At 41.3% G+C, this 139,124-nt stretch overlaps 5 protein-coding genes and 1 pseudogene across 7 annotated transcripts in view; all 6 read right to left on the bottom strand.

Annotated features, from left to right (window-relative positions):
* Positions 1 to 6,628, bottom strand: part of LOC132392108 (gamma-crystallin S-1-like) — an 11,408-nt gene extending 4,780 nt beyond the window's left edge. The window contains exons 1-3 of the mRNA XM_059965957.1: positions 6,585 to 6,628; positions 4,936 to 4,954; positions 34 to 276 (exon numbers count right to left, since the gene is read on the bottom strand). Coding sequence (XP_059821940.1) covers positions 34 to 276; positions 4,936 to 4,954; positions 6,585 to 6,628 — 306 coding nt within the window. The remainder of the gene's footprint in view (positions 1 to 33; positions 277 to 4,935; positions 4,955 to 6,584) is intronic.
* A 4,904-nt stretch (positions 6,629 to 11,532) lies between these two features.
* LOC132392109 (gamma-crystallin S-1-like) lies at positions 11,533 to 24,474 on the bottom strand. The gene is made up of 4 exons (XM_059965958.1): positions 24,282 to 24,474; positions 23,987 to 24,165; positions 14,800 to 15,042; positions 11,533 to 11,808 (listed from the first exon to the last, which is right to left on the bottom strand). The coding sequence occupies exons 1-4, from the start codon at positions 24,472 to 24,474 to the stop codon at positions 11,533 to 11,535; spliced, it is 891 nt and encodes a 296-aa protein (XP_059821941.1).
* A 3,388-nt stretch (positions 24,475 to 27,862) lies between these two features.
* On the bottom strand, positions 27,863 to 39,251 carry LOC132392741 (gamma-crystallin S-1-like). Its single transcript, XM_059967042.1, has 3 exons — positions 39,231 to 39,251; positions 29,688 to 29,930; positions 27,863 to 28,138 (listed from the first exon to the last, which is right to left on the bottom strand). The coding sequence occupies exons 1-3, from the start codon at positions 39,249 to 39,251 to the stop codon at positions 27,863 to 27,865; spliced, it is 540 nt and encodes a 179-aa protein (XP_059823025.1).
* A 13,272-nt stretch (positions 39,252 to 52,523) lies between these two features.
* LOC132392111 (beta-crystallin B1-like) lies at positions 52,524 to 78,829 on the bottom strand (annotated as a pseudogene).
* A 2,074-nt stretch (positions 78,830 to 80,903) lies between these two features.
* Positions 80,904 to 82,331, bottom strand: LOC132392245 (gamma-crystallin S-1). Of its 3 annotated transcripts, none has more exons than XM_059966083.1 (3): positions 82,218 to 82,331; positions 81,870 to 82,112; positions 80,904 to 81,179 (listed from the first exon to the last, which is right to left on the bottom strand). In XM_059966083.1, exons 1-3 carry the CDS (start codon positions 82,224 to 82,226, stop codon positions 80,904 to 80,906), a joined length of 528 nt encoding a protein of 175 aa, XP_059822066.1. In that variant the 5' UTR covers positions 82,227 to 82,331. The 3 variants fall into 3 exon arrangements, with proteins under 3 accessions (XP_059822066.1, XP_059822067.1, XP_059822065.1); XM_059966084.1 differs by having other exon boundaries at positions 80,904 to 81,172; positions 81,866 to 82,112; XM_059966082.1 differs by lacking the exon at positions 82,218 to 82,331 and having other exon boundaries at positions 81,870 to 82,133.
* Positions 82,332 to 92,176: 9,845 nt separating this feature from the next.
* Positions 92,177 to 104,062, bottom strand: LOC132392112 (gamma-crystallin S-1-like). Its single transcript, XM_059965959.1, has 3 exons — positions 104,045 to 104,062; positions 93,154 to 93,401; positions 92,177 to 92,396 (listed from the first exon to the last, which is right to left on the bottom strand). Exons 1-3 carry the CDS (start codon positions 104,060 to 104,062, stop codon positions 92,177 to 92,179), a joined length of 486 nt encoding a protein of 161 aa, XP_059821942.1.
* Positions 104,063 to 139,124: the final 35,062 nt, after the last annotated feature.

Consider the following 139,124-nt stretch of genomic DNA (forward strand, 5'->3'; position numbering starts at 1 on the left):
CTTGGAATACCTCAGTCACCAACAGCAACTTACAGGTGGGTAACTGCGACAGGACTTGACACAGTCATTGAATCCCATCCAGCGCTGGTAGTCAGGATACTCTCCCCTGCTCAGGACATACTGGTATCCCATGTAGTTGGGTCTCTCGTACAACACCCACCAGTCACTCTCAACACGGATGGAGTTACAGCGGCTGAAGTAAGGGGAGAGGTCAGCACAGTCGGAGCTGCACTCATAGTGCCGACCCTGGAAGTTCCTGTCCTCGTAGAAGATGATCTGTGGGAAGAAATAAATTGCTTAAATCAGACTGGGAACGAATGATGGTTACAATATAATTCACAAAATGAAAAGTGGTCTTGCCTTTCCCATTGTGGTGTATGGTCGATAACCAACTGACTACATGGAACTGTAACTGGGTATTTATCTACTGGACAGAAAGGCTTTTCCAGCAAGGCCTTTGTAATGTAAATGATGCAAACCTGAGGTCAGCAGAAAACAACATACATCCCGTGAATGCTGAAAAAGCACCTGAGGATATGAGACTTGTCAGTGATCCAGTGATTGTTTTTGTTTTACAGCAGGCAATTTAATTGTACAAAGCAGTAAATCAGCCTTTTTCATTCTATGCTAGCGATCATTCCAGAGTTTCAAAAAGTTGCAGCCCGAGATATGTCCTGAGTTTTACCAAAATTTACACGTCAGGGACAATTTGCAATTTACCAATCTGCACAGTTTTGTGATGTGTGAGGAAATGAAGGCAGCCAGAGGAAACCGATGAGAGAGGAGAGAGGAGGTGCAAACACCTGAGCTTTTGAATCGGGCTCTCTGCAGGGACCGGGAGATTGTGTCTGTCATAGAGATGTTTCAACAAAATTTCTTTTAGTATCCAGCTGCAGATTCTGGGGCCGTACAGTAGCATAGGTGTTAGTGTAATGCAATACAGCACCAGTGATTCAGGTTCAATACCCACACTGTTTTAACAAACTTGTATATTCTCCTCATTATCGTGGTTTCCTCCTGGTTCTCTGGGTTCCTCCCACATTCCAAAGACCTACAGGTGAGTACGTTGTGGGCATGCTATGCTGGCACTGGAAGCATGATAACGTTTGCAGACAGACCACAGCACATCCTCGGACTGTGTTGGTTGCTGTCGCAAATGATGCATTTCACTGTACACTTCGATGATTGAATAACTTTTTAAAAATGTATTCTTTTCTCATGACTTAGTGTTATTGGCAAGGCCAGCATTTAATACCCTTCCCTGACTACCCTAGAGAAAATGGAGGTGAACAGTTTTCCAAATCCCTGCAATCTAGTGACGTTCTCCAACAAAGCTGTTGGCAGGGAGTTTCAGGATTTAAACCCAGTGGCGATGAAGGACAAGTGATAGGTTTCCAAATCAGTGAGCTAAGAGATGTAGAGGGGAAGCTACAGATGGAAATGTTCCCCTGTCCTTTGGGAAATATTATCAGAGCAGCCTGGGCAAGTACCTGCAGTGTGTTTTTGTCGATGATACACACTGTAACCACTATGTATCAAAGCTTTGAATGAACATTTCAGAAGATTGCTAATCTGCCAACCAAGAAAAATGCTTTGATAGAGTTAAACTTATTGAGAGATGTTGGAACTCCAGCCATCCAGCCAAGCAGAGAATATCATGATGTGCCTTGGGAATGTGACTCCTTCTGTGCCTCGTCATGCTCCTCGTTCTCCACAACATGCTGCAGAACTGCCTTCCTGGACATTTGATCGCTCAATTAATTTCATATGTCCTGTCTGCTGGAGCAGACTGTGCATGCTTGGACAGGTATGATTTTAATCTGATGGGGTATGAGGCCCACCGGCTGCCCTCACCTGGTTTAGTCTGCCCGTCGAAGCGATGTACTGAGGTGTATAGAACATGCAGACATCTACCTGGTGCCACAGGTGAGTGCTGAGAGCTGAATGGAGACCTAAGGTGAGAGAACTGCCTCAGAATGGACACAGCAAGCCTCTTCACCAGAGGCACTACCCTCTGACGACACAACATACACCCTAACAATAGAAATTAGTTAAATATAACATTTTTTCAGTCATAGCTCTGAGCATGTACTTCAATACACTGATTTGGAATGCAGAGGAAAGCTTTGGAAATGATCAACAATATTGTCATAAGGGGAGCAAAGAATTTCAGCCAAACAACAAAAGAGTACAAATTTTTGTAGACTCTTGGGCAGCACTTTATAGATTTGTTTATTCTTGGACATTGGTGAATCAAAATATGAATGTATTTCATATGCTGTGATGGAAGCTTTATTACTACACCGCTGCCAGTCAACTTTGCCAACCTCTACTCCTACTTTGCCTCCATATCATCTAAACCTTCAATCATGTCTTGCCCCGAGAATGCAGTGTTATTTCTTTTTTGAGTTTTCTGTTGAAACTTTTTATGATTCTCTTTTGAAACTGACGGGTAATCCATTTCAAGCCTCAGTTTCAAACAGTGCATTCTCGATGATCACAACTCACAGCATGGACAAAATCCTCATTCACTCCCGTGTGATTTTTACTGTCGACCAGGCGCTGCTTTGTTTCCAGCTCTTCACAGGGGATGTGCAACCACAGAGTGAACCATTGCATTTGAGGATCCAAGGTATTCGGTCAGGTCTCAGCTTACAGCTCTTTCCCATCAGCTGGTAAAACAGAATGAGAACTCAAGTGGTTTGTCTGTCATTTAGTTTATTCAGTTTGACTATTTACTGTATCTCTATATTTCTGCAGTGAGCTGGACACCAGAGTGTTGGAAATTTGCTTTTCAAACAAGCTGAAGAGGTTCAGGGGAATTACAGTATAAGTTCTGTTACAGATTCAGAACAAGTTTAAAGTTTTGGAGAGTTTAGTACTTCAGCTGGGAAATTCAATATATCACCGGACATTTCAAACGCACAATTTGCTCAGAAATTTGCAACTGTGCCTGGGGCAAATTACTATGAATGATCATTTCCAAGTGAAATGTACTCATTGGAAAAATGACTCCAACAATTCTGTACACTATTCACCTTAGCTTGACAGATCGTTTCCAGACATCATTCACATACTTCTCACTGCAGTGTTATATCCCCTTAAATCAGGTCTTTAGGGTGCAGCATGCAACCTCTGTTGAAATTTCACAATAAGACTAGGAGCACCTTGTTCTGTAAAGCTGATGGGACCAATTGAAGGATTTCTGTGCTGACATTGAATCCTGGAATATGAATCTTTGACTATAAAACAATGATGTAGTGAGTTGGAGATTGTCTGTCCACACATGTCCAGGAGACAGCAGCAAATCTGTGCTGATCTTCACTTTCAAAGTTCAGTTCTGTGGAATTTATTAGAATTTTGCTTTGGAAATGGCCATTGCACATAACGGCTATGATTGTGGAGTAACATAATTGGGAGGAATGTACATAATTGAAAACCACCGACATTGAGCTGGGTTTTCAGTTTAAGAGGCTGGTCTGAGGAGATCATATTGTTACGTAAGGATTTTTAGTGCACTTTTGTGTTTAGGTTTTGGAGTTCAGTAAAATGCGTTACCGGTTTCATTAAATATAGAACACCTCACTACATTTTATTTGTGGAAACCTACATTAGTGACCCCAATGCTCTAAGACAATTCCAGAGTTATTGAACATGTTGGCCATCAAATTTGCTTTGAAATTGTCAAAGTTTTTGGAGCAAACTGCTGTCACTTGGTTTGTACAAGCAGAGGCCTAATTCATTCTGTGAGAAATTACTGCCAGTGACACCAAATTCTACGATGTGGTAGCATCACTCAGCAATTCCACGACTGGGAGAGTTGTGAGTCTGCTTGAACCCCCACCTGTACACCATAAATACCAATCGCTGAAAACTCAACTTTTACAGACTTTTGGACTATCAGAGTCCGAGCACACCAAACAATTGCTCTCCCTACCCAGTCTCAGCATCGTTAGACCTTCCGGGCTAATGGATCATGTCCTGTCTCTCCTGCGAAATCACCATCTTTATACTATGTTTAAAGAACTCTTCCTGCAGCATATTTCTGTCCAAGTTCTCATAGCCCCTGCTGATGCACCCATGAAGGATTACAGGGAACTTTTTAAAATGGCTGATAATCTCCAGTCACCTAGGCAGTGGTGCATCATTCCTCCACCTTTCCCTACCTCAATAAGCCTGGTCAGCAAGGCCCCCAACACCAGGAAATAGACTACACCGTGTCTGTGCTTTTACCACACTTGCTTTGGAACGAATGCGAGGAATTGCCAATCGCCTTGCACTCCAACAGTGCCAGCACATCGGGATATCAGAAATCTGTGAACACCATGGGTTCCAATTGCTAGGGGCATCGACTGTTCATTACAAACACCATTTCAGGGTGACCCTTCTGATGTGATACAGCTACTCAATGGCATGGCCTATTGGTGAGAAGACAAAGAATGATGAAACCTCACTGGAGGCCGCCAACGGCAGCAGGATCCATTCTCACAGGACACGATGGGTGACGCTATGCTTCAATGGGTGACGTTAACCATAGGACTTCATCCTGACTAAAGAGGCTCGACCTCTGCTCGGTGCAGATTTCCTGTGTACCCAAGGACTATTAGTCAATCGTAAGAACTGCCGGCTTGTGGATGTCAAGGGCCTTAGGTAGTTACCCAGCTCCCACAGTAAGTTCCCCACAATGCTTCTGCCAAGTGCATGCACCACCACATATAAGTTTGCACGATGTTGGGTGAATTCCCAAACCTCACCAAGCCTACATTCTCCACTACAGTCAAAAAACATGGTGTCAAACACCATATTCCCTCAACTGGTCCCAACAGTCCAAGCCTCCACGTGTAGATTGAACCCAGAAAAGCTGGCAACCGTGATGGCTGTGTTTGCCAATATGGAGAAACTCAGCATTGTATGCTGTTCAAGTAGCCCCTGGGCTTCACCTTCCATCTGATCCCTAAATTTGATAGTGGTTGCCCCCTCAAGTGGAGATTACCAATGCTTGAACAAGGCCACTACCACCAATTGTTACAAAGTGCCACACATCCAAGATCTTTCAGCACATTTAGCCGAAAAGTTAATTTTTCCCAAAGTCGATCTAGTTACTCAGTGGACATTCCCAAAACAGCTGTGATAGCCCTGTTTGGACTCTTTGTGTTTCTGCACGTGAAGTTTGGACTGAAAAATGCAGCAGAGACTTTCCAACGGCTTACGAAAAAGCTGGTTGAACTCAGCAGGTCCAGCAGCATCCATTGAAAGAAGCAGTCAACGTTTTGGGTCGAGACCCTTCGTCAGGACTCAGTCAGTCTGAGTTCATCCAGCTTTTTTGTATATCTTGATTTGACCACAGCATCTGCAGTGTACTTTGTGTTTCCAACAGCTGATGGACTCCATATTTAAAGGCTGAGATTTTCTTTTTCTTTACCTGTCCCCAGTGCATCCCAATCTGAACCTCCGCACACTTTTCCAGCGCTTAAGCCAACACAGATTGATTATTAAGCCTGCTAAATGCCAGGTTGAGTTGTCAACCACTGACTTCCTTGGCCATCGCATCTCCAGAGAGGGTAGGAAATCCCTCCCATGTAAAGTACCCACTGCTTTAGATTTTCTGCACTACATTATGCTCCCCCTGTATAGTGCACTTCAAGGCAATACCCCAAATCAAGTGCTTAACTCATCAGCAGACATAACCAGGGCATTTGGTGTTACCACATGTGCACTTTCTAATGCGACCCTAATGCGCATCCGGTTCCCTGCATATCCATAGCCATTGCTACTGACGTCTCAGGCGGTGCTGTGGGTGCTGTGTGCGAACAGCTGGTGGGAGGAGAGTGTCAGATGCTCACCTCCTTCAGTCAGCAGCTCCACCCCCTGAAAGGAAGCACAGCGCGTTCGACCGTGATTTTCCCAGTCTCTATCTGGCTGTTCGCCATTTTCATTTTCTTCTGGAGGGTCACCATTTCACAGCATTCATTAACCACAAACATCTCTTGCACAAAATGGTCAAAATATCAGAGCCTTGGTCTGCATGGTAACTACACCACCTGCCCTACGTACGTGAGTTCACAACTGATATTCAACGTAACTAGGGGAAAAAAAATGCCAACGCTGATTGTCTCACATGGCCAGCCATTGAGGCCGTTCACATAGGAGTTGCCTGTGCTGGCATGGCAATCCACCAGGTTACTGACCCAGAGGTCCCAGCTTACTGAACAGCACTGAAGGGCCTGCAGCTGGCTGACATTACGTTCAGGGAAGCTGGGGTTTCTCACCCGTGCGATGTCTCAACCGATCGCCCTCGCCCCATCATGCCCGCAAACTGGAGACGGACTGTTTTCAACTCCATATGTGGCCTCGTCCATCCGGCCCGGAAGGCCTCACAGAAACTGGTTGCACCAAAGTTTGTTTGGCACGACCTCAGAAGGGACATGCATTATTGGACAGCAGCTTGTGTGGAGTCCCAATGGACGAAAATTAACCATCATGTTCAGATGCCATTCACATCTTTTGAGGTCATTGAGCGAGGGTTAGACCATGTCAATATTGACCCTGTTAGTCCTCTTCCCCTGTCCCGCAGTTTCACTTACCTCTTTACCTTAATGGTCCGTACCACCAGGTGGCCAGAGGTCATCTCTCTAGTATTGATAACTGCTGCAGACATGTCTCAGGCTTTCATCAGCATCTGGGTTGCTCGGTTTGGCATCACATCTGATATTTCTTCTGACCACGGCCCACAATTCATTTCAGGCCTCTGGACTGCCTAGAACCTCAGCTCTAGGTTACATCACACCGCAGCATATCACCCGCAATGGCCTATGCGAGCAGTTTCACCGTTCCTTAACAGCATCTCTGAGGGCTTCCAACTGATGAGTGTTGGCATGATCCTCTCCCATGGGTTCTGCTAAGGCTCAGAATTGCTCCAAAAGATAACTTGCAGTCAGCCACAGCTGAGTTGGTAACCAGGCAGCTGTTGCAAATGCCATGTGATTTCATTCCTGATGCCACAACAGCCTGGTTGGCCTCGCAACAACGTTCCACCCCCCTCAGTAAATTCAATTCCTTTTCACCTATTCCTACCTCCCATCATGGCATACAACTCTTTTGGGTTCCTGTAACCTACATTCCACCTTGTTTGTTTTTGTCCACCATGACACACACCAACAACCCCTTAGACCCCCTTACAAAGGCAAATTCTACGTTTTGCACAGCGAGAAAAGACTTTTGTCATAGATAAGAGGGGTTAAACCTGAATGTATTTCAGTAGATCATCTTAAACCAGCCCACCAAGATTTGAAGTACTCTGCTGCCCCACCCCTAGCATCACAACATGACCATGAGTTTATCAATAATCCTCTGGACAAGCCAGGGCACCTGCAGTTCCTCCACCTGTGGAATACAGGAACTGAGCTGGGCAGCTCGTCCGAGCTCCAGAAAGGCTCACAATGCCGATTGTAGTGAATTCTGGGGTGGGGCCTGTGTAGGGTGATGTAATTGGGAGGAATGTACATGATTCACAACCATCAACATTGAGTTAGGGTCTCGCTTTAAGAAGCAGGTCTGACGTGATGATATTGTTACGTAAGGATTTGTAGCACACTTTCGTGTTTAGGGTTTGGAGTTCAATAAAATGTATTATGTGTTTCAATAAACATGAAACGCCTCACTTCATTTTATTTGTAAAAACCAACATTATCAGGAATGACTTTCTACTCGAGTGCATCTTATCTACTGACTCATAATTGTAAACAGGTTTAGAAATGTATTAGATTAAAGTTTATCTCTGTTTTCTTTTGAACAGTAGTTTCTAGGAATGCTTTATTCCAAATTATCTGCAAATATAAATTGTTAACTCACTGTAATGAAACTTATACAGGATTGTATATGGGTTCAAGAAAATTCAAAGTACAGAATTGATAACTTACTAAAGTCCATTTTATCTGAGTCCACCAAACCTTACTCTGGAGGACAATATTATGCTTTGCAGTAGCTGCCTAGAAGTCCCTCAAGTGTCTGAGGGACCCAGTTGAAAGACCCAGGCACTGTATTTCCTGGGCTTCCTAGATCTCAGTTAGTACTGTTGGCCTCTGTAGTTGGGATGTTCATAGAAGATCCAGTAACCTGACAGGAGTGGATGTCATGGTAATGGAAACGATCGTAGACAGAGGGACAGTCGTCCATGAATTCCATCATCTTCCTTTCACCCCAAACTCTGCCCTGTTGACCATGGAGGATTTAAAATATGAAGGAAAACATCAAACTCGAATGTGTCAAGGACAGTGGAAACAGACAGATCCTCCTATGCATTTGTTCCTCCTATGTGGTCGGAGATGGAGGCCTCCACTGTGTGGTATTGTTTTAGATCCTCCATTTTGTAGGATAAAGTTGCTTTGCTTTCTGTGTTTTAAAGAAAACATAATGTTGCTTCAGGTAATCTGCTGGATTAGAGATCATTTCCAAATAAGAATTAATTTGTGAACAGTTTTGATATAATATAACATGCAGGTTTCTGAATGCTGGGGTTGGTGCCTCCTTGGAGTGAGTCGAGCTGGTTACTGAAGAGAACAAAGAGCAATAAATTATTGATTGTCACTTGCTGGGAAGAGGGCAATAAATGGATGCGAGCCGAGAGCAGAGCCAATAAAAAGGTGTTAAATGTCAGACACTTGACCTACAGCCAATGACACTGAAATGCGATATTTGAATTAGACAATACACAATAGACAATAGGTGCGGGAGTAGGCCATTCGACCCTTCGAGCCAGCACCGCCATTCAACGTGATCATGGCTGATCATCCACAATCAGTACCCCATTCCTGCCTTCTCCCCATATCCCTTGACTCCGCTATCTTTAAGAGCTCTATTGGTATGGAACGAATATAAAAGGGGGCTCTTCGAGTGTACTATCAAGAGATCTACCATTGCAGGAAGAACCCTCACACCAGGGACTGAAGGAAGAAAGGATTGATCATCTAGCCAACGGAGATCCCCTATTTCAGTGTTATAATTTAGAAAAGCGTCCATTAATTACAGTTTGTGTAGTGAGTTTGCTCTTCTAGTACCATGGATAAATAGTCAACAGCCCTCTGGTAAATTCTCATCTTTGTAGTTACCTCCTCAGTACTGAAATAAATTATTTTAATGCATTCTTAATATAATCATGTCAAAAATGCATATAATATACTGTGGATATTATATATACAGTAAGAAACAATGTGCTGACACTGGAGAGGGTTCAAAGGCTTGTCACGTGAGGAGGCTTGCATTGTCCTGGCTTGTACATGCTGGAATTTAGAAGAATGATAGTGTGAGGGACTTACTCTCTATAAATTCTTCCTCTCTACTGTAATAGCTAACTTGATTTTCTCTGTCTTTGTAGATGAGAATGGCCTATGGTTGCTGTATTTCCTGTGCCTTCATTGTTATTACTATTTACTGGTCTGGAACTGACTCCGCCAATGTTTCTGTCCTTTGCTCTTTCTTTGCTTCTCCCAAGCTCATCCACTTTCTTCATTAAACAACAATTTGCTGAAGGAACCCAGAGGGGCAGACAGCATCTGCAGAGGGATATGGAAATTTTGTTTCCACCAATTGCAGTTTTGTTGGCGGGTCATTACAGGCTTTGATTATTGTAGTATACAAAAAATTGTTTTCAGTCCACTTCTTTCTGTAGGATGCACCTTGGTTTAGCGAATGAGCTGACACCTCAGATTGCTTAGTATTTCATCTGGAGGTTACGTGCTAGCTCTGCCTTCACATTAATTCCTGACACAGTAATCAGGTCCCAGTCTAGCTGCCTAATGTACATTTAATACTGACATCAGCATTTCCTGTCCAACTCACAAGAGAAGTTCATAGAGGAAAGTGGTTGATTTAGCATTGACTGGCTGGGTGTTGGGGTTTTCCTGTGGAGGCAAAAGGGTGGTCAATGTTTTAGCTCCAGGCCTTGCATCAGGAACAAGAATGTAAGAGAGAGATAGCCAATAAATAGAGGGGAAGTAGTGGGATGAGGCGGGGGCTGGCAGGCAACTGGTGTAACGAGGTGGGAAAAGGGATGACGGGTTTATGGAACCATGTATGGGGAAGGTCAGGGTGAAGGTTGCGAGAGAATGGCTGGAGGCTGATACGTATAAACAGACAAGGAGAGAGTGGGAAATACTGGATGGGGGTTCGAGGAGTGAGAGATAGAGGATGACATGATATGCGGAGATATAAAGGTTGCAGATGCTGGAAAATGAGGAGGAAGGAAGGTGAGAAGGGAGCGATGAAAGAGGGAAACCTCTGGACCTTCACTTTGGGATGTTTTCCTTTTTCCCCTACTCAATCTCTAGTTGGATGTCTACCCTCCTCACAGTCTGGTTACTCACATCACTATTACTAGTGTTCTTACACTTTAACTTTCTGAATTCCTTTGAACACTCCCCATCACCACTCACACAAGAAATCCTTAGGACTTTCACTCATCATTTCACCTGGATCTACATACCTGCCATCCCTTTCTCCAGTCCATCTTATACTGGCTGCCTCCCCTCTAAGTTCAAGGTCATTTGCAAGATGGACAGCTGTCAATGTAAGCTTCCAAACTGCATGTATCCCTCACAAATCGTAATCCAAATTAAATTGCTTGGAATTGGAAGTGTCCATTCACATTGTCAGAATTTGTTTGTGAAGGAAACATTATTATGGAAAAGGGTTAACGATATTATTGTCGGCACCTTTGTCTTTAGGCTGTAATCATCTCAAAAATGGATGGTACATGTCCAGTTTGCAACAGGCGGGAAGAGGCAGCGTAGCGGTGCAGGTAGTAGAACCACCGCCTCACAATGTCAGCAACCTAAAGTGATGTCTATATAGGATTTCCACATTCTCACTGCAAGCCCATGTTTTCTTTCTAGGTGTCTGGTTTTGTTCTTGATCTGCAGAGAAAAGCCATCTGGTGGGTAAATCGACCATTGTATGTTGTTCTTTGTGTAGGTGACTACAATTTGGGGAAATTATTAGAATATGTGGTGATGTGGTGAGTTGAGCTGTATGGTAGCTCAATCGGCCAGATTATGTTGTCCCTTGTGTGTAGGTGACTATAATTTTGGGGAAATATGTGGATTATTTTAAAATGGGATCAATGAAGGATTAGTATAAGTGGGGAGTTAATGTTCAGCCCTGACTCAATGGGCCAAAGGGCCTGTTTCCACGTTGTATCTCTCTATAAGAGCAGGAATCCACAGAGGTGTGACAATTTATCACTATCCTCTCAACAGGAGAAGATGACCTGATCAATAATGAATTACATATTCAGCATGCCTCTGGATAAAAATTATCTCCACAATGATAGCAACTAAAATGAGAAATAATCCTGAGTTAAGGCCAATATGGGTCAAAGCCCCCACACAGGACTCAGGTACTAATGCTATTTTGTATGTTTCACACAATGTTATAGCAACATGAAAATAAATGAATTACAATGACAATTATCATGCAAAGCTTATTTTATTTTCTGAAGTATGTTCTCAGAATAATATGCTAATTATTGAGAGTCAATTAGAAGTCCCTCATTCGCCTGAAGGACCCAACAGTTGAGCTGTAGCCTCCCCAGTCACTGTATCTCCTGTATTCCCCGGGTCTCAGGAAGTACTGTCGGCCTCTGTAGCTCGGATGTTCATAGAAGATCCAGTAACCATCCATCACCTGACAGGAGTGGATGTCACGGTAACAGAAACGATCGTAGAGAGAGGGACAATCGTCCATGAATTCCATCATCTGTCCTGCAAAGTCAGGCTTCTCATAAATCTTCATCCTGTAGGTGCCCCCTCGGTGCTGGAATAAAGGATTTTATGTGTCCTTAATGCAGTATAGTCATGTCAAAATGCATAAAATTATCACAGACTTTATGTATACATGCAGTTATACCAACCCTCAGAATTATGAATAATTAATTATATTTCAAGACTATCCTTAATAAAATAATGCGGAGAAAATTTATCTCTGCATTGAAGGCAGTTAAAACTTAGACAATCATGATATAAGATTGAGGAAGTTCACTATTTCTACAGGAGGCAGCTAAGAACCATACAGTTTCATGAATATCAAAAAAAAATTTGTTTGTTGATCACATGAAAGACATTTAAGGATATTAAAGCATGCTCAATATAATCACATGAAAGTATATATGACAGAAATAATGTCATAATTGTGTTTCTGAATTAGATGCATATCAATAAAATATAATACCTTGTTAAAGAACTTGTTCTGGGTTTCTGAAGACAGTATTAATAAAAAAAAACAAAATTTACAGAATTTAGTTCCACTAGAGATAACATGATTTTATTAATGTAAAACTTGTGTAATAGCATCATGGGTAACTATGATAAATGTACATACAGTAGGTGCTGGTCTGTGTCTAAATAGGTTCAATTACTAATACAAAAAAAGAATGCAAATTGCTGTAAGGGTTTTCAGATTCCTCATTCCTCACTACCTCTCTGTCAGAGCTGTAAATTTAACTCTACACAGGGTGTGACTGTTGGAAACAATAACACAGCCATCCCTCATTTCAACCTGGGTATCAGCTAGAGCAGGGGTGGGCAAACTTTTTGACTTGAGGGCCACAAAGGGTTCTAAAATTTGACAGGGGGGCCGGACCAGGAGCAGATGGATGGAGTGTTTTGGTAATACACCTCATAAGAGAAAATAAAATATCATGGGATATGTAGAAAACATGTGCTTTAATTTCAATTGAAAATGAACAAATGCATTACAACAAAATATCTGTCTTTGAAGTCCCATGGTATTTAGCTATTTATTGAAATGACTTTTAAAACACTGAAAATTAAATGAATAAAATACAGCTTTTTAATAGTAACAGTTATTAATTTAAAGCACTGAAAATTCTGTTATCCTTCAAGATATTATCATCATCACTCTCCTCCTGACTGTCTTTATTTCAAAAACGGTAGGAGATGCAGGTCTACTTGTCCTGCTCCTTCTTATTCAATTGTCCCCTGTGCCAAAACTCAACAACGACCCGCACAATGGCAAAGCAGGGAGAGCGCGCCGGTATGCGGAGCTCTGTGCTCGCAAATCCCCGCAGGCTATCTCCCTTAGCCGGAATGCTGGCTAATTGTGAGCTGGTTCGGATGTGCCAGGAAATGGGTCGCCACAAGGTCACAAAGTAAAGCGCAAACGTGGAGTAATACGCTGCACCTCAACAAAGGTCAATGTATATAGAGTGCGTCATCTATTGGGAAAACGCCAGAATTGTGGGGAGAAAACGTTAACAAGGTTTATTAATATAATTTCATCAGGTTCTGCAGGCCGGGTTAAAAAGCTTAACGGGCCGCATATGGCCCGCGGCCGTAGTTTGCCCATGCCTGAGCTAGAGCCTGACTTATTTTATTGGTTCTTATTACCTGACCAGATGATTTTGAAAAAAATTGCAACTTATGGGAGAGGGCAAATTACTTCAACATTGAGCGAACATGGATTCAACGGGCCAAACAGCCTCACTCCATGCTTTAACCTCACTGTGGTTCTCTGAAATCACACAATTAAAATGGTAGGTTTTTGTAATCCAGCCCAGCAGCAGCCTGATCGGTGAATAAGGTGGATGTTTCATTTATAATGAAACACCACACAAATTCATGAAAAGAGGCCATTCGTCCCATTGAAACCTTAATATTCAAACTTATTTCCTGTCCAATCCCTCTTATCTTTTATAAGGTGTTAAGAGGAATAAATAGAGTGCACAGTCAGAGAATTTTTCCCAAGCAGAAATGGCTAACAGGAGGGAACATAAATTTAAAGAAACTGGAGCAAAGTGTAGTGGAGATGCAAAAGATAATATTTTTACAGAGTTGTAAGTGTGTGGAACACTCTGCTGAGTGTGGTGATAGAGGCTGATATAAAGAAGCGACTTTTAGATGGGAATATGATTGAAAGAAAAATTGAGGGCTGTGGGAGAGGAAAGGGTTAGTTTGACATTCGAACAAGTTAAAAGACTGGCACAAAATCGTAGGCTGAAGGACCTCACTGTACAGTATACTTTCAAGTTCAAAGTTCCATGTTCCCTGTTTTTGGTGGGTTACAATACATCCATGCTGACCAAGGTGTCCATCTCCCATTTCCCAATGTTTGACTCCAATCCATTTTACAAATTTTGTAAGTTTTGTTTTACTGAGGTCTGAGTCATCCTGTCCAGGTGCTACAACTGTATACATGACATTCTATAAAACTAGCACAAACTGACCAAATACTTTCTGTGGTCCAACTAGACTCTAATAAAGGAGACACAAGGGAGGGTTGTATCTGGAAGCTGGATCAGCACACAAGATGCTGGGGGGAGTCAGGCAGTATCTACGGAGACAACATTTCAGTTTGAAGCTGTTTATCAGGACTGATAAACACTGCCTGACTGGCTGAGTTCCTCCAACATCTCATGTAGACATTGGTTCTGCATAAAATGCCAATGATTCTTATGTCAGTGATAATAAACCTGATTCTGATTCCGATTCTTTACCCAGTGCCTTCACAATCATGGATACAGCTCCGTCTGTCAAAAGCAATTGGACATTCATCCCTCACACCAGATCCACTCGTTTCCTGTGTCAACTTCATCTCTGTTGACTCCTTTAACAAATATCTACTGTCTCCAAACTTGGCTCAAAATGCCAGCAGCTAACTCTAGCATTCACATCAGCATAACATTTCAGAGAAAGAGCTTGTGTACAAGTGTAATTATTGCAAATGTCAGCCATTTCCTAGCAGTGTGTCAATTGGCTTGGAATACCTCAGTCACCAACAGCAACTTACAGGTGGGTAACTGCGACAGGACTTGACACAGTCATTGAATCCCATCCAGCGCTGGTAGTCAGGATACTCTCCCCTGCTCAGGACATACTGGTATCCCATGTAGTTGGGTTTCTCGTACAACACCCACCAGTCACTCTCAACACGGATGGAGTTACAGCGGCTGAAGTAAGGGGAAAGGTCGGCACAGTCGGAGCTGCACTCATAATGCCGACCTTGGAAGTTCCTGTCCTCGTAGAAGATGATCTGTGGGAAGAAATAAATTGCTTAAATCAGACTGGGGACGAATGATGGTTACAATATAATTCACAAAATGAAAAGTGGTCTTGCCTTTCCCATTGTGGTGTACGGTGAATAACCAACTGACTACATGGAACTGTAACTGGGTATTTATATACTGGACAGAAAGGCTTTTCCAGCAAGGCCTTTGTAATGTAAATGATGCAAACCTGAGGTCAGCAGAAAAGAACATATGTCCCATGAATGCTGAAAAAGCACCTGAGGATACGAGATTTGTCAGTGATCCAGTGATTGTTTTTGTTTTACAGCAGGCAATTTAATTGTACAAAGCAGTAAATCAGCCTTTTTCATTCTATGCTAGGGATCATTCTAGAGTTGCAAAAAAATTCACAATACCCAGATATGTCGTAGAGTCACAGTCACAGATCAGAATATACATTCCGCATAAATCCATGGCAACCATCGACCACCCATGTACACTAATCCTAAATTAATCCCAGTATTTTCATTCTCCCCACATTCTCATTGACTCCTCCTGGACTTTACCACTAATTTACACACCAGGGAGAATGTTGTGGCCAATTTATACACCAATCTGCGCATTTTATGATGTAGGAGGCACCCAGTGGAATCCCATGAGAGAGCAGAGAGAAGGTGCAACACCCGAACTATTGAATCCAGCTCGCTGTAGGGCCCAGGAAATGGCGTTTGTTGTGGAAATGCTTGAACAAGAATTCTTTCAATATCCTGCTGCAAATACCAAGGTGGCTCGATAGTATAGCAGTTATCATAATACTGTACAGGGTTCAATTCCCACGTTGTCTTTAAGTAGTTTATACTTTCTCCCATGCCCACGGTTTCCTCTCATATTCCGAAGACGTACAGGTAAGTATGTTCCTGTCCTCGTAGAAGATGATCTGTGAGAGGAAATAAATTGCTAAAATCAGACTGGGGATGAATGATGGTTACAATTTAATTCACAAAATGAAAAGTGGTCTTGCCTTTCCCATTGTGGTGTACGGTCGATAACCATCTGACTACATGGAACTGTAACTGGGTATTGCACTGGACTCATGACGACACACGGGCAGACCCCAGCACATCCTCAGATTGTGTTGGTCATTGTCGCGTGTGATGCATTTCACCAAGTGTTTTGATGTTTTCATCAATGTCTGACAAATAAATCAGAAATACCCCTTCAACAACAGGAACTCTCAAATTCTCAAGATCTTTTTTAACCTCCTATTTTCCCTTTTTAGTGTCTTATAGCTTTATGCCCAATAAACTAGAGTATTCAGACAATCTACACAGTCATTGGCGGAATGCACGAACTCCACACCTGAGTTCAGGATTGAACCTACGTCTCTGGAGTTGTGAAGAAGCAGTACTAACTGCGGCAGCACTCTGCCATCCTGCTGTGGACTGAACCCTTTAAACACAGGGCCTCATTATGACATTGAGTATGGAAATTGATAGATTTATCCTCATGAAGAAGGAAGAGCAAGATCATAGAACAATAAAATTTACAACATATTATGGACCCTTCAGTCCACAATGTTGTGCCAACCATGTAACCTACTCTAGAAAATGCCTAGAATTTCCCTATTTCTAAACTCCATATACTTATCTAAGTAGCTCTTAAAAGACCCTATTGTATCCACTTCCACTACTGCCACTGGCCCACCACTCCCTGTGTGAAAAACTTGCCCCTGACATTCCCTTGGTACCTATTTCCAAGCACCATAAAACTGTGCCCCCTCGTGTTAGCCTGGCTGGAAAAAAGCCTCTGGCTTTCCACACGATCAATGCCCCTCATCATTTTATACACCTCTATCCTCCGTCACTCCAAGGAGAAAAGGCCAAGTTAACTCAACTATTCTCATAAGGCATGCTCTCCAATCCAGGCAACATCCTTGTAACTCTTCTCTGCACTCTCTCTATAGTATTCACATCCTTCCTGTAGTGAGGTGACCAGAACTGAACACAGTACACCAAGTGGGGTCTGGCCAGGTTCATATATAGCTATAACATTACCTCACAGCTCTTGAACTCAATCCCATGGTTGATGAATGCCAACACATTGTACACCTTCTTAACAATACTGTCAACCTGCACAGAAGCTTTGAGTCTCCTATCGACACAGACTCCAAGATCTCTCAGATCCTCCACACTGCCAAGAATTTTACTATTTATACTATATTGTGTCTTCAAATTTGACATACCAAAATGAACCACTTCACACTTATCTGGGTTGAAGTCCGTCTGCCAGCTCTCAGCCCAGTTCTGCATCCTACCGACATCCTGCTGTAACCTCTGACAGCCCTCCACACTATCCACAATTCCACACCCCCCCACCTTGTGTCATCAATGAACTTACTAACCCATCCTTCAATTTCTTCATCCAGGTCATTTATAAAACTCACAACTGGAGGGGTCCCAGAACAGATCCCTATGGAACACCACTGGTCTCTGTCCTCCATGCAGAATATGAATGATCTATAACCACACTTTGCCTACTGAGGGCAAGCCAACTCTGGATCCACAAAGCAATATCTCCCATCCCTATTGATGACTCAAGGTTTAATTGCAAGAGGCCCAGCAGTCTCCTCCCTCGCTTCCCACAGAAGCCTGGGTTAAATCTCATCTGGTCCCAGTGACTTATCTAACTTAATGCTTTTCAAAAGCTCCAGCACATCCTCTTTCTTAATATCTTTATGCTCAAATGATTCAGTCCACTGAAAGTCATCCCTACTATTACCAAGGTCTTTTTCCCTGGTGAACACTGAAGCAAGGTATTCCTTAACTACCTCCGTTACCTTCTCCAGCTCGATGCACACATTTCCACTATCGCGCCTGATTGGTCCTATTCTCACATGGCCATCCTCTTGCTTTTCACATACTTGTAGAACGCCTTGGGGTTTTCCTTAATCCTGTCCAACAAGGCCTTCTCCTAATTCCATTCTTCTTCTTTCTAGCAGCCTTGTAATTTTCTAGAGCTCTAAAAAAATACCTAGTTTCTTGAAGATTTCATAAGTTTTTCTTCTTAACTAGATTTTCTGCATACTTTGTACACCATAGTTCTTTAACACTACCATCCTTTCCCTGCCTCAGTGAAACATGCAGAACTCCATGCAAGTGTTCCCTGAATATTTACCACATTTCTGCCATGCATTTCTCTGAGAGCGTTTGTTCCCAAGTTCCTACCTAATAGCATCATATTTCCCTCTAACGCAATTAAATGTTTTCCCAAATTGTCTGTTCCAATCCCTCTCCAGCGCTAGTTGGAGGAGATAATTGTGGTCACTACCTCCAAAATGCTTTCCTACCAAGAGTTCTTGACACCTGACCAGGTTTATTTCCCAATACCTGATCAAGTACAGCCTCGCCTCTAGTTGGCTTATCTGCATATTGTAACAGGAAACCTTCCTGAACACACTTAACAAGCTCCACCCCATCTAAACCTCTAGCACTAAGGAGATGCCAATCAAAATTAGGAAAGTTAAAATCTCCCATCACAACAACCCTAATTACTATTGCACCATTCCCTATCTGCTCCTCAATATCCTTGTTATTATTAGGGGGTCTATAAAAACACCTAGTAGAGTTATTGCCCCTTTCCTGTTTCTGACTTCCACCCAGACTGTCTCAGTAGACCATCCCGCCATGACTTTCTCTTTTCTGCAGCTGAGACACTATCCCTAATCAGCAATTCCACGCCCCTACCTCTTTTGCCAAGTACAAGAAGAATCGTTAACAAAAGAGACTGATGTAATAAGGAAGATAGTCAGAAAAAAAATCCTCCACAACCTCAATGTGACCATCATTGATGCTCCAAACGGCATCAAGGCATCCACCTATGGAAGTCATTGTTAAGTCCAAGGAAGTTTCTACATTTCTTACACAACTTCAGAATCTCTTGATGTCCAAGACCTCCTTATGCAGAAAGAAGACCTCTGAAGAATATTAACAGCTGAAATGGGGGCAATGTGGAAACCAAGGTCTGTTCCAGCAAACGACAGGCAAACTCTTAGAACCATAGAACCATTCAACATTGCAGCACAGAAACAGGCCTTTTGACCCTTCTTGGCTGTGCTGAACCATTTTTCTGCCTAGTCCCACTGACTTGCACCTAGACCATATCCCTTCATACCCCTCTCATCCAAGTACCTGGCCAAGTTTTTCTTAAATGTTAAAAGTGAGCCTGCATTCACCACTTCAACTGGCAGCTCATTCCACACTCCCACTACTCCCTGTGTGAAGAAGCTCCCCTTAATGTTCCCTTTAAACTTCTCCCTTTACACCTTTAACCCATGTCCTCTGCTTTTTTTACTTCCTTAGCCTCAGAGGAAAAAACTTGCTTGCACTCACTCTATCTATACCCATCATAATTTTATACACCTCTATCAAATCTTCCCACATTCTTCTTCGCTCCAGGGAATAAAGTCCTAATCTGTTCAACCTTTCTCTGTAACTCAGTTTCTCAAGTCCCAGCAACATCCTTGTAAACCTTCTCTGCCCTCTTTCAACCTCATTAATATCCTTTCTGTAATTAGGTGACCAAAACTGCACACAATACTCCAAATTCGGTCTCACCAATGTCTTATAGAACCTCACCATAACATTCCAACTCTTATACTCAGTTCTTTGATTTATAAAGGCCAATGTGCCAAAAGCTCTCTTTATGACCCTATCTACCTGTGACGCCGCTTTTAGGGAATTATGTATCAGTATTCCCAGATCCCTTTGTTCTACTGCTCTCCTCAGTGTCCTACCATTTACCTTGTATGTTCTACCTTGGCTTGTCCTTCCAAAGTGCAATACCTCACACTTGTCTGCATTAAACTCTATCTGTCATTTGTCAGGCCATTTTTCCAGCTGGTCCAAATCCCTCTGCAAGCTTTGAAAACCTTCCTCACTGTCCACTACATCTCCAATCTTTCTATCATCAGCAAATTTGCTGATCCAATTTACCACATTATCATCCAGATCATTGATAGAGATGACAAATAACAATGGACCCAGCACTGATCCCTGTGGCACACCACTAGTCACAGGCCTCCACTCAGAGAAGCAATCTTCCACTACCACTCTCTGACTTCTCCCATTGAGCCAATGTCTAATCCAATTTACTACCTCACCATGTATACCTAGTGACTGAATCTTCATAACTAACCTCCCATGCGGAACCTTGTCAAAGACCTTACTGAAGTCCATGTAGACAACATCCACTGCCTTCCCTTCATTCACTTTCCTGGTTACCTCCTTGAAAAACTCTAACAGATTGGTTAAACATGACCTATCACACACAAAGCCATGTCGACTCTCCCTAATAAGTCCCTGTTTATCCAAATATTTATAGATCCTATCTCTTAGTACTCCTTCCAATAATTTACCTACTACTAACTTCAAATTTACCAGCCTATAATTTCCTGGATTACTTTTACAGCCTTTTTTAAACAACGGAACAACATGAGCTATCCTCCAATCCTTCGGCACCTAACCCATGGATACTGACATTTTAAATATATCTGCCAGGGCCACTGCAATTTCAACACTATTCTCCTTCAAGGTCCGAGGGAATACCCTGCCAGGTGCTGGGGATTTATCTACTCTGATTTGCCTCAAGACAGCAAGCACCTCCACCTCTTCAATGTGTATTGGTTCCATGACCTCACTACCTGTTTGCCTTAATTCGATTGATTCCTTGCCAGTTTCCTTAGTAAATACAGATGCAAAAAAACCATCTAAGATCATCCCCATTTCTTTTGGTTCCATACATAGTCAATCACTCTGATCTTCAAGAAGACCAACTTTATCCCTTACTATCCTTTTGCTCTTAATATACCTGTAGAAGCTCTTAGGATTATCCTTCACCCTGACAGCCAAAGCAACCTCATGTCTTCTTATAGCCCTCCTGATTCCTTTCTTAAGTATTTTCTTGCACTTTTTATACTCCTCAAGCACCTAATTTGCTCCTTGTTGCCTATACCTGTCATACATCTCTCTCTTCTTCTTTATCAGATTTCCAATATCCCTCGAAAACCAAGGGTCCTTATTCTTATTCATTTTGCTTTAATCCTGATAGGAACATACAAACTCTGCACTCTCAAAATTTCTCCTTTGAAGGCCTTCCACCTACCAATCACATCCTTGCCAGAGAACAACCTGTCCCAATCCACACTGTTTATATCCTTTCTCATTTCTTCAAATTTGGCCTTTTTCCAATTTAGTACCTCAACTTGAGCACGAGATCTATCATTATCCATGACCAAGTTGAAACTAATGGCGTTATGATCACTGGAACCAAAGTGTTCCCCTACACACACTTCCGTCACTTGTCCTCACTCATTTCTTAATAGGAAATCTAATATTGCATCCTCTCTAGTTGGTATCTCTATATATTGATTTAGAAAACGTCCCTGAGCACATTTTACAAACTCTAACCTGTCTAGACCTTTAACAGTGTGGTGAACTACATATACCTGTCTGGACACGCCCCTTGCTGACTGCTCCTGTGGCTCCTCCCACTGACTGTGGCTCCTCCCACAGACCCCAGTATAAAGGCGATTGAGGCCTGAGCCTGGCCCTCAGTCTCCAGGATGTAGTATGGTGGTCAACTACTGCTTGTTCTTTCTTCCAGTCAATAAAAGCCTATATCTCACCTTCACGCCTCAGCGTACAAACAGTACGGGAGTCCCAATCAATATGTGGAAAATTAAAATCCCCTGCTATCACAACTTTATGTTTCCTGCAGTTGTCTGCTATCTCTCTGCAGATTTGCTCCTCCAATTCTCACTAACTATTGGGTGGTCCATAATACAACCCCAGTAATGTGGTCATACTTTTCCTGTTTCTCAGCTCCAGCCATATGGCCTCGGTAGACAACCCCTCTAATCTGTCATGCCTGAGCACTGCTGTAACATTTTCCCTGACTGGCAGTGCCAACCCCTACCCTTCATCCCTCTGTCTCTATCACGTCTGAAACATCGGAACCCTGGAACATTAACCTGCCAGTCCTGCCCCTCCTATAGCCAAGTTTCACTAATGGCTATAATGTCATAATTCCCCATGTCAATCCATACCCTCAGCTCATCTGCCTTCCCCACAATACTCCTCGCATTGAAATAGACACACCTCCAAAGATTATTACCGCCACACACAACCGTTCTATTTCTGACTTTGCATGAACTTTTAACATCATTTATTTTCACCCCCACTCCACTCTCTGCTCTGGCACTCTGGTTCCCATCCCCCTACAAATCTAGTTTCTTTGCTTTGATGTCACTAAAAGAACACCTTTCAGAGCAGCAGAGGGCTGGCCAGTGGTATGGTGACATCCACAATGAACTTCGAGGCAAGTGCCCCCAAGTTCGGAGACAGCCAGCCTCTCACATTCGTTCCATCCGTGCTGGGTTGAACACCAATCTAACAACCTTGTGTCATAAAAATCAGACAAAATTGCTAAAAAAGAACAGCAAGGTTGCCTGCTGATGCATCCCAAGGTGTGGAAAGGAACAAGCAGCAAACAAGCAGATCAGCAGGAGAGCTTCATTGCTCTGAGAGACGTTTCTGGGATGTTTTGCCTCCACATCATACAGTCTACCTCTCACTCTCAACTCTGCTGTGGATCAGCCACAGTTCCTGAATTCCTCCCACAAAGAGGGGCTTCAACCTCCTCCTTCTGACTCACAGGAAAACGTGTCAGTACTGTGACAATGCTGCCGGTAAAAATGAATGAATGAATGATCTTTATTGTCATTGGACATAGATACAATAAAACTCTGTTTGGCTTCCTCTCAGGCAATTAAATAAAGCAGTAGATAAAAACAAGACAGTAATAGAAAAACAGTATTAAATAGATAAGTAGCAGAAAATAAGTTGCAGTAGCACCAGAATATCACAGTAATGCACAAAGTGCCGTTAGTGCAAGTATTTGAGTCCGTGAGTGTGCTTGTGTGTGCTCACAGTTTCAGTCATTGTTCTGTGGGAGTGGTGTGATGGAGGCCACAGCTCTGGGGTAGAAGCTGTTCCTCAGTCTATTTGTTCTGGCTTTGAGTGTCCTGAACCTTTTGCTGGATGGCAGTAGGTCAAACAGGGAGTGGCCGGGGTGTGTGGTGTCTCTGGTTATGCTGATTGCTTTCCTCCTGAGTCTGCTGGAATAGATGGTGTCCAGTCCTGGGAGCTCCATCCTGACAATTCGCTGGACCGCCTTCACCACGCAATGGAGGTCTTGATGCTCAGTGGCTGTGCAGCTGGCATACCACACTGTGGCGTTGTTGGTCAGGATGGTTTCAATTGAGCTTCTGTAGAAGTTGAGCAACAGCTTTTGTGGGAGTTTGGCCTGTTTCAGCTTTCTGAGGAAGAGTCTTTGTTGTGTCTCTTTTTACAAGTAGCGAGGTGTTGGTGGTCCACGTTACCTGCTTTGACAACATAACTCCAAGGAACTTTAGGCTTTCCACACTTTCCACACTTTCCACAACCTCTCCATTTATATGCAGACGGTTATGTACTTTGTCCTTTGATCTCCTGAAGTCAATGATCATCTCTTTTGTTTTAGAAGTGTTAAGGACCAGGTCGTTGTCCTTACACCACTCCGTCAGATGATCCACCTCGAGCCTGTAGGCTGTTTCATCTTTGTCCGAGATCAGGCCAACCACTGTGGTATCGTCCGCAAATTTAATTATGGAGTTGGTGTAGATAGGGGTGCAGTCATGTGTGAAGAGTGTGTAGAGCATAGGGCTCAGCACACAGCCCTGCGGGGTGCCTGTTTTTAAGATGAGGGTAGTGGGGGTGTGCTTACCAACTCTGACTTGCTGTGATCGGTCTGTGGGAAGTCCATGACCCATCAGCACAGGGAGGAACCAAGGCCAAGTGAGTTCAGCTTGCTGACCAGTTTATGCGGGATGACCGTGTTAAATGCAGAACTGAAGTCCACAAATAACATCCTCACACAAGTGTTCAGTTCCTTTAAGTGAGTCAGAGCAATATGGAGGGCTGTTGTGATTGCGTCCTTTGTGGAGCGGTTTGCCCAGTAGGCAAACTGGTGTTTGTCCAGATCAGCTGGGATAATAGCTTTAATGTGTGAGAGCATGAGTCTCTCAAAGCACTTCATTGCAATGAGTGTCAGTGCTACAAGGCAACAGTCATTCAGGCATTCAGGCTCCAAAGCCTTGGAGCTGATTGATTAGTTTGGAGGGGATGATGCTATTGAATGCTGAGCGGTAGTCGATAAATAGTATTCTCACCACCTGCTACCCAACGCTGACTGAACACTAACTCTAATGCATACATCTCAACTGCAGAAGCCCATGTCCAACAGCACAAGTAGTCATCACAGCTGGGGTCTACTTTGGTTGCAGTGGATGGCCATGATTTCTTCTGTTGGTGGTCATGCCCTTTACTCTCCACAAACTGTTGTCGAACCTTCTTCCTGGCCATGGGATCACATTGTTAATTTCATCTGTCCAGTCAGTCGGAGCTGACTGTGTATGCTAGTAGAGGCATGATCCTAATCTCACCAGGTACGAGATCCACCAGCCACCCTCACCTGGTTTACTCGGCCTGTCAAAGCAGTGCACAGATGTGTGGCCTGTGCCACGTGCAAACAGCTGCTTGGGTCCACAGGTGAGAGATGAGTGTCCAGCGGAGACCAAAGGAGAGAGAGCTGCCTCAGAATGGACACAACAAGCCCCTTCACCAGAGCTGCTACATAAGAGAGATATAAATGTTTTTTTCAGGCACACAGGCTGTCCCTGGGTTACGTAAAAGTTCCATTCCTGAGTCCATCTTTAAGTCGGATTTGTACGTAAGTCGAAACAAGTATATCCAGTATTATTTAGCGTCAGAGTTAGTCAAACGTTTGTCTTAGTATATAGTATATATTTTACTTTTCTATGCATAAAAAACACTTAAGAAACATATGTATTCCAATAATTAAACCACTGCATTGCTTAGTAATAATTGTAGCTTTCATCAGGGCAGGGCCTTTCACATGCTCCATTATTCTCACTTTATCCGTTATCCTTTAAAATTGTTCCGATTGTTGACCGACTGTTGCCTAATGATTTTCCAATGACCGATGGTGTCTCACCTCTTTCTAAACGCTTTATTATTTCTACTTTATTTTCAATTGCAATCGCTTCCCGTAAATGGAACAGAAGCACTGTGGGCAGCAGGTCCTGACCTGCGCCGGCTCCCAGGATCTGCTGGGTCCTAAGGACCACTGCACTGAATTCCCCAGGTCTTAAACTCCACCACACTGAGGCAGGCTAAATGGGACAAGTGGGGGCTGTGCTGGGTTTGGGTATTTGATCCTCCACAAAATTCCACGTGGGAATTTAAACTGGAGGTGGCAGTATTTTTTTTTACGAAGTTGAGTTACGAGCTCGACATCAACCCGGCACGGATAGTACGGGAGTCATTGGATCGACACCAACCCGACACGGGAGCAGTCTGTCACTAGATCGAATTCGGGAACCTCCATTCTCCAGCCCGGCGCTGATCTCACGGCGCCACCAGCCGACCAGAATGGGGTGTGGGGGGAGCGGGTTCAGGGTGAATGTTACTAAGAATAATTTAAGCCAAATACAAAGTTAAACACTCAACACAGTGCCAACGGCAATGACTTTAAATGGCGGATGGCATTGCAATCTGAGTTAAAATGGCGGAGGGTGTTCTCCTTCCTCGGTTTGTAAGTACGAGTTGTCCGTAAGTCGGATGTTCGGAACTCGGGGACTACCTGTACTTCTGATCACCTACTTCAATTGGCCTCATACCAAAATGACTCGCACCAATATTTCTGTCCTTTGCACTTTCTTTGCTTCTACCAAACACATTCACTTTCTTCATTGAGCAAATTGCTGGAAGAACTCAAAGGGTCAGGCAACATCTGCAGAGGGATATGGAAATATTGTTTCTACAAATTGCAGTTTTGATTGCTGATCATCAGAGGCTTAGTTAATGAACTATACAGATATATTTGCTTTCTGTCCACTGTTTACTGTAAGGAGTTTCTTGGTTTAACCGATGCAAGTACACCTTCGTCTCCTTAGTTCACCATGTGGAAGCTGTATGTTAGCTCTGTCTTCAAATTAATGCCTTATACCATAATCAGATCTCCCAATACACATGCCAATGTGTATTTAATACCGTCATCAGCATTTCCTGTCCAATTCATAGAAGAAGTTCATAGAGGAAAGTGTTGATTTACCGTTGACTGGTTGGGTGTTGGGACTTTACTGTGGAGGTAAAATGGTGATCAATAGTTTGGGTCAATGCCCTGCACCAGGAATGAGTGTAAAGGAGAGATAGCCAGTAATAAATGTGAGGGGGAGAGGTGAAGCAGGGGGCAGCAGGCAACAGGAGAAACCAGGTGGGAAACGGGATGAAGGTTATATGGAACCCTGTATAGGGAAGGTCATCGTGGAGGTTGTGAGACAGTGGCTGGTGGGTGAAATGTAGAAACAGATAAGAAGAGAGAGGGAAATAATGGAAGGTGGAGCCAGGAAGGAGAGACAGTGGATGGAAAGTGATATGTGGAGATACAAAATTATGCAGAGGCTGGAAAATAAGCAGGGTGTCAAGGAAGTGATGACAGAGGGATATTTGGTGCATTCAGATAACAAACCTTCACTTCTGGACTTTTTTCCATTTTCCCCTGCTCTATTTCTAGTTGGAGTTCTACCCTCTTCACATCCTGCTTACCCATATCATTATCACTATTGTTTTCACTTTTTAACTTTCTGATTTCCTTTGAACACTCCCCATTACCATTCTCAGAAGAAATACTTGGGACTTTCACTCATCCCTTAACCTGGATCTATCTGTCATCCTTTGCTCCAGTCCTTCCTTATACTGGCTGCCTCCCCTCTATCTTACAGTTCAAGGTCATTTGCATGATGGACAGCTGTCAATGTAAGTTTCCATTTATCCCTCACAAATCGTAATCCAATTAAAGTTGCTTGGAATTGGAAGCGTCCTTTCAACATGGCTGGAAACTGGTTGCGAAGGGAACATTATTATTAAAATGGAGTTTCTCTAACTTGTAGATCGTGAGAAGTGTTCTCACTAAAGAAATTAATGGAACCTTTGCCTTTTAGCCCGAAAATGTCTGAAAAACACTGATGCAGGAATGGAGAGTACGTATCTGGTTTGCACCAGGCGGGAAGAGGCAGTGCAGTGGTGCATCTGGTAGAACCACTGCCTCACAATGTCAGCACCCTAACGTGATGTTCCCATGAGGTTTGCACATTCTCATTCTCATTTTCTCAATGTGCTTTCGTTTCTTTCTAGATCTGAGCTGTGAGCTGTATGGTAGGCAAATCGGCCAATATGTGTTGGCCCTTGTGTGTAGGTGTCTTCAGTTTGGGCAAGATGGTGAGTATATGAGGTGATTTTTTTAAATGAGATCAATGAAGGATTAGTGTAAGTGGGTAGTTAATGTTCAGCCCTGACTCAGTGGGCCAAAGGGCCTGTTTCCACATTGTATCTGTCTATAAGAGCAGGAATCCACAGAGGTGTGACAATTTATCACTATCCTCTCAATAGGAGAAGATGACCTGATCAATAATGAATTATATATTCAGCATGCCTCTGGATAAAAATTACCTCCACAATGATAGCAATTAAAATGAGAAATAATCCTGAGTTAAGGCCAATATGGGGCAAAGCCCCCACACAAGACTCAGGTACTAAAGCTATTTTGTATGCTTTACTCAATGTTATAGCAGCATGAAAATAAATGAATTACAATGACAAAGGTCTTGCAAAGGGGATTTTATTTTCTAAAGTATGTTCTCAGAGTAATATGCTGGTTATTGAGAGTCACCTAGAAGTCCCTCATTCGCCTGAAGGACCCAATGGCTGAGTTGTAGCCGCCCCAGTCAATGTATCTCCTGTATTCCCCGGGTCTCAGGAAGTACTGTCGGCCTCTATAGTTGGGCTGTTCATAGAAGATCCAGTAACCATCCATCACCTGACAGGAGTGGATGTCACGGTAACGGAAACGATCGTAGACGGAGGGACAGTCGTCCAGGAATTCCATCATCTGCCCTCCAAAGTCAGGCCTCTCATAAATCCTTATCCTGTAGGTGCCTCCTCGGTACTGGAATAAAGGATTTTATCGCATCCTTAATACAGCATAATCATCTCCAAATGCATATAATTAACACAGATATTTTAGGGAGATGCAGTAGTATAAAACCTCAGTATGATGAATAATGAATTATATTTCAAGATTATCCCTGATGAAATAACATGGAGAAATTTTTTCTCCACATTGATGGCAGTTAAACGATAGAGAATCATGATTTAAGATTGATGGAGATCACTGTTTCTACAGGAGACAGCAAAGAACCACTCTATTTCATGATTCTCAAAAAATTACATTTTGGCTGTAGATCACATGAAGGGTATTTTAAGGATTTTAATGTAATGTTCTTAATGTCATAATTATATATCAGAAGTTGATACATTTTTGCATATCTATCAAGTATAATACCTAATTGAAGAATGAGTTCTCAGTTTCTGAACATAGTGTTACCAAGAAGAACAAACTTTACAGAATTTAGTTCCACTAGAGGTAACATGATGTACTTAACGTAAAACTTGTGTAAAAGCATCATGGTAAATGAACTTACAGTTGGTGCTGGTCTTTGTCTGTAAATTGGTTGACTTGCTAGTATAAAAAAAGAGTGCAAATAGATCTGAGCATATTCAGTTCTTCTTTCCTCACTTCCTCTCTCTCTGAGTGATAAATATAACTCTACACAGGGTGTGATTGTTGGATACAATAACACAGTCATCTCTCATTCCAATCCAGGGATCACCTGGAGCCTGACATATGTTATTAGTTCTCGTAACCTGGCCAAGTTGGACCAGATGATCTTGAAAGTGTTTGCAAATTATGGGATAAGACAGAATGCTCAAAATAGAGGTAACATGGGTGAAATGGGCCAAACAGCCTCATCCAAAGCTTTAACCTCAAAGTGGTTCACTAAAATCATGCAATAATATTATGATTTTAATTTTACAGGGGTCTGAGTCATCAATGTCCAGGCACTCCAATTGTTTACATGGTGTTCAATAAAACTAGCAGAAACTGACCAAATATTCGATGTGGCCCAACTAGACTTTAATAAAGAAGACACAATGGAGGAGAGTTTCTGGAATCTGAATCAACACACAAGATGCTGCAGGAACTCAAGGGGTCAGGCAGTACCTGTGCAGTAGCTACCTGTGGAGAAGTACCTGTCGGCTGAGTTCCTCTAAACATCTCATGTGTAGACATCGGTTCAGCATAAGAAGCCAGTGATGCATTTGTCAGTGATAATAAACCTCATTCTGATTCCGATTCTTTACCCAGTGCCCTCACAATCACGGATACAGCTCCTTCTGTCAAAACCAATCGGACATTCACCCCTCACACCAGATTCACTCATTTCCTGTAACAGCTTCATCTCTGTTGACTCCTTTAACAAATATTTACTGTCTCCAAACTTGGCTCCAAATGCCAGAAGCTAACTCTAGCATTCACATCAGCATAACATTTCAGAGAAAGAGCTTGTGTACAAGTGTAATTATTGCAAACGTCAGCCATTTTCTAGCAGTGTGTCAAGTGGCTTGGAATATCTCAGTCACCAACAGCAACTTACTGAAGGGAAGCTGCGACAGGACTTGACACAGTCATTGAAACCCATCCAGCGCTGGTAGTCAGGATACTCTCCCCTGCTCAGGACATACTGGTATCCCATGTAGTTGGGTCTCTCGTACAACACCCACCAGTCACTCTCAACACGGATGGAGTTACAGCGGCTGAAGTAAGGGGAGAGGTCAGCACAGTCAGAGCTGCACTCATAGTGCCGACCCTGGAAGTTCCTGTCCTCGTAGAAGATGATCTGTGGGAAGAAATAAATTGCTTAAATCAGACTGGAGACGAATGATGGTTACAATATAATTCACAAAATGAAATGTGGTCTTGCCTTTCCCATTGTGGTGTACGGTCGATAACCAACTGACTACATGGAACTGTAACTGGGTATTTATATACTGGACAGAAAGGCTTTTCCAGCAAGGCCTTTGTAATGTAAATGATGCAAACCTGAGGTCAGCAGAAAAGAACATACGTCCCATGAATGCTGAAAAAGCACCTGAGGATATGAGACTTGTCAGTGACCCAGTGATTGTTTTTGTTTTACAGCAGGCAATTTAATTGTACAAAGCAGTAAATCAGCCTTTTTCATTCTATGCTAGGGATCATTCCAGAGTTTCAAGTCACAGTGCCAATATAAGTCATAGAGTCACAGTCATTGAACAGGCCCTTAGCGCGCGAGTCCATGGGACACCATCAACCACCCATGTACACTAATCCCAAATCAATCCTAGTATTTTCATTCTCCACACATTCTCATCGACTCCTCCTGGATTTTACCACCGAGTTACACATCAGGGACAATTTTCAATGGGTAATTAATGTACCAATCTGCACAGCTTTGTGATGTAGGAGGAAATCAAGGCAGACAGAGGAAACCGATGAGAGAGGAGAGAGGAGGTGCAAACACCCGAGCTATTGAACCGGGCTCTCTGAAGGGACTGGGAGATGGCATCTGTCAGAGAGATGTCTCAACAAAATTTCTTTCAATATCCAGCTGCAGATTCTGGAGCAGTGCAGTTGGACAGCAGTTAGCAAAAAGCTGTACAGCACCAGCAACTGGGGTTCAATTCCTAAGCTTTCTGTAAGTAGTTTGTACATTCTCCACATGACCCGAGGGTTTCCTCCTGGTGCTGCACGTTGCAAAGGTATCCTGAGAGTAGGTTGTGGATATCCTATACTGGTGCTGGAAGCGAGACAACACTTGTAGACTAACCCCAGCACATCCTCGGACTATGATAGCTGTTGTTGCAAATGATACATTCACTATTTCATTGTTTCAATGTACATATGACAACTAAAGCTAATCTATCATTCAGATATACCCCTCCAACTTCATAAACCCTCAAATTCACAAGATCTTTTTCAGTCGGATTGCTCCTTTAGGTTTCTTATAGCTTTAAGCCCCGATAAATTAGAGCACTCAAGAAATCTACACAGTCACTGGCTCAATACACAGACTCCACACCAGAGGTCAGGATTGAACCTACGTCTCTGGAGTTGTGAAGAAGCAGTACTAACTGCGGCAGCACTCTGCCATCCTGCTGTGGAATGAACCCTTTAAACACAGGGCCTCATTATGACATTGAGTATGGAATTTGATAGATTTAGCCTAATGAATAGGGAAGAATCATTAATGAAAGAGACCGATACAGTCAGGTAGTCAGAAAAAAAATCTTCCACAGAACTCAATGGGGCCATCATAGATGCCTCAGAAGGCATCAAGACATCCAAATATAGAAGTTATTGTTAACTCCATGGAGGTTTCCACACTCCTTACAGCAATTCACAAACTCTTAAAATCCAGAACTTATTTCACAGAATGAAGTTTCCTGAAGCATTTGAACAGTTGCACAGAGGGCAATGTGGAAACCAAGAACTACTCCAACAGACACCAAGCAAACTGTTTGCCGTGATATTACTCAAAGAAAACAACACTTTGCAGAGCACCAGGAGAGCTTCATTGTTATTTGAAATGTTGCCTAGAGATGAGGGTGTCTTCTATACTGATTTCATGTCCTGAGTCTATGTTCCGAGCTTCTCCAGTCTATGTTCAAGACCTTTTCCGAGGTTCTCTTGGTTGACCAGGTTTGATAGGTCTCCCATGGTATTGAGTGGTCCCAAGTTTACTAGTCCTGACATCAAAACATCAGAAATGACTCAAGTTAATCAGCCCTGTCTCAAGATCCTCAGGTCTGTCTGGATTCTACCAGCTCTGTCCAAAAGCATGAGTTCTGCTTTGAATTTACCAGCCTGTTTCATGAACAACAGGTCTATCTCAATTTTTCCAGCCCTGTCTTGAGTTCCCCAGTACTCCCAGAGTCCAACCTTAATGAGGGAGCTACTGTCATGAGCATGCAGGCCTGTGCAGCAAGCCTCTGACGTTTCTTAAACACCTTTATTTCTTAATTGTTGTCTTAACTAGAGTAATTAAGCCCTTATGGTCCAAATTAATCATGTCAAGTTTATTTTAACTGGCATGGGTTTTCCATGTACTGTGATTATTTAAGCGGACTCCCCATTAGCACTTACTGCATGTTTTTGTTCTGAGAAAGATTTTTCTAGCAGTGTTGCTCAGTCAAGCCCCTGATGCTCTGTTGGAATTCCAATGTATAAACTCCTGTTTCTGTTTCTACATTTGACCTTGTCATTCCTCCACACCTGGGTTCAGTTGTTGCCAGTGCACAGGATGACAGAAAACAAAACAAACACAAGCAGGTCAACTTCAGAGCATTGAACACCACATCACATATTGCTTTATTGTATACAGAATATTAACAGTAAAAATATTAACTCTTTCTGGTCTGTATGGTGATTAAATTTGACTGCATATATCTGAAATCCCAATAGCCATCAGAATTACTGGGCTAAACAGTGGTACAACTGACTCTTCGACTTGATGTGAACTCTCCATCTGAATCTTCGTAGGATGCACTGCCACAGCATGCAAGGCAACTCTGACTTTTTTATGTTGAAATATACTTCATTCATAAAAATACACTTAAAAAATAAAAATACTGAACTGTTAAGTTTACATTTACACAACAATTAATGGCTTTGATTCATAATGTGTGATGGTAGAGGATAGTTTTTGCTTTAAAAGTACTTAGGACATAAGGCAAGGATTACTTTGATAAAGTCTTCTTTAGCATACGTATTTCAAAACAAAGTAGGTTCCTTGTCTGAAATAAATCGATTTTCTGCTTGTTTTTTCAGAAATGGTTTCATTACCTTTGAATAATATTGTCCACTCTTTGTGGCGTAGTTCATTTAATGGCTTTCTGTAGCGTGTGGGTTACCATTAAAGATAAAATGATGTGATGTTCAACTTAGGAATGTCAAGTCAGCCAATTAGGGTGGTGAAATTGGGAAAAGGTTCTAGAGAAAACTGGGTGGTGAGGTTTTGTGCTGGACAGTGGTATGGGTTGAGGTCTTTTTGTCATGAAATGGAGAGGTAAGAAGTTTGAGGATTCAATCCAAATGGAACGTGCAATTTGATGGAATCCAAGATGGGAAATTCTACCAGGGATCAGTGAATAGGAGTTGACACCGTAAGTAAAATGGACGAGACTTCCAGTAAGATGGCGATTGTTTAGTTGCTTCAAACTTTTGCGCTGTTACATTTCTTACCTTTGCACTATGTGTCTCCCTTTTTAAACCTTAGTTCATTATTCTATCTGTTTTTTCTTATCTGCCTGCGAATACGTCTATCTTACAATGGCTACAAAAAATTCTAAATCCGGGAAAAAAGAAACTCCCACGTCTCTGTCTGCCGAGATTCTCTCTATCCTGGAACAGAATCGACAAGACATTTTAACTGATATCAAGACTGAATTTAGAGCCTCTATCAGTCAGTTGGAGTCAAAATTGGATCAAATTAATGCCAGAGTGGATGATCAAGCTGAACATTTATCTCGCATCGACCTAACCTCTGAAGATTTAAAATGCCACATTCAGCATCTGGAAACTCTCTGTTCCAACTTAATGGAGCAAAACAGCAAAGTATTTCCAAAATAGCAGATCTCGAAGATCGGAGCAGGCGCTGCAATCTGCAAATACTCGGTTTGCCAGAGGCCGCTGAAATGGGTTCTTCCGTTGAGTTTTTCTCTTCTTTTCTCTGTGAGATTTTCGGGAAAGAATTTCTCCCAACTCCACCCGAGCTAGAAAGAGCTCACAGAGTTTATGTCCTTCGAGCTGTTTTGGGTTCTACAGCACGGCCAGTTATCCTGTGTTTCCATCATTATCAGGTGAAAAACCGTTTGATTATGGAGGCACGCTGAAGAGGCACTCTGACTTTCCAAAATAATACCATTCGTATCGTGGAAGACTATGCTGCCCAGGTTCTGAAGATGTGTGCCGAGTTCAAAGGCGTTATGAAAGCGATCTTTAATCATGGATTCAAAGCTTCCCTTCGCGATCCTGCCGATCTTCGAACTACGCTTACTACTGGAGAATGTAAGTGGTTTAAGTCAGTTAGGGAGGCTGAGATGTTTGTTGGAAATCTTCCAGCCATCTTGACTTCTTTGGACCCGGTTTGACTTTCTAAAATGGCTGATAAGTATTTCTTGAATGAAAGTCTTTTTTGCGAACTCAGATTCTATTTGAATAATTTAGTCCTTAACTACTGAGAACCTAAGGATTTTAGTTGGTCTCTCCTTGGACTTCGTGTGATTTTCTTAAATAAATTATTTAAATGAAATGTTTTCCTGTGGACTTAGATTTCATTTGTGTAATTTAGTTTACTTTTGAATAACTAACTATAGAGAACTACAACTGGTCTTAATTTATTTGGGAGGCTTAGAGTTTTTTATTGAAGGCTTCCCTGTCAATTTACTGTATAACACCTGCCTTTTCTTTAAATGGCTGATATGCACTCTCTTTAAATATAAAATTTCCCCCTTTTTTTTCTCCCCTTTACCTTTTTTTCAATTTTTCATAGTTTCTCGCGGATAGATTAGCTCTTGATTATTAATTTTGTATTAAGTTTTATATTCTTTCTGATGAAGTTGTACCTATTTGTAATTTTCATTTGTAGTGCATAAATTAGTTAGTATTTGCTATACTATTTACACGGAGCTTATGTTAATGTTACGGAACTGGAAGTTGGTTTTTGGGGTGTCCTATTTTTTGTAGAGCTCGCTGCTTTTTTGGGTAGCCATCTAGTTTTGGGTTGTGAGGGTGGGGTGGATTTTCCAGTACCAACATTATCTATTGTTTTTTTTTGTTTTTCCTTGTTATTCAGGACATGTCTGTGTCCTGATTTTATTAATTTATGTTTATATTTTTGCTTCCAAACTGTTATTGCAATGTTTGACCTTATATATGCCTACTGCCTTTTACATTTTAACAATTGATAATGGTTAGTCCATTGAAATTTGTCAGCTGGAATGTGAAGGGATTGAATCATCCTGTTAAAAGAAGAAAGGTCTTCTCCCATATTAAGCAACTTAAAGCTGACATTGCCTTCCTCCAAGAAACTCATATTCATTGTTTCAACAATTCTCGGCTTATGTCAAAGTGGGTGGGTCAACACATTCATTCATCCTTCCCGGCCAAAGCTAGGGGGTGTTTCCATTCTTATCAACTTAAATGTTCCTTTTGAACTCCATAGTAAGATATCTGACACAAATGGCCGTTATATTACTTTTTTCTGGCAAATTATATAATACTAAGGTAGTACTAGCTAACCTGTATGCTCCCAATTCTGACGATGTTAATTTTTTTGAACGCCTTTTTTCCTCATTACCAAATCTGAATCTGTATTCCCTTATATTGGGTGGCGACTTTAACTGCTGGTTAGACCCAACTTTGAATCGATCGTCCCCTGTTACCAGATTACCTGCTAAATCTGCTTTAGTTATTCTCTTTTTTCTTTCTAACTATGGTATCTCTGATATATGGCGTTTCCTTCATCCTACTGAGAGAGATTATTCCTTTTTTTCACATGTTCATCATACATTTAGTAGAATTGGCTATTTCTTAATTGATAATCAACTTATTTCATTTGTCCATTCTTGTGGCTATCAGAGTACACTGATCTCCGATCATGCCCCAGTCACTTTTTCTCTAAATTTTCCTGGTCTCCCTCAGAGGAATAAACATTGGCGTTTTAACCCGACGTTATTATCCGATGATGATTTTGTAAAATTTATTAAGGATCAGATAACTTTTTTTCTAAACACTAATATGTCATCTGAAATTTCATCCCAGATTGTCTGGGATGCTATGAAAGCATATTTGAGGGGTCAAATAATTTCATATACAGCGAATCTTAATAGAAATTCCCGTTCAGAGAGATTAGACTTGATTAATCAGATTAAAGAATTAGAACAATTATATGCTCAGACTAAAAACCCTGAATTATATAAGAAGCATGTAGAACTCCAAACTAAATTTGACCTTCTCTCTACTCAACCAGTTGAACATCAACTTCTTGAAAGTAAGAGTCGCTTTTATATTCATGGTGACAGATCTGGCAAGTTTTTAGTTAATCAGTTGAGACGTTATAAAGCTAAACAACATATTACAAAGATCTGGAAGGAGAACGGGGATATTACATCAAATCACTCAGAAATTAATGACTTATTTAAGGATTTTTATTCTTCACTTTATTCCTCTGAATCCCTAAATGAGAATATTTCTGTTGACCTTTTTTAAATAGCTTGAATATTCCTTCGATTTCATCTGATTCTAAAGCAAAACTTAATGAGCCTATATCATTAGAAGAAGTATCTTTTGCAATCTCTGCACTGTCATCAGGCAAATCTCCTGGACCTGATGGGTTCCCTGTAGAATTTTATAAATCATTCTCTTCACTTCTTTCTCCTCAGCTACTCTCAGTACTATCTGATTCGTTTAACTATGGTAAATTGCCACCCTTATTTAATGAGGCATGAATTATTCTTTTATTCAAAAAGGGCAAAGATCCAACAGAGTGCTCCTCTTACAGGCCAATTTCTTTGCTTAATGTTGATGTTAAAATTTTGGCCAAAGTTTTGGCTCATAAATTAGAAACTGGTATACCCTCTATTTCTAATGATCAAACTGGCTTTATTAAAAATTGTCTTCCCTTTTTTAATATATGGTGTTTATTTAATATTTTATACTCACCTTCAACTGGGACTCCTGAATGCGTTATCTCTCTCGATGCGGAAAAAGCATTTGATTGTATAGAGTGGAACTACCTCTTTGCGGTTTTAGAAAAATTTGATCTCGGTCAAAGTTTTATCTCTTGGATCAAATTGCTATATTTATGTCCTACCGCCTCTGTTTGACTAATTCTCAGCAATCCCAGTTGTTTAACCTTAAACGTGGCACCCACCAAGGATGCCCCTTAAGTCCCTTTCTCTTTAATTTGGCTGTAGAGCCTCTGGTGATTGCATTTCGAAGTTGTCCTGAATTAACGGGGATCTGGAGGGGGGGGGGGGTGTTGAGCATAAAGTTTCTCTTTATGCTGATGATCTATTACTTTTTCTTTCAAATCCGTCCACATCCTTGCCTCCAGTGTTTTCACTTCTTGATCAATTTAGCCAGTTCTCTGGCTATAAACTTAATTTACATAAGAGTGAACTTTTTCCAATTAATAAAGAAGCACAAGTATTAATATTTCACGACCTCCCCTTTAAAGTAGTTGATAATCAATTTACCTATCTTGGTATTACAGTTACAAGGAATTTTAAGGATCTTTTTCGTGAAAATTTTGCCAATCTTTTGTACTCTACAAAACAGAGTTTGTCACAATGGTCACCTTTATCTATGTCCTTGGTAGGTTGTGTTAATGTTATTAAAATGTATGTTCTCCCTAAATTTTTATATTTATTTCAATCTATTCCGATTTTTATTTCTAAACCTTTTTTTGATTCCTTAGACTCTATTATTTTGTCCTATCTATGGAAGGGTAAGCGTTCTAGAATTAACAAAGCTTACTTTCAAAAATCTAAAAAAGAGGGTGATATGGCCTTACCTGATTTTTGTCTATACTACTGGACAGCTAACATTCATTGTCTTATCTTCTGGTCTTTTTTCCATAGCCAGTCTGACTGCCCTAAATGGGAAGCAATGGGGCTGAATTCCACGAAGGATCTATCTATCTCTGCACTTCCTGGATCGGCACTCCCTAGTAGTTTGCCTAGACTAATTGTCAATCCTCTTGTTAGACATACTCTGCGAATATGGGCCCAGTTTAGGAAATTTGATGGTTTCTATGGTTTTTCCCTTTCTAGTCCTATTTTACATAATCATCTTTTTCTACCTTCTATGCATGATTCAACATTTTATGATTGGTACAGAAAGGGCATTAGGTATTTTGAAGATCTTTTCATTGATAATCGCTTCACACCTTTTCAACAGCTCTCTGCTAAGTTTAATCTACCTAATGCCCATATCTTTAGATATCTTCAAATTAGACACTTCATGAATCCTTTCTTACCCAACTTCCCTGAAATGCCCGAGAAAAATGCTATGGACTTGTTTCTTTCTATTAATCCACTGGGTAAAGGCTTAATATCTTTTATTCGTGATAAATTAGTATCTTTACAGTGCGCCCCTTTGGATAAAATCAGAATGGCTTGAGAGCATGACTTAAATATCCCTTTATCTGACGATGTTTGGGACTCGATTCTCAAGTCAGTTAACTCAACTTCTCTTTGTGCTCGCCACTGTCTTTTACAGTTTAAGATTGTTCATAGGGCTCATATGTCCAAATCTAAATTATCTCGATTTTATCCTAATATTAGTCCTCTCTGTGATAAATGCAAAAGTGGCGAGGCTTCTCTCATTCATATGTATTGGACCTGTCCTGGTATAGAGAAATTTTGGAGAGATGTTTTCTTAACTTTATCCTGTATTCTGAATAGCCACTTAGAACCTAACCCTTTAATTGCTCTTTTTGGTTTCTTGGGTGAGACAGATATACGTTTGAGTTTGACTGAACGTCGAATATTATCTTTTGCTTCTCTCCTGGCTAGACGTCTAATTCTTCTCAGATGGAGAGATGTTGCCCCACCCACGCACGCTCAATGGCTTAACGATATTATGTCCTGTTTAGACCTTGAAAAAGTTCATTACTCAATTCTTAATTCGGACATAAAGTTTCATAAGGTCTGGGGCCATTTTATTGAGTATTTTCATAACTTTCCTTTTGATTAAGTTTCTTTTTCAGTCCCTTGCTTTCAGCTTTTTTTTGGTAGTAGGCATTATTATCTTCCATTTTTAATTGTATTTACAGTTTTGGGGGTTTGAATGTTCTGATTTATATTTCCTACATTTTGCTCTGGTTGGTCTGGAGTTTTTTTTTCTTGCGGGGGTGGGGTGGATACTAATTTTACACGACTTCAATTTGGGTGCTTTTTCAATTATTATATTCTGTATTATATTACCATTGTATGTTTATTTTGCACTGTATTAATTTCCTATTTCGTTCTTTTTTGGTAGTGCTGTAGAAAATGCATTAAAAAATCAATAAAAAAAAGTAAAATGAACATATCCAGCTTTTGGAAGTTCTGAGCTCCAACCTTGTGTTCATTTGACTAGTTTATTTGTAATGGACCCTTATGTTTTTTTTTTTCATTTTCTTTCTTCTTTAATAACAGTTTGGTTAAGTTGTCATTCATAAATATACTTTCTTTAAAATTGACGGCTAATTGCATGAGGGTAGTATTTACGCTGTTACGAAGGATGAACAACTCTGATGGGCAGAAGGGTGCAGAGTCGCCAATGCCCTTAGAGAATTGCAAATCGCTACTATTTCGATGCTGTTATCAAGGAAGTAAGAGAGACAAAGGAATGCTGCCAGGGCAGTTGTTATTGATAACAGCTCATGAAAGTTAATGAGAGAGAGACACAGCTCAGAGATACACAAGGTGGAACGTCTCCTACTGACAAAAGCCATTGATTTACTGCTATTGTCTTTTGGAGAAGGATTGTTTACTTGGTACTGTTCTATTCATTGAAACCCCTCAGGGGGCAACCAGAATGGGCTGGTTTGATGGGTTACATCATCCCAACCTGATTGACACCTGAGACCCCGTGAGTGGGGATAAAAGTGAGGCCTGGGATAACACCCCTCAGACACACCAGGAGAAATGCTAGTGAGCAGCTGAAACCCATGAGACAGTGTGGGACATCGGAGACCGAACGAAGGGTTGACAAATTTTAACTCACAGTGTTTTGTAGCGAGACCGGTGGGGACCTGTGTGTGTGTCCACCCTTGCCTGGGTAACGAGTCCACCACAGAAGAACGGTCTAGCTGAAGGATGAAGGGATCATACGTGAATGACCACAACAACAACGCATTGACGGATCAAGATTGTAAAGAAAGTTTGGCAAGATAATAGCTGTTACTGTTTACATGTTCTCTCTCTCTCTCTCTCTCTCTCTCTCTCACTCTCTCCACCAATTGAAACACAGCAACCAACAACTACCGCAGCCTGCATGAACTGAACTGAACTTTATATTTCCATCTGACAATTCATTATCCCTTAGACAATGATAGAGCTTGTTTCTTGTTGATTATTATTATACCCGCACTTTTAGGTTTAGTATTGCTGACATATATTGTCTGTATACTTGCATTGATATTATTTTTGTATATTTTTACTAATAAATACTGTTGAAAATAGTATCATCAGATTCCAATGGACACTCCTATCTTTGCTGCTAAGAAACCCAGTTATGGGGTACATAACAAATTGGGGCCTCATCTCGAGATTTGATACCAAATTGGAGGGCCAGTGAATCGGGCTATAAGTCCAGACTTGGATCTGGTTGTGTGGGTAACCAGACGGGAAACCAGCAAAGATGGACGTAGATGAACTTACACAAAACCCGACTTTGAAGGTGCTAGAGGATGCCACAAAGACGGACTTGGTAAATATTGTGAAAGGATTAAATCTCACAGAGGTGAAGTCATCAATGAAAAAGTGGGAGATGCAGAGGCCCATAACTCAGAATTATATTGAGAAGGATGTGTTTTCGACTGAGGTATTGGAACATATCTCTGAAAAGGTACCAGCTAGTGGGGTGGTTCAGTTAGAATTGGAAAAATTGAGGCTGGACGCAGAACAGGAGTATGAGCTCCAGCTAAAGGAGTTAGAGGCGAAGAGGGAGCATGGATTTAAGTTAAAACAGCTGGAAGCAGAGGAAAAGGAGAAGGAAAGAGCTGAAAAGCAAAGGGAGCATGAACGTAGGTTACAATAGCTAGAAGCAGAGGAAAGGGAGAAGGAAAGAGCAGAAAAAGAGAAGGAGAATCAGAGGCAGCATGAGCTGGAAATGGAGAAGTTAAAGCAAGAGAAAAGAGTCCCAGGGGCAGACCGAGAGGAGAGGTTTAATGTTAGTAGGGAGTTTAGGTTAGTACCTCCATTCGAGGAGACAGATGTTGATAGTTATTTCTTGCATTTTGAAAAGGTGGCAGTAAATCAGAAGTGGCCCAGAGATCAGTGGGTGGCGTTGTTACAAAGTGTGTTAAAAGAGAAGGCACAACGGGCATAGGCGGCATTGTCTGTAGAAGAGGAGGAGTATGAGAATTATGAGGAAGTAAAACAGGCCATCCTTCGGACCTATAAGTTAATCCCTGAAGCATATAGACAAAAGTTCAGAGATTTAAAGTAAGTGTGGAATCAGACGTATGCAGAGTTTGCCTATGAGAAGGGTGTGCTCTTGGATCGTTGGTGTGCAGCAGAAAAGGTGGAGGAGGATTTCCGGTGTTTCAGAGAGTTAATTCTGATTGAGGAATTTAAAGGTTGTGTTTTGGATGATATGCGGATGTATTTGAACGAGAAGCTGAACAAGTCTATATCAGAATTTACCAGGTTTGCAGATGAATATGCCCTAATCCACAAGACAAAGTTTTTATTGAATAAGAGTTACCAGAAAGACCGTAGGAACGGTAGAGGAAGCCCGCCAGCTGAGGTAGAAATTACGCCGGGAGTTAGTGGTAAAGGTAAGGAGGAAGAAAGGCAGGCTGGCAGGAGGGCTCCTGGCTTGACCTGTTTTAATTGTGGAAAGGTTGGTCATATTGCATCTCAGTGCTTTGCTCCGAGGAAGGAAACAGGAAAAGGGAAAGGGTGTATTGTGTTGATCAGCAAATCGACGAGAAAGGCCCAGGTAGATAAAATACGAGAGGGGTGTGGGAAATTTATTTCAGAAGGGACCGTGTCTGTGAAAAAGGGAGAAACCCCAGTTCCAGTGAGGATCTGGAGAGATACTGGAGCTGAGCAGTCATTGATTCTCAGTAAGGTACTAGATTTTGGTCCTGAGACTGGAGAGGTAGTTTTGAGAGGCATAGGAAAAGGGACAGAAGCTGTACCTTTGCATGGGATAATTATAAATTGTGACCTGGTATCTGGACCAGTTGAAATAGGGGTACGGTCAGAATTACCGAGAGACGGTGTGAACGTCCTTCTTGGTAATGATTTAGCAGGGGCTGAGGTGTGTTCAGCCGTGAAGCTGACGAACAAGCCTGTAAGGGTTGAGGACCCGCCCCTAGGTTCCAAGATCTATCCTGCGTGCACGACCACTCGCAGCATGTCGAGAAAGGCAGCTGAGAAAGAGACCAGTTTAAATCAGTCCAGTGTTGATTTGGCTGAGACGTTTTTACCGACCCTGTACCAAGAGGGGTTAAGGGATGGTAAAACGGAGAATAGGGAGGTGAAAGAGAGTAAAGGAGAGGAGGTAGACCTACCCTTAGCCAAGAGGGAATTTATAGAGGCACAGAGTAAAGATGAGAAACAGATAAGGCAGTTAGAAGGTCCAGGGTTGGACATGGATGATCTGTCTGGCTTGACTGAACTGTTTGAAGAAGTTGGAAAATTTAAATGTGTTCCCGATAATGAAATGAGGGCAGTTCTAGATGAAAGGGATGCCATTACCTTGAAGGAGTCTGCTGGGTTAGCAGATGAGGGTGTTTTAACCCATAGGGTTGAGTTCACTCTGGATGGGAGTTACCCAGAGAGTAACTGGAAGGATCAGGGGAACTTAGATTTTGAAAAGGGGGCGGGTATTGAAAGCCTGGAAGAGGCAGAAGTCCCGTTTGAGTGTGTTCAAGATGTGGATGCACACGGTACTGAACCTAGTAATGAAACTCAGGAAAAGTCTGAGGTATCTGATTTAGTTGAAAAGGAATGCAGTCCTTTTGGGTCAGATGGACTTGGTTCAGTGAAGAAAGGGTTAACCTTGGTACCAGTGGGAAGTGAGAATTCTCAGTTGTTTGTGTTAGAAGGTGTGTTAAAAGTTAGTGAGGAGATGGGAGCTGGTGATGTGAATATTATTATTGAAGGAGAAGGGAAAAGTGTAGTTCCTAAATTGAATAAAAAAAATTTAAAGACTGGATTGGTTTCTGAAGCGGTAACCAGGCTGAAGGAACAATGGCTTGTTAACAAGGTGCCTGTGAATCAATTACAGTTTGTTTTGGAATTTAAAGGTAAACAACTTGCAGATGTTAAACTGTAAACTAATAGAATGAAGGGTCCTGAAGATAAAACTAATGACTTGCTTAAAAATAAAGAATTGTGTGGAAGTTCAGAAGATGGGCTAAGTTTGGAAAACATTGTTGATAACGTAACTCCTATGAAAGGAGTATGCGAAAGCCTATTCCACACTGGTGAGCAAGCTAACCACGTGAGAGTTAAATGGAAAAGAGGCAAAGGTTGACAAAAATGCCACTTTAAATAACAGGATCTGGTTTTGAGGGATTTTGACAAAGCATGTAAATAATAAAGACAACACCATGGAAAATTGATTGTTGAGTTTAAAAGTAAAATAAAGATTAGTATTTGCATAAACTTCTGTAATGTACTACAGAATAATCACACATGTATTGGTTCACATTTTGTAATATATACTTAAGATCACAACTGGTTTTGTTTTTGCTGAAGAAAAGGATTAAAAATAGGTGGTTATTAAATTGGAGTCTGATGCTACAGGAATTTATTAAGGTACAAGATATTAAGATATTAAAGGAAGTGACAATATAATCGCTAACAGATGCTAAGTTGAATGTATATCTGTATTACTCTGTAGTTAAATACTCTTTTGTATTGTGTTAGATTCTGTAATTCTGTAAGACTCTGTATTAGTTAATTTTCCCCTTTGGTGAAAATTCTTAGAAGGATGGGGGTGTTACGGAGGATGAACAACTCTGATGGGCAGAAGGGTGCAGAGTCGCCAATGCCCCCCCCCTTAAAGAATCGCAAATCGCTACTATTTCGATGCTGTTATCAAGGAAGTAAGAGAGACAAAGGAATGCTGCCAGGGCAGTTGTTATTGATAACAGCTCATGAAAGTTAATGAGAGAGAGACACAGCTCAGAGATACACAAGGTGGAACGTCTCCTACTGACAAAAGCCATTGATTTACTGCTATTGTCTTTTGGAGAAGGATTGTTTACTTGGTACTGTTCTATTCATTGAAACCCCTCGGGCGGCAACCAGAATGAGCTTGTTTGATGGGTTACATCATCCCAACCTGATTGACACCTGAGACCCTGTGAGTGGGGATAAAAGTGAGGTCTGGGGTAACACCCCTCAGACGCACCAGGAGAAACACTAGTGAGCAGCAGAAACCCACGAGACAGTGTGGGACATCAGAGACCGAACAAAGGGTCGACAAATTTTAACTCACAGCGTTTTGTAGCAAGAGCGGTGGGGACCTGTGTGTGTGTCCACCTTTGCCTGGGTAACGAGTCCACCACAGAAGAACGGTCTAGCTAAAGGACGGAGGGGTCATATGTGAATGGCCACAACAACAACGCATCGACAGATCAAGATCGTAAAGGAAGGTTGGCAAGATAATAGCTGTTACTGTTTACACATTTTCTCTCTCTCTCTCTCTCTCTCTCTCTCTCTCTCCACCAATTGAAACACAGCAACCAACAACTACCGCAGCCTGCATGAACTGAACTGAACTTTATATTTCCATCTGACAATTCATTATCCCCTAGACAATGACAGAGCTTGTTTCTTATTGATTATTATTATACCTGCACTTTTAGGTTTAGTATTGCTGACGTATGTTATCTGTATACTTGCATTGATATTATTTTTGTATATTTTTACTAATAAATACTGTTGAAAATAGTATCACCAGACTCCAACAGACACTCCTATCTTTGCTGCTAAGAAACCCAGTTACGGGGTATGTAACAACACAATATTCACACAGATTGGGCTTCGGGTGGTTGAGACATCCCAGCTTCCTGGGGTTGGTTGGACCCAAGTCATACCAATCCATGACTATGGAGTTTGAGAAGGTGGTTTTCTCACTGCTGAGTCCAGTGGCTGTTAGCGAGGAGCTAATGAGTCACATCACTAGGGTTGCCCAGTAGAAAGGGGTTTCATGTAAATAATTAGAGCATTTATATAGTACCATAAGATGTTTCATAAGTTCATTTGAAAACACTGAATGGATTATTTATGCAATGCAGTCACTAAGACTTTGTCGTTGAGCAGAGCACCATTCTGTACACAGCAATCCTCACAGCAACAATGAATATCACATTAATTCATTTTTAACTTTAGCCTTTTTAAGAAATGTTTCTTTAATTTTTCATCCTAAATGAGTGTAAAAGGTAGATACACATCATAGTCATATTTACCTTTTGCTGAACGGATCAACAGCAAGAAAATACAGGGAACAGTTCCTACTATAAAATTTATTTTCATGCATGAGGAAAACAATATTTACTTCATTACTTTTTTGACAAAATTAACTATATTATTTGCAAGCAATAACTTTTTAAAAAATGTATCCATTTTTTATGGTCTGCTGTTACTGGCAAGGCCAGCACTTAATACCCTTGAGAAAATGGAAAGGGACAGCTTTTCTAAAACCTTGCAATTGTTCCAGTGAAGTTCTCCTACAGAGATGTTGGCAGGGAGCTTCAGGATTTAAACCCAGTGGCGATGAAGGGCAAGTGATAGGTTTCCAAATCAGTGAGCTATGTAATATGGAGGGGAAGCCACAGATAGTAGTATTCTCCTGTCCTTTGGGAAATATTATCCAAACAGCCTGGGCAAGTATCTGCAGTGCACTTTTGTAGATGTTACACACCACAGCCACTTTGCATCAATCCTCTGAATAAATATTTTGGATGATTGACAAGGAGCCAACCAAGAAGAATACTTTGACAGTGTCAAGCTTCATAAGAGCTTTTGGAGCTAACTGCATTCATTGAGCCAAGTGGAGAATATCATGATGTGCTTTGAGAATGTGCCTAGAGAAACTGTGGAGTGGTAGGAAGTGAGTTCAGTTTCAAAGTTCAAAGTAAATTTATTAATCAAACTAGGTAAATATCATTTATAACCCTGAGATTCATTTTCCTGCAGGCATACAGCAATCTATAGAACAGTAACTATAATTGGATCGGTGAAAGATTAATCACAGTGGAGAAGACAACAAACTGCAAATGCAAATACAGATTGGTACAAGCCTGCAGTCTCGCACTGTGGACAGAGCCCCTCAGTGAGCCAGGACTATGATGTCAGTCACAGGCTGTCGCGGTCTGTGCAGGTTAAAATACAGAGAGAGAGAGAGAGAGAGAGAGAGAGAGAGAACAGCTATGCTCGCAGTCTTCGCAAGACTTAGAACTACGAACTGCCGGGGCAAGTCTGCTCCAGAATGAGTGACTGCCACTTTGGATAATCCAAAGGAGTGGATTTTGGGTCTTGTTGGACCACTTGTGTAGCCCTTGCTTGGGTATGTTGTGTGGTAATCACTGGAAGACAATATTCCTGTGACAGGTCACTTTCGGTGATAATTCATATGTGGATTTGGAATGATGACAGACAAGATCCACAGCAACTGTTATCTCATTTTACCAGTGTGGAAACTGAGGAATACTTCGTACTTATCTTCTCTCTCCATTCCAACGTGGATTATAAATATCTTTCTCCCATCATTTATTCCGTGGATGACTGAACTTTCCTACTTTACCATCTCAACACTCTAAGCCTTATCCCCCCAAGCTCAATATAGTTTGGGAGCTATACAGTCTGCCCTCCTTATCCGCGAGGGTTTGGTTCCAGGACCCCTCGTGGATACCAAAATTCGTGAATGCTCAAGTCCCTTATTCAACTTGTCTCAATGCGGTGGACCTCAGGACCCAGCAGAACCCAAGACCTTATTTAACCTGTCTCAGTGCGGTGAGCATTAGGACCCAGTGGCAGAGATCTGAATCCGCAGTGTTTCTGTTCACGAAAATAATCATGGTAACGATTGAAAATAAAGTGGAAATAATAAAGCAATCAGAAAGAGGTGAAAGGTCATCGGTCATTAGAAAAACGTTAGGCTACGTTGGTCAACGATCGGAACAATTTTAATGGATAAAGTGAGAAAGGTTCTGTCCCAATGAAAGCTACAATTATTACTAAGTAAGGCAGTGGTTTAATTATTGGGTTTTCGGGTTTGGGGTTTTTGATCTTTCACACCAACCTGAAACGGTGGAAAGAGCATTCAGGAGCAGTCTGTCACCGGATCGAACTCAGGAACTTCCCGAGCCCAGTGCTGAAACATATGTTCTTAAGTGTTTTATATGCATAGAAAGGTAAAATATATACAAAATACGAATGCAAACGTTTGACTAACTGACGCTAAATAATACCGGATGTACCTGTTCCGACTTGCTGAGTAAGAGAACTTACGATTTTTTTCGATCCCGATCCACGATAACTCACGCACATCCTCCTGTATACTTTAAATCATCTCTAGATTACTTATAATAACTAATACAATGTAAATGCTATGTAAAATAGTTGTTATACTGCATTGTTTAGGGAATAATGACAAGAAAAAAGTCTGTACATGCTCGAACAACAAGTGCTGGAAGAGCACTTGCGGGTTTTTGCGATTCGTGATTGGTTGAATTCGCGGATAAGGAGGGCCGACTGTATTTATTTGTTTATCTTGATTGAGTTACTATATTTTAAGTAGATAGTAGTAAAGATAGTGGTTTTAACATTGAAACCTGACTCAGCATGAAATCTCTTGCTACTGATTTATTTCTAAAACTTTACAATTCGTAACAAAATAAACAGCAATAAATATCAAGAACATGAGATAATGAGATAAAGAGTCCTTAAAGTGAGTTCACTGGTTGTGGGAATTTCTCAATGGATGGGCAAGTGAGTGTCATTATCCCATTTGTTCAAGAGCCAGATAGTTGAGGAGTAGTTACTGTTCTTGAACCTGGTGGTATGAGTCCTGAGGCTTTTTACCTAATGACAACAGCAAGAAGACAGAATGCCCTGGTTTGTGGGGATCTATGATAATGGATGTTGCTCTGCTATGACAGCATTTCATGTAGATACGCTCAATAGTTGGGAGGGAATTTCTGTGATATTCTGGGCTAAATCCATTACTTTTTCTAGGATTTTCTGTTCAAAGGCATAGGTGCTTTCATACCAGGCCATGCTACAGCCAGTCAATACATTCTTTACTACACAACTATAAAAGTTCATTAAGGTTTTATGGTCATGCCAAATCTCTGCAAACTCCAAAGGAAGTAGAAGTGTTGTCATTCTAGCTTTGCAATTACACGAAGGTGCTGGGTCCTAGACAGATCCTCTGAAATACTAACACCCAGGAATTTAAAGTTGATAACCCTCACCTTCTGAAGAATCTCATTTCTATTGCCTGGGTCTACTTCTGCAGTTCTGCTGTTGAAGTCCAGGATTTTAAGCAGTTAAGAAGATATCTCCATCACAGGAGATTTCTGGAGCTGAAACTGCAGGAGTTTCAACTTGGATCTAAGAGCAATGTTATTATCTCTCCAAATTGGTTTTAGTTTAGCCAGTGTTGCTGTTGATCTTTCAGGCTTTGATCTTTTTTGGTTAATAATGGAGCCAAGATACTTTAACCATTTGACAATTTCCGGTTCTTGTCCACAGAAGGTGCTTCAAAAGTCTCCTTGTCATCTCCTATACAGACCATGTTCAAATGACAGAGTACTAAAGAGCAGAACCCAGCATACAAGATACTACAAATATCTACTGAAAACAGTAAAGAAGAGGGAACTAAGATGATATGGCCACATAACAGGTTCAAGTAGACTCTCAAAGACCATTCTTTAGGGAGTGATGCAGGGGAAAAGGGAAAGGAGCAGACGGAGGAAGAAATGGGCGTACAACATTGCAGAGGCCCAGAGAGAGCTTTGCCACAACCCAGGCACTCACCCACAACCATGAGAGATGGAGGAAATCGGTGCAGCACCCAGGCGGGTTGCGGGATCCCTCTCCACCTCTGATCCTCCAATGAAGACTGCCTTATGGACCCTTGGCTCCCCTCTCCTGGTCCACAATCAGTTCCTTGGTCTTGCTGACCTTGAGTGAAAGGTTGCTGTTATGACACCATTCAGCCAAATTTTCAGTCTCCCTCCTGTATGTGAATCCATCTCCACCTTTGATTCGGCCAACAACTGTAGTGTTGTTAGCAAATTTGAACATGGCATTGAGGATGTGTTTAGCCACAGAGTCATTAGTGTAAAGCAGGTAGAGCAGAGGGCTAAGCATACAGCTCTGCAGTGCATTTGTGGAGGAGATCTTGTTGCCAATCTAAACTGACTGGGGTCTATGAGTAAGAAAATCCAGGATCCAAATGCATAAGCAGGAATTGAGGCCAATGCCTCAGAGCTTATTGATTAGTTTGGAGGGGATGATCCTATCGAATGCAGTTGATAAATAGCATCCTCACCACAGGATACCTAAACTCTGACCAAACACTAACTGTAATGCATGTAGCTCTGTGGTCAATCCAGTTGACAATGATGACGTGTCTTCCCTCCACTACTCCCCAGAACATCATTGGTGTGGACCTCAGCAATGATAATGCCGTTGAACATTGGGGGGAGGTGAGAATTCTCTCTTGTCTGACCTGAATCTTGATCTTGCTGCATACAGGCTTGGAATTTGCTGAGCAATAGCAGGTGGAATTGAAAATTGTGCAAACATCTGAAAAAATCCCAACTTCTGACTTTAAAATGCAAGGAAGGTCAGTGATGTAACTGCAGAAATGATTGGGCTTTGGAGAATGTTTTCACAAAAGCACAATTGCACTTAGTTTATTGATCAATCAAAAATTAAGTCATGAAGTTACCAAATGCATTATATGTGATCAGCAGGGTAAATAAACTGGACTTCACCGGCTACACAGACATATTTCAAACAATTATATGAATTGCTAATGATTGATTCTTTATCCTTCGGTGACTGATGGCTTTGTGCAGTTTTTCTGTTGTGTGAACTACATAAGTCACCTGTACGGGAGAGTTTTTAAAGTGGAAGGCTGTTGCACTGGGACAGTTCATGATCTTGATTGCAGAAGTCCAGATCCAGTAGTCTGAGCAGTCACACAAGGGATGTACTTTGGTGGCAGTGGATGACCATGACTTTTTCTGTGGCTTGTCATGCCCCTTATTCTCTCAATGTTTTGTAGAACCACCTTCCTGGCCATTGGATCACACTGTTAATTTCATCTGTCCAATCTGTCGGAGCTAGGACAGGTGTGACTCTAATCTCACTGGGTACGAGGCCCACCAGCCACCCTCACCTGGTTTACTCAGCCTGTCGAAACAGTTTACAGATGTGTGGCCTGTGCCACATGCAAACAGCTACTTGGAGCCACAGGTGAGAGATGAGTGTCCAGTGGAGACCAAAGGAGAGAGAGCTGCCTCAGAATGGACACAACAAGCCCCTTCACCAGAGGTGCTACCCTCCCTGGACATCACATACACCCTAATAATAGAAATAAAAGAAGCATACATGGTTTTTCAGTTATAGCTCTGTGCATCCTTCAATTGGCCCCACACTGAAATTACTCCAGCCAATGATTCTATCCTTTGCTCTTTCTTCACTTCTCCCAAACTCATTCACTCTCTTCAGTAAACAACAAACTACTAGAGGAACTCAAAGGTTCAGGTGGCATCTGGGCATCTGCAGAGACAAAGGTTTTTTTTCAGAATTTGCAGTTTTGATTGCTGGTTATTATAGACCAGCAGATGTACTATACAAATATATTTATTGTTTCCTGTAGGATGCATCTTGATTTCCCTGATGAGCTGGCATCTCAGATTTCTTAGTTCAGGATTTGGAGGCTGCACTTCAGGCCTGATTTGACATTAACTACTGATACAGTAATCAGCTCTCCCAGTATACCCACCTGATGTGCATTTAATACTGACTTCAGTATTTCCTGTCCAACTCATAGAAGAAGTTCATAGAGGGAAGTGGTTGATTTAACATTGACTGGTTGGGTGTTGGGGCTTCCCGTGGAGGTAAAAGGGTGGCTAGTGTTTTGCATCAGGACACTGCACCAGGAATGAGAATGCAATGGAGAGATAGCTAGTAAAAAAAAAGGTGTGGGGGAGTGGTGAAGCAGGATCTGTTAGGCAACAGGTGACGGGAGGTGGGAAAAGCGATGATGGAACCATGTATGGGAAGGTCAGGGTGGAGGTTGCAAGACAGCTACTGGTGAGTGATACATATAAACAGACAAGGAGAGAGGGGGAAATGAGGGAAGGTGGATCCAGGAGGGAGAGACAAAAAACGGAATGTGAAACTCTTTGTTGAGATACAAAATTCTGCAGATGCTGAAATCTGAACAGCAAGTACACTAAGGTGATAAGGGAGGGATGATGGAGAGATACTCTGTGTATTTAGTTAACAGACCTTCACTTCAGGATGTTTTCCATTTTCTCCTGCTCTATCTCTAGTTGGACATCTGCCTTCTTCACAGTTTGATTATGCCTATCACTATTCCTATTGTTTTCACTCCATAAATTTCTGAATTATTTTGAACACTCCCCATCACCATTCACAGCATTCATTCATCCCTTCACCTGGATCATCTGCTAGCCCTTGCTCTAGTCCTTCCTTCCACTTGTTTATACTGGCTACTTCCCCTCTGTCTTACAGTTCAAGATCACTTGCTTGATGGACAGGTGACAATCTAAGTTTCCAATCTGCCTTTATCCTTCACAAATTATAATCCAAATAAAATTGCTTGAAATCTGAAGTATCCTTGTAACATGGGTGCAGATTGATTGGGAAGGAAACATTATTATGGAAAATGGAGTCTCTCCAATTCGTAGATTGTGACAAGTGTTCTCACCAATGGAATTAATGGGACCTTGATCTTTTAGTCTGTAATTGTCTCAAAAACACAAGTGTAAACATGGAGCATATGTATCCAGTTTACAAAATGTGGGAAGAAGCAATGCAGTGGTGTATCTGGTAGAACCACTGCCTCACAACATCATCAACCTAACATGATGTCTATATGGGGTTTGCATATTCTCACAGTGAGCCCTGTTTTCCTCTATGTCCTCTGGTTTCCTTCTAGATCTGAGAGTTGAGTTAAATCGGCCAGATTATGTTGTCCCTTGTGTGTAGGCGACTATAATTTTGGGGAAATATGTGGATATTTTAAAAATGGGATCAATGAAGGATTAGTGTAAGTGGGTAGTTAATGTTCAGCCCTGACTCAGTGGGCCAAAGGGCCTGTTTTCACGTTGTATCTCTCTATGAGAGCAGGAATCCACAGAGGTGTGACAATTTATCACTATCCTCTCAATAGGAGAAGATTACCTGATCAATAATGAATTACATATTCAGCATGCCTCTGGATAAAATTTATCTCCACACTGACAGCAGAAAAGATGAGAAATAATCCTGAGTTAAGGTCAATATGGGTCAAAGCGCCCACACAGGACTCAGATACTAATGCTATTCTGTATGTTTTACACAATGTTATAGCAACATGAAAATAAATGAATTACAAATGACAACGGTCTTGCAAAGCTTATTTATTTTCTGAAATATGTTCTCAGAATAATATGCTGGTTATTGAGAGCCAATTAGAAATCCCTCATGCGCCTGAAGGACCCAACGGTTGAGCTGTAGCCGCCCCAGTCACTGTATCTCCTGTATTCCCCGGGTCTCAGGAAGTACTGTCGGCCTCGGTAGTTGGGCTGCTCATAGAAGATCCAGTAACCATCCATCACCTGACAGGAGTGGATGTCACGGTAACGGAAACGATCGTAGACAGAGGGACAGTCATCCATGAATTCCATCATCTGCCCTCCAAAGTCAGGCCTCTCATAAATCCTCATCCTATAGGTGCCTCCTCGGTACTGGAATGAAGGATTTTAATACAACCTTAATACAGAATAATCATGTCAAAAATGTATCTAATTAACATAGATATTACAGATTGATGCAGTGGTACCCAGCCTCCGTATCTTCAATAATTAATTATATTTCAAGACTATCCCCAATGAAATAACATGGAGAAAATGTATTTCTGCATTGAGGCCTGTCAGCTATAGAAAATCATGATTTAAGATTGATGGAGTTCACTGTTTCTACAGCAGACAGTGAAGACCACACTTTTTCATGATTCTCTGAAAAAAGTAATAAAATTGGCAGTTGATCAAATGAAAGATAACTTAAGGATATTAATGCATCCTCAATATAATCACGTGAAAGTACTTACGACAGAAATAATGTCATAAATATGCTTCTGAATCAGATACATCTTTTGAAGATATGAACAAGATACCTTGTTGAAGAGCTTGTTCTGAGTTTCTGAAGATAGTATTACCAAAAGAACTAAGTTTACAGAATTTAGTTCCACTAGAGGTAAAATGATGTATTTAATGTAAAACTTGTGTAAAAGCATCATGGTAATTGTACTTACAGTAGGTGCTGGTCTGTGTCTGTAAATTGGTTGACTTGCTAATATAAAAAACAATGCAAATTGATCTGAGCATTTCCAGATTCTTCATTCCTCACATCCTCTCTGCAAGAGTCATAAATAAACTCTACACAGCATGTGATTCTTGTAAACAATTACACAGCCATCTCTCATGTCAACCTAGGTATCACCTGGAGACTGACTTTCTTTATTCGTTCTCGTTACCTGACAAAATTGAACCAGATGATCTTGAAAGAATTTGAAAAATATGGGAGGGACAGTTTACTTCAACATTGAGCGAACATGGATTCAATGGGCCAAACAACCTCACTCCATGCTTTACCTTCACAGTGGTTCTCTGAAATTATGCAATAGTTTTATGATTTTAATTTTATAGAGGCTTGAGCCATCAATGACCAGGTGCTATAAATGTATAAAATGATTCTATTAAACTTGAACAAACTGACCAAATATTCAATGTGCCCAACTAGACTTTAATAAGAGACACACAAGGCAGGCCAGTTCCACGAATCTCGATCAGTGACAAGATGCTGAGGAACTCAAGGGCTCAGGTAGTATCTGTGGAGTCAACATTTCAGTTTCAAGTTGTTTATCAAGCCTGACAAATGCTGCCTGACTGGCTGAGTTCCTCCAGCATCTTGTGCGTAGGCATTAATGTAGTTTCAGCATAAGAAGCCAGTGATGCATTCGTCAGTGATAATAAATCTCATTCTGATTCCGATTCTTTACCCAGTGCCCTCGCAATCACGGATACAGCTCCGTCAGTCAAAACCAATCGGACATTCACCCCTCACACCAGATTCACTCATTTCCTGTACCAACATCATTTCTGTCGACTCCTTTAACAAATATCTACTGTCTTCAAACTTGGCTCCAAATGCCAGAAGCTAACTCTAGCATTCACATCAGCATAACATTTCAGAGAAAGAGCTTGTGTACAAGTGTAATTATTGTAAATGTCAGCCATTTCCTAGCAGTGTGTCAAGTGGCTTGGAATACCTCAGTCACCAACAGCAACTTACCGAAGGGAAGCTGCGACAGGACTTGACACAGTCATTGAATCCCATCCAGCGCTGGTAGTCAGGATACTCTCCCCTGCTCAGGACATACTGGTATCCCATGTAGTTGGGTCTCTCGTACAACACCCACCAGTCACTCTCAACACGGATGGAGTTACAGCGGCTGAAGTAAGGGGAGAGGTCGGCACAGTCGGAGCTGCACTCATAGTGCCGACCCTGGAAGTTCCTGTCCTCGTAGAAGATGATCTGTGGGAAGAAATAAATTGCTTAAATCAGACTGGAGGCGAATGATAGTTATAATATAATTCACAAAATGAGAAGTGGTCTTGCCTTTCCCATTGTGGTGTACGGTCAATAACCAACTGACTACATGGAACTGTAACTGGGTATTTATATACTGGACAGAAAGGCTTTTCCAGCAAGGCCTTTGTAATGTAAACCTGAGGTCAGCAGAAAACAATATATGTCCCGTGAATGCTGAAAAAGCATCTGAGGATACGAGACTTGTCAGTGACCAAGTGATTGTTTTTGTTTTACAGCAGGCAATTTAATTGTACAAAGCAGTAAATCAGCCTTTTTCATTCTACGTTAGGAATCTTTCTAGAGTTTCAGAAAATGTCGCAATACCCAGATATGTCATAGAGTCACAGTCACAGAATAGAATTTTCAACCCACACAAGTCCATGGCAACCATTGAACACCTATGTACACTAATCCTAAATTAATCCCAGTATTTTTATGCTCCCCACATTCTCATTGACTCCTGGATTTCACCACTAATTTGCACACCAGGGTCAGTTTGGAATGGGCCATTAACTTACTAATCTGCACAGCTTTCAGATCTGGGCGGAAATTGAGGCACCGAGAGGAAACCGATGAGAGAGTTGAGAGAAGGTGCAAACATCCGAGCTATTGTATCTAGCTCTCTGTAGGGCCCAAGATTGTGTCTGTCGTAGAGATGTTTCAGCAAGATGTCTTTCAATATCCAGTAGCAGATACTGTGGCTGCACAGTAGGGTAGTAGTTAGCGAATGGGGGTCAATTCCCAAGCTGTCTGTACATTCTCCACATGTCCCGGCTCTTTTCTCTGGGGTTTCCTCCTGATGCTCTGGTTTCCTCCCACTTTACATAGACATATGGATTAGTGAGTTGTGGGTGTGCTATACTTCCACTGGAAGCATGACAACACTTGCAAACAGACTAGAGCACATCCTCGGACCATGATGGTCGTTGTCGCAAATGATGCATTTCACTGTATGCTTCAATGTTTCAAATGTGACAAATTAAGCTAATCAATCAATCAGATATACCCTCCAACCCCAGAAACCCTCAAATTCACAAGATCGTTTTTAGTCCAATTGTTCCTTTAGGTCTCTTATAGCTTCAAGCCCCGATAAACTAGAGCACAAGAAATCTACACAGTCACTGGCTGAATGCACAAACTCCATCCACACCAGAGGTCAGGATTGAATCTATGTCTCTGGAATTGTGAAGAAGCAGTACTAACTGCAACAGCACTCTACCATCCTGCTGTGGACTGAACCCTTTAAACACAGGGCCTCATTATGGCATTGAGTGTGGAGTTTGATAGATTTATCCTAATGAAAAAGAATCATTAATGAAAGAGGCCAATGTAGTAAGGAAGATAGTCAGAAAAAAAAATCTTCAACAGAGCTCAATGGGACCATCATAGATGCCTCAGAAGGCATCAAGACATTCAGCTATTCAAGTTATTGTTAACTCCAGGGAAGTTTCTAACTTCTTATAGCAATTCACAAACTCTTAGAATCCAACACCAGGCAAACTGTTTGCTGCAATGTAACTCAAGGAAGCAATACTTTATAGAGCAGCAAGAGAGCTTCATTGCTCTCTGAAATGTTGCCTAAAGATGAGGGTGCCTTCCGTACTCAGTACATGTCCTGAATCTATGCTCGGAGCTTCTCCAGTCTATCTGCAAGACTTTTTCCAGGATTCTGTTGCTTGACAAGGTTTGCTCAGTCTCCCATGTCTTTAAGTGTTCCCATGTTTATCAGTCCTGTCCCAAAAGCACCAGATTTTTCTCAAGTTTACCAGCCCTGTCTTCCCATGATCCAGGCAGGCCTGTGTGGTGAGGGGTAGAGCGATGGCCCATGAGGATTCTTAAGCATATGTACACAACGCTGGAAGTACTCAACAGGTCAGGCAGCATCTGTGAGAAAAGAGTAGCCAACGTTTCAGCCCTACCCCCGCCCCTATTTCTATTACTGAGCTTCGGCCCTCTCTTCCCCCCCATTCCTGATGAAGGATCTCAGCCCGAAACGTTGGCTACTCTTTTCTCACAGATGCTGCCTGACCTGCTGAGTTCTTCCAGTGTTGTGTACATATTCTTTGATCCACAGCATCTGCAGTTGTATTTTTGTGTTTAGGTTTCTTAAGCACCTGTACTTGATAATTATTGTCTTAACCAGTCATTAAGCCCTTGTGATTTCAGATGTAATCTTGTCAAGTTTATTTTGGCTGGCATGGGTTTTTCATGTACTGCGATTATTTAAAGCGGACTCCCCATCAGTGCTTATTGTGGGTTCCTGTTCTGGGAATGATTTGTCTCACAGTGCCACACAGTTGAGCTACTGATGTTCTGTTGGAATTCCTATGTATAAACTCTTGTTTCCGTCTCTCGGTGTGACCCTGTCATTCCTCACACCTCGGTTCAATTGTTGCCAGTGCACAGCTGGACAGAAAACAAAACAAGCACAAGCAGTTCAACTTCAGAGCGTTGAACACCACATCACTATTCTGTTAAGATGCAGCAGCTGATAGTGATTGAGCTTTGGAGAATGTTTTCACAAAAAAAAACAACTGCGCTTCTTTTGTCAATCAATCAAAATTTAAGTAATGAAGGTACCAAACCAACTATAAGTGTTCAGCAGGTTAAATGAAATGGACTTCACCTGCTTCCAAAGACACATTTCAAGTGATTATATGGATAGCTAATGATTGATTCTTTGTCTGTCTGTCTTTCTTATCCGTCGGTGACAGATGGATTTGTGTAGTTCTACTACTGCATGAAGTCACCTGTATGGCAGAGTTTTTAAAGTGGAAAAGCTTTTGCACTGGAGCTCTTCCACTCTCTCGACCTCAGAAGTCCGGGTGCAGGGGTAGGAGTCGTCATCACAACTGGGGTCTTCCTTGGTTACAGTGGATGACCATGACCTCTCCTGTGCCTCATCATGCTTTTTGCTCTCCACAAAGTGGTGGAGAGCCACCTTCCAGGCCATTTTATCACTCTGTTAGTTTCATTTGTCAGTCTGCCGGAGCTGACTGTGTATGCTAGGACAGGCATGACTCTAATCTCACTGAGTATGAGGCCTACCGGCCACCCTCACCTGGTATAGTCTGCCTGTCGAAACAGTTTACAGATGTGTGGCCTGTGCCACATGCAGACAGCTACTTGGAGCCACAGGTGAGGGCTGAGTGTCGAATGGAGGCCAAAGAACCATAGAACACAACAGCAGAGTACAGGGCCTTCAGCCCTCCATGTTGTGCTGACCCATATAATCCTTTAAAAAAAAGTACTAAACCCACACTACCCCATAACCCTCCATTTTTTTTTCATCCATGTGCCTGTCCAAGAGGCTCTTAAATACCCTTAATGTTTTAGCTTCCACCACCATCCCTGGCAAGTCATTCCAGGCACTCAAAACCCTTTGTGTAAAAAAACTTGCCCCTGTTGTCTCCCCTAAACTTCCCTCCCTTAATTTTGTGCATATGCCCTCTGGTGTTTGCTATTGGTGCCCTGGGAAACAGCTACTGACTATTCACCCTATCTATGCCTCTCATAACCTTGTAGACCTCTATCAAGTCCCCTCTCATTCTTCTACGTTCTAAAGAGAGAAGTTCCAGCTCTGCTAACCTTGCTTCATATGACTTGTTCTCCAATCCAGGCAACATCCTGGTAAATCTCCTCTGCACCTCCTCCATAGTTTCCACATCCTTCCTATAATGAGGTGACCAGAACTGAACACAATACTCTCAGTGCGGTCTCACCAGAGATTTGTAGAGTTGCAACATGACCTCTCTACTCTTGAACTCAATCCCCCTGTTAATGAAGCTTAGCATCCCACAGGCCTTCTTAACTACCCTATCAACCTGTGCAGCGACCTTCAGGGATGTATGGATTTGAACCCCAAGGTCCCTTCGTTCATCCACACTCTTAAGTAACTGACCATTAATCCTGTACTCAGTCTTCTGGTTTGTCCTTCCAAAATGCATCACCTCACACTTGTCCGGATTGAACTCCATCTGCCATTTTTCTGCCCAACTCTGCAGCCTGTCTATATCCTCTTGTAACCTTCGACAACCTACAGCTCCATCCACAACTCCTCCAATCTCCGTGTAATCCACAAACTTACTCACCCATCCTTCCACCTCTACATCCAGGTCATTTATAAAAGTCACAAATAACAGGGGTCCCAGGTCAGATCCCTGCGGCACTCCACTAGTCACCGACCTCCAGGCAGAATACTTTCCTTCCACAACTACCCTCTGCTTTCTTCCTTTAAGCCAATTCTTTATCCAAACAGCCAAGGTTCCACTTATCGCATGCCTCATGACTCTGGATGAGTCTCTCGTGAGGGACCTTGTCAAATGCTTTGCTAAAGTCCATGTAGACCACATCCACTGCCCTACCCTCATCAATTTCTTTTGTTACCTCTTCAAAAAACTCAATCAGGCTTCTGAGGAATGATCTTCCCTTCACAAAGCCATGTTGACTATCCATGAGTAGACTGTACTTCTCCAAATGCTCATAGATCCTATCCTTAAGAATCCTTTCCAGTAGTTTGCACACCACCGATGCAGGACTCACCGGTCTATAGTTCCCAGGTTTCTCACTATTACCTTTTTTAAACAAGGGAACTACATTTGCCATTCTCCAGTCCTCCGGCACTTCCCCTGCAGCTAAAGAGGATTCAAAGATCATGGCCAATGCTCCTGCGATCTCTTCTCTCAATTCCCACAACACCCTAGGGTGTATTATATCCAACCCTGGGGACTTAGCAATCTTAATGTTTTTAAGAAGATCCAGCACTTCTTCACATTGTCCAGCACACAGGCCCGCTCTACTTCGACCTCATCCTGATCAAGATCCTTTTCACTTATGAATACTGAAGCAAAGTATTCACTTAGGACCTCCCCAACCTCCTCCGATTCCAGGCACATGTTGCACTCTTTATCCTTTAGCAGTCCCACCTTCATTCTTGGCATCCTCCTATACTTCACATACGCATAGATGCCTTGGGGTTCTCCTCAATCCTACATGCCAAGGCCTTCTCATGCCCCCTTCGAGCTCTCCTAAGCGCTTTCCTGGCTACCCTATATTTCTCATGAGCTCCTCCTACTTCCTGCTTCTTATATCTAACATATGCTTCTTTTTTCCTCTTGACGAGTTGCCTCACATGATTTCATCAGCCACGGTTCCCTTTTCCTACCATTTTTTCCTTGCCTCAGTGGGACAAACCTATCCTGAACCCAGCTCAAGTGGTCCCTAAAATTGTCCCACATTACTTTTGTGCTTACCCCTTTGAATATCTGTTTCAAATTTACACTTGCTAGTTCCTGCCTCATCCCTTCAAAGTTAGCCCTTCCCCAGTTAAGCACTTTACCATTTCATCTGATTTTATGCCTTTCCATAGTTATGCTGAAGCTAAGCAAGTTGTGGTCACTTTCACCAAAATGCTCCCCCACCAAGAGTTCTGTCACATGACCAGGTTCATTACCCAGAACTAGATCCAGTATAGCCTCCCCTTTCATTGGCCGGTCCACATACAGTGTCAGGAATTCTTCTTGAACAGACCTGACAAATTCAGCCCCATCTATTCCCTCAGAATGGACACAACAAGCCCCTTCGCCTGAGGTGCGACCTCTGCAGACACAACATACATCCTAATAATAGAAATAAATCAAACATAGCTGTTTTTTTTAAGTCATAGCTCTGAGCACATACTTCAAAGCAGCGGAAAGCTTTGGAAATGTTCAAGAATATTGTCAGAACAAAGAAAAGAATTCCAGTCAAACAAGAAAAGAGAACAAAGTATTGTCAACTCTCAAGTAATACTTAACAGATTTGTTTACTTCTGGACATCATTGGATGAAAATACAAATGTATTTGACAATATTTAAGAATCTGTGAGAGGAGGTGGGCCAGTGCTGAAGGAGATGTGATGATTAGAGTATAATGTTTCCAAAGATATAAAGTTGAACCTAATTTACTCCTTGTTGTAGAGTTTCCTATGCTGTGATGGAAGGCTTATTATTACACAGCTGCCAGTCGACTTTGACAAGTACTACTCCTATTTCATCTCCATATCTCTGAAACCTTCGATCATGTTTTGCCCCGAGAATGCAAATGTCATTTCTTTTTCATGCAGATATATGATTCTCTTTTGAAACTAACCAGCAATCCATTACAAGCCTCAGTTTCAAACAGTGCATTCTCGATGATCACAACTCACAGCGTGGACAAAATCCTCATTCACTCCCGTGTGATTTTTACTGTCGACCAGGCGCTGCTTTGTTTCCAGCTCTTCACAGGGGATGTGCAACCACAGAGTGAACCATTGCATTTGAGGATCCAAGGTATTCGGTCAGGTCTCAGCTTACAGCTCTTTCCCATCAGCTGGTAAAACAGAATGAGAGCTCAAGTGGTTTGTCTGTTATTTAGTTTATTCAGTTTGACTGTTTACTGTATCTCCATATTTCTGCAGTGAGTTGGACACCAGAGTGTTGGAATTTTGTTTTTCAAACAAGCTGAAGAGGTTGGGGGAATTGCAGTATAAGTTCTGCTACAGATTCAGAACAAGTTTAAGGTGTTGGAGAGTTTAGTACTTCAGCTTGGAAATTCAATACATCACTGGACATTTCTCATGCATAATTTGCCCAGAAATTTGCATCTGTACCTGGGTTAGATGATAATAGTGAAATGGTACTCTTTGGGTCAATGGCCCCAGCAATTTTGTACACATTTCACCTTAACATGACATAATATCCAGACATCAGTCGCATGCTACTCACGGCATGATTTTTTTCCCCTTAAGTCATTGTCTGTCCACACCCTGTGCACGATTATGCAGAAAATCTCTGCTGTGCTTCACTTTCAGAGTTCAGCTCTGTTGAATTGATTTGAACTTAGCTTCGGAAATGGAGTATAGTGCGTCAACGCTGCCACGGAACATAATGTGATTCATCAGGAATGGATTTCTACACTAGTTCTTCTTATCTATCGTCACATAACTGTAAACAGCTATAAATGTAGCAGTTCATTTCTGTTTTGTCTTTTATAGCTGTTTCTTGGAGTGCCTTTCTTGATTATTATTTGTGAATGTAAGATGTCAAATCATTGTAATGAATCTTACACTTTAAAAAAGATTGAATGTGGTTTCAAGAAAATTCAATGCACTAAATTGATATCTCGATAAATGACATCTTATTTGTGCCCACCAAAGCTTATTCTTCACAACATTATGTTTTACATTGGCTGTCTAGAAGTCCCTCATGTGCCTGAAGGACCCGATCATTGAGTTGTAGCCGCCCCAGTCACTGTATCTCCTGTATTCCCTGGGTCTCAGGAAGTACTGTCGGCCTCTGTAGTTGAGATGTTCATAGAAGATCCAGTAACCATCCATCACCTGACAGGAGTGGATGTCACGGTAACAGAAACGGTCATAGACAGAGGGACAGTCGTCCGTGAATTCCATCATCTGCCCTCCAAAATCAGGCCTCTTGTAAATCCTCAACCTGTAGGTGCCTCCTCAGTACTAGAATGAATAAATTTTATGCATCCTTAATATAATCATGTCATAAATGCATGTAAAATTAGATATTATATCTAGATGCAGTTGTACCCAACCTCAGTAATGATCAATAATTGATTATATTTCAACACTATCATTAAAGACATAATATGGAAAAAATTTATCTCTACATTGAGGGCAGTTAAACAATAGACAACCATGATTTAAGATATAGTTCACTGTTTCTATAGGAGACAGCTGAGAGTCATACAATTTCATCAATATCTAAAAAAATAATAAACTTTGCCTGTTGATCACATGACAATGATTCTTAAGATTGCTTAGCAAGATAAGAGCCCATGGTATTACAGGAAAGATGCCAGCATGGATGGAGGATTGGCTGACTGGCCGGAGACAGAGCGTGAGAGTAAAAGGAGCCTTTTCTGATTGGTTGCCAGTGACTAGTGGTGTTCAGCAGGGTTGGTGTTGGGACAACTCTTTTTAAGTTTTATGCCAATGATTTGGATGACAGAATTGATGTCATTGCAGCCAAGTTTGCAGACGGTGCAAAGATGGGTCGAGGAAGCAGGAGTTAGCTGGATTAGTAGAATGGGCAAAGATGGAATACAATGTTGGGAAGTGTCTGCCGTGTCCTTTGGTAGATGGAATACAATACAGAGCAAAGGTTTTAGACACATATATAAATAGCTAGAACGCCTAAGACTTCTGCACAGAACTGCTTTTGTCGACATGAAGCAAAGAGCAGGTTTGTGAATCTGATGGGAGCAAAGAATGTTGGGAATAGTAAGGGTGGAGTGCTTCAGGAGGGGTGTGAGATAGGCAGCCAGAGAGAGAGTGCCAGGGGTGTGGGAGTAGAGCATGTGCTGACACACCTAGGCCTGAGAGACTGGGCAAGAATATTTGACTCCAAACAATTGGTTTACTGATCATTACAGAATGTCTCTCTGGTGCTTCCCACTCCCCCTCCTCTCCATTCCCCCTTTCCCAACCATGATTTCCCTCTTCCTGCCCTTTTCCCGCTCTCAGTCCACAATAGTGCCATACTGGAATCAGGTTTATCATCACTGAAATATGTCATGAGATTTGTTTTCTTTTTGCAACAGCCGTACAGTGTAATACATAAAATTACTACAGTGCTGTGCAAGAGTCTCAGGCACCTTTACTATATGTACTGTATGTGCCCAAGACTTTTACATAGTACAGTAAAAGTGTAGATGATTTTCTAAACAGAGAGAAAATTCAAAACTCTTGAGGTGCAAAGGGATATAAGGGCTTTGTGCAGGATTCCCTGTATGTTAATTTGAAGTTGAGTCAGTGGTGAGTGTAATGCATGGATCTATTTCTTTTAGAGAAATGACACACCCCACCCCCAGCACTACGTGTTGACCTGTTGTCTGCACATGAGCTGTTATCTACGCATGCACTTTGTTCTTGCTCTCTCTCACTGCAATGTGAATGGACCAGTTAAAGCCAAATCCCGCATCTGTAATTTTATTTAATAGATATGTAGTTGTGCACAGACTCAACAAATTGGCAATGAATACAAAACTGAATGTCAGAGAATATCACAAACTGCACCGACAGTTATGAAACAGACAGTGAGAGTTAAGCACGATAAGAAAGCCAAAGGACGCGTGTGTAATACCGAATTTAAAGTGAAAATAACATGCTGATAGATTTTGTTGGGAAAGTTAATGAATTTGATAGCACTAATGCATGCTGGGAGTCATATATCGAGAAGGTGGAATTATATTGTAACACAAACAACGTGAAGTAACGAAAGAAAGCCCCCACCATTCATAGGAACCCTTGAAAAGCCAGCAAGCAGTAACTTAGAGATTTAGATTTTACAAAAGGAAGCAGTCAAAAGATGAGAGCATTTCTGAATACATCGCAGAACTGTGCTAACTTTCTCAGTACTGTGGTTTCAGAGTTTGACTTTCTGATGCATTAACGGACAGGTTTCTATAGCATGCATAGTCAAAGCATTCAAAAGAGTTTACTGTCCGAAAGAGACCTAACCTTAGAATGGGCATTGATCATTAGAGACTCCAGTAAAGGATGCAGCAGAACTACAGAAAAGGAGTTAACTGTATGTATTGTTATGTATTGCACAAAATGTCCCTGCATGGTGCAAAAAGCCAAAAATGTTATCGATGTGGCAAATCGTCCCATGATGCAATTGACTGTTGGTTCAAAGAGAAAGTCTGCAGAAGATGTCACAGACAAGGTCACACAGAGAGAGTGTTCAAGGCCGACAAAAAGCACAAACAAGTGAAAAGACCCAATCACAAAACTAAGCAAATGCTTGAAGTTACCAAATGTAAAACAGAATCAGACAACACAGAGTCAGAGATAGGTGAGCTGTCATGCCTAGAACTGTGTCGTATAAGTGAAGCAGATCACAAAATCATCTGGATCACAATAGATGGGCCCAGTGTAAAACTGAAAATGGAGCTGAAAATGCAGCTTTGTCCATAATTCTAGAAGCTGACTACAACAGATTATTTTCTAAGATACCATCAGAGAAGATCTCAGTGATGCTAGAGAGGTACATAGGTGAAAAAGTGTCTCCCAAAGGCAAGCTGAAAGTAAATGGCTTACCAGAACAAATTGTGAGTGACAACAGACCCCAATACACAGCAGAAGATTTCCGACTGTTCTTGAAGAAAAATGACATCAGCCATTTCAAGTCAGCTCCTCACCACCCAGCGACGAATGGGTTAGCTGAAAGGTTTATCCAAAGCTTCAAGTCGTCCATTAAAGCGATGGACAAGGAGGACATTTCCTTACAGCACAAGGTGGACAACTTCCTTTTTGTGTATCGGAACTCTGTTCATGCGACAACAAGTCAAACACCTGCAATACTGTTCGTGAAGAGGAATACGAGATCTTGCATAGACCTCCTGAAACCAGATCTACAGAGGGAAATGCAGAATAAACAGTTCAGCCAGTTGCCAAGTGAAGAAGCAAGAACATTGGACAGGAATTCCAAGCGCAGGATTACCGAGAAGAGAAGTCGACACCTGGTAGGAAAGCTACAAGAACGAGACCACTGAAATACACAGTGGATTTTGAAGATTGGAGACATCATGTAGACCAGATACTGGAAGCTCAACCGAAGAGCACACCCAAGTTGACTGCATCCAACAAAACAGACACATTACAGTCACCGGACTTACTGGCAGTGATGATGTCACTGACAGCAATGAAACACTGGAAACTGAGAACGTTGTCTTAGACAAGACACCTACCAAACCTGATGTCACTCCACAGGTCCAGGGGCACTCTCCTGAAAAAAACAGAGTGCCACCCTAAAGACTGAATCTTTAGAACTGTAACGTTAGTTATGAAGCTGTTATTGTGAAAGCATTTTATTTGGAATATGGGTTTATGAAAGGGAAATTGAATATTTTGTACATAAACAGTTTTATGGCACTCTTAACAGTTTAATCTAAAGGGAGAGAAAGTGCAATGTAAGGATCCAGTTCTTTTAGAGCAATGACCCCACCCCCACACCCCCCACACTACCTATTGATCTGTTTCTGCCCATGCACTGTTGTCTACGTATGCGCATTGTTCTCTCACCGCAATGTGAATATACCAGTGTGAATACACCACTTCCCACATGTCTGCTTTTATTTAATATATATGTAGTTGTGCACAGATACAAGAGCGTGGAAGATAAGTGCAATGTCAGCATTCATTTCAAGAGGATTAGAATATAAAAACAAAGATAAAATGATGAGACTTTATTACACATTGATGAGGCCTCACTTGGACCAGTTTTGGGCACCTGACCTAACAAAGGATGTGCCGACATTGGAGAGGGTTCAAAACAGGTTCACAAAAATGATTCCAGAATTGAAAGGCTTAACATATGAGGGACATTTGATGCCTCTGGGTCCGTTCTCACTGGGATTTAGAAGAACGATGGAGGGAACTTTCACTGAAACCGATTGAATGTTGAAAGGTCTAGATAGAGTGGATGTGGAGAGGATGTTACTTGTAGTGGAAACATCTAGGAGAAGAGGCTACAACCTCACAGTAGAGGAATGTCCATTTAGAATTGTGATGAGGAGGAGTTTCTTAATCTTGAGGCTGGTGAATCTGTGCAATTCATTTCCACAGGTAGCTATGGAAGCCGGGTCATTGGGTGTACTTAAGACAGAGATGCATAAATTCTTGATAGGTCAGGCCATGAATGGTTACAGGGAGAAGGCAGGAGAATGGGGTTGAGAGGGAGATGTATCAGCCATGATCAAATGCCAGAGTAGACTCAATGGGTCAAATGGCTTAATTTACTTTATGACTTATGTCTAATGTCTTATGGCTTAAATCTTTACTCCCTACCCTAAATCTTTGTGTAACATTCACTTTGCCTAGTGGCTTGATCTCGGGGTGATAACCCCACTGCCCAGCCAAACTTAAGAAATCTCATTTGGCTGGATGCTGCACGAGGTGCCCCCTGTTACAAATCACAACTCTGAATTAATAAGCAGTGAACAATATGCGATTAATTGATTAAGCTTTATAACTCTGACTATGTGGTTAGTTAGAAACAAAATATAAAAGAGAAAGGGGGGCAATCTTATAAAACAGTCTGTGCACACTCATTGGAGTTCACTCAGCAAGATCTTCTTTCCACCATTCGATCTCCTCCAAGCGTCACCAACCTCCGGACTCCCACTCGGAGTCCACCCTGTTGGGTGGCCTACCACATCTCTCCATTCGCATCTTCTCTTTTCATCCCCCTCGCACCTTCTGGCAAAAACCCGTGAAACCAACAGCTTCCAGACACACAAGAAAGAATAACATTTCTCCCATTGGAGAGACACTGAATGTCGAAGTCCCATTATCTCTAGTCATAACCCAAACATTGTTGCGACAGAGAAACCATTACCTCAGCAGTTAACATTACAAAGAAGCCATTCCATTTGTACCCTCTTTAGTTTTAGATTTCTACCCTGGGGAAGCATTGTGACCCTTTACCTTACCCATGCCCCTCATGACAATAAAAAAAAACACTGTAATATCGCCCAACACTTTCCTTTACTCTGGGGAAAGCAATCCTGTCCCAATAACATCCTTATGAATTCTTGCCGCTCCCTTTCCAGCTTAATGACATCAAGTGCCCTCCGACCAGAGATTCCTGACTTCAAAATCCAGGAATCTCTCGCCTAATAAACACCCACATCCCAAGAAGCCCAGCAGTTCAAAAAGGCAAATTTCTGCAATTTTTTAGCAAAACCTTTCTCCTTGTATATTTAATCCAAAATATCCTACAGTCTCATTGGTTTCCCCACATGTTGATCTGGAAAATCTGCTATGGGAGAAGTCGAGCATCAGACCTTGAGCCCCTACAAAGGACTGTGAGAACAGCTGAGAGGATCATAGTGGTCTACCTACCATCCATTGGGGATGTTTATCAGGAATGCTGTGTACGCAGGGTCTTTAGTATTATTAAGGATACCACCTATCCATGCAGAATCCTTGTTGACTTTGTATCAGGCAGGAGATTCTGATGCATAAAAACAGGAATGGTCAGGATGAGAAACAGTTTCTTTCCTCAGACCATTAGGCTTCTGAACTCCCTGCCACATCGTATTCAAAGTGTCACTGGTTAATCTGCTCCATACCTTACAATATTTAATACTAATGCACTTTAGTTTGTTATTTATGTGATTCGGCTGTAGATTTTATCCTCATCTTCATAAATTTTTGTGTGCTATGTGTGTTATGTGCACTACTGTGCTTTACAATCTGGTTTGAAGAAACCATATATTAAATGTGTTATATACATGTATGCAGTTAAATGACATTAAACTTGACTTGATTTGAATTACTTACGCTCCATAAATTCTTCCTCCCTGTTATAATAGCTAACTTGATTTTCTCTGTCTTTGTAGATGAGAGTGGCCTATAGTTACTGTATATCCTGTGTGATTCTGTTTCCTGACAGACTGTGCCTTTCATTGTTATTATTATTTACTGGTCTGGAAATGACTCCGCCAATGTTTCTGCTCTTTCTTCGTTTCTCCCAAACTCAATCACTTTCTTCATTAAAGAACAAATTTCTGAAGGAGCTCAAAGGGTCAGGAAGCATCTGTAGAGGCAAATGGGTCTTGTTTTTCACAATTTGCAGTTTGATGCTGGTCATGACAGGGCTTCAGTTAATATATGATACAGATATATTTGCTTTCTGTCCGCTAGTTTAGCCAATGAAGTTGTTTAGTTCAGCATGTGGAGGCTTCATGTTCGCTCTGCCTTCACATTAATTCCTGATACAGTAATCAGGTCTCCCAGTACACCTGCCATACATGCATTTAATGCTGACATCAGCATTTCCTGTCCTACTCATAAAAGAAGTTCATAAAGGAAAGTGGTTGGTTTACCGTTGATTGGCTGGGTGTTGGGGCTTTCCTGTGAAAGTAGAAGTGTGGTCAGTGTTTTGGGTTGAGACACTGCACCGGGAATAAGAGTGTAAAAGAGAGATAGCCAGTAATAGATGTGAGGGGGAAGTGGGAGGCAGTGGTTGGCAGGCTAAATGTGAAATGAGGAGGGAAAAGGGATGATGAGTGGGGACTGTCGGGGTGGAGGTTACAAGACAGAGACTGGTGGGTGAGATGCATAAACAGATAAGGAGATAGGGGGAAATAAGGGCAGCTGGATCCGGGAGGAAGAGGCAGAGGATGGAATATGATATTCTGAGATTTTTTAAAAAAGCTGCAGATGCTGAAAAATGAGCAGGGAGGAATGAGAAGCAAGGGAGGGATGATAGAGAGATAATTTTGTGGGTTCAGATGACCATTCTTCACTTCAGGACTTCTTTCCGTTTTCCCCTGCTCTAACTCTAATTGGAGGTCTACCCTTTTCACAGTCTGCTTACCCCTATCGCTATTACTATTGTTCTTACACTTTAGCTTTCTGAATTCCTTTGATCATTCCTCATCACCACTTGCAGGAAATGTCCTTGAGACTTTCACTCATCCCTTCACCTGGATCCATCTTCCATCTCTTGGTCCAGCCCTTCCTTCCAGCCTTTTTTATTCTGGCCACCTTCCTCTATCTTGCAGTTCAAAATCAAAAAGATAGGTCTTGTCCATGAGTTGAAATTCTAAATTCAAGGAAGGCCAATTTTGATGATGTCACAACCACGGATTCGACAGCGCTATAGATACAGCAATTGCTCCTGCGAATATGCCCGTGTCAACTAATTATTATTTCATTGTAATAATATTTAACTCCATTCTTTCTGTTGTAGTGTTTGTCGAGACTTGGGCACAGCACAGCAATGCTTTGCTGCCTGTTTGCATTCAGCCTTGCCTGAGAAATTGGACTGTCAAGTCAACTGACTCTGAAGAGGAGCAGTATTTGTTTTATATTTAATTATTTCTTTCAGCCTCAGTGTAGGCTTTGTTGTCCATTTAAGAGTTTTAGTTAGCGGCCCTGTTTTGCCTAGTGTTCATTGTTTTCATTTCCCTTTTAACTCTGTTAACATTGAAGTCTGTGAACTATCAACCATTTCATTGTCTCTCACTCCACATTTGGGCCACATCCAAACCCGGTGACAGATGATATCAGAAATGGTCTGATGTGTGGATTGGGACAGGCAGTTTCCTGGCAAGTTGTACTTGGTAAGTGGGAGGCCTTCAAAAACGAAATTTTGAGAGTTCAAGGCTTGTATGCGACTGTTAGAATAAAAAGTAAAGATAACAAATGTAGGAAACCTTGATTTTCAAGAAATATTGAGGAATGGTTAAGAGAAAAAAGGAGGTGCATAGCAGGTATAGGCAAGTAGGAACAAATTAAGTGATTATGGGGTATAAGAAATGCAAGAGAACACCTAAGATAAAAATTAGGAGGACTAAAAGAAGGCATAAAGTTGAAGGAGAATCTACTAATAAGGTATTAATAAGGTTGAAGGTATTCTACAAATAAGTTAAGAGCAAAAGGATTGCAAGGGACTAAATTGGCCCTCTGGAAGACCAGAATAGTAATCCATGTGTGGAGCCAAACAGATGTGAATTCTTTGTGTCTGTATTTACTCTGGAGATGGACACAGACTCTATAGCAGTGAAGCAAAACAATATCAACTTCATGGAACCTGTGCAGATTACAGAGGAGGAGGTGTTTTTGTACCCTGAGGCAAATCAGGGTGGGTAAATCCCTAGGGCCTGGAAAGGAGTTCCCAATGGAGATAAGTACTAGCAGAGATATTTAAATCATCGTCAGCATCAGGACATATACCAGAGCATTGGATTGTTTTGCTGTTCAAGAATGACTCTAAATTTAAACCAGGAAATTATAGGCCAGTGACTCTGACATCAATTATGGGAAAGTTATTGGAAGGTATTCTAAGGGACCAGATGTAGAAGCATTTGGATAGCAATGGACTGATTAAGGATAGTCAGCATGGCTACGTGCATGGTAGGTCATGTCTAACCAATCTTATAGAGTTTTTTGAGGAAGATGCCAGGAAAGTGGATGAAGGCAAGGCAGTATATGTCCTCTACATGGACTTAGTAAGGCATTATTCAAGTTTATGAATAGGAGGCTGGACAAAAAGGTTCAGTCGCTCGGCATTCAGAATGAGGTAGTCAATTAGATTAGACATGAGCTTTCTGGGAGAAGTGAGAGGGTGGTAGTAGACAGTTGCCTCTCTGACCGGAGTCCTGTGACTAGTGGTGTGCCACAGGGATCAGTGCTGGGTCTTTTTTTATTTGTCATCTATATTAGTGATCTGGATGATAATGTAGTTGATTGGATCAGCAAATTTGCAGATGACACCAAGAGAGGGGTGGAGCGGGCAGTGAAGGAGACTTTGCAGAGACATCTGTATCAATTGGAAAAATGGTCTAAAAATGATAGATGGAATTTAATGCAGACAAGTGCGAGGTTTAGGACTAACCAGAGTAGAACCATACACAGTGAAAGATAGACTGATGAGTGTCTGATAGACTGACAAAGGGACATGGGAATACAGGTCCATAAGTCATTTAAAGTGGTGTCATAGATAGATAGGGTCGTAAAGAAAGCTTTTGGCACATTGGCCTTTATAAATCAATGTATTCTGTGCAGAAGATGGGATGTTATGTTGGAGTTGTGTGAGATGTTGGTGAGGCATGTTTGGAGTATTGTGTGCAGTTCTGGTCATCTACCCACAGGAAAGATATAATCAAGGTAGAAAGAATGCAGATAAAATTTACAAGAATGTTGCTGGGTCTGGAGGATGGACCTGAATGAGAAAGAAAGCCTGAATAGTTTAGGACTGTATAGATGGAGTAAATGCAAGCAGGCCTTTTCCCCTGAGCTTGGGTGGGACTAAATCCAGAGGTCATGGGTTAAGAGTGAAAGGTGACTCTATGTGGGGTTTGCATTTTCTCATTGTGAGCCAATGCTTTTTTCCTAGGTGTTCTGGTTTATTTGAGTTCTGAGTGGTGAGCTGTATTGTAGGTAATCAGTCATTGTATGTTGTCCCTTGTGTGTAGATGACTACAATTTGGGGAAAATTATGAGAATATGTGCAGATTTTTAAAAATGGGATCAATGAAGGATTAGTGTAAGTGGGTAGTTGATGTTCAGCCCTGACTCGATGGGCCAAGGGGCTTGTTTCCACCTTGTATCTCTCTATAAGAACAGGAATCCACAGAGGTGTGACAATTTATCACTATCCTCTCAATAGGAGAAGATGACCTGATCAATAATGAATTACATATTCAGCATGCCTCTGGATAAAAATTATCTCCACAATGATAGCAACTAAAATGAGAAATAATCCTGAGTTAAGGCCAATATGGGTCAAAGCCACCACACAGGACTCAGGTACTAATGCTATTTTGTATGTTTTAAACAATGCTATAACAGCATGAAAATAAATGAATTACAATGACAATTATCATGCAAAGCTTATTTTATTTTCTAAAGTATGTTCTCAGAATAATATGCTGATTATTGAGAGCCAACTAGAAGTCCCTCATGCGCCTGAAGGACCCAACGGTTGAGCTGTAGCCGCCCCAGTCACTGTATCTCCTGTACTCCCCGGGTCTCAGGAAGTACTGTCGGCCTCTGTAGTTGGGTTGTTCATGGAAGATCCAGTAACCATCCATCACCTGACAGGAGTGGATGTCACGGTAACGGAAACGATCGTAGACAGAGGGACAGTCGTCCATGAATTCCATCATCTGCCCCTGAAAGTCAGGCCTCTCGTAAATCCTCATCCTGTAGGTGCCTCCTCGGTACTGGAATAGAGGATTTTTTGTGTCCTTAGAACAGTATAACCATGTCAAAAATGCATATAACATAGATATTACAGATAGATGCAGTGGTACTAAGCCTCAGTAATGATAATAATTAATTATATTTCAAGTCCACCCCTAATGAAATAACATGGAAAAAATTTATCTCTACATTGAGGGCTGTTAAAGTATAGACAATCATGATTTAAGATTGATGGAGTTCACTGTTTCTGCAGGAGACAGCGAAGAACCACACTATTTCATGATTCTCTAAAAAATAAATATATTTTGGCTGTTGTTCACATGAAAGGATATTAATGCATCCTCAATTATAACCACATGAAAGTCTCTACGACAGAAATGATGTCATAAATATGTTTCTGAATTAGATGCATCTTTTGCATATCTGTAAAGTACAAAAGCCTGGTGAAAAGTGAGTATTGGGGTTCTGAAGATAGTATTACCAAAAAACAAAGCTTACAGAATTTATTTCCACTAACATGATGAAATTAATGTAAAATTTGTGTTAAAGTATCATGATAAATATACATACAGTAGGTGCCGACCTGTGTCTTCAAATAGATTAACTTGCTAATATAAAAAAAGGACAAATTGAACTGAGGGTTTTCAGATTCCTCATTCCTCATTTCCTCTCTGTCAGAGCCATAAATGTAATTCTTCACAGGGTGCGATTGTTGGAAATAATAACATAGCCTTGACTTATTGGTTCTCATTACCTGACAAACATGAACCAGATGATCTTGGAAAAATTTGCAAATTATGGGAGAAGACAGAGGGCTTCAACATTGAGCTAACATGGATTCAATGGGCCAAACAGCCTCACTCCATGCTTTAACCTCACTGTGGTTCTCTCAAATCATGCAGTTAAAAAGGCAGGTTTTTGTAATCCAGCTCAGAAGCAGTAAATAAGATGGAGGTTTTATTATGAATAAAACTTCATACAAATTGATGAGAAGAAGCCATTCATCCCGCTGAAAACCTCAATAGTCAAAATTATATTCTGAACAATTCATCTTATCATCTCTTATAAGATGATAAGAGGAGTAGATAGAGTGGACATTCAGAGTCTTTGTCCTGAGGCAGAACTGGCTAACACTAGGACATATAACTTTAAAGAAACTGGAGAAAAGTGTCAGGGCGGGAGTTTTTTTTGCACAGAGAGTGGTAAGTGGGTGTAACACTGCTAGGTGTGGTGGTAGAGGCTGAAGTAATAGGAACATTCAAGTGACTCCTAGATAGGTGCATGATTGAAAGAAAAATGGAGGGCTCTGTGAGAGGGAAGGGCTATATTGACACTTGAATAGGTTAAAAGGCTAGCAGTAATTGTGGGCCAAAGGGCCTGTACAGTACACTTTCACATTCAATGTTCCATGTTCCCTGCTCTTGGTGGGTTATAGTACATCGAGTGAATCATAGACTAACACAGCATGGAAAGAGACTCCTCACACCAACTGCTCCATGCTGAGCAAGGTGTCCCTCTCCCATTTCCCAATGTTCAACTCATATCCCCCTGATCCATTTTTCTAATTTTGTGATAAACTGAGGTCTGAATCATCAGTGTCCAGGTGTTGTAACTGTATACATAACATTCTATAAAACTAGCACAAACTGACCAAATACTCTCTGTGGCCCAACTAGATTTTAATAAAGAAGACACAAGGCAGGCCAGTTTCTGGAATCTGGATCAACACAAAATGCAGGAGGAACACAAGTATCTGTGCAGTCAACCTTTCAGTTTCTGGTTGTTTATCAGGATTGATAAATGCTGCCTGACTGGCTGAGTTCCTCCACCATCTTGTGCATAGACATTCATATAGTTTCAGCATAAAAAGCCAGTGATGCATGCGTCAGTGATAATAAACCTCATTCTGATTCCGATTCTTTACCCAGTGCCCTCACAATCATGGAATCAGCTCCGTCTGTCAAAACCAATCGGACATTCACCCCTCACACAAGATTCACTCATTTCCTGTACCAACATCATTTCTGTCGACTCCTTTAACAAATATCTACTGTCTCCAAACTTGGCTCCAAATGCCAGCAGCTAACTCCAGCATTCACATCAGCATAACATTTCAGAGAAAGAGCTTGTGTACAAGTGTAATTATTGCAAATGTCAGCCATTTCCTAGCAGTGTGTCAAGTGACTTGGAATACCTCAGTCACCAACAGCAACTTACCGAAGGGAAGCTGCGACAGGACTTGACACAGTCATTGAATCCCATCCAGCGCTGGTAGTCAGGATACTCTCCCCTGCTCAGGACATACTGGTATCCCATGTAGTTGGGTCTCTCGTACAACACCCACCAGTCACTCTCAACACGGATGGAGTTACAGCGGCTGAAGTAAGGGGAGAGGTCGGCACAGTCGGAGCTGCACTCATAGTGCCGACCCTGGAAGTTCCTGTCCTCGTAGAAGATGATCTGTGGGAAGAAATAAATTGCTTAAATCAGACTGGAGACGAATGATGGTTACAATATAATTCACAAAATGAAATGTGGTCTTGCCTTTCCCATTGTGGTGTACGGTCGATAACCAACTGACTACATGGAACTGTAACTGGGTATTTATATACTGGACAGAAAGGCTTTTCCAGCAAGGCCTTTGTAATGTAAATAATGCAAACCTGAGGTCAGCAGAAAAGAACATAGGTCCCGTGAATGCTGAAAAAGCACCTGAGGATATGAGACTTGTCAGTGATCCAGTGATTGTTTTTGTTTTACAGCAGGCATGTTAATTGTACAATACAGTAAATCAGCCTTTTTCATTCTATACTAGGGATCATTCTAGAGTTTCTATAAAGCCCTGTTTCAAGGTATGTTGTAGAACCACATCAGCCAACACAAGTCCATGAAATCTCCACAAAGCTTAATGAGACCATCATAGATGCCTCAAAAGGCATCAAGACATCCACCTGTAGAGGTTTTTGTTATGTCCAGTGGAGTTTCTACACTTCTTGCAGCAATTCACAACCTCTTGTAGTTTGAAACTTTTTTACACGGAATGAAGACCTCTGAAGCATAATGACAGTTGCAGTGTGGAAACCAAGGTCTCTTCCAATAAACACCTGGCAAACTGTGTCCTGTCACAAACACAAAGTCTGCAGATGCTGGAAATCAAAGTAACACACACAAAATGCTGGAGGAACTCAGCAGGCCAGGCGGCATCTACGAAGAATACTGCCCCGTTCCACAGATACTGCCCGATCTGCTGAATTCCTGCAGCATTTTGTGTATATAAATCGCTTGCTGTGATGTCACTCAAAGAAAATAACACTCTTCAGAGCACCAGAAATGCTTTATTGCTCTGAGAAATGTTTTTGGGACTCTGCCTCCACCAACTGAGCAGCAGCTCATACAGTGCAACCCCCTCTCTGAACTGTACTATTGATCAGCCAAGGCGTTCTGTTCTCGAGCGCCCCAACAGGCAAATGTACCAGCATGGGACAATGATGCCTATGAACATGAAAAGCTGCCCTCCATTCTAGACTCTCTATCAAACAAATCCTGAGATAGAAAACTGCTATGAGTCCTGCTGGCCTATGTGGTGAGATGTAGAGTGACAGGCTTTGATGTTTCTAGGGCATCTGCATTTGCTAATTGTTGTCTTATTTAGAGTCATTAAGCCTTTGTGCTCTCTGTTTCATCTTGTCAAATTTATGTTGACTGGCATGGGTTTTACATGGACTGTGATTATTTAAAGCGACTCCAGATTCACGCTTATCACATGGTCCTTGTTCTGAGAATGATTTGTCTCATGGTATCACTCAGTCAAGTCACTGATGTTCCATTGACATTCCTATGTATGAACTCTTGTTTCCATCTTGTAACCCTGTCATTTCTCTGCACCTGGGTTCAGTTGTTACTGACACTCACCTAGACAGAAAACAAAACAAACACAAGCAGTTCAACTTCAGAGCATTGAAGCCACATCACATATTCTTTTATACTGCACAGAATATTAACAGTAAAAATATTCATTTTTTTCTGGCTTGCATGATGATTATATCGGACTGCAATTGTATCTAAAAGCCCATTGCCCATCAGAATTACAGGGCTAAACAGTGGTACAATGGACTCTTTGCTTTGATGTGAACTCTCCAACTGGATCTCTGTAGGATCTGCTGCCACAGCATGATTGGGGACTCTGACTTTTTAAGTTAAAATACACTTGAATCATACAAATTACTCTAAAATATAAAAATACTGAACCATCAATTCAATATTTGCATAATAAGTAATGGCTTAAGTTCATAACTCAAATGATGGCAGAGGACGTTTTTTGCTTTAAGAGTACTCAGGATCTAAGGCAAGGATTGCTTTGATAAAGTTAATTTTAATATATTTTGAAATGAAGTGAATTCCTTGTCTAAAATAAGTGGATTTCTTTTCAGAAATGATTTCTTTCCCTCTGAACAATATTGTCCACTCTGCCAACTTACAGATTAAAGCACCTTTTTTGATTCCTTCATGTGCTCTGAATTTTTTGGGAATAAAATAATTTTATTTTCAGATAGCATCTTACCTGAGGATCCAAATTAACATCTGTAAAACTCAAAGATAAGTGATTAAAGTCTACTATGGACTCATCAGTACAGTGAAAAGTTATGTTTCTGAGCGTGTTCAAAAAATTTGAGCATATATTTCTTCTAACTGAATCCAGTTTCATCCTATTGACCAAATTTTATTCTGTTGCTTTCACACAATAAATTTGTTTTTGCAACCAACTGATGTACAAATTTTGCGTGTAGTTAGAGCATTTTTATCACACCTCAAGATGCTTCGTAAGATTATTGGAAAACACTGAAAGGATTATTTGTGCAATGCAGTCACTGAGACTTTGTCGTTGAGTAGACACTCATTCTGTACACAGCAATCCTCACCACAGAAGTGAATGTCACATTAATTCATTCTAAATTTTAGCTTTTAGAGTAAGTGTTTCTTTAATTTTTAATCATGAATGAGTGTAGAAAATAGGCACACATCTTACTCAAGTTTACCTTTTACTGAACTGATCAACAACGTAAAAATACAGGTAACAGTTCCTACTATTAAATTTATTTTCATGCATGAAAAGAACAGTGTTTACTTCGTTACTGTTTTTAACATAATTAACTATTATTTAAGGCCAGCACTTAATACCCATCTGTAACTACCCTTGAGAAAATGGATATGAACAGCTTTTCTAAATCCTGCAATCGTTTTATTGAATTTCTCCCACAGAGATGTTGACAGGGGATTTCAGGATTTAAACCCAGTGGCGAATCAGTGAGCTAAGTGATGTGGAGGGGAAGCTACAGATGGTAATATTCATTCCCCTGTCCTTTGGGAAATATTATCAGAGCAGTCTGGGCAAGTACCTACAGTGAATTTTTATAGATGATACACACTGTAACCACTATGTATCAACGGATATTTTGGATAATTGATAAAGTGCCAATCAAGAGGGCTACTTTGATAGTGTCAAAGTTGTTGGAGCTGCACTTATCCAGTCAAGTGGAGAGTATCATGATGGACCTTGGAAATGTGCCAAATAGTAGGGAAGTGTGGACTGTCAGGAAGTGAGTCACTCAGCAGAGGACACCCAAACTCTGACCTAACCCTCTCTCTAATGCATGTACATCTGTGGTCAAGCCAGTTGAATTTGCGGACAATGACGACATGTGCCCTGTGCTAGTCTTCAAAGTGTCAATGGAGCGGACCCTAACAACAATAATGCCACTGAATGTTGGGGTCAGATGCTAGATTCTCTCTTGTCTGACCTGAATATTATCCTGATCTTATTGCATACAGGCTTGGAGTTTGCTGAGGAAAAGCTCGTAGAATTGAAAATTGCGCAAACATCTGAAATCATTCCCACTTCTGGCTTTAAAATGCAGGGAAGTTCACTGAGGCAGCAGCTGAAGATGACCGGGCTTTGGAAAGTGCCATTGCAAAAGGAACAATTGCACTTAGTTTATTAATCAATCAAAATTTAAGTCATGAAGATAACCAAGACCATTATATGTGATCAGCAGCTGAATAACTGCTTCACTTACGGACCTGAGGGCTTCACCTGCTCCACAGACATATTTCAAATGATTATATGGATTGCTAGTGATTGATTCTTTGTCTGTCTGTCTTTCTTATCCGTCGGTGACAGATGGATTTGTGTAGTTCTACTACTGCATGAAGTCACCTGTATGGCAGAGTTTTTAAAGTGGAAAAGCTTTTGCACTGGAGCTCTTCCACTCTCTCGACCTCAGAAGTCCGGGTGCAGGGGTAGGAGTCGTCATCACAACTGGGGTCTTCCTTGGTTACAGTGGATGACCATGACCTCTCCTGTGCCTCATCATGCTTTTTGCTCTCCACAAAGTGGTGGAGAGCCACCTTCCAGGCCATTAGTTTCATTTGTCAGTCTGTCCAACTGTCGGAGTCTGTCGGAGCTAGGACAGGTGTGACTCTAATCTCACCGGGTATAAGGCCCACCAGCCACCCTCACCTGGTATAGTCTGCCTGTCGAAACAGTTTACAGATGTGTGGCCTATGCCACATGCAGACAGCTACTTGGAGCCACAAGGGAGAGTTGAGTGCCAAATGGAGACCAAAGGTGAGAGAACTGCTTCAGAATGGACACAAAAAGCCCCTTCACCTGAGGTGCCACCCTCCACAGACACAACATCCATCCTAATAATAGAAATAAATGAAACATAACATTTTTTTTCGGTCATAGCTCTGAGCACATACTTCAATGCACCAATTTGTAAAGCAGGGGATAGCTTTGGAAGTGATCAACAATGTTGTCAGAAGAGAAGCAATGAATTTCAGCCAAACAACAAAAGAGAACAAAGTATTGTAGACTCTCAAGTAACACTTGAGAGTATTGTTTATTTCTCGATATTGGTGGATGAAAATATGAATGTGTTTTGATAAAACTTTAAAACCTATTGAAATCTGTGAGAAGGAGGTGGGCCGGTGCTGATGGGGATGTGATGTTCAGAGCAAAACATTTCCAAAGCTACAAAGTTGAACCTAATTTACACTTTATTGTAGGGTTTCCTATGCTGTGATGGAAGGTTTATTACACCGCTGCCAGTTGACTTTGCCAACCTCTTACTCTTATTTCATCTCCACATCACTGAAGCCTTCAATCATATCTTGCCCCAAGAATGCAGTATTATTTCCTTTTCATGTAGATATATGATTCTCTTTTGAAACTAATCAGTAATCCACTTCAAGCCTCAGGTTCAAAGTGCATTCTCGATGATCACAACTTGCTGTGCGGAACAAAATCTTCATTCACTCCCGCATGATTTTCAATGTCAGCCAGGTGCTACTTTGTTTCCAGCACTTCACAGGGGATGTGCAACCACAGAGTGAACCATTGCATTTGAGGATCCAAGGTATTCAGACATGTCTCAGTTTACAGCTCTTTTCCATCAGCTGTTAACCTAGAATGAGAACTCGGGCAGTGGATCTGTCATTTGGTTTATTCAGTTTGACTATTTACTGTATCTCTATATTTCTGCAGTGAGTTGAACACCAGAGTGTTGGAATTTTGTTTTTCAGACAAGCTGAAGAGGTCAGGGGAATTGCAGTATAAATTCTGTTACAGATTCAGAACAAGTTTAAAGTGCTGGAGAGTTTAGTATTTCAGCTGGGAAATTCAATACATCACTGGACATTCCTCATGCACAATTTGCTGAGAAATTTGCATCTGTACCTGGGTCAGATGACTATAGTGATCACTTCCAGGTGAAATGGTACTCATTGGGATAATGACCTGGACAATTCTGTACACAATTCACTTTAGCTTGACAGATCGTTTCCAGACATCAGCCACATGCTACTCACGGCATGTTTTATCCTCATAAATTGGCTCTTTAGGTGCAGCATGCAACCTCTGTTGAAAGTTCACAATAAAACTAGGAGCACCTGGTGATGTAAAGCTGATGGGACCAATTGAAGGATTTCTTTGCTGACATTGAATCCTGGAATACGAGTCTTTGACTATAAAATAATGATGTAGTGAGTTGGAGATTATCCGTCCACACCTGTGTAGGAGACAGCAGCAAATCTGTGCTGATCTTCACTTTCAAAGATCAGTTCTGTGGAATTTATTAGAATTTTGCTTTGGAAACGGAGTATAGTGTGTCAACGCTGCCATTGCCAAGGATATAATCAGGGATGGATTTCTACTCCAGTGCATCTTATCTGCTGGTGCACAATTGTAAACAGGTTTAGAAATGTAGCAGATTAAATTTTCTCTCTCTTTTCTTTTTAACAGCAGTTTCTAAGAGTGCTTTTTCCATGTTACCTGTGAATGTAAGTTGCATTCTATATGAAACTTATACATTAGAAAAGACTGTATATATTTTCAAGAAAAGTCAGTACACTGAATTGATAACTCAATAAAGGACTTTATTTGTATCCACTAAAGCATACTGTTCACAACATTATGTTTTACAGTAACTGTTTAGAAGTCCCTCATGCGCCTGAAGGACCCAATGGTTGAGCTGTAGCCGCCCCAGTCACTGTATCTCCTGTATTCCCCGGGTCTCAGGAAGTACTGTCGGCCTCTGTAGTTGGGTTGTTCATAGAAGATCCAGTAACCATCCATCACATGACAGGAGTGGATGTCACGGTAACGGAAACGATCGTAGACGGAGGGACAATCGTCCATGAATTCCATCATCTGCCCTCCAAAGTCAGGCCTCTCGTAAATCCTCATCCTGTAGTTTCCACCTCGGTACTGGAATAGAAATTTATAACTTTACTGATGAAAGCATAACTTTGACAATGGTGGAAAACAGATGACTTGGATGGAATTCCCAGGCTATAGCAGAATACTTCAGGGTCAGGGAGATTTGCTTCCGGGAATCCCTAATTGGGCTCACTGATCAAGTGTATTGAATGTATGGTGGAATTTATTGATGGTTTGAAACTAATATATTCTAGATAATGAATCAATAATTCTACAGATCAGTTCTGACATTGTGGAGGTTACTTCCATATTTTCACCCTAAACCTGGCTCTTCTAACTCAACAGCCACAAAGGTCCAGTGGAGTTGCTACCGTGGTTTACGTTGTTCCATTTTCTCTGGCCCTGTCAGGACAGAAGCACTTGAACTAGAGTTTGTCCAATGAACCAAGCTACTGTTGAGCCATTTTGTTTCCATCTCACATGTTGCAGGAAAAGAATAAGCTAATGACGTCGGCTAGCTGAGACATCTGAAATTCAATCTGCTCTATCGTCCTGTATCTTGCATAATCATTGGCATTAACACTCCCCTGACATAACAGATGCAATCAGTGGGATGCCAAGTCTAATAAAGCATGGAGTTCAGTCATTTTGCAAAGAAGGGTGAGGGAAATACAGTGAAAATTAGATCTCATGTGCAAAAGGTGCAACATTCTGAGCATTCACAAACCTGAAACTTACATATGGGTAACTGCGACAGGACCTGATTGTGTCATTGAATCCCATCCAGCGCTGGTAGTCAGGATACTCTCCCCTTCTCAGGACATACTGGTATCCCATGTAGTTGGGTCTCTCGTACAACACCCACCAGTCACTCTCAACACGGATGGAGTTACAGCGGCTGAAGTAAGGGGAGAGGTCGGCACAGTCGGAGCTGCACTCATAGTGCCGACCCTGGAAGTTCTTGTCCTCGTAGAAGATGATCTGTGGTGTGAAGAGAAGCATAGTTCAATAATTTATCACATTAGTGTATCTTTATGATGTAAAACAATTAAAATATGGAGCATGAATAGAAATTACAGGCCTTACCTTTCCCATTTTGAGTTTAGTCAGGCAACCACTGACTGATTGTGGCCCTGCTTGGTGCAGCCTGGTATTTATATGCTGGACTGAAAGGTTGATGTAAAGAATGGTTTATTCTGCTGATAACTCGGGACTGAGGACTGGCAGAAAGGAGAACAAAAAAAAAGCTATCGCTTATGTGTTAAAACTAACACCAGTGCACATATTTTAAAGAACAGTCATCAAATATTTTCACTTAACCTTTGTTTTACTTTCCATTTTATTTATCCCATTTCAAAACAGTCTCGAGGAAAAAGAGTTGATGAAGCTTCTTAGAACTGGGAGTAGGAAAGACACACAAAACTTTGTATTTACTGCGTGGTGAGCATAATGGAAATAACATAACATTTAATTTGAATTTATTATCTTTTTATTTAAATATCGACTATCTTCTTCCTAAATGTTTAGAGCAGGATTGGAATTTACATCAGCAAAACACACCAAATGCTAGAGGGGCTCAGCAGGTCAGGTAGCATCCATAGAAATGAACAAACAGAAAACATTTTGGGCCGAGACCTTTCTTCAGGACTGGGATTTACATGATGTATGTGCGAGCAAACTCCATGACAAGAAGGTTTAATTTAATGCAACTGTTAAGGGACGCCAACCACGCCACCTTTCAGAGTTTAGGCACTCTAACCCCACACAGACAGCACTCAGTGTGTCAGAACTGAACCCAGATCTCTGGAACTGTGAGGGAGTGACTCTACCACCTGAGCCACTGAGCCTCTCAGGTAAAACAATCCTTTGTGCTGAAGTAATACCTTTGCTACTTTTACTTTTTTTTATTAGTAAATACAGTGCAGAATAGGCCCATCCAGTACAATGAGCCAGACCGCCCAGCAACCCACAAATTTAACCCCAGCCTAGTCACAGGATAACCAGTACATCCTTGAACTGTGGAAGGAAACCATTGCGCCTGGAGGAAACACTGAACTCCGACATGGCAAAATGTTTATAGCGTCACACTAATCGCTACGCTACCATAGGTCAGTTATCTGGTTATTTCCACTGGAGTTGCTGAGAATGTAGAGCACCTTCAAGCTTAGCTGAAGAACTGTTCAAACGTGTTTTCTTTAAGAAACATTGAAACTATTTTCCCTCCAACCTCGGTGACCTCTCTCGCGAATATTGCATCTGTCTGCTCTATGAGGCAGTGGACAGATTTAGGAATCCCACTGACATTCCAGCAGCAGCAATTAACTTATGTTCACCCTGTGAAATTATCCAAGCTGTACAGCTAACCAGCAAACCAAGGGTACACTGGGATTCACCAGTTCCATCCACAGTTCAGGTTAGAAGAGAGAAAAGTGCAATAAAGAAGTTTCTCTGTCTTAAAAGAATATGAAACTTTTGGCTTTACACTTGGAAATGCCTAACATTTTTTGTGAACATTTAAATAATGCTTTATTTCTCTAAATTTTTAGCAAGTCAAATACACTCCCAGGAGTAAAATGCTAACAATCAAAAGAGCTGTATCTGAATTAAAATGCCTCCCCAATTAATTCAATTTAATGCATGTCTAACCATCAATTGATTTAGTTGCCAAATTCTTATATACATTCCTTAAATGTTTCTTCAAATTGAAATCAATAAAGTACTTGCTCAGAAAGGGAAGTAGTTTGTGGTGAACTATGTGCCTGTCGGGACACGCCCCTGCTGACTGCTCCTGTGGCTCCTCCCACAGGCCCCTGTATAAAGGAGACCTGCGGCCTGAAGATCGGCCTCAGTCTCCAGGACCTTGTATGATAGACACTCACTCCTGGTTCCTTCTTCCAGTCAATAAAAGCCGATATCTCGCCTACGTCTCAGTGTGAGTTATTGATGGTGCATCATAGTTAAACTAATAAATCAAGCAAAGCTACAGAAATAAAATGTTCCCTTTGTGGGAATAGAAGACAGGGCTTCAAATGCTTGTGTCTGAAGACACTACATCAAGGGAAACAGAACTATATCCAGAATGATCTTGGTGTGTCTCAGACCCTGTGCTTTACTGCTGTTAAGATCATTAAAGGCACCAAATGTCTGACTGCCAGAGGGTGAACTGAAGTCTAGCATGTCACACACACTGTCTAATGAAGACCAGGAAATTTCTTTGATCATTGAAACTTTATAAGATGGTTATACTTTGACACAAAATCTCCAATTCTTCTTCATCTTAATTCAGTTCTGGCTACTCGGGTTTCTTACCACAGTCCAAAGGTGTACCAGTTGATAGGTTAACCGGTCCTGTTGTTAGGAAAGGATTAAATTGGGAGTTGCTGGGTGGCCCAGCTTGAAAGGCCAGAAGGGCCTATTCTGCATGGTATTTCAATGAACAAACAGATAACTAAGTAAATTGTTATATTCTTTGCAGTTTAACAATGAATTGCCTATATGTATTTTATATACCTGTGATAATTTATTATGCTTCTTTGGAGTTGTTCAGTGTGCACCCCTAGTGGTTTCAATGGTATGATTCTGGAAGCTTCTCTTAGTGCTGTATTATTTGAATAAAGGCTTTCTCATTGGTTGACTCTTATTTATGAGTTTGAATGGAATTGTTCTTATCTATGGGTTCAAAATAGCTGAGCACAAAGCAGCGCCATCTTAGTCTCTTAGTCCTTTTGTCCCTCCCTTCAATTAATAGACCTCTATCACTGTTCACTTCAAATATTCTTTGTTCTATCAATGCTTAATAAAATGATCATAAAGCAACGGGTTTTGTGCCTCTTTCCTGACTTCTGAAAGAAACTCAGATTAGAACATTAGAATCCAATGCCATTCTGCCAGACATAGCTTCAACAAACACCAGTAGGTTCATTAATCATACGTCTCTTGTATAAATCCATGTTGACTTTGCCTAATCACATTAATGTTTAGACCATAAGACATTGGAGCAGAATTCAGCCAATCAGCCCATTAAGTCTGCTCCACCATTCCATCATTCCATCATGGCTAATTTATTATCCCTCCCATTTGCCTGCCTTCTCCCTCTGACTTTTGACATTCTGATTATCCAAGAACCCGTCAACCTCCACCTTAAATATACTCAATGATTTGGCCTCCACAGCCATCTGTAGCAATGAATTCCACAGATGCACCACCCTCTGGATAAAGGAGTTCCTTCTCGTCTCTGTTCTAAATGATGTCTCTCTATTATTCCTAAGTGTTTCCCAGTTGTTCTTTTTCATATCCTTTATAATAGACCCTAGTATTTTCCCTACTACAGCAGTATGAAAAAAAATTGGTCTTCAGTTTTTTATTTTATCTCTTCCTCTTATAAATATTGAGGTTACATTTCCCAGTTTCAAATCTGTGGGAACTGTTCCATGATCTCTAGAATTTTGGAAGATGACGGCTAATGCATTGGATATTTACATACCATATTTTTTTGATGCTGTGAGATGTAGATTATCAGGCCCAGAGATTTATTGACTTTCAGATCCATTAATTGCTCAAATAGTTTACTTTAAATTAAGCTAATTTCCGCTATTCATTTGCCTCTTGTTTCCATAGAATTTCTGGAAGGACTTCACGCCAGCATTATCAAATACCCCACACACCCGGGAAAGTCTGTCTTCTCCTCACTTCCATCAGACAGAAGCCTGAAACCATGTACAAGACTTGACAGCAGCTTCTATCACACTGATAGCACTAAGAATAGTGAATGGTCTCCTCATAAGACAAGATGAACTCTTGGCTTCACAATCTACCTCGTTCAGCCTTGCACCTCACTGTCTACCTGCACTGCACTTTCCCTGTAACTGTAACATTTTATTCTATATTCTGCTATGTTTTCCCATGTACTCCCTCAATGCACTGATGTGATAAAACGATCTGTGTTGGTTATTTGCAAAACAATCTCAGTACGTATAACAATAATAAACCAATTTGCGAATTGCCTTTTTCTTTGAGGGTAGACTCAGAGTATGTATTCATTTGTTCTGCCATTTCCTCGTTCCCTATTAAAAATTCAATTGTTTTTAACAGTAAAGAACCAATATTATTCAGCGGTCTTTTTTTTAACATTTTTACTTATTTATATAAGTTTTTACAATCTTCTGTTATGCTCCTTCCATGTTCAGTCTCATACTCTTATTTTCACTCTATCAATTGATCTCTTGGTCATTTTTTTACTGAATTATATAACATTCCCAGTCCTCAGATATGCATTTTTTTTCTGGCAATTTTATATGTCTCCTCTTTGCATTGAGTACTGTTCTTAATTCCTGTTTGCCATGGCTAAGTTGTTTTTCCTTTCTAATCGTGTTCATAGTAGTGTTATTCAGGTCAATATGTTACCCAAGTTTTATTGGGGTCATGGAAAATGAGATTTAAATGAGTTTGAAAATGCAACCAAGAGCATAGAAAGTAGATTTATATTAGAGATGGGGGGTAGAGGTTTTTCAGTCATTCTAAGAGCCTATTCCCAGAGGAAGGTGAGGACCATATAAGTTCCTGAAACGTTGTGTGTATTAACAAATAGATATTTATCTGTTGGCTCGCAATCCAATAAAATGAAGTAACCAGACAAGTACGGATCCGAAAAATGAAGTTAGCTCATCAGTTTATATCAGTGTGAGGAATAAAGAAATGGAATGGGAAAAGAATAGCAGCTAAAATAAAAAGCAATTGATTAATGTGGTGACAGAGAAAATCGAAAACTGATTAGAAAGCAAAACCTAAGCTAAATGTAAAATGCATAGCTGAAAATGGAATGCATTCTATCTATTGGCTATTTGCATAGAATCTGGTGATTGTTTGGAAACTAGGCAGATAAAATAGATAAAGAGTCCTGTAGAAAGTTGGGGGTGAATGGCTATTTGCAGATTGAATAATATAGGAGAGATCCACAGGGTTCACTAATGGGACAGCCATTGTTTCTGATATACATTGTTGACGCACTTTTGAGAATAGTGAGCACAGTTTCAAAATATGTATATGATGCAAAACTTGGAAGAATAGTAAAAAAACTGCAATAGCAATAGACTTCAACAGGCCATGAGCAGGTTTATTCTATGGACAGACATGTGGCCAATTCAATACAGTAAAGTGTGTGGTGATACATTTTGGGAAGAGGAATACGGAAAGAACTGTAAGTTCAATTATAATATTTAAAAAAGGTACAAGAAAGTAGAGACCCAGATGTGGCTGCAGAGGGAAAGAATTCACAAAGAGACCCGGCTTTACCTTCAGAATGAACTTTCTTTATTACAAGCTGAAAAGATCAGAAGAATCACTCATCCTGGAGCAAATGCTTCCCAATTTAATTTTCCATTATTCTTAAACCAGAGAACTAGAGATGCAAGTGGCTCTCATCTGACAGTAATGAACTGATTAATTAAATATTCAGCAAGTAAGCTCTTAGAACATTCTGATCAGGCTTTCTGTACAGTTTGTCAGAGCACTGTGCTTCGGTGAGAAGGGAAGTATTTGTGCAGGGTGAAGGTTGATGAAAAACCCTTGAAGCAGATGAGAAAGATGTTTGTGGAGAGTAAGGGATTCCGAGCAGCTGGAATTATCCAGCAATTTACAATGGGTGGCATGTCATTGGCAAAAAGGGTGCCAAAGTGTTAATGACACTCAACAGTATAAACCAGTTGATTTTAGGTCGACCTCGAGCAACCTGCAGCATTGAGAAGCAGGAATAAGTTAAAACAACAAGCCAAGCTAAAGGACACTTCTTTTCCTTCTCTTCAACAGGAAGCAGTTTACCACAGATAAAATGAAATAAAGACTTGCATTTGTAAAGAATCACTCGCATCCCCAAACTATTCCATGGTCACTGGAGTGCAAGGGAACTCTACTCACCATTAACCAAAGTCAGTTGGCACACTGGCATTCCCCAGAAATTTGATATACTTATAAGATGTATAGGTTTATAGATTAATTGATCACATGGGTGTAATTGGAAGGGACAGGGTCATTGGGCAGGAAGGACGAAATTAAGGATTAAGAACAAAATTAAGAACGTCCATTATTAAGGACGAAATAGTGGCACATCTTGATGGCAGAAATAGGATTAGGCCGAGCCAGCATGGATTTACCAAGGGCAAATCATGCTTGACTAATCTGTTGTTTTTTGAGGGTGTAACAAGGCTGTTAGACGAGGGTAAGCCAGTGGATGTTGTGTACCTAGATTTTCAGAAGGCATTCGATAAGGTGCCACATAGGAGATTGGTGAGTAAAATCAGAGCTCATGGCATTGGGGGCAGGGTTTCAACATGGATAGAAAACTGGTTGGCAGATAGAAAGCAAAGGGTAGCAGTGAATGGGTGTTTCTCGGACTGGCTGGAGGTGACTAGTGGGGTACCACAGGGCTCTGTATTGGGACCACAGCTCTTTACGATTTATGTCAATGATTTAGATAAGGGCATTGAAAACTATATCAGCAAGTTTGCTGATGATACTAAACTGGGTGGCAGTGTGACATGCGAAGAGGACGTTAGGAGAATACAGGGAGACTTAGATAGGCTGGGTGAGTGGGCAGATACTTGGCAGATGTCATTCAATGTGAATAAATGTGAAGTTATTCACTTTGGAAGCAGGAACAGGAGGGCAGACTATTGTCTGAACAGTGTAGAGTTAGGTAAGGGAGAAATGCAAAGAGACCTAGGAGTCCTAGTTCACCAGTCAATGAAGGTGAATGAGCAAGTGCAACAGGCAGTGAAGAGGGCAAATGGAATGTTTGCCTTTGTTACAAAGGGAATTGAGTACAAGAGCAAGGATGTCCTTTTGCATTTGTACAGGGCCCTGGTGAGACCACACCTGGAATATTGTGTACAGTTTTGGTCTCCAGGTTTAAGGAAGGACATTCTGGCAATTGAGGAAGTGCAGCGTAGATTCACTAGGTTGATTCCTGGGATGGCAGGGCTGTCTTACGCAAAGAGATTGGAGAGATTGGGCTTGTACACGCTGGAATTGAGGAGATTGAGAGGGGATCTGATTGAAACGTTTAAGATAATTAAAGGATTTGATAGGATTGAGGCAGGAAATATGTTCCAGATGTTGGGAGAGTCCAGTACCAGAGGGCATGGATTGAGAATAAGAGGTCAGTTATTTAAAACAGAGTTGAGGAAAAACTTCTTCTCCCAGAGAGTTGTGGAGGTGTGGAATGCACTGCCTTGGAAGACGGTGGAGGCCAATTCTCTGGATGCTTTCAAGAAGGAGCTAGATAGATATCTGATGGATAGGGGAATCAAGGGATACGGGGACAAGGCAGGGACTGGGTATTGATAGTGAATGATCAGCCATGATCTCAGAATGGCGGTGCAGACTCGAGGGGCCGAATGGTCTACTTCTGCACCTATTGTCTATTGTCTATTGAAGGGCCACTACCATGCTGCATCTGTAAATAAATAAATAACATTCTTCTTATCTACTTCCTTCCCCTTTATCTCTGTATGTGTTGAGTATATACATAGAGTGAGGTAAGCCTTTTGCACCATCGAGCCTCAGTACCTATATGCTCCATGAGCTGTCAAGCTTCAGCACTTCGTGTGCTTCATGAGTCATGTGCAATTCTGCCTTCACTTATATGTACAATGGCGAGCTTTTCCCCGGAGTCTGTGGGATATTTGCTACATTGGTTACCAGGCATAGATCTGCTATGGAGTTCCGTTATTTTGTCTGCTGCAAAGCCATTGCGCTGTTCCCTGCTACAAGATGGAGCAGCAAGCAGGTGATAAAACAAGAGGTTTTATCAATAAAGACAAGGAATACAAAACCAGCAAACTCTACCAAATCTAAAACAATTGTCAGTTCAGCCACTGAATGCCATCAGATTTCTGAATGGTCCATGAACCCATGGAAGCTACCCCGACATTTTTCATTTGCACTATTTATTTATTTTGTAACTTTGTGACTCAGAAAGCAACAAATCTCATGGCTTATGTACCAATAGTAAACCTGATTCTGATTCCCATAGAGTATTGTGTACCTTTCTGGATGTCACACTTCAGGAGGTTTGTGAGCACACCAAAGCGACTTAGAATAAAAACAGGAAGCACTGGAAATGCTCAGAGGTCAGCAGATCAATAGGAGGAGGATCACCCAGCGAGGCCATACGAGCAAAGGTTAGAAATAAGAAGGGGAGACCTGCTCTAATGGGGCTGTATTACAGACCGACAGGTGGTCAGCAGGAATTTGAAGAGCAGGTGTGTAGAGAAACCTCGATGTTTTCATTGGGAGACTGATATTGGCCCAATTGAAATTATTTTTTTGCTGCAACCTATAGATTGTGGAAGGGTGAGCCTCCTTATTCATTGTTCCTATTTTTAGCTTTAGTATGTACATAATTATGGGGTATAAGATGATTCCCATATTGTCAGAAGTCATGTGGCTGCACTCTATAACTTGAACTAACCAGAGCACATGCTAAGAGACATACTGTATGAGACAGGAAGCTCTTCGTAGTCAGTTATGCTAAACGGGCTGCACAAGAGTGACAGGCATTATATTCTGCCTCTAACAATCATTCTATTCCTATTGTACAACACCTTGTTCCAGCAGTGTGATGTGCACAGCACTTACCAATGATCAACTTCAGTGTAAAGGTAAATAAGTCTATGAATATAGCTGTGTTAAAAAATCTATGTTCAGCTTTTCATCTACTGAATTACTGGGAGCCAGCTCAGTTTTTCATGTTTCAATAATCAACATAATGTCATTGAGACTGTCCTGGAGAAAATACATATTTAATTTCCTCTGTGATTGTTGCTGATGGTTTGGTGAGCTTCCAGCTTTGCAATGTGTTCAAAATATTAGGCTTCAAGTTACTCACTCAGGCATAGTAAAATCAAATATCAGTTAACTTCTGTAATTATGGTAAACTGGGGCATATGTAAAGCCTGAGTTGTAATTTTAATGTTTATCAATGAATGAATGAAAGATAACTGGTCCCGACGGCTGATGCCTGGTTGTTGGTTTCACACTGATGAATGCACATATTAGTGATTTCTAGTTGATCATTAAAGGCCACAGTTGTGATAGTAAAATATTGCAAGTTTTATATTTTGAGATACCCATTTAAATTCTCTTCACCATCTTAATTAAGTGAAATTGTCCCATTCTCTGCTTTTAATGCCATGTTACAATGATAATGAAGAACAGGAACATTCTCACTTTGATCGCAATGTGAATGAAAGCGACTTAGATGGCACATAGTAAAAACTGTTAACCGCACAATAAATGTATCTTTGTCCAAAAGCAATAGGTTGTGGCGACCCACTTTCTGCGCAGGCGAACCAGCTCACAAATAGCCCGCGTGCGGGGGGAGACTTTGGTAATGCACCTCTGATGTCATTTCCGCCCGGAGAGGGCGGGCGCTAGGGATTAAATGCCAGCGCCGCGAAGTTTGAATAAACTAGTCTCCAAACGACTTACTGACTGCATGTTGTTATTTCATCGCTGTGTGTAGCACATCGCTACAAGGTCCCAGTTATTTTTTAAAATGCATGCTGCATGGGAATTATTTTCAATCAACCCCTTATTCTTTGTATCTTGTTAAAGTCTGTCTTTTATAGTTTGCCTGGAGGAAGGAAGAATGGGTGCTCCCAGTGGGGGAGGGGTTTAATTGAGATTATTGCAATTTATCATCATCTGATCAGAAGTTTGTGCACCTTGCCAATGTTATGCTGTTGATGTCTGAGGAGCCAGAGAATGAATAATCTGTCATAGCAAGACCAATTTACAAAAGCAAGAGGAAACTTTTTTAATAGTTATCGATATTAACTGGACATTAACTGATTACTCTGCTTTTGTGAGGCAGTATTCCATAAAACGTAATTGCAATTATGTTGATATTGCAATGTAAACAGAATAAAATTCAGGTATGTGTATGTTATCCTGCTCAGAAGTATTTCAGTGCAATAGTATGACTTCCCAGCAACAGTCTACAAGTCTCTCGCATGCCTGAACGACCCAGTGGTTGAGTTATAGCCTCCTCAGTCACTGTATCTCCTGTATTCCCCGGGTATCAGGAAGTACTGTCGGCCACTGTAGCTGGGCTGCTCATAGAAGATCCAGTAACCATCCATCACCTGACAGGAGTGGATGTCATGGTAACGGAAACGATCATAGACAGAGGGACAGTCGACCATGAATTCCATCATCTGCCCTCCAAAGTCAGGTTTCTTGTAAGTCCACGTCCTGTAGGTATCTCCCCTGTACAATAGTGGAAATAACAACAGTGTGCATGTTAATGCATATAGAGGATAATTTGCATAACGATCAGATAAAAGAATGCAAGAATAAAAGAAAATCAAGCAACAGATTAAACTAGTAATAAAATAAATCACAAATCTCCATTCAAATATTTTGATCTTGTGTTTTCATTGAGTAACACCACTCTCACTCCCAATCTGCCCACTCTGTCATTTATAGTGACCACCGGAATTAATTTTTAGCTGCAGCAGAAGTTTTTATATAAGCACTATATATTATCTTGGTTGAGTGCAATTGAAATTGGATTTAGAATTGGAATTGGTTTCTTGCAGTGAGTTTTGAGGATAGGCAGCATTTAAGATCTCCTTTCATTTATCCTATTAAAGGGGTGATCCACTTGGAGATATCTGCAATTTTGTTTTTCTGGATCATTTAGGTGACTATTGTGGGTCCTTCTGGAGCAGACATAAAGCAAGGCCCCTTTTTATATAATTTCTATGCATTCAGGCCGAAAAGGACAGACTCAGAGAGTTACAGCTTCTATTCCCAAAGTGAAACAGTCACTTAAAGTTACATCCAAGTTGAGAATTCATCTTCAGAAACAGAAGCTTAACCGAATGGATAAAAGATTACCTATTTTTAAAACAGAGGGAATTGCACCTGTATAAAAAGGGCACCTGCTAACAAAATTATAACAATAGCTCAAACATAAAATATAAAGTTTATAATTGCAAAGTAAACAGACAAAATGACCAACAGAATGAACTTACATATAGGACAGGACCTGATTGTGACATTGAATCCCATCCAGCGCTGTAAGTCAGGATACTCTCCCCTGCTCAGGACATACTGGTATCCCATGTAGTTGGGTCTCTCGTACAACACCCACCAGTCACTCTCAACACGGATGGAGTTACAGCGGCTGAAGTAAGGGGAGAGGTCGGCACAGTCAGAGCTGCACTCATAGTGCCGACCCTGGAAGTTCCTGTCCTCGTAGAAGATGATCTAAAAGAAAAGAACAAATTAAAACATTGGTAAACAAGTTCCACCAAGTGCTTCAGTTTCTTCCACATTCCAGAGAGATACAGGTTAGGGTTGGGGAGCTGCGGGCGTGGATGTCAGCACTGGAAGCATGGCAACACCCATGAACCACCCAGCACGATCCCCTTTGATCTGATTTCACACAAATGACACTTTCCATTGGTTGTTTTGGTGTATATATGACAAATAAAAACTAATCTTTGATTTGTTCTACTGTTTCAGATTTATTTAAACAGATTTACATAAAGAGTATAATTTGTAAAATGTGCTGTGCATTTGCAATCTTATCTGTCTTTATGCCAGACAGGTCATGAAGGAATTGGTGATGAGTTTTGCTTATGTTTAAATTATTGTTGTCACGTTATTTTTTAGGAGATGTACTCATAAGTTTTCTATTTCGGGATTTGTCTGATTGCAGATAATGATATTCCTGTTGTCACCTCTCCTGGGTCCCCTCCTCTTCCTTTTCTCCTTGGTCCACTCTCCTCTCCTATCAGATTCCATCTTCTCCACCTTTACCTTTTCCACCTATCACCTCCTAACTTGTACTCCCCTCCCCGCCTTCTTAGTCTGGCACTTTCGCCTTTCATTTCCATTGCTGATGAAGGGTCTCAGCCTGAAACATCGACGGTTTATTCTTTTCCATAAATGCTGCCTAACCTACTGAGTTCCTCCCACATTTGTGTATGTTGCTAATGATATGCCTGTTCAGACCGACCAATTTTATCAGAGTAAACCATTTCTTATATTTTATCATTCAAGTAAAGAACTATCTGGTCAAAAAATATTTCAAAATGTAACGTCATTTAATGAATTTCAAATTATCCAATATGATTCTACATTGACTCAAAAAACCTTATATCCATTGTGGTGGTAATAAAAAAAGACAAAATTACTTCAAATCTAAGCAGGCAGTCTATTCTAAAAATTCCTATAATACAAAAAACAAATATATTATTGAAATTCTACATTGCTTGTCAAAAGAAGAACAAGGAATTATTTTGTTTAATGAATCATATTCTGTTTGCTACTCAAACAAATCAAATCTAAAACTCAACTCTTATATGTGACCAGGCATTACGTCTGCAAGATGCAAGTTTCTAAAATGTTGCTCTGGGTTTTATCACACTGTGAATATGCAGAAATCACTCAGCACATCCAGTGATATCAGATGACAAGGCACGTGTATTTAATGTCACTTGTGTTAATTTGTTCATCAAGACCAACAAGCAGTGCATAGAACTTGCATGGAAGCAGGCCAAACAAGTGAGTTTAGACTTCGTTCCTAATTACTTAAAGAAATTAGACTTACCTGGTCCACTTATCGGCTATTGGTTTTCATCATCAGTATCCTGCTTTAATAATTGTTTAGTGTTTCCTTGACTCACTGCTGCCACCTCTTCTGGCCCCTTATCCTCAATCACATCTTCCACCCACCAATCACATCATCCACACACCAATCACATTCTCCACACACCAATCACATCATCCACACACCAATCACATCCTCCACACACCAATCACATCATCCACACACCAATCACATCCTCCACACACCAATCACATCATCCACACACCAATCACATCATCCACACACCAATCACATCTTCCACCCACCAATCACATCATCCACACACCAATCACATCATCCACACACCAATCACATCCTCCACACACCAATCACATCTTCCACACACCAATCACATCTTCCACCCACCAATCACATCATCCACACACCAATCACATCATCCACACACCAATCACATCCTCCACACACCAATCACATCATTCACACACCAATCACATCTTCCACCCACCAATCACATCATCCACACACCAATCACATCCTCCACACACCAATCACATCTTCCACCCACCAATCACATCCTCCACACACCAATCACATCATTCACACACCAATCACATCCTCCACACACCAATCACATCATCCACACACCAATAACATCTTCCACCCACCAATCACATCTTCCACCCACCAATCACATCTTCCACCCACCAATCACATCCTCCACACACCAATCACATCTTCCACCCACCAATCACATCATTCACACACCAATCACATCCTCCACACACCAATCACATCATCCACACACCAATAACATCTTCCACCCACCAATCACATCTTCCACCCACCAATCACATCATCCACACACCAATCACATCCTCCACACACCAATCACATCACCCACACACCAATCACATCCTCCACCCACCAATCACATCATCCACACACCAATCACATCATCAACACACCAATCACATCATCCACACACCAATCATATCATCTACCCACCAATCACATCCTCCACACACCAATCACATCATCCACACACCAATCACATCATCCACACACCAATCACATCATCCACACACCAATCACATCTTCCACCCACCAATCACATCTTCCACCCACCAATCACATCCTCCACACACCAATCACATCTTCCACCCACCAATCACATCATCCACACACCAATCACATCATCCACACACCAATCACATCATCCACACACCAATCACATCATCCACCCACCAATCACATCCTCCACACACCAATCACATCATCCACACACCAATCACATCCTCCACACACCAATCACATCTTCCACCCACCAATCACATCCTCCACACAGCAATCACATCATCCACACACCAATCACATCATCCACACACCAATCATATATTCCACCCACCAATCACATCCTCCGCACACCAATCACATCCTCCACACACCAATCACATCTTCCACCCACCAATCACATCATCCACACACCAATCACATCATCCACACACCAATCACATCATCCACACACCAATCACATCATCCACCCACCAATCACATCCTCCACACACCAATCACATCATCCACACACCAATCACATCCTCCACACACCAATCACATCTTCCACCCACCAATCACATCCTCCACACAGCAATCACATCATCCACACACCAATCATATATTCCACCCACCAATCACATCCTCCGCACACCAATCACATCCTCCACACACCAATCACATCCTCCACACACCAATCCCACCTGTCTATACCCACACTTCTGTTGAACCCGAGCCTAAATACAACTCTGATCCCACTCATCCACTGACCTGTTTAACCTTTTCCCTCACATCCCCTGCGTATCCTTCCTCTTCACTTAAAACCTGTGCTCTTCTGTTTCTAGAACCATCTATTAAACAACTTCTCCCTACTTATCTCCTCTAAACTACATATTAGCTTCTATACCTGTATAAAGTCTCCCTTCTGCCTCCTTTTCAGCTGAAAGTCTACCACTGGGGAAAACCATAAGCCAGGAAACTTTTCTAGTACATCCAACCTCTAGCCTTTCAATAACCTCTGCATCCAGACAACATAATGATATCTACATGGAAGCTCCTTTTCCTCACTATATAACCCACACATATTAAACCAGAGGTTAATGAAGGTATGGTAAATGAAATAACTTAATGTAGTGTCTTGATCTGAAATGTTGACAATTTCTCAGACTCCACAGATGCTACTTGACTCCAGCAGTTGTTTTTTTTTAACTTCTGGCCTTTTTTCCTGCATTAGTTTTTTATCTGTGGTGGTAATAACTTAAATTTCTAATTCAATGGATTGCCAATTATGTATTCTGGCTCATGAATAATACTTGAATTAAAATGCTTATTAAAGGATGTTTATTGTTAAGATTACTCTGTCCTTGTCACTATTATCAGCACAAAACAGGGACTTGGAGCTACTTTTCTTCTTATCCAGTAATTCGACTGAGTTGCAGGAATGGAGGACTGGCATGAAAGAGGATGTGTGGACAGGACAGATCAGCTATAATCATACTGAATTATGGACAGGCTTGAGGAGCCTGGTGACCCACTTCTACTCCTGTTTCCTTCTGCTCTTGTGTGTGAAGTAAGACTTCATCCACCCAAGTCTCTGACAGGAATGCTGAAATGTTGATTCATATCTGAAGCAACAGGAAAAAGGTTTTTTACTTCCCTGGCCTCACTTTCAAAGTCCCTCCAAGGCTGCTGAAAACAAAAGCTCAAATAATGGTGATATTTTTGGATTTAAACTCTTCTCATGTTGGGTTTATCAGTCCGTTCAGCGGCTTCACAAGCTGTTTGATGTATGCTATATTTACATAATGAACAAACTGCTTCTTCACCATATTTGCAGTTGTTTTATCCCCTCATACACCATTTGTTGAAGAGATGGCTACGACATACCACTTGTTCAACTGTGACTGAGTGCTTCCCTCTCCTGATCACAGTGAAGCAATTGAATTCCTGTGAGGGCCCTTCAATTCAGTCTTTGATCAGAATGATGAGGCAATCATGCTACCATTCATGTACATTCTGCAGAACCACCAGAATCCATATGACACAATAGATGAGTAGATTTAAAAAGTGGGGAGGGAGAGTGAAACTGAGGGGATGGGGGATGAAGTAAAGAGCTGGGAAATTGATTGGTGAAAGAAATACAGGGCTGGAGAAGGGGGACTGTAATAGAGAGGGGCAGAAGGTCATGGAAGGGGGAGGAGTACCAGAGGGAGGTGATGGGCAGGTAAGGAGATAAGGTGAGAGAGGGAAAAGGGGATGGGGAATGTTGAAGAGGGTGGAGGGAGGGTGGGCATTACTGTAAGTTCGAGAAACAGATGTTCATGCCATCAGCTTGGAGGCTACCCAAACGGAATATAAGGTGTTGTTCCTCCAATCTGAATGTGGCCCTAAACAGTCCTTCCAGGTGAGATGACACTTTACCTGTGAGTCTGTTGGGGTCGTACATTGCATTCAGTGCTCCCGGTGTGGCCTCCTGCACATCGGTGAGAGCAATGCAGGTCGGCAGACTACATCGCCGAGCACCTATGCCCTGTCCGTGAGAAAAAGTGGGATCTCCCAGTGGCCACCCAATTTAATTCCACTTCCCATTCCCATTCAATATGTCTATCCATGGCCTTCTCTACTGTTGTGATGAGGCCACACTTGGGTTGGAGGAACAACACCTAATATTCCATCTGGGCAACCTCCAACCTGATTTCATTAACATCAATTTCTCGAACTTCTGGCAATGCCCCCCTCCCACCTCTCCTTCACCATTTCCCTTCCCCATTTCCCTCTCTCATCTTATCTTCTTGCCTGCCCATTGCCTCCCTCTGGTGCTCCTCCTCCTTTTACATTCTTTCATAGCCTTCTGTCCTCTCTCTATTATATTATTATATTCACTCTTTTCCTGCCCTATGTCTCTTTCATCAATCAACTTCCCAGCTTTTTACTTCACCCCTCCCCCTCCCAGTTTCACCTATTACATTTTGTCTCTCCCCTTACCTTTTAAATTGACTCCTCATCTTTTTTCTCCAGTCCTGCTGAGGACTTTCAGTCTGAAACATCGACTGTACTCTTTTCCATAGACGCTGTCTGGTCTCCTGACGTCCTCTAGCATTTTGTGTGTGTCGCTCAGATTTCCAGCATCTGCAGCTGTTTGAGAACTGCACTTATCCAGTTATGTGTCCAAACACAAGAAATGTCATCGAAGTGGCATCCGAGTAACTAATGAAAGCAGTGACTGCATTAATGCCACACTAAAACATGATTATTACCTCAAAATATCTTAGGCTCTGAAAAGCTAATTTTACTTGCAGAATTTAACAGCTTCAGAAATATTTCAAAATGTCATTAAATTTATATTTTTAGAGGTAATATTATTGACTTTACTGTTTTAAGTTGTTTGATTTCATTCATCTATGTGTATGATTAAATCACTATTTTATTCTCACTAAAATGCTTCAAAAGCTAAAAGAAGTGAAAAGCTTTTATTCCTGGTTTTCTGTGTGAAAAAAAAATTAAATTAATATACGTTTGCAGTAACGGTATTTTACATATGTTAAGAATGACTTTAGCAAGTCAAGCTCAGGTTGCTCAAAGATGATCTGCAAGTCTCTCATGCACCTGAAAGACCCAATAATTGAGTTGCGGCCATCACAATGACAGTACCTTCTGTATTCACTGTCAGCCTCGATAGTTTCATTGTTCATGGAAGATCCAGTAAACCATTCATCACCTGGCAAGAGTGAAAATCACAGTAATGGAAGTGATTATAGGCAGAGGGACAGTTTTCCATTGAAATCACATTGCAGTTTATGAGGGAGAAGCACAAGTCACATGTATCAGTGTCACAATGGAATAAAAGGAATTACAGAGGCATGAGAGAGGAGCTTGCCCAGGTGGACTGGAAGGGGTACCAGTGGGAATGACCGCAAAGCAGAGGTGGCTAAAATTTCTGGGAATAGCTTACAAGGCGCAGGGTGGATATGACCGACCGAAGAAGTTGTTTTGCTACATATCATTCCTGCACATTGTGAACTATTCCCAGAAACTTCAGCCACCTCTGCTCTGCAGTAATCCCTGCCAGTATCCCCCTCCAAGACACCTAGGCAATGACACGGGAAGTTAAGGACTGCATAAGAGCCAAGGAAAGGGCATATAAGGTAGCAAAGGTGAATGGAAAGTTGGGTGATTGGGAAACTTTTAAAATTCAATAAAAGGCAACTAAAAGAGCCATAAGAAGGGAAAAGATGAAGTATGACTGTAAACTAGCCAATTATATAAAGTATATATACCAAAAGCTTTTTTTTCAGTTATATAAAGAATAAAGGGGAGGTGAATGTAGTAGATATTGGACCACTGGAAAATTATGCTGGTGTGCTAAAATGGGGACTGTTACGAACATGGAGCAACTCTGAGGGGCCAAAGGGTACAAAGTCACCCCCTCCTTTTTGAGAATCGCAAGATCGCTATTATTTCGGGTCTGAGACCCAGGAAATGAGAGAGAGATACACATCATGTCAATAATGAGAGAACGAGACGCAGGATCACAGCAAAGGCAGTTGCCATAGACAATGCAGAATACACAAGGTAGGGGGAATGCCTCCTAACAAAAGCGGAACGGAACTGCTGAGTACTGCTATTGTCTCTTGGAGAAGGAATTGTGTATTGAGTACTGTACTATTCATTGAAACCCCTCAGGGGACAACCAGAGTGGTCTGGTTGAGGGATTGCATCATCCCAACCTGATTGACATCTGAGACCCCGTGAGTGAGGATAAAAGAGGGGTTGGGGAACAACCCTTTAGACGCACCAGGAGAAACGCTAGAAGTCCAGTGACAGTGTTTTATAGTGAAAGCCGGTGAGAGCTCGTGTGCATCCTCCCTTGCCTGGGTGGCGGGCTCATCACGGAAGAACAGTTTAGCTAAAGGAGAGGACACACTTGAATGGCCACGACAACAAGACACCTGACGGATCGAAATCATAAAGGAAAATCGGCAAATTTTTCTCTATCTCTCTCTCTCTCCAACAATTGCAACACAGCAACAGCCAAATGACGGCAGCTTGTGTCAACTGCAGCGAACTTTATAGCAGGATAAATAGTATCATCAGACTTCAATGGATGTCTCTATCTTTGCTGGTAAGTAACCCAGTTACGGGTTTCGTAAAAGGACAAAGAAATGGTCGATGAAGTTAATAAGTACTTTGCTTCAGCCTTTACTGTAAAAGACACTAGCTGTATGCCACAGGTCCGTGAGTGTCAGGGAACAGGGGTGAATGCCATTGCTATTACAAAGGTAAAAGTGCAAGGCAAACTGAAAGGTCTTAAGGTGGATATGTCACCTGGACCCGATGGACTACATCCCAGAGTACTGAAAGAGATTGCTGAACAGATAACGGATGCATAGGTCATGATCTTTCAAGAATCACTTGATCCTGGCATGGTCCTACAGGACTGGAAAAATGCAAATGTCACTCCACTCTTTAAGAAAGGAGGAAGACAAAAGAGAGGTAATTACAGGCCTGTTAGCCTAACCTCAGTGGTTGGGAAAGTGTTGTAGTCCATTATTAAGGGCGAGATTGCAGGATACTTAGAGACTAATGATAAAATAATCAAAGTCAGCATGGTTTCTGTAAAGGGAAATCTTGCCTGACAAATCTGTTAGGCCACACTTGGAGTATTGTCAACAGTTAGGGCCCCTTATCTCAGAAAGGATGTATTATCATTGGACAGAATCCGGCGGAGGTTCACAAGAATGATTCCAGGAATGAAGGGGTTAACAAATGAGGAGTTTTTGGCATCTTTGGGCTTGTGCTCACTGGAATTTACAAGAATGCAGGGGGATCTCATTGAAACCTATCGACTGTTGAAAGGACTAGACAAGGTGGATGTGGAGAGGATGTTTCCTCTAATGGGGGTATCCAGAACTAGAGGGCACAGCCTCAAAATTGAGGGGCAACCTTTCAGAACAGAGGTAAGGCGGAATTTTTTTAGCCAGAGGGTTATGAATCTGTGGAATGCTCTGCCACAGTCTGTGGAGGCCAAGGCCGTGGGCATATTTAAAACAGAAGTTGATGGGTTCCTGATTGGTCAAGACATCAAGGAATATTGTGAGAGGACAGTGTATGGAATTGAATGGGATCTGGGATCAACTATGATGAGATGACAGAGCAGACTCAATGGGCTGAATAGTCTAAATCTGCTCCTATGTCTTATTGTCTTATGGTCTAATTCCATATATGGGACATTTTTCCTCCTTATTTTAGCCCTCTGTTAATGGATTATCATTACAGCTCCACATTTGGAGGTATTTCTATATTAATGCTTCCAGTATCAGCCATAGTCCTGGAAGCTAAATATAGTTTTGGAAACATTTAGAACTATATCACTATTTATACCATGTAATCACATTTACTCTGCCAGCTCCTTTTCCCTGCCAACAACAAAAACTGTATCCACAATGTTTATGATTGCTCTCTTGATAAAACATGACCTTGAGTTATTTGCATTTGGCTGAAACCGTTATTGAAATAGTGGCCTTCTATTACTATGCCAAGCTCACTCTGCTCCAGTTGCACAGTCTTTGCCAGACACATCCACTACCCTTTCATTGACTGGTTATGAATTGTCATTGCTGCCAACATTGTTAACCTGCCAACCATGCTCACCCTTGTTATACTGCTATTACATGTCAACCATATGACCTTTTCTCCCAATGACAAAGTTACTAGCATAGTCAGTGTCTGCGTATATTTTCACAAAGAATTATTCTGTAGTCAGTCAACAGGTTCACAAGTTAACTTAATCCTGCAGGAAGTTTCTTCATGTTTTTTACTGTATCATCTTCTGTGACTAAAGTGGTTGCACATTTATCAGTCAGGAAAATATCGTTAGCAACTTCATTGAAATGGTTGAATCATGGAGAACTTTAATTTAAAGATACCAAGTCACAAACAAAGTTCTTACACCTGCTACATGGCCATGTGCTTTATTTATATGGTATCTCTGTCCCAGCATTTTGTTTTTCCTTTTCATAACTACCTGCTGAACTTAAAAATCTGAGTCCTATGCAACTCATTTGTCCATTCATCTACTTTAAAACCAAAAATCTTCATTAGCTTTCATTGTTACTGTCTTTAAAATTTCTAAGCATGTGCTTGTATGGAAGATAAAGAGAACTGATCTTTATTGGAATTGTGTTGCCTTTATGGCAGTTACTTAGTTTATAATATTTTCGCTTTAGTAAGTTGTTTGTTAGCATTCTAGTTAAAGTTAGGATTGTTTAAAGTAAATTCGTTGTCTGTGATATATCACGGCATGCGATGACGTCACATCCGGTTTCGCCGTGTCCTGTGGGAAAATACCGGTTTTCACCATACGTTAATGTGGAAGAGTGAACAGTAAATGGTTAATCTTACTGCGACCTTGTTTTCATTGACTACGGTTTACCTCGGTGTTTAGTTCGGCATTCCGTTACACCCAAGCAAGAACACTACAGTGAAAAGGCGGCATTATCAGGTGTTTCAAGTGCTACAATGACAACTCGATCCAGCATCAAGTCGTTGCCACCCAGCGACAGGGGCAGTAGGGCATCATCAAGTAAGGCCGCCCACGCAAGAGCTAAAGCAGAATCTGCCAAGGTGCGAGTGCACTACGCCAAACGAGAAGCAAAATTGAAAATGGAAGTGGCTGCCAAAGAAGCCCAAAACCAGTTGGAAAGGGCAAGGATAGTGGCAGAGTTAGAAGTGCGGACGCTGGAACAAGAAGAAGAAGCTGCCAGGGTGGAAGCAGAGTTAATAGAAGATGCTGAAGAAATGCACGATCTGGTTGACGTAAAATCTACTTCAGAAAAGACCAGATTGGAACGCACAAGCGACTATGTCCGATCTCAAACAGACTGGAAGATTTGTTCTTCCTCTCCATACTTATTTGATAACGCCCCACTTCATGAGGTATCTCAGAGAGGCCCAATTGTATCACATCCATCCGAGGAAGACAATTTACCCTTGCAACTCCGCGATGAATTCAAGAACGAAAGGGCTGACGACAAATACTTCTTGACACCAAACTTACCAGATTTGGTGAGAAGAGAGGCAAAGGCTGAATTCAGAACAGCAAATTCCATAACAGATGTATGCCCTCAGTCATATACCCACTGACATATTCCCACAGCCCGCATGCCACTTGCAATTGAACCCCTGGCACAGTATTTAGCACGACGAGATCTCATCACTTCAGGACTATACCAGTTTGACGATAAACCTGAAAATTACTGTGCATGGTACTCCACATTCACCAACGCTATCGATGGAGTCCAGCTCAGAGCAACCCAAGAGTTGGCTCTTATGGTGAAATGGCTGGGAAAAGAATCATGCGAACAGGTGAGACGCATACGTTCAGTGTACATCAACAACCCCAAGCTAGCCTTAAGCAAAGCATGGGAGAGACTTCAGGAGGGCTATGTGGCCCCCGAAATTATTGAAGCGGCGCTATACCGACGTCTGGAAAATTTTCCTAATGTGTCAGCCAAGGACCACATTAAGTTCAGGGAGCTCGGAGATTTACTCATGGAGGTTCAAGGCACCAAAGAAGAGGACTACTCAACTGGTCTAGTATACCTAGATACTCCATCCAGGATTAGACAAATCGTGGACAAACTTCCATTTGGGCTGCAGGACAGGTGGGTGTCTGTTGCCTCAGAGTACAAAGAAGACCACAATGGTCGATTTCCTCCCTTTGAGTATTTCACTAGGTTTGTGTGCAAGGAGGTGAAGAAGTGAAACGACCCTAGCATCATGGGTCCAGGAAGCAATACAACTTACACCAAGCCAGATAAATCCTCTTCGAATAATTTCAACATTAATAAACCTGTCTCAGTTCTTAAGACTGAAGCCTTTACAACTAACAACGACCCTTGCAAGAATTGTCCATTGCATAACAAATCCCCACCCCCTCAGAAAATGCAGAACGTTTAGGGAAAAACCCCTTGAAGAGAGTATGGCCCTTCTCAAGGAGAAAAGAATATGTTTTAAATGCTGTTCCTCGACCTCTCACTTTGCTAGAGAGTGTACAATCACTGCGAAGTGTCCGGAATGTAATAGCACTAATCATCCTGGCCCGTTACCACAAACCAACAAAGCTCCTTCACCCCCACAACAGGACGGTGGGGAGGGAGAGGCTCACTCCAGGACAACTGTTGTCAGCTCGAGCTGCACAGAAGTTTGCGGTCAAGCTCAGTCAAGCCGTTCTTGTTCAAAGATCTGCCTCACTAAGGTGTACCCTAAGGGAGCCAAAGACAAGGCCATCAAAGCCTATGTAATTCTGGATGATCAGAGCCATCGCTCACTAGTCAGTCCAGAGTTCTTTAACTTGTTCAACATTGAGAGTAATCAGTTCCCATACTACCTTAGAACTTGCTCAGGCAGCGTGGAAACTTATGGAAGGAAGGCAGAAGGCTTCCAGCTCGAGTATCTGGATGGTAAAGTCGTCATCTGTCTCCCTCCACTCTTAGAGTGCAATGAGATTTTGAAGAACCGCACTGAGATCCCAACGCCAAGTGCGATGCAACACCAGCCACATCTCCACCACATCGCCAAACACATCCCAGAACTGGATCCAATAGCAGAAATACTCCTGCTATTAGGAAGAGACGTTCTTCAGGTGCACAAGGTTAGGCAGCAGGTCAATGGACCACACGACGCCCCCTTTGCGCAATGCCTGACTCTGGGCTGGGTGGTGATAGGAGAGGTGTGCCCTGGCAACGTACACAAACCGACGGTTAGCACTCTCAAGACCAATCTGCTAGAGAGTAGCCACCATTCAATTTTTCAACCCCGCACAAGTGTCACGTGTATTAAGGAAGCACGACAAGGCTTTAACAAACGCAAAGTAACTGACGAGACACTGGGTCAGTCAGTCTTCACTCAAACTGAGCATGATAATAAACTTGCTCACTCAGCTCAAGACACCATTTTCTTAAAAACAAAGGACACCAAGGTCTTCAGAGATGAAGCAAATAATTGGGTCGCCCCACTGCCTTTCAGAGAACCACACCAGTGCTTGCCAAACAACAAAGAGCAGGCAGTCAAGCGGTTCACGCCCTTGCAAAAAACCCTGAAAAGGAAACCTGAGATGCAGCAACGCACCCGATTGACCCACGAGGTACTGTGCACACTAATGGCAGAGGTCACAGCCATTATAAGTGCACGACCACTCCTACCCGAGTCTTCTGCCCCGGAAAACCCCTTCATACTCTCACCATCAATGCTCCTTACGCAGAAGGCAGGAGCTCCCCCTCTACCTGGGGACTTCTCTGATAAGGATTTGTACTTAAAGCAATGGAGACACGTCCAGGCTCTGGCAGATTGGTTCCGGTCTCGTTGGAGACAGGAATATCTACCTTTGTTGCAACAGAGACAAAAGTGGACAGAACCCCCCAAGAATCTTCAAGTTGGAGATTTAGTCCTGCTCAGGAACAAGCAAATCGCCCGCAACTGCTGGCCAATGGCCAGAATCACTGCTACATTCCCTTGTAGGGATGGACATGTCAGGAAGGTTGAGTTGAAAACTACCGACCAAGGTGATGTGAAAATTTACCAAAGGCCAGTTACAGAATTCTACTTCTTCCTAAGGACTGATTTAGAGACTGAAGTTTTGTATTATGTTCATTATGACCTTACGAAGGTCAAGCGGGGAGTGTGTTGCCTTTATGGCAGTTATTTAGTTTATAATATTTTCACTTTAGTAATTCGTTTGTTAGCATTCTAGTTAAAGTTAGGATTGTTTAAAGTAAATTCGTTGTCTGTGATATATCGCGGCATGCGATGACGTCACATCCGGTTTCGCCACGTCCTGTGGGAAAATACCGGTTTGGAGAAACGGGAAGGTGGGGGGCTCACATGTGCGAGTCCAGCACAAGAAAATTCGTCTTTCTACGCACTAGAAACATAGTGGGAGCAACGCCGTAAGTCATGAGATAATCAATATGTTGAATTAAAATGTTAACGCCGATTCTGTTAAAAGTAACGACGGTTGATAAGGTTTATGTTTTCGTTAGTTAAAGAGTTGCGGATAGTTTGTGTTGAAGTGTATTTAAAGCAGTCAATGGCGTAGGTAGATTCTGACTTTATGCTGCACTTTAATGTAATGTAGTTGTTGTAGTTTTACTTTTGCAGGTATTTACGATGTACATGTGATATCAAGAAGGAAACAAATGCTGTACGAATCTTGTATTGTTTTATCAACAGTTTTCATCATACGTTAATGTGGAAGAGTGAACAGTAAATGGTTAATCCTACTGCGACCTTGTTTTCATTGACTACGGTTTACCTCAGTGTTTAGTTCGGTGTTCTGTTACACCCGAGCGAGAACACTACAGGAATATTTTACAGCTGTTCTATACCCTTAATGGCTTAAGTTGAGTAGCCATCTAACTAAAATCTAGGAATGTTTCTTTCAATTTAGAGAGCACAAGAACTTAGTAAACATCAAAGGGAAAATTATAATCTCTATCCGAACTGTTGATATAAATATTAGCACTCATGTTGAATAAGAGAGTAGCGTGTTTCATGTCACACATTTTGCAATGTAATTTGTCCAAAGATACTTCACAAAGCAAAAATGTACATCAAGCAGTGACAAAGAGTTTGGTGAAAAGAAACCCCAAATACATGTGATATTTTGGAAAGGCCTATGGACAGGGTGAGTGCAGTTAACATGAAAGCAAGGTGGAATAGTTTAAAGAGACTACTACTGATGAATTTGAGGAGACAACACACAGTAAAGCCACCTAAAAAAAATGGAACAGGATCCAATTCTGAGTAACTTTGGAGCCAGTCTAAATGTGAGAAACTTGAAGTGAATGCACTGGATAATGGAGACTTCATGCTACATGCATTGAGCACTCTTATTGCTCTATCTTAAAACAGTGCAAACAAAAGTAGCAAAAAATGTTAGTAAGGAAATTTAGTCCATGATTTCATGTTCTGACTTTTTCCTTGAACTTATGACAACCTTACTTGACCAGTGCCTTTGGCTTTTTAAGAGACAGATGATTTTTTCCTTACAGGTTAGACTATTGATGCAAGATTAAAGGCCTTGAAGTTACTTAGACATGGATGGTCTGTCATCAGATTGTCCTTTGGTAATGGCTTTCATATAGGCGCTCACACAAGTTCAGTTCCCACTCTGCAGCTGTAGTGGTACATGAATCACCATGTTACAAATATGAGAGCTATTTTTAGAAACATAGAAAATAGTGGCAGGAGTAGGCCATTTGGCCCTTCGAGCCTGCACCGCCATTCAGTATGATCATGGCTGATCATCCAATTCAGAACCCTGTACCTGCTTTTTCTCCATACCCCTGATCCCTTTAGCCACAAGGGCCATATCTAATTTCCTAACTGTTCCTAACATATCTAACTGTCTTAGTACCAGAAAACAGAAAATCATAAACCATTTATGATATTATCAACTTTATTTCTTAATTACTGAATAATTACCAGGATCAGATATCAGCATTTGCGAATTGGAAATCCAGTACATCACATGAATTCCTTCATCTTCCCTCCAAAGAAAGACCTCTTGTAGATCTGGACAATAAAATGAACAAAATCATTAACCATGTAAAACTGCTGTTTAAAATACAAACAGAATGGCACGCAATCTTTACAAATCTGTTTAAAGTAAAGAAGCCCTGTATTACAACAAGCTAAAAATTAATAACCCATCTCTGAACACAGGGGGTGGGGTACAACACCACCTATCAGCTACTTGCAATGCAGACCTAACATCTCTACCCTAGGATCTCCACAACAGTTCCCAAATCCATTCACACAAAGATAAAAACTCATAACCCTCTCATTACCTCTATGACTCTTAATGACCCTCATGTGATTACTATTTTTTTAAACAACTCACAGAGTTTATAAACTGGGAAACTACCCACCATGGATCAGAATTGAAGAGGCCTCTTGGGTGTGTAGTGAAATATCTTCTAGACAACACAGCAAGTCCAGTTGACTTGACTTACTACTGCTTGATATTATATTACATGCCTTTTCTATTTCCCATTGAAATTTATATCCCACATTCTGGCTAGAGTTTGAAGACCTGTATCTATCTCCCATCAGGGTCTTCTTACTCTTGCAGTTTCTTAACTCTGCCCACAAGGATTCTACATCTTCTGATCCTATGTAATCTCTTTCTAAGAATTTGAGTTCATTTTTACTAACAGCCACTCCACCCCGCTCTGCCTACCTGCCTGTCCTTTTGATACAAAGTGTATCCTTGCATGTTAAACTGATAAATATAATCTATTCTATAAATAACAGTGCCAAAGGCACTGGTCAAGTAATGTATAATAATAATAATAATGTATAATAATACAATAATATATAATCTATAAATATTTATCACTCCAACAGTTCCAAGACATCTGAACAGCATACATCTAAGCATTCAATTTATGATGGAGATGGAGAAGAATGGTTGCCTCCTAGTCCTGGACATTCTAAATTGACATAAACCAGCTGGTAGCCTTGGACATGACATCTATTGGAAACACACTCACAGGGACTTCATCAACCATGGGATTGAGTTCAAGAGCCATGAGAGACCTTAGTTAGACCCTACTTGGAGTACTGTGTTCAGTGGATGCTATAGAGAGCGTGCAGAGCAGATTTACAAGAATGTTGCCAGGATTGGAGAACACACCTTATGAGAATAGGTTGAGAAAACTTAGCCTTTTGTGTGGATAGCCAGAGGCATCTTCCCAGGACTGAAATGGCTAACATGAGGGGGCATAGTTTTAAGGTGCTTGGAAGTAGGTACAAGGGGAATGTCAGAGTTAAGTTTTTACACACAGAGAGTGGTGGGTGCAAGGAATGCAATGCCAGCAATGGTGGTGGAGGCAAATACAATAGGGTATTTTAAGAGACTAAAGGCTAATTTATACTTGTGCGTCGCATTGACGCCGTAGGTAATGTGTATCCTACACCATACCTACGCCATACCCTACGCTGTAGGGTGACGCACACCTCTCCAGAAAAGTTACTCATGCATCATGGCAATGCAGACTGCAACAACTGTGATTGGTCTGCTTGGTAGCATCGCATTTCCTCCTACGCATTTCCAGTTGCTTCTTCTCTGCCATGTCTGTAGGCTGTACGTACACCGATGCAAAATAGATTAACCAAATTGTCAAATCTACCTGCCAACATGCAAAAATGTTTGAAGTGCATTTCCTCATCCATGTCTGTCACGAAGAAACTCAACACAGTGGCATAGAAACCCCACCGCCAATTAGTGTTTTGGCGCACACCAACGCATGCTCGCTACAGCGTAGAGCGACACAGAAGTGAAACTCAGGGTTAAGGCGCAGGCTGCAGCGTAGCCCATACATACAAGTATAAATCAGCCTTCAGATAGGTACATGGAGCTTAGAAAAATAGACAGCTTTGCAGTAGGGTAATTCTAGGCAGTTTCTAGAGTAGGTTACATAGTCGGCACAACATTGTAGGCCAAAGGGCCTGTAATGTGCTGTAGATTTCTATGTTTCTATGTAACAATAACAGCCAACATCACACCTCCCAACGTAGAGTGGTACTTTCTACTTTAATTAACCGTGCAAGGATTATTTTGGACCCAAAGAGTCTCCCCGAGAAATAAGACGATTATGCATGACGTACCCACAGAATGACGACAAGGTGAAGGAAATCAATCGGGCCCCTAAAATGGCTGACAGAAAAACTAGGAAACCTAACAGTAAGAAGAACCTGTCACTACTGCCTGTCTCCCCTATACTTCCACAGTTTCTGGAAGAATTGCCAGGAACCTGAAAAAATACCAGATTAATACCACCCACAAACCCATAAGGAAGCTCAAGTCACAGCTTATGTGGGTCAAAGATAACCTGGGACGTGGGTCGGCTGGTGTTTACAGGATTCCCTGTGAATTCAGAACAGCATATATCAGCCAGGTGGAAACCGGCATCAAGGAGCACAGGAGTTACATCTATTTGGGTTACCCAGAAAAATCAGCGGTAGCAGAACACTGCATTTGCAATGGCCATAGGATTAACTTTGACGGCACAAAACTACTGTGCTGCGCCAACGGCTTTTGGGAAGCCATAGACATAAAACTAGAGAAAAAGAATGTTAACAAAGATGAACTGAAGTTCGATTGTAAACAAAGTGGGAGAGCGGAATCCTGATTGGATGAGGATTAACCAATCAGGAGGGACAGACTATGGTGGTTTAAATACCACTAGACTAGACTTAACCAGGCATCATCCCTGAAGAAGATGGCAGAGCTTGTCATCAAAACATCAGTTATAATCGATACCTGTACCCAGCTGGAAGCCCCGAGTTTATTTATCATATACGCACAGAATGCACCAGATCCTTTTCAGCTTGCTCCATATTAATAAGGTCACGCAGTTTTAATCAGGCATTTATGCTTCGGCTTCAACCTTTGTAAATATTTAGTATCAATCCATTTCATGCAGGTTAATTTGTTAGAAATACAATACGTAGGATACGTGATTCCTTAATGCCACAGCTACAGCTTTTTGCTCTAGTTACTTTTGTCTCTTGCTGCATGGCATTTGATGGTATCTTCCCATTTTACTCTTAGCAGATACTGCAATATTTACCTCTGTACCTGTCCAAATATAATTAATGAAACTTCTCTAAAAAGGCACCATCATTTGCAAAATACAATGAGAAGAAGTTGTGACTTGCACATGGGTGGGTGTGACAAGACATAATTGTGTCTTTGAATCCCATCCAGCGCTGGTAGTCAGGATACTCTTCCCTGCTCAGGACATACTGGTATCCCATGTAGTTGGGTCTCTCGTACAACACCCACCAGTCACTCTCAACACGGATGGAGTTACAGCGGCTGAAAAAGGAGTTCAGGTCATTGCAATCGATGCTGCACTCGTGGTGCCAACATTGTAATTCCCCATCTTCGTACAAGATGATCTGTGTGTCACAAAAGGAAACTTTAAAATTTCTTTTTCTACCAAATAGTGCTGTTGTTTCGGCAACAGAATTCTCTGTCCCCAGTAAAGATATTTGTTAGAAGTATAAAGTATCTAATAGAGCTGTAGGACAAATTATTTCAATTCTCACCTAGGCATTTGGACCATGACCAAATACCTGGTTAATTGCACCACTATCAATTATAGACTGTCTGTGAATTATGAATCTGCAGAATATGCTGGGTAATTAGTCATTCCACAAATAGCTCTAGTGGGCTTTTATATTTGCATGTGAATGAACTTTACATTGTCATATAAAGAAAGAGATGAAACACATCAGCCTTGAACCTTTTAGCAATGTGGTAATTTTAGTACAGTGCCCATTAATCTCATTGCTGCCTATAAGAGAATAATTTATTCAACCTCATTCCTCTATGTGGCAAATTAACTTTAATTTATTGAAGCAAAACTTTTATTGCATCTTCTAATCCAATCCGTCTCTTTACTGTGCTGTACTTGACTAACGCTAATTTACATTTCTGACTCCCAGACCTTCTCCTTAGTTCCCATGATATTTCATCAACCCTTAAATCTCAGGTTAAGGAGAAAAACCCTAGATCCAATTATTCTTAAAGGCCTCCAGTCCCTTTGTCACACATTCAGGAAAAAGGAAGAGGTCCTGAAAAAAGGCTACAGGGAGTTAGGAAGGAAGTTGAGAAGCAGGACCGGAAAGATAGTAATCTTGGGATTACTGCCTGTGCCACGCGACAGTGAGCATAGGAATAGAATGAGGTGGAGGATAAATGAGTGGCTCAGGGATTGGAGTAGGGGGCAGGGATTCAGATTTCTGGATCATTGGGACCTCTTTTGGGGCAGGTGTGACCTGTACAAAAAGGACAGGTTGCACTTGAATCCCAGGGGGACCAATATCCTGGTGGGGAAGTTTGCTAAGGGTACTGGGGAGAGTTTAAACTAGAAACGTTGAGGGGTGGGAACCAAACTGAAGAGACTGGGGAAGAGGTAGTCACAAACAGAAAGCTTGTTGACAGTGTGTGAGGGAGGATAGGCAGATGATAGAGAAGGGTCATGCTTAGACGGTTTGAGATGTGTCTATTTTAATGCAAGGCGCATTGTGAACAAAGCAGATGAGCGTAGAGTATGGATCAATACTTGGAGATATACAGAGACTTGGATGACTCAGGGACAGGAATGGTTACTTCAAGTGCCGGGTTTTAGATGTTTCAGAAAGGTCAAGGACAGGGAGGGAGGCAAAAGAGGTGGGGGTGTGGCACTGTTGATCAGAAATAGTGTCACGGCTGCAGAAAAGGTGGATGTCATGGAGGAATTGTCTACGGAGTCTCTGTGAGTGGAGGTTAGGAACAGGAAGGGGCCAATAACTTTTCTGGGTGTTTTTTATAGGCCTCGCAATTGTAACAGGGATATCGAGGAGCAGATAGGGAATCAGATCCTGGAAAGATGTAATGATAACAGAGTTATGGTGGTGGGAGATTTTAATTTCCCAAATTGGCATCAAATTGGCTTCAATTGGCATCTCCCTAGAGCAAGGGGCTTAGATGGGTTGGAGTTTGTTAGGTGTGCTCAAGAAGGTTTCTTGACACAATATGTAGATAAGCCTACATACAAGAGGAGAGACTGTACTTGATTTGGTATTGGGAAATGAACCTGGTCAGGTGTCAGATCTCTCAGTGGGAGAGCATTTTGGAGATAATGATCACAATTCTATCTCCTTTACAATAGCATTGGAAAGAGATAGGAACAGACAAGTTAGAAAAGAGTTTAACTGCAGTAAGGGGAATTATGAGGCTATCAGGCAGGAAATTGGAAACTTAAATTGGGAACAGATGTTCCTAGGAAAAAGTAAGTAAGAAATGTGGCAAATGTTCAGGGGATACTTGTGTGGCATTCTGCATAGGTACGTTCCAAAGAGACAGGGAAGTTATGGTAGTGTACAGGAACCATGGTGTACAAAGGCTGTAATAAATCTAGTCAAGAAGAAAAGAAAAGCTTACAAAAGGTTCAGAGAGCTAGGTAATATTAGTGATCTAGAAGATTATAAGGCTAACAGGAAGGAGCTTAAGAAGGAAATTAGGAGAGCCAGATGGGGTCATGAGAAGGCCTTGGCTGGCAGGATTAAGGAAAACCCCAAGATATTCTACAAGTATGTGAAGAGCAAGAGGATAAGACATGAACAAATAGGACCGATCAAGTGTGACAGTGGGAAAGTGTGTATGGAACTGGAAGAAATAGCAGAGGTACTTAATGAATACTTTACTTCAGTATTCACTATGGAAAAGGATCTTGGTGATTGTAGTGCTGACTTGCAGCAGACTGAAAAGCTTGAGCATGTAGGTATTAAGAAAGAGGATGTACTGGAGCTTTTGAAAAGCATCAGATTTTTATAAGTCACCTGGACCTGATGAAATGTACCCCAGGCTATTGTGGAAGGTGAGGGAGGAGATTGCTGAACCTCTGGAGATGATCTTTGCATCATCAGTGAGGACAGGAGAGGTTCTGGAGGATTGGAGGATTGCAGATATTGTTCCTTTATTCAAGAAAGGGAGTAGAGATAGTCCAGGAAATTATAGACCAGTGAGTCTTGCTTCAGTGATTGAGAAGATGATGGAGAAGATCCTGAGAAACAGAATTTATGAACACTTGGAGAGGTATAATTAGGAATAGCCAGCATGGCTTTGTCAAGGGCAGGTCATGCCTTATGGGCCAGATTGAATTTTTTGAGGATGTGACTAAACACATTGATGAAGGAAGAGCAGTAGATGTAGAGTATATGGATTTCAGCAAGGCATTTGATAAGGTACCCATGCAAGACTTATTGAGAAAGTAAGGAGGCATGGGATCCAAGGGGACATTGCTTTGTGGATCCAGAACTGGCTTGCCTACAGAAGGCAAAGAGTGGTTGTAGACGGGTCATATTCTGCATGGAGGTCAGTGACCAGTGGTGATCTGTTTTGGAATCCCTTCTCTTCCTGATTTTTATAAATAGCCTGGATGAGGAAGTGGAGGGATGGGTTAGTAAGTTTTCTGATGACCCAAAGGTGGTGTTGTGGATAGTGTGGAGGGCTGTCAGAGGTTGCAGCGGGACATTGATAGGATGCAAAACTGGGCTGAGAATAGAGCTGAGAAGATGGAGTTCAACCCAGCTAAGTCCAAATGGTTCATATTGTTAGGTCAAATATGATGGCAGAATATAGTATTAATGGTAAGACTCTTGGCAGTGTGGAGGATCAGAGGGATCCTGGGGTCTGAGTCCACAGGACGCACAAAGCAGCGGCGCAGGTTGATGCTGTGGTTAAGAAGGCATACGGTGTATTAGCCTTCATTAATCGTGGAATTGAATTAATGAGCCAAGAGATAATGTTGCGGCTATATAGGCCCTGTTCAGATCCCACTTGGCATACTGTGCTCAGTTCTGGTCGTGTCCTTACAGGAAGGATGTGGGTGCAGAGGAGATTTACAAGAATGTTGCCTGGATTGGGGAGCATGCCTTATGAAAACAGGTTGAGTGAACTCGGCCTTTTCTCCTTGGAGCGAAAGAGGATGAGAGGCGACCTGATAGAGGTGTATAAAATGATGAGTGGCATTGATCATGTGGATAGTCAGAGGCTTTTTCCCAGGACTGAAATGGTTGCGACAAGAGGACACAGGTTTAAGGAGCTGGGGAATAGGTACAGAGGAGATGTCAGGGGTAAGTTCTTTACTCAGAGAGTGGTGAGTGTGTGGAATGGGCTGCCGGCAATGGTGGTGGGGGCAGATACAATAGGGTCTTTTAAGATACTTTTGGACAGGTACGTGGAGCTTAGAAAAATAGAGGGCTATGGGTAAGCCTGGTAATTTCTAAGGTAAGGACATGTTCAGCACCACTTTGAGGGCCGAAGGGCTTGTATTGTGCTGTAGATTTTCTATGTTTCTATGTTTCTTTAACTTATCATAATGAAGCTTTAATTGCAATCAAATTAAGAATGTAACATATTACACGCAGGTGTAACAGACAGAAAAAAATACTGAAAAATATTTATTACCAGTGGTTTTGAGCCAACATAATTGGCAAGTTTCTGGAGAAGATATTGTCATTGTACTAACAATTATCATATGACTTGAGTCCACAAGTGTGTGGACCAAAGGTTAAATGAAGATTGTAATGACAGGACCTGATTGTAAAGTCATTTGCTTTGTTTTAAGGCCCTCTTCTGGCACTTAAACATCTAACACAGATAAAGAATTAAAACCCGAAAAGGTAGCTGTTGTCCTGAGTGTGTACTTTTCCTCGGGCTACAACATCTGAATCATTTACTTTCACGGTTTATAATACAATAATAGTATTTTTGTTTATATTTAAATTTGTAGTGCTAAGATCTGGAAACTGTACTAAAAATAGCTTATATACTGCACTGTATTTTGTTGAGACAACCTTGCTATTAATCTGCACAGTGATTTCAAATCTAATTACAAACCTTTCAGTGTTTTGTAAACACTTATTACATTGCAGAAGTTGTAACATTCTAACAAAAACAAATGACCACACAGCATTCTAATTAAGATGAAATTTAGAAAATGGAGGAAGATTCATAAGTTGTTAAACAACCAAAAGCTTACCAAAGTATAGCTGTGACAGGACCTGATGCAGTCATTAAATCCAGCACTAGTTATCAAGATACTCTCACTTGGTTAGGACGTACTAGTATCCTATGTACTTTAATTTCTCATGCACAACTCAATGTGGATGGAGTTGCAGAGGCTGCAGTAAAAGTGGGTCAACACAGTCGGTGTTGCACTCATTGTCCCAACCCTAGAAACTCCTGTCCTCATCAAAGACAACCTACAAAAGTAAGATGAGGCTGAAATTTCACATATTCACAGAGTTTTATGAAACAACATCTACAGTGAATTAGTTTTACCTTCCCATCTTGTCTAATTCACATGCTCACCAGATCTTATAATGCTGGCCTCTTTTATACAACTTAATTAATAAAAATCCAGGTCAAAGTTCAAAGTAAATTTATTGTCAAAGAACATAAATGTCACCAGATACAACACAGAGATTTTTTTCATGCAGGCATACTCAGTAAATCCATAATAGAATCAATGAAAGACCGCACCCTTTGTTAATCCTATGTTAATCCAGAGCTAATCTTTTATTAGTAGATAGTCATTCCTATTCTGAACAGCACAGCATATACATTCAAAACTGGAAAATAAATCCTGATTCAACATTAGCAAACTCCAGCATCACAAATTTTCCTTGCTTTATATTTCATCATCAATGTCAAAAACTTTTGGTTTTGAAACAACTGAAGGTGGATTAAATGTTTCAATCAAATTAATTCTGAATCATCAGTGTGTACCGATAAGGATTTACCAAAATATACATGAATCAATTCAGCCTTACTCTTATTGATTTAAAAGACTCTAATGTTTGCCAAGCCTCTTGTTAGGGTATCAAAACCAAGGGGACGCAAGTTTAATGTGAGAGGAAGGAGTTTGAAAGCGAATATGAAGGAGTACATGGGAATATGTTAGAGAGGATCTAAACTAATTTGGCAGGGTGATAGAAAACTGAGTGATAGGACTGTGGATGGGGCAGATGGAAGACAAACAAAGGCGGTATGTAATGAGACTGGCAGTAAGGACAGGCAGGGATAGTAAGGATAGAATAAAATTGCAGTCAGTGGGATGAGCTGCAGTGTAACAGGGGAACAAAATCAGGATACAGGACTGAAGTTGTTATATATCAATGTATATGGAATAAGGTAGGTGGTCTTGAAGCACATTTAGAGATTGGCGGGTATGACTTTGTGGGCATCATTGAGTCGTGACTGAAAGAAGATTATAGTTGGGAGCTTAACATCCCAGGATACACCTTGTATTGAAAGGACAAGCAGGTAGGTAGAGGGGGTATCATAACTCTGTTGGTAAAAGAAAAAATGAAATCAAATCCTTAGAAAGAGGTGACATAGGATCAAACAATGTGGAATTGTTGTGGATAGATTTAAGGAACTGCAAAAGTAAAAAGACCATAAGAGGAGTTATATATAGGCCTCTGTGCAGTAGCCAGGATGTGGGCTACAAATTATAATGGGAGATAGAAATGCATGTCAAAAGGACAATATAATGATAGTCATGGGGGGTTTCAACATGCAGCTTAATTGAGAAAATCAGGTTGGTTCTGATTTTGGATCTCAAGAGAGAGAACTTGTAGAATGCCTACAAAACGGCTTTATAAAGCAGCTTGTATTGAACCCATTAGCTATTCAGGAATGGGTGTTGTGTAATGAAACAGATTTGATTAGGGAACTTCAGGTAAAGGAACCTTTAGGAGACAGTGATCATAATATGATAGTATTCACACTGCAATTTGAGATTGAGAAGCTAAAGTCAAATGTATCTGTATTAAAGTGCAGTGAAGGTATTATAGAGGCATGAGAGAGCAGCTGGCCAAATTTGATTGGAAGGAGACACTCGTAGGGATCCAGCCAGCCAGTGGTGTAGTGGCATCAGTACCGGACCTCAAAGTTATTGGTCCCAAGTTCGAATCCAGCCAGCTCCTTGCAGCCTTTCCATCTGTGCTGGGTTGAGATCAAGCTAGCAACTTGGCCATTTAAAATATGGATCAATGCTAAAAAAATGGCAAGGTTGCCATCCCATGCGGCACAAGGTGCGGAGAGGAACAACAACTAGCAGGGATGACAGTGGAATGGCAATGGCTGGTACTTCTGGCATCAATTCTGAAGGCACAAGATAGATATATCCCAAAGAAGTATTCTAAAGGCAGGGTAAGGCAACTGTAGTTGCCAAGGCAAGTCAAAGTCAACATAAAAGCAAAAGAGAGGGCATATAATAGAGGAAAAAAAATAGTGAGAAGTTAGAGAAATTGAAAGCTTTTAAAAAACAACAGAAGACATCCAAAAAAACCATTAGTAGGGAAAAGATGAAATTTGAAAGTAATCCAGCCAATAATATCAAAGAGGACACCAAAAGTTTTATCGTATATATAAAGAGTAAAAGGGAGGTGAAATATTGGACCATTGGAAAATGACGCTGGAGAGGTAGTAATGGGGAGAAGGAAATAGCTAGTGAACTGGAATTAATATTTGGCATCAGTCTTTACTGTGGAGGACACTGGCAGTATGCCATAGATTTGAGAGTGTCGGGGGGGGGGGCAGAAGTGAGTGTAGTTGTTATTACTAAGGAGAAGGTGCTTGGGGAACGGAAAGATCTGAAAGTAGATAAATCACCTGGACCAAATGGATTACACCCCAGAGTTCTGAAGGAGGTAGCTGAAGAGATTGTGGAGGCATTAGTAATGACCATTCTAGAATCACTTGATTCTGGCATGGATCCGGAGGATTAGAAAATTGCAAATGTCACTCCACTCTTCAAGAAGGGCAGGAGGCAGAAGAAAGGAAATTATACGCCAATTAGCCTGACCTCAGTGGTTGGGAAGATATTGGAGTCAATTGGTAAGGATGTGGTTACAGGGTACTTGGAGGCCCATAATAAAATAGGCCAAAGTCACCATGGTTTTCTGAAGAAAAAATGTTGCCTGACAATTCTGTTGGAATTAATGAAGGAAATGATAGCCAGTATAAACAAAGGAGAATTGGTGGATGTTATCTACTCAGATTTTCAGAAGGCCTTTGTCAAGGTGTGGCACATGAGGCAGCTTAGCAAAGTAAGAGCCAATGATATTTCAGGAAAGATAATAGCTTGGATTGAGCATCGGCAGGATGCAGAGTGGGAATAAAGGGAGCCTTTTCTGATTGGCTGCTGTGACTAGTGGTGTTCTGCAGGGATCAGTTTTGGGACAGCTTTTATATAGTATGTCAACTATTTGGATGACAGAATTGATGGCTTTGTGGCCAAGTTTAGATGAAGAGAAAATGCCGGATATACTCGGCAGCCCAGGAGGCATTGATGTAAAGAGAAAGGTTTCTTGTCAAAGACCCTTCATCAGAGCAGGTCAGAAAGGAATGAAGGAAGAAGCCTATTGCAACACCAAAGGAAAGTTGGCAGAGAATAAGGAAGAACTGAGGATCATGATGGCTTTAAGATAGAATGAGTTGGAATAATAGGGAGATTTTTGGACTGTGCATGTGACACAGAGCAAGGATTTCAGGGAGCAATGAAGGCCAAACTCCTACACTTCATGTCATCAGCAGATTTACCTCTCAAACCACATAACAAGGGCGCCACGGTGGTGTAGTAGTTAGTGTGACACTATTGCATCTCAAGGTATCAGAATTTGGAGTTTCTTCCTGGCATCCTCTGTAAGGAGTCTGTAAATCGTCCCTTTGGAATGTGTACGTTTTCTCCAGGTGCTTCTGTTTCCTCCCACAGTCTGAAGATGTGTTGGTTTGCAGGTTAATTATCGTTGTAAATTGTCATATGTTTTGGGTTAAATCATTGTAGGGGGTCGTCAGGGGTTGCTGGCAGCTTGGCTCGAAGGGCTGGTAGGGCCTCTACTATGCCGTATTTCAGAATGATCAGCACCTAGAGAAATGCCTCGGGCAACACACAAAGTGCTGAAGGATCTCAGTGGGTCAAGCAGCATCTATGGAAGAGAATACAGTTGGCATTTCAAGCAAGGCCTTCTGACTTCTACCCCCTTTCTTTACAGACCTGATGAAGGGTCTCGGCTTGAAATGTTGACTGTTTATTCTTCTCCATAGATGCTACCTGTCCTGCTGAGTTCCTCCAGCATTTTGTGTGTTTCTACGGATTTTCATAAACTTTCATGCTTATCTCAAGAAACACCTGGTAGTTTGAACAGGTCTGTCATATTGGATGGGTCCAAATTGTGAAGGGCGAGTGAAATTTGAGAACAGATCCAAGTGAGAGAGCTGGAGCCTGAGCCATTCAGAAAGGAAAGAGATGTGGCTGTGGAAGTGAGTTTTGGTCAACAGCTTATTGAAGATGAGGAAGGAAACAGAAACCACTGAATGTGAACAGGCTAAAGGGACAGATAGGTATCGCACTGGAGACAGAGTTCAATATCTTCAAATGTGGCATAACAGTCACTGCAAATGTAAATGAAAATCAAAATAATTGCAGGTGCTAGAAATAAAAATGTTGTAAAGGACTGTGAAACAGTTAATATTTGAGTTCTTGACCATAATTTTAAAGTGTTGGTTTTGTCCCTGCCAAGGATCCAGGTCATGACCTCCAGGAGACCGGGTATTTGCATGTTATAGTGCTAATATCTGGCTGCTCACATTCAGGGGACACTCGGAGACAAAGCTATTTGGAAAAGGCCATTTCAAAGGCAGTTAACACTGTGGCACTAATTATGGAAATTTGCTGAAATTGTTTATTGTCGAAGTGTGGTGAACTACATATACCTGTCTGGACATGTCCCCCCCCCCCCCCCCGCTGACTGCTCCTGTGGCTCCTCCCACTGACCGTGGCTCCTCCCACTGACCGTGGCTCCTCCCACTGACCGTGGCTCCGCCCACTGACCGTGGCTCCTCCCACGGACCCCGGTATAAAGGCGGTTGGAGCCTGAGCCCTGGTCTCAGTCTCCAGGATGTAGTATGGTGGTCAATTGCTGCTTGTTCTTTCTTCCAGCCAATAAAAGCCGATATCTCACCTCACGTCTCCAAGACTTATTGATGGTGCATCAATTTTATTGGCTGGAAGTTTTAAAACATGGAAAGCATTTTACATCCGGAAAAACTGGACATTGATCCTCAATTCAGAAGCAGCTCTTGCCTTTGAACTCTAGCTTGCATGCTTCCAATCATACTTGGAACAGATACCCGTGACTGAGCCCGCTATTATGCACAGAATACTCCTTTTGAGGGTCACCCCGAAAGTTTACTCACTTATCAGGGACCTGCCAACCTACACCACCTTCGAGGTGGGCGGCAGGCTCTATCACTTCCTGCGCGTCCCATTCGGTGTCACAAATGGTGTCTCGGTCTTCCAGAGGGAAATGGACCGGATGGTGGACCAGTACCAACTGAAGGCCACATTACCCTATCTGGACAACATCACCATCTGTGGTCACGACTGGCCGGATCACAACGTCAACCTCCAACGATTTTTCCAAGTGGCCAAAGCTCTGAACCTTACTTATAACAGGGACAAGTGTGTGCTCGGAACCACCCGACTCGCTATCCTTGGGTATGTCGTGGAGAACGGGGTCATTGGCCCTGATCCCAACCGTATGCGCCCCCTGTTAGAACTCTCTCTTCCCACCACCCTCAGAGCCCTCAGACGGTGCCTGGGCTTCTTTTCCTATTAGGCCCAATGGGTTCCCCATTACGCAGACAAGGCCTACCCCCTAGTCAAGTCTACCACATTTCCCCTCTCTGCCGAGGCCCGTGCGACCTTCAGCCGCATTAAAGGGGACATTGCCAAAGCAATGATGCATGCGGTGGACGAGACCATTCCCTTCCAAGTAGAGAGTGACGTCTCTGATTTCGCACTGGCTGCTACCCTTAATCAGGTAGGCAGGCCAGTAGCATTCTTTTCTCATACCCTTCAAGGACCTGAAATTTGGCACTCCATGGTGGAGAAAGAAGACCAGGCCTTAGTGGAAGCTATTAGGCACTGGAGACACTATCTCGCTGGCAAAGGGTTCACCTTGCTGACCGACCAGCGCTCAGTTGCTATGATATCAGTTGCTGGATATACTATGATATCCAGTACCAGCCTGGAAGGCTCAATGAGCCCCCTGATGCCCTATCCCGGGGAGCGTGCTCCAGCGCACAGCTCGACCAGCTATACGCCCTCCATGCAGATCTTTGCCACCCGGGGGTCACCCGATTTTACTATTTCGTGAAAGCCCAGAACCTGCCTTACTCCCTTGAGGACATCAGGACGATGACCAGGGACTGCCAGGTCTGCGCTGAGTGCAAACCGCACTTCTACCATCCTGAAAAGGCACAACTTATCAAGGCCACCCGCCCCTTTGAGTGACTGAGTGTTGACTTTAAGGGCCCCCTTCCCTCCACCAACCGCAATGTCTACTTTCTGAACATTATCGATGAGTACTCATGGTTCCCCTTTGCTGTCCCCTGCCCCGACACCACTGCCACGTCCGTCATAAAAGCCCTGCCCCAGCTCTTCACACTGTTCGGATATCCCTGCTATATCCACAGTGATAGAGGGTCCTCCTTTATGAGTGACGAGCTGCACCAGTACCTGCTGGCTAGGGGCATTGCTACTAGTAGGACCACGAGCTATAATCCCCGGTGTAATGGACGGGTGGAGAGGGAGAATGCCACAGTGTGGAAGGCCACACTTTTAGCCCTTAAGTCAAAAGGGTTGCCCGTCTCTCGATGGCAGGAGGTCCTCCCCGAGGCACTCCACTCTATCCGCTCCCTGTTATGTACGTCCACCAATGCCACCCCTCACGAGCACCTATTTTCTTTTCCCAGGAAGTCTGCCACTGGGACCACCCTACCAGCTTGGCTGACATCCCCAGGACCAGTGCTGCTCTGGAAACATGCGAGGAGCAATAAATACTCCCCGCTGGTCGAGAGGGTTCACCTTCTACATGCGAACCCCCAGTATGCCTACGTGGTCTTACCTGATGGGCAGGAGGACACGGTCTCCATCCGCGATCTGGCGCTCGCAGGAGCAGCAGACCACTACCCCGAACACTCCACGGTAACTATGAACCCTGTACCCGAGGTGACACTGCGCACACCAAGCCCTACACAGACTCCTCACAACACTCCTATACCGGGCGTCTCACACATGCATATGCCAGGCGCCTCACACACGCATGAGAGATCACTGACGCCTAGTGGGCTGACACCTCCAGTCAGGCCGGAACCAGCACAACCACCGTCTCCGGTGCAATCACAGCCAGTGCTACGTAGATCGCAGCGACAGATTTGACCACCTGATAGACTTAACCTGTAAATATACTTGTAAGAAACTTCGCCCCATGGGAACTCTCTTTTAAAACAAAGGGGGTTGAATGTGGTGAACTACATATACCTGTCTGGACATGCACCCCCCCCCCCCCCCCGCTGACTGCTCCTGTGGCTCCTCCCACTGACCATGGCTCCTCCCACAGGTATAAAGGTGATTGGAGACACAGCCCCGGCCTCAGTCTCCAGGATGCAGTGTGGTGGTCAATTGCTGCTTGTTCTTTCTTCCAGCCAATAAAAGCCTATATCTCGCCTCACATCTCCGAGAGTTATTGATGGTGCATCACGGAGCATTGTGCCTTTTTTTAATATCAGAATTAGAATCAAATTTATTATCACTGCATAACATGAAATTTGTTGTTTTGTTTCAGCAGTACAGTGCAAAGACGTAAAATGATTATAAATTATGAAGTAAGTAGTGTGAAAAGAGATGTAAAATAGTGTTCATGTGTTAATGGACGGTTCAGAAATCTGATGGGAGAGGGGACGAATCTCTTTCTGATTGCTCTAGGTGGTGTTCTGAAGTGGCTGTTTTCTTGAACTCCTGTTACCCCAACTGTGAACACCTAATGGTCAAATGCCATACATTCTCTTCACCTAGGGAGTTTTCTTCCACAGTCCTGACTGCAGTTTACATACCACCAGCAGCCGGCTATAATCAAGTGCTTGAGGTATCACATAATCTGCCTCCAAACAAGAAACAATCCAACCTGAAGCATTTCAAATTATACTCAGGGACTTCAACTAGGCTTGTTTGAAAAAGGCCTCGCTCAATTTCCATTAGCATATAACTTGTAGCACTAGCGGTCCCAACACTAAACCACAATTATACCGAATGCCTACTGTTCCATGCCCAGACTGCATTTAGGTAAATCGGATCACTTGGCTGTCCTTCTAGCTGCATACAGAGAAGGGCTAAAGTGCAAGCTCCAGAGATAAGGACAACAAACAGATGATTGCAGGAGGCAGAGGAGTGGCTACGATTGATTGCTTTGAGTCGGTGGACTCCGGCTATGTTTAAGGACTCATCTGTGGTTCTGAATGAATACACCATGGTTGTCACGGACGTTATTTAAACAGTTGTAGGCAAGTGTCCCCATAGATTCATTCAGAGTCTTCCACAACGAGAAGCCCTGGATGAGCCATGAGATCCCAGATCTGCTGAGGGCCAGATCAGAAGCATTCAAGTCTAGTGACCCCAAAAGTTACAAGGGGTCTAGGCATGATCTCCTGAAATCCATCTCGTGAGTAACGTGGCAATTCCGGACTAAATCTGAATCAACGAAGGATGCTCGACAGTTGTGGCAGAGCTTGAACCGTCTCTTATAAAATTCAATCAAGTGACGTAGGCAACAACAGGGCTTCGATTCCAGATCAACTTAATTAGTTCTATGCTTGCCTTGACCATCAAAGCTTGGAGAAACCATCACGAACTCCCACAGCCCCCGATGATCCTGTGATCTCAGTCTCTGAAGCCTACATGTGAGCAGTCTTCAGGAAAGAGAGCTCACAAAAAGCATCTAGCCCATACAGGGTACCTTGCCAAGTACTAAAGACCTGTGCTGATCAACTGGCTGGAGCACTCACTGAGATCTTTAACATCTTGCTTCGGCAATCTGAGCTACCTACCTGCTTCAAGCAGGCTTTAATTATACTAGTGTCTGAGAAGGACATGGTAACCTGCCTCAATGACTACTGTCCAATAGCACTTAAATCCACAGTGTTTTGAGAGGTTGGTGATGAAATGTATCAACTTCCGCCTGAGAAGCAACTTGGATCCACTCTGATTTGCCTACTGGAGCAACAGGCACAAAGCAAAAGCCATCTCTTTGGCTCTTCACTCAACCCTGGAACATCTGGTCAGCAAAGATGCATGCTTCAGGATGCTCTTTATTGATTAGAGTTCAAATTTCAATACCATCATCCCCTCAAAACTAATCAATAAACTTCAAGACCTTGTCCTTAATACCTCCTTGTGCAATTGGATCCTTGATTTCTTCACTTCCAGACCCCAGTCAGTTTGGATTGACAACAAATTCTCCTCCACAATATCCATCACCACAGGTGCACCACAAGGCTGTGTGCTTAGCCTCCTGGTTTACTCATTTTACACTTATGACTGCATGGCTAAGCACAGTTCCAATCCCATATTCATGTTTGTTGATGACATCACTGTCATAGACCAAATCAAAGGTGGTGACAAATCAGTATTTAGGAGGAAGATTGAAGATCTAGCCAAGTGGTGCCACAACAACAATCTCTTACTCAATGTCAGCAAGACCAAGGAACTGATTGTAGACTTCGGGAGAGGGAAACCAGTGATCCTTAAGCTAGTCATTATCAGAAGATCAGAAGTGGAGAGGGTCAGCAACTTTAAATTCCTCAGTATTATTATTTCGGAATGCCTGTCCTGGGCCCAGCATGTAAGTGTAATTATGAAGAAAGCACAACAGCACCTCTACTTCCTTCGGAGTCTGTGAAGATTCAACATGACATCTAAAACTTTGACAAACTTCTATAGATGTGTGGTGGGAAGTATATTGTCTGGCAGCAGAACAGCCTGGTATGGAAATACGAATGCCCTTGAACAGAAAATCCGACAAAAAGTAGCAGATATGGCCAGTTCATGGCTAGTTCACCATGGGTAAAGCCCTCCCCATCAATACATACATCTATACAAAGGATGTAATGTTGAGGATTTAGAAGGCACTGGTAAGGTCTCACATCAGTTTTAGTCACCTTATCTAAGAAAGGATATGCTGACATTGGAGAAGTTTCAAAGAAGGTTCATAAGAATGATTCCAGGAATGAAAGAATTACCATATGGGGACTGTTAGATGGCTCTGGGCCTGTAATCACATGAATTCAGGAGAATGAGGAGGGATCTCATTGAAACCTGTTGAATGTTGAAAGGCCTCAATAAAATGGATGTGGAGACTTCTGATGGTGGTGAAGTCTTGGACCAGAGGGCACTCCTAACATGGAGAACCTTGTCAGACACCTTAATAAAATACATATACACCACATCCACTGTTCTTACCTTCATCAATTAATTTTATTTCTTCCTCAAATAATTAAATCAGGCTTGTAAGACATGACCTGCCCCTCTCAAAGCCATGCTGATGATGCCTAACTGGACAATGCTGTCTTTAAGAATCCTCTCCAAAATTTGCCTACCACTGATGTAAGACTCACTGGTCTATAATTCCCAGGATTATGCCTATTGTCTTTTTTAGAATAAAGAAATAACATTTGCCACTCTCCAATCTTCTGGTACTATTCCTATGACCAGTGAGGATGCAATGATCATTGTCAATGGCACAGCAATCTCTTCCCTCACTTCCCATAGTAACCTGGGGTATATCCTGCCCGGCTCCAAGGACATATCTATCCTAATGCTTTTCAAATGTTCCAGCACATCCTCCTTCTTGACATTCCAGCATATAAACCTGCTCTACGCTGTTCTGACATGCACCTAATTCCTTCTCACTGGTGAATGGTGAAGCAAAGTGTTCACTGAGGGCCTCCCTACCTCTTCCTTTAGTTACCTTATTTCATATTTTTTTAAAAATATTATTTTTAATTGCCTTCTCTTCCGATCTAAAATGTCTTTGGAAGTCAGAGATATTTGTAAGTTCTGAAAACCAGTTACAGCTTTCAAAACTCTGCACTAATTTTGACCACCCAGTGTTCTGAGACTGAGGCTTCCACAGCCAAAGTCCTCTGGCTTGAAGGACTACACCACTGGAATTGAGGATGATGAAGCTCAACAAGATAGCCCCTCTGCATGCAAAGAAAGATCAGAGGTGGCAAGTCCATAAGTGGAATGGGTGCCAAGGCAGTACGATCCAGACTACTAATTTTATGATGTACTCTATGTAATGCAATTTAAATTATCAAATTGTGTAAATATACCTTTAAATACAGATATACTGTTCTTGGTTTATCTTTGCATGTGTGTATATATTGATGCTTGCCATCTTACAAAACAACTGGCCATTCACATTACAGGCAGCAGAAAGTCTATATTTGACATTCCATTCAATAAAAACTAATGAAATAAAGGAAGTCAGAAGGATACTGGTATTAATAGAAATAAGGTAGAATTTGAGCTAACGGACTGCCAGTGATCGCCCAGGGCACCATCAACCACTGGCTGCTCATGAATCACGTGATAATCATGTACTTGATGCATGCTTTGCCAAAGAAGGAAGTCCAATCTGAGATGGAGCTCGGAAGCCAGTATTTCAGATCTTCCAATCGGGGTTGAGCTCTGCCTCACTGAGCTCAGCAGAGTCGCAGTCACCTGCCGATGTGAGGACCTGGCCCTCAGCTTTGGACAGGAGGGACTGGTGTAGAAAAGGTGTGTTTGAAACATTTTACTCCGTTTGAAAATTGAAAGTTAATTGTTTTAATGTATTTTCAACGTCATTTTTCTTTTTTAAAATACTTAAATACATTTGTATAGTTGTTAAATATCAGAAAACTGTTCAATGACCTTTGACAAGATCTTGGACACCTTGCCTAGTCACTACTCAGCTTCCACTCTGTATTGTGATGGATCAGCTCATTCAGTCCTTGGCACCAGAAGAAGTGAGCATGCTTGGGGAGAGTCCCAGCAGCTGACCATGTCCGATGGAAGATACAGCAGAGCACCTTGGAATTTCCTCCCCTCGCAAAAAATGATCAAACGTGGAACAGAAGAAAACTGAGTTATCTGATTTATTTTGATACCAACCAATGCATTTCCTAGCACACTTTATTCACTAACGACAGTGCTGAGATCACAGTCTGTCCTATAGCGGGATGATAAAGTTATTTCAATTCTCATGTGGGAACCTGAATAGATTGTAATCATAATAAAGGTGTTACAGTTTACAGATAGTTTGGGCCAGGACGCATGAAAACTATGAAACATTACATTTAGATCGACAAGATGTTGCCATTTTAGAGGAACAGTTCTCACACCAGTATATAATTTCACATTCTGCTATTGGACAAGTACTCAATACCCCTATAGATGAGATTATTAGACTTCTTGCAATCATATCTCTTATGTACCTTTATTTATAATGTCAGCAAAATAATTAAATGTTTTCCATTGCTTGTAATTCATTTTTGTTTCCTTATTCACCTAGTACACTGCTTCCAACTCATGCTTTCTGATAAATTTTGTTCTTCACAAAAGTAGCTTTAGTAGTAGAAAAAAGAATTTCTGTGAAAATGTCATAAGGACAAATGAGCAGTGAGCCACAAACCTAAACCTTTTAAAGCACATGTACAAAAGCAGTTAACCAACAGCCTATTTAAAGGATTCATTTGACTTATAAATAAACTACAGAATTTCCCATTATTACTCATTGCAGATAATAGATTAATTCTCAACACACTGCAAAATAATTTGCTGTTTTCAGTTCATTTGTTCAATGATTATGTTTCCATTGAAGATCTATAACTATATGCAAATTAGTACTTTGAGTAAATAAATAAAAATGAATGAATGATAAAGACATGATTATGAACAAATACAGCAAATCACACAGTTGAGTATGGAAGCACAGGAGACAAGGGCGAATTAAAAGTGTCAGGTGAAGTGGAAATAGCTTAAAATGTACCACCATGAAGAGTGGAAATTAAATACTTGACCCATGAATGTAATGTGAAATGCAGGGAGTAATTCATAAAGAAGAAGGGGAAATGCATTGAAGAGATCACATTTTAGTGGAGCTGATCTGGTTCTACTTCTAAGTAGATTATCCAGTGCAAACCTAGTTGCTTCGATATCCAAGCTGCCAACGATATAGATCAGTGGCAGAGGCCAACAGAAAAGCTACGACTTTGTGCTAGGAATGGAGCACGAGAAAACCAATTACATCAGATAAGGGTACAAGTACAGAGTAAATGATGGAGAATACCCTGGATAAAATTGCTTGGAAGTTAAATAATGCAGGGACTGAAAAAACATGGCAGTGGTCAGAATCAGAATCAAATTTATTATCATTGACATGAATTTTTTTTTGCAACAACAAAATACTGTTAATACATTGACATTACTGTAAATTAAAATAAGTACATAAAAATAGTGAACAACATCCTGGGCCAAAGACCTGTGCTGTGCTGTAATGTTTTATATATCTACCACAGACAATACAAAGATAGCTGCAGAGGCAGCTAATATTGAAGGAGAAGGGAGTTTGCAGAATACTCAGGTGGATTAGGTGAATGCGCAAAGAAGAGGCAGATGGAATATAGTGTTTCTTATTGCATTTTGGCAGAAGGAATAAAGACATAGACTATTTTCTAAATGGGGAGAAAATTCAGAGATCAAAGGTGCAAAGGGACTTGGGAGTCCTCGTGCAAGATTACCTAAAGGTTAAGTTGCAGGATGAGTCGATCGTATGAGAGACAAATGCAATTATCATGCATTATTAAAATGCTTTCAGTTCGAGAGGATTAGAGTATAAAAGCAAGGATGTAATGCTGAAGCTTTATAAGTATTGGTCAGACCATGCTTGGAGTATAATGAACAATTTTAGGCTCCTTATCGAAGAAGGGATGTGCTGACAATGGAGAGAGTCCAAAGGAGGTTCACAAGAATGATTCTAGGAATGGAAAAGTTACTTTATGACCTGAATTTGATGACTCTGGGCCTGTACTCGCTGGTTTAGAATGGGGTGGGGGGGTTCTCATTTAAACCTATCAAATATTGAAAGGTCTAGATAGAGAGAATGTGTAAAGAATGTTTCCTATAGTGGGGGAGTCTAGGATTGGAGGACACAGCCTCAGAATAGATGGACTTCCCTTTAGAACAGAGATAAGGAGGAATTTCTTTAGCTAGAGATTAGTGGATCTGTGGAATTCATTGCCACAGTTGGCTATGGGAGACAAGTCTTTGAATATATTTAAAGCAGAGTTTGATAATTTCTTGGTTAGTCAGGGTGTCAAAGGCTGTGGGAAAAAAGCATGAGAATGGGGGTTAGGAGGGATAATAAATCAGCTGTGATTAAGTGGCAGAGCAGACTCGATGGGCTGAATGGCCTAATTCTGCTCTTATGTCTTATGGTCCTATGCTTTAGAAAGAGAGCAAAATTATGAGAGAGAGTTCGATTCATGGACTATTCAGAAATCTGATGACGGTGGGGTAGAAGCTGTTCCTAACATGTTGAGTGTTCATTATTATGCTCCTGTACCTCCTCTCTGATGGTAGTAATGAGAAGAGAGTACGTCCTGGATGGTGAGGGTCCTTCTTGTAGCATCGCCTTCTGAAGATGTCCATGCTGCTGTGGTGGCTGGTGCCCATGATGGAGCTGGCTGAGTTTACACGGTTCTGCAGCTTTTTTCGATCCTGTATGTTGCAGCCTCCATAATCAAGCGGCAATGCCATCAGTCAGAATGTAGAATTTGTAGAAATTTGCTAGTCCTTGGTGACATTCCAAATCTCCTCAAATTCCTTATGAAATATAGCCACACACATGCCTTCATAATTGTATTAATACGTTGAACCCAGAATAGATCTCCCGACTTCTCCTTCATGAAGTCAACAATCAATTCCTTGGTCTTATTAATGTTGACCAAGGTTGTTGTCAGACACCACTCGACCACCCAATCTATCTCAATCCTGTATGCCTCCTTGTCACCAGCTGAGGCCAAATTTATGGATCCTGACAAGAAGTTCACAAAACTCACTATTCTAAATTCGCTCCTCATAACCTTGTTTGCAATGTGCAACCACCATTCAACAGTACACTAACTTGACCCACCTTTCAACAGAACTCTAACCTGACCCATGCATCAATAGAACACTTCTACTCATTTTATTTTTTCAGGTTATAATTAGTAAATGGTTTTAAGTATGCTTTAAATCTCAGAAATATTCTTTAATTTTTAAAGAGTGGGCAAAAGTGTCTATTGTTCTTGTATCATACTTTGCAAATCCCTTCTTTTTACGAAGAACCTCTTCAAAGGTTCAAAAGTTAATTTTATTATCAAAGTATGGATGCAGAATACAACTCTGAAATATGTCTTCTCCAGATGGCCAGAGAATACAGAAAACCATATAAGAAATTGAAAGAAAGACATAAATCCACCCCTGCGTGAAAAGAAAAAGAAACAAGAACTCACAAACCCCAAACACAACACCACCTTCCTCGCACAAAAAAAATAGATCACCCAAATCCTCCAGCCCACCAATCCACAACAAGGAAGAATGGACGGAGAACACAAAAAAAACATAGAACTGAAAGAGACCAATATAAACTACAGTTAGTTTGAACCAAAGTCCAATCCATAAATCTCAGAATTTCGGTAATAAAACTGTGAGCATCAGGACCCCGTGGCCCCTCCTCCATTGGACGTGTAAAATAATAGAATTTTGCATTGCAACCATCCAATATCCCCTGCAAAAGAGGTTTTAAGAGTTAATGATGTTACATTGGCACAAAATATTAAATGTAATTGGAACTCAGGCTCAATTCTGACCTCTGTTGGTGTTTGTAAGGAGTTTGCATGTTCTTTCCACAACCAATGATGTCATTTGGCTATTGCAAATTGTGTAGGTTTATGAGGAAATATTAAAAGAAATAAAGAGAAAGTGGTTCTGGTGAATGTGCAAGAAATAATAAGCTGCAGAACTAGAAGGAAATAAGGAGAGGAAATGGTACTCTCCAGGAAGCAGGCTAGACCCAATGTGTTGACTAAGGGGGTGATATCCTACTTCATATTGAATTGCTATTTTAGTGTATAATTCTTGCATAAGCCTTTTTGACTCCAGTGTGACTAAGCAATGCCTGATAAAGTGATCTGAGAAAGAGTCACACATGGATTCAAACAATAATTTAACTAAGTTCCCAAAACATCCCAATGAGTTGTGTAAATTCAGAAAAGAATATTACATATTTCTAGAAACTTCGACCCAAAGGTAAGGAAGGAAGCAAAATTATGGGAAACAACCTTGACTGGGAACTGAAGAATGGTCTCGGCCCAAGATATCAACTGTTTATTCTTTTCTATAGCTGCTACCTGACCAGCTGAGTTCCTTTAGGGTTTTCCATGTGTTGCTTTGAATTTCCATCATCTGCAAACTTCCTCACGTTGGTGATTGACAGGGAACCTGCTAGTTAAAGGAGTTAGAGGAGGTGACTTTGGCACTCTACTCTTACTCATACTTGTCATCCCTTTTCAGTCCAACTTGTACACATGGTTTATTAATCCCTTAAGAAATGGTTCTAACTCTGAGGGAATATTTCTCTGACTTAAAACATTTTTGAAGTACAACAATAATGCAAAGTACTGTATTATACTATAAAACACTATAAAGGATGAAATGCTGAATTTTGACCAGTTTATTAATAGAAATCTACAAAGTTTTATCACTTCCTGTGCTAATTATGAACATCTTTAAATTACAACTAATGTAACATAATGTTTGCAACATCTTGAATGTGATAACTATTACTGTTGAGAAATTCAAATAATTCATGACAATCGGAATTTCAACTTCAGAGAACATCGATATCTTTGAACACTACAGGAGGACAATGCTTTGCCCTTGACAGAGTGCTGTGAGTCAAGATGCAGAGAAAAAGTGAGGCAAGGATTTGTCAGGGTAGAGAGGGAGTCAGAAGAGAGAGGAAGTAGAGGAAACAGAGTGAGTAGAAGAAAGGAGACCAGGAAGGAAAGAGATAGGGAGGACTGCAAGAACTGTGGCTGGGGAAAGGAAATGGAGTGCAGTAGTAAAAGAGATAGAAGGGTGGGAATGCAGCTTCAAGTCAATGGCCAAAGAATATGCTCCTGACTTGGTAAAATACATTGCCTTTTTCCATTTTCCACTCCACACTTCTCTTCATTGCCTGACCCTCTCATCCCTTTCTCCTCTCTGTTTCTCTCTCCTCCCTATGGTCTCCTTCTCTCTACAGCCACTGCTCCTTCATTATTCTCCATAACCCTCAGAAGAGCAGGATGTCCACTTAGAACAAAGATGAGAAGGAATTTCTTCAGCCAGAGGGCAGTGAATCTGTGGAACTCATTGTCACAGATGGCTGTGGAGGCCGTCACTTGGTATATTTAAGGCAGACGTTGAAAGTTTCTGTACTAGTCAGAGCTTCAAAGGGTGAAGGCAGGAGAATGGGGTTCACAGGGATAAAAAAAATCAGCTATGATGGAACGGGCTGAATGGTCTAATACTGGTCTATGTCTTATGTTTTTATGGGGCTGGTTGCAGTTCTGAAATTCTTGCCAGGGAAGATTGTGTAAGAATGATTATCCCATTCATCTAAATAAAGTAAGGGCAAGTGAATGTTTTGTTTCATTTTTAAAGTAATATTTGTGGTTACTCATTAGTGATTTGGTGTACATTTAATCTGACTGCATATTTAATTTAACTGCAGGTCAACTGAGATTGTGGGCAGCAATTTACACTATATTGTTGGCTCAGAATGATTCAGCACTTTTCACAAAACATGCTTGCTATTATGCATACATGAAGGGCCAGTCAGACATTCTTTCAGACACCCACAATTAGTACAGTGGTTTACACAGCATCTAGGAATGAATTTCAAACTATAGATTTAAGAAAGTGAGCTCCAAAGATTGGGAGAGGAATGCAGAAGAATTGTCTCTACGATCATCAATCATAATTCCTATCTTATGGTGTTTCACTTCACACCTCTGGTTAATTCTACTACATTCCTTCTTGTGAATTAGACAGGAAACATACAGTGCATGGATAACATAGCGTTTCTATTATTTCCATTTATTCTTTTCTTGGTATGAATAAACTTCTTAAAAATGTATTCCACGTTACTGTTGGGGTGGGTTTCAATTCAAACCCAGCAATGATGAAGAAATGGCAACATGCTGAGATGGTCTGCAATTTGATGGGGAGTCTACTGGTGGTGTTGTTCCCATCACCTGCTGTGCATGTCTCCCTTGGTGCAGAGATCACAGCTTGAAGAGGAGCTATAGGAGTAACTCGAGTGCATTTCAGAGATGATCCGCACTGTGGTTGGTGGTAGAGGAGATTTACAGTAATGACTGTCATCTCCTGGATGGTATTGTATTTCCTGAGTGGTGTTAGAGCTGCACCCACCCAGGCAAATGCACAGTATTCCATCAGGTTTGCGAGTTGTGCCTTGCAGATCATGGAGATTATGGGGTGAGTTCCTGACTACAAGATACTCAGCCTCTCATAGTCACAGTAGCTATGTGAATGGTTCAATTGGATTTCTCATGAATATCAATCCCTGGATACTGACTATGGGAGACCTCAGTGGTAATAACAAAGAATAGAAAGGTACTGTATTTGATTAAGTTCTCTTATTAGATATGATCACTTTCTGGCTGAATGCTGCTTGCCATTTATCAGTCCAAACCAAAACCGTCTGGATAAGACTGCATGCATGTAGCACCACCTCATTAACAGAGGAGCTGTAAATAGAATTGAACATTGGACAATCATGAACAAATGTCATTGTTTTATATTGGGTAATGGAAGGAAGGTTAATGTCATTGTTTCATATTGTGTAATAGAAGGAAGGTTGGGCCCAGGATACTGTTCTGAACAATTCCCACATTGATTATAGGACTACAATTATTGACCTTCATTAACAATAGTAACCATAATTTTACTGTAAGCATGAGTCAAACCACTGGAGTGTTTCCATTTTGAAGCCCAATAACTTTATTTTACCAGAGCTCTTTGATGTTATTTCAGTTAAATGCTACAGCATTGTGAACAGCAATCATTCTCACCTCACCTCTGGAACTCTGCTCTTCAATCCAAATATTGATTGAGCGTGTGATGAGGACAGGTGCTAAATGGTTGTTGCATTACTTAGACTGGACCTCAACAAGCAGGCTGTTTGGCAAGTGCCATTTGAGAGCACTGTATATTACTCTTTCTAAAACTTTGCTGAAGATTGACTGTAGACTGACTAGGCAATTACTAGCTGGTTGGATTTGTCCTGCTTTTTCAGTTCATAGGACATGTCTAAGCAGCTTTCTGTGTCATTGGACAGATGTAAGTACTGTAACTACACTGTTACAGCTTGAATATACTGCATCCAATCCCACATACATCTCACTTAACTAAGACTACACATCTCTCCCATCTTCAATACCTATGGCTGCAAGCCTATTTCAAGAATATTAAAGAATATTTGGAGCTCAATATAATAACTTAAAAGCAACAGCATTAATATTAGTCAAAAGAATGATGTGCTTTTCTGAGATGTTCACATTGCAATTTTAATTTGCTTCTAACTCCAAAAAAACAAGAGTGAAACCTTGAAGTTTAACTTTTTCATTTTGGCTTTTTACATATGATGAAAAAAGGGGGGGCGGAGTTTCAAGATGGCGACGTAAACATCTGCCTTTTAGGCGCTCTTCATTTTTTCAACTATAATCACCCTTTAATCAAATCTTTTCGAACTTAATCATATGGGTTGATACTTACGATTAAATTTTTTTTCCTAAAACAATATTTGATCTAATCTTGTCAAACTTAAAATGGCTACAAGCAAGAAATCGTCTAAGGATCCTTTATCCATCAACGCAATTTCTAATCTTCTGGACGTTAAACTGGATACTAGCAAGTTTGGAAAGCAAGCTGGAAAGTAAAATGGAAAGTAAAGCAACAAGTTTGGAAAGTAAACTGGCAAGTTTGGAAAACAAGCTTACCACGAAAATATCTGAACTTGAAGGAGTTGTTAGATCGCTTGATACCAAGCTTCAATCGTAGGCATCAGATATTCAACGACATGAAGATAATATCACGACTCTTGAAAAATTAATTTGTGAAAAAATACGTACAATTGAAGCGTTGGAGAAGAAGGTACATTCGACTGTTAAAACAGTAGATCAGTATAAGTTTAAAATTACCGATCTTAAAAACCGATCTCGCAGACAGAATTTGCGAATCATCGGGCTCCCCGAAAAAGTTGAGTCCGGTGATTTAACTGAATTTTTCTCTAACTTGTTGTGGGAAATTTTCGGTGATGTAGGTTTGCATGCTAAACCTGTTATCGATCGTGCTCACAGAGTTGCGAGATTTTCGGCTGCGAGAGGCAAACCACGAGCTGTGATTGTTCGCCTTCATTATCCTTGGGAGAAAGAGCTTTTAGTTCGATTAGCTCATCAAAAAGGTATGATTTCTCACAAAAACAACACATTTCGTATTGTTGAAGATTATTCATTTGAAGTAATGAAAGCGAGAATCTCTTTTAAACCAGTGATGGCAGAGATTCATTCGATTGGACTTAAACAAGCTTTAAAATATCCAGCGAATCTCAGAATTACGTTGAATGACAACAGTCAGTGCTTCTTTAATACTCCGGAAGAAGCGAAGAAATTCGTCGAAGAATATCGATCTTCTAGTGAAAGTTGAACTATGTGTTATGTTGAAGATTTCTTGGAGAGAAAAAGTCATTTCATTTTGAGTTTTAACCTATGAAGCTGTGTTATAGCTTCTTATCCTGATCTACGGATCTGGTCTTTTTTTATTATTATCATTGTTTATAGATGCTCTTTTAATTTTTTTATAATGTCTTTTTTTTAATTCTTTTTTTCTGTTTTGGATATACACGTTTATATTTTGTAATAATGATTTACCTTTTTTAAGATGTCGTTTCTTCTTCCCATAAGTCTTTGCTTTTGAAACGTCATTTTTCTTGTATTTGAACATGGAATTTTTTTAAAGGTATATTACACTTGCAAATTTTAATGTTTATACATTTTTATTAATGATCATTTGCTTTATTATATTATTTTTTTCATTCTGACTGATATATATTCTCTTTTTGCAACCCTATATTTAAATCTGGGTGTTATATAGTTTTTTTTAATCTTTTCATGGAGCTGCCATCTTGAAATGGGGGTAATATTAGTATTAGTTTATGCGCCTGCCGCTTGGCTTTTTTTCGAGGGGTTGGGGGAGGGGGTAGGGATCTTTTTTCACACTTTTGCTTTTTATTTTTTTCCTTTAATTCATGGGCCGACTTTAAATTATTAATATCGGTGAGGTGTCATGTTCTCCGGTTGCTCCTGTATCATTTTTCCTTCTTCCTGAATTATGGGTTATGTGTTTTTTTAACCTTTTATGATATATACAATTAATATTGGCATGATGGATAAGTCTATTAATTTTATTTCTTGGAATACTAATGGTTTAAATCATCCAATTAAACATAAAAAAATATTTAAAGTATTCCATAGACTAAATGCTAATATTATCTTTGTACAGGAGACCCATATTAGGAGGGAGGATAATCAACGCTTTTTTAGGTTCTGGAAGGGTCAACAATTTCATTCGAATTGTACTGCCAAAATTAGGGGTGTGTCTATTTTTATAGATCCCTCAATTTCGTTTATACATCATGAAATTATATCTGATCCACAGGGCAGATTTTTGTTGATTATTGGTTCACTTTTTAACCAAAAAGTGGCTCTAGTTAATATTTATGCTCCAAACTTTGACTGCCCTGAATTTTTTAAACGTTTATTTACTGCCCTTCCTAATCTAAATGAATATATGTTGATAATGGGTGGAGATTTCAATTGTTGTTTGAATCCTTTGATGGATAGATCTAAACCTATTCGAACTCTTCCGAATAGATCAGCTTTACTTATTAACTCTTTTATGGTTGATTCGGGAATTACTGAAATATGGCGGTTTTTGAACCCTAAAGATAAAGAATTTTCATTTTTTTCACATGTATATCATAGTTATTCTAGAATTGATTATTTCCTTATTGATCATCGTTTATTAGCAGATGTTACTGATTGTAAATATGATTCTATTGCTATTTCGGATCATGTACCTTTGAAGTTATCTATCAAGATTTCGGACTCTTCCATTAATACTAGATCTTGGAGACTCAACACTACTTTGCTTCAAGATCCAGAATTTATTACCTTCATAAAACAGCAAACTGATTTATTTTTTTCAACAAACTATACCAAAGAGATTGACAGAGGAATACTTTGGGACTCTTTTAAGGCTTTTATTCATGGACAAATTATCTCATATTTTGCTGGTAAAAGAAAACAAAGATATTTAGATATAGCTTTATTGGTGGATAAAATTAAAGAAATTGATAAGATTTATTCCGTCACTCCTACCAAGGAACTTTATAAGAAGAGAGTTGAGCTGCAAATGGAACATAGTTTACTATTATCTTCTTCAATTGAGAATCGATTAATTAAGACCAGGGCTCAATTTTATATTCATAGTGATTGAACTGGTAAATTGTTAGCTAACCAATTAAAAGCTATTTCGACTAAGCGACAAATTATTAAAATTCATAAACAAGACGGTAATCTGACTACTGATCATAAAGAAATCAATAATACTTTCCAAGATTTTTATAAATCTTTATATCAATCAGAATTTGATGGCGATCTGTCAATGATGGATAATTTTTTTAACAATTTGAATATTCCCAAACTG

Source organism: Hypanus sabinus, chromosome 4, assembly GCF_030144855.1.
Source record: "Hypanus sabinus isolate sHypSab1 chromosome 4, sHypSab1.hap1, whole genome shotgun sequence".
Classification (NCBI taxonomy): domain Eukaryota; kingdom Metazoa; phylum Chordata; class Chondrichthyes; order Myliobatiformes; family Dasyatidae; genus Hypanus; species Hypanus sabinus.

Excerpts from the sequence above, each read along its gene's own strand:
- LOC132392109 (XM_059965958.1), bottom strand. The coding sequence starts at position 24,474 with ATGGCCAGGAAGAAGGTTCGACAACAGTTTGTGGAGAGTAAAGGGCAT. Across the intron at positions 24,166-24,281 it reads TCAGCGTTGGGTAGCAGGTG|CACTGACACTCATTGCAATG; the intron begins GTGAGAATACTA and ends GTTGCCTTGTAG. Across the intron at positions 15,043-23,986 it reads TAAAGGAACTGAACACTTGT|ATCATCTTCTACGAGGACAG; the intron begins GTGAGGATGTTA and ends TTCTTCCCACAG.
- LOC132392741 (XM_059967042.1), bottom strand. The coding sequence starts at position 39,251 with ATGAAAAAAAAAAACATAAGG. Across the intron at positions 29,931-39,230 it reads TGAAAAAAAAAAACATAAGG|ATCATCTTCTACGAGGACAG; the intron begins GTCCATTACAAA and ends TTCTTCCCACAG. Across the intron at positions 28,139-29,687 it reads CCTGTCGCAGCTTCCCTTCA|TACCGAGGAGGCACCTACAG; the intron begins GTAAGTTGCTGT and ends CCTTTATTCCAG.
- LOC132392245 (XM_059966082.1), bottom strand. The coding sequence starts at position 82,133 with ATGCTTCTCTTCACACCACAGATCATCTTCTACGAGGACAAGAACTTC. Across the intron at positions 81,180-81,869 it reads CCTGTCGCAGTTACCCATAT|TACCGAGGTGGAAACTACAG; the intron begins GTAAGTTTCAGG and ends TTTCTATTCCAG.
- LOC132392112 (XM_059965959.1), bottom strand. Across the intron at positions 92,397-93,153 it reads CCTATATGTAAGTTCATTCT|GGGAGATACCTACAGGACGT; the intron begins GTTGGTCATTTT and ends ACTATTGTACAG.